Consider the following 144,179-nt stretch of genomic DNA (forward strand, 5'->3'; position numbering starts at 1 on the left):
TGGCATACTTATTTAAGGTGCAAATTAGTTTTAGCTCAAGAATAATTTAGCTATTAACTCTTTAAATTAAGGTGGAACATTATTTTTTTTAATAAAATTTAATAATTGAATGATAAAACTATAAAAATTTGACAATACTAGTAATTATTATGTATTTTTTGAAAGTATTTAAACAAAATTTAAGGACAATTAAAAGTGGGAGAGTTTGAATAAAAATATAGGCAAAAAAATAGGCTTAGGTAAAAAATATATTATTTTTTACTATTTTGTTGCTATTTTCTTGTTTTTTTTTTCACTATTTCGTTACTATTTCACTATTATGTTGTTACTATTTTGTTATTATTGTTTGATCAATTGCACCTATCTTATTGTTATTTAAGTATACATATTTTTTTAATTTATTTTTAATTTGTTAGAAAATATTTATTTTAACGTTTTTAATATTTTTGATGTATTATATATTTTTTTAAAAATTATGTAAAAAAATTTTAGACCCATTTTTTAAGTTACGTCCAAGTCTAAAATTTTGGTTGTGCACATATTGCCCATGGATTGAGAAATTAATGAGTAGAATTTATTTTAAGATAACATGTATATGCAATAAAGAAAATAGACATTCTTCCACTACTTTGAGTCTTTGGTCGCCTGTTGAGTTTAACATTTAATTTTTAGACCCAGAAATCGTAATGAAACAAGTCTCTGACACATAATAAACTTTGGAACATTGCAGAAAGATTGACAACAATTATCTTACTTTGAGAGCCACTATGACAAATAAACACTAGGGAAGTTAAAAAGGGAAACAATGACAACTAAATTGCCCAAACTTTGGGGACATACCTTTGCTTATATAGATCCCATCTTCATCGATATCATCCTTGAACATCTCCTCCATGTCCATATTCATCACCTTGGCCCAGATAATATAGAGGGTGACACTTGTGAAGCAAAACTCCCCACAATTTCCCACGTTAATCCATTTAGGAAATCTTCATTCAAGTTACTTACAACATCATTTGAGTCCTCAAAAAGTTTCACCACTGCGGACATGGAAGGCCTCCTGGCATATTCATTTTGCAGACACCATGCAGCAACCTTCATCACCTCCACAACTTCGGTTGCATTCGACTGCATATCATCGCTGCACCGATCGACTATATCCAACAGTCGCCCCCCTTCTTGCTTTCTCCTAAAAAGTCTCAGTAAATGCATATCTTCTTGTTGAGATTCATCGACGTTTCGTCGCCCACACAGAATTTCCAGGACCACAATACCAAAGCTATAGACATCTGCTTTTTCAGTTATAATTGAACTTAACCATTCAGGAGCCATATAACCAGGGGTTCCCCTCATAGTTGTTACGACTCGGCTTTGTTCTCTTCCAATTAGCTTAGACAACCCAAAATCTGAAACTCTGGCATTGAAATTCTCATCTAGAAGGATATTTTGTGGTTTGATGTCTAAGTGAATTATCTTTTGATTGCAACCTTCATGAAGATAGGCTAGTCCTTTGGCTATATCTATAATGATCTTCTTTCTAATGTGCCATCTAAGAGCAGATTCTTGGTTTTTATTGAAGATCCACCGGTCTAGCGATCCATTAGCCATGTACTTGTAGACTAAAAGCCTGTTGAATTTTTCAGCACAAAATCCAACCAAACTTACCAAATTGAAATGGTGAATGCTTCCAATTGCTTGAACTTCAGCTGCAAAGGACTTGTTAACTGCACCAAAGCCAACAAGATGCTTCACTGCAACTTCAGACCCCGAAGGTAAGGTTCCATGAAAAACAGACCCAAAACCACCCTCACCAATCTTGTTGCTAAAATTTTTGGTGACGTTCTTCAACTCTTCGTATGAGAATCTAGTTGGCATTCCCAGCATGTTGTCTAGATAATCTTCCTCAACTTCTTGGAACCCTTTTCTAAATCCTAGAATAATGAAAGCGCATATAAGAAACACACCAAAGATAGCTCCAAGAGTTGAGCCCACAATAACTGATGTATACTTTGGTGATGAAACATTCTTGTTAGGACTCTGTGAAATTGGAGAACTTTGCACCTTTATAAAAGCTGAGTTGTTGGTTTTGTAAGTACCGTTGTCGCTAGAATAACTTTTCGCAATGGACAATCCTCCAGATAGAAAATAGCAGGAACCCTCTGTATACATAAAGGCTTTGCAAGAACAGTTGATTAAACAGATTGCTTTACATTCTTTTAAATTTATTGTCTCAGAGATCAAATGTTTTTTCACGGGATGAAAATAGTAGCCTTGTAGCTCGAGAAAACTCTGATGAATAAAACTCTCACAAGAGATTGGTGAAACTGCATAACATCCAAGATCTGGCTTTGTATAATTTATTGGCTTAAAATAAGTAGTTCCATTTTCACTTGCATCAACAGGGCAACTGCATCCCTCTTTTAAGCAAACGCCATAATTTCCACATGCGAATGGATAACTACATGGATCAATGGGGAGTAGATCAGTCCCCTCCCACTTGGAATCTTTCCACTCATATGCCTTCAAGTGGCCATCACTTCCCAACTGTATAAACTTAGCTGAGGCTGACACGGAGAAATTCCCGAACTTTCCTTTCTGGAATTCAAGATCAGCATCAGACAAGATAGGACTTACGTAATAGGGATCCATAGATGCAGTGGATTCACCATAACTAACCATAGAAGCAGTGAAGTAGCCAACAGAATAATTGACAGCAAATTCATACGAAACTCTACTTGAATTCGGTAGCGATACAGTAACCGTCAATGCTTGGAATGGCCGGAAGCTTTGACCAAGAACTAAAGAGTCCGTTGGGTAGTCAAATGACTGCCAATCCATGTCGCTGGCTTTGTTAAGCAGCATGAGGTTTCCCTCCGCACTCAATTTTAACCTTGAACTTAACGTATCAACGTTGTCTGCGTACCAAACAGGAAAATTGTAAGCATCTGTCAACGTAAACTGGCCATCATGAGGGAGTTGCAACTGTGCTTGACTCTGAACTGGATAGCCTCTATTAGCCGACCATACCACTTGTGGAGAAGATCTGATATGACCATCGTAACTCGTGCTGAAGATGGAGATAGCAAATAGGCAATTGTCACCATCATAGCTGCAATGGAAGCCACAGACAAACATCCCATTAACAAGGATCGGCTTCACACCATATGACTCCCTGAAATTATAGTCAGATGAGGAAGGGATTCTCCAGGATTTCGGGCCATCAACAAATGAGGGGTAGTCCATGATTTCAGCATCAACAAAAACTAACGCCGAAATAATCAATGGCATCAAAAGAGTGATCATTAGAAAGGTGCTACAAGCATTAGTATTCAGGATCTTTGCTCTCTAAGGCAAGCAATGGCTTTCCAGGGAAAAGTAAATTAGCTGCGACAATGGCGTCAACTTTGACTAAACTAAATAATTCATGCTATCATATTGAGGGTGAAAAGAAAATCTTTTTCGTTTATGAAATCACCAAGAAAAAGCGGAAAAGTGAAAAATGGACTACGATGAATAGCAAGAATTTTCTTTAGGAAAAAATAGTAATCCAGTAGCGTTCAAAATGGGATTAATCAGTGTCGCTAAGTGGGGGCATTGACAGCTTCTATACCCTCCCAACACGTACAATTTGTCAAATTCAATCAAGTCCACTTCCATGGAAAAAAATGCAATGTGAGGTGGTTTCTTGGCATCCTCCTACCGGAGATTAGTTGAAATTTAATACCAATGGATCTGTAATGATGGACACTGTACTGGAAAGTATTGGAGTTATTTTGAGGACTTGCATAGCAACAGCTTAATTACATTTTCATTCCCATTATGGTGTGTTGACCCAAGTCAAATGGAGGTGCCAGCTATTATAGAAGCAATCTCAATTTTATTTTAGTTATTTAACTTTCAAAAATTTATAATTTAATTTTCAGATTTTTATGTTTTTCAAAATTTATTATATTAAAATTTGGTATCTCTTAGAGTTTGTGTGTCTTAAATCTTGTCACCTGTTAAAAAAAAACTACAGTGATAAATATTCCATGCAAGTTGAGTCCACATAGAACTATACTTCTACTGTTTGATTTTGATTTTCATTATTAATGAATTTCTTATTTTACGATAATTCTATTGCCATTATAGACATTTATTATAACAATATCCATTATTCCATAGAACTGTTATAATGATATAACTGCAGTTATAATAAATTAATCTGTTACTTTTGCTCTTTATATTAAAATATGTTGGATAAAATTTAAATAAAGCATCATAATCTGCATATTATATAAAACTAACTCCTAAAAAACCATAGGAATTAATAGGGGTATTTTAGGTAATACAAAAAATTAATAGGAATAATTTAGACATTAAACTTAATAAGGGTTATTTAGAAATTTTGCAAAAAAAAAAGAGTTAATTTATTTATTTATATGTTTTAAATATTATTATATTTTAGTTATTTTTATTTCTTATTAATTTATAAATAAATCTATTTATATATAATTTTTTTCCCTTTTTTAGTTAATTATGTATTGGTCATCTTGATCCTATAATGCAAACAAAAAGCAAAAAAAAAGTTTATTTATAAATTTTAATTTTATTATATTTTTATTTGCTTTTTATGTATAAATAAAACTATTTGTATATAAATAAATTGGTAATTGAACTTCATAGAAGTTACAAACTATTTATATGCATTAATCTCGTTATTACATTTTAATTTAACATTATGCTTTAATTTTTTTATTGTTTGGAAGTTATTTTTTTATTGTTTGGATGTTACTTATGTAATTTTTAAATTCATAGAAGTTACTACGAGTATGAAGTTTACAATTTTTTACTTCTCAATAAATTTATAATTTCTTACCTCTTTTTATATGATTAATAGTGAATTCATGTATGGTTTCATGCTTCGGCAATATTGAAAGCGGTAATAGCTTTTTCCTCATCCTCTCTAAAAATAGGAGGATCATCTTTCAAAAATTTTGTCATATTTAACATGGTCAAATAAAACAACATTTTTTGTTTCCATGTTTTAAAATTCTCTCCAGTGAATTTCGCAGGCTTTTCATTGTGACTCATAGTTACAAGTAACGTTTAGCTCGCAGCCTGAGCCTGAGCAGTGACAATTGCCTTAGCCTTTGAATTGGATGAGTTGTTTGACGTATGGTGACCTGTACGCCTTAGATTCAAACTACAACAAATAATTTGTCTTAAGAATGTAAGAAAATATAATATCGTATGTAGTATTAATATGTCAGTAGCAATAATAATGCAATACAATGCAATAGTAGTAACACAACAGAATACCAGTAATCGGACAGAGTTGAAAATTAGAAAAAGAATTTTGTTGAGCCCTGTATGAACAGGTTCCTTAAGACAAATTCAACCTCTCCTCAGTGCTTTGAGTAACGTTGTATCTCTGTCTCCCAGAAAACAACAACAAACGATCACAATAGTAGCACAAAAACATTGATCAATCAAATGCAATCTTATCTTTCTCTATCACCAGGAGGAATAGATTTAGAAGGAACTTTTTATATTGATGGTTTTTTATAAGTGTTTTGAAAGTCTCCTAACTTGACTTTATATAGAGGAGAGAAAACAAATGAAGAAATTTAGACTGATTCATGAAGAATTTTTTAAAAAGTTAGTAGATATAAGTGAACAGACACAGAATAAACGAAAATCTGCAATATTAAACCAAAAGCAATAAATCTGTTCACTAAGAGATACAACTGTTCATCAAAAGACAGAATCATTGGTTAATTTAAGCATCAATTTATCATTCATCACTCAACAATTTTGAGCATATTATATAGAGAATATAAATCCATAATTTATTATTCAAACCTTCAATTTTATCAATAAAATAATATGCCTCAAAGTTTCAAAATATTCATTATTTTCCAACAGAAATTGTGATGGTTTCATATATCATGTGTTAGCCATACATTGGCTATGTGTGCCACCTCATAAAAAAATTAACACCATTAGCGTTTTGGGGTAACTTGTGGAACGATTAGTACTGAATTAAGAAAAAATGTCAAGTCCAAATACCAAATCTTATATTAAGCCAAGAAAAAATAAATATTTGATTCAAAATTAATTAGGTTCACACTTGCATTAAATTATACTTTAATTTTTTTTTTATTGTTTGGAAGTTATTTTTATAACTTCTAATTTCATAGAAGTTACAAATAATCAATTATATATATACATAATCAACTATTTTTGAGTTCTTTTGGAGTGATAATTTAATTTCTGTTTTGACGATTCGTTTTTCATTCATTTTCACATTTGTCTTTACATAAATATCAAAATTCATCTCTTATTATCGATGAAAACTATATATATAATTTCCTCAATAAAATAGTTATAGAGCAAATATTTTTTTTCATATGGAAAAAAGAAAAGACAAGTCGTGATTAAAATTTTGATTTTCACCATAAAAACATCCATTCGAAGATTTATCCAAAATCTTATTCTAAAATTCAATCTCTCAATATTCCAACCATGTGGATATAATATAAATTAAACTTCTATCACAATAGTTTTTCAATATTTTATGATTTGTTTAAAATTTTACAAGCCCCAAGATGCGGCTTGCTAGCTCGTATCAAAACCATTAATGTTTGGTTGTTCCTTCACTCGTATTTATTTCATTTTGACTTTTATTTTATTTACTTCGAAATAGAAAGTACTTAATTCTTTTGTATTGTTTTACAGGTTAATTACTACGAGTACAAGTCTAGAAAACTTTTTAACTTCTCAATAAACTTATAATTTCTTACCTTTTTTTTTATATATATATAGTTTCCTCAACAGATTAATTATAGAATTGAACTGTGACAATCAATTTTGTATTATTTTATAATTAAATATAAAATATTGATATATATAGTTTTAGGAGCATGCTCTTCAGTTAATTTTATCTATTTTTTTATTTAGGAGTGAATATAAACATATTAGATAATTCAAGCATATTACAAATTATAATTTTATTTTTAATTATTCTGCTTCTATTTTAAGTAAATATAAAAAAATTAAATTGATGATTGATTCAATTCAATTGAATTGAATTGGTATTGTTGTGATTGATTACTGAGAGAGAGGACTAAATTGAATAAATTAAAAATAGTGGAATTTGTTGAAATGATGAAGTTTGCTTTGAATTTGGTTGAATCATGCTATGTTATGTAATGGATTGATAAATTGAAAATGATGAAATGTAATTTAGAGTTATTTGATGAATTAGATAATTGGTTACCCTATTAACTGTTCGGGCAGTATTGGATATAATTGACATGCCATAGGATAGATCGAGTACGGATTACTTTGACTATATGTCGATGAGAGTTGGGTGCAATTTTCCTTCGAACATTCTGACAAGTGCTAGGCACAATTAGTACTTTGGTTAAATTAATGAGCACTGGGCGAATTTACTTATTTCAGACATTTCGATGAGGCACTAAGTGTCGAATTGGTGTGTTGGTTGGATCCGTGTATCCGTTCAAGCCCTAGTCATGTTAATAGGGGGCTTAATATACTAGTTGGCTGAACGATCATTGAAATTGATTAAATGTTACAAAGTTGAAATACATGCACTTATATACGACGTTGAATGTTGAGAGTATGTAAAAAATCACGCAAACTGATTAAAGGCCAGAGAGCTGATTCAGTAAGATAAGAAATAAATCGTTTGATTTGGTAATCAAATGAAGCATAATTATATGTTACAAGATGAGTAATTATACAAATCTATCTAGCATTGTAATGATGGTATTAAATATTCGTATAGATTACTTAGTTCATGAAATGATTATAATAATAGTGATATATACATATATATATATATAGATGTGTTGAATGAAATTGATTATAAAATGTTTTTATATTGATTGATAGTATATACATGGAATTTGAATGCAATTGAATATTTCATATGTTATATCGATTTGAATTATAAAAATACCATTGAGCTTTATCGCTTAGCATATGGTTTGTTTCTCGTGCGTAGGTTAGGTATATATCGAGATTCCCAGCATCAACTCCAGCATCCAAATAAAGATCCTAAATTCAACAATTTTTGTGTTGTTTTATTTTGTTGGTTATACAACATATACCTAGATTGAGTCAATTTTAGTATTTTTGCTATTTTTGAGAATGTTGAATTGAATATTTGGTAAATGGACTTAATTATATGAATATAAAAATTTGTATATGTGTTTATCATATGGTTTTTGTAAAGTATAAAAGATGCTTTTGCAAATAGTATTTGTGGATTAGCATTTATGTATATAATTGAATGAATACTAGATAAATAATTTATAGGTAATATGGCATAAGCATATTGATGGATAGTGTATTAATAGGCTTGAATTGATGCTTGAAAGGTATGCGTATTGATTACTTATGAGTTGAATATGTATATTAAATTATTAGAAATAAATTGCAGGTTGATGTTTATTAGAAATTGCATAAATAGGATGTGGCATCGCGATGTCATATGAGTGTCGTTGCTACAAGATATGGACTCCAAGCTACAGCACGATGAGGAATCTCATCGCCGCGACGAGATCATCACAGTATGTCATGACGCAACAAGGAATCCCCTCACGTCACGACATTCACTTAATGTTTTGAAGTTCTTACAATTTGGTCCTAATTCTATCTCGAGTTAGTTTTAGAGTTTCCATAAGCTTGTATAGGACTAGAAAAACTATTTTATATTGTATTGTATGCATAATTGAGTTGAAAATTTATCATTTAATTGTTTTATATTGTATTGTATGCATAATTGAGTTGAAATTTATCATTTGGTAGTATTAATCGGGTATGATTAATCATAGTTACTCCGACAATAAATGTAACACCTCGTAACTTAAATTTGACGATCAGGAAGGGTACTGAATGTCACATTTTTAGTCTAATTTTTTTCCTTGCTATCTATTGACTTTTTTTTCTAGCTCTCTACGGAGGAAATCTTTGGTGATGTTAGTTGAATATGAAGATATCGATTTTGTATAGTGGATTATGAATCCTCTCAATGTGCCAAGAAATTTGAGACAAGTGGTTAATGACATTAAGAGGCTATAAGCAAAGAATGATATTTGCTTGCAAAAAAGACACCTTTTCTGTAAGAAGATTATTTTGTGAAATATCTTCAACTTTGATCCTTGAGTTAATGGTGAATTTTATTTATAACATGTTTAAAATGTAAAATAAATTGATTAAAATATAACAATCAATCAATTATAAAAAGTCAAATCATGCAACACGTGGTGATAATCATAGTTCTATTCATTTATAACTATTTATTTGTAAAATAAATAAATATATTAATAATTTACCAATTACATACTAACTTTCATACTAATAATTCTATTTAATAAAATTTTCACCATCTAAAAGTAACTAAGTTAAAAATTAATTATGAGTTAACATATTGATAAAATTTTAGTAAAAATAAAATTAATTAATCTCTTCTATTAATAAAATCATCATTAACTGATTTAACAGTAATCAAAAATAACACGATATATAGAATCAATCAAAAAGTAACATGTGACATGCCACATAGATAAATATTCTGACATGGCATATCTCATCTATAAATATTAAAAAATATACAAAAATCATTAAAAATTGTATAAACATTTTAAAAATAATTAAGAAATTATAAAAATTTTTAAAAAATGTTATTATCAATATTATTATAGTGATGTCCTATTTACCATAGTGTCAATCGGGCTATCAAGATACCGGAAGCACCGAACACCAAATGATAAAGTTGGTTCATAAACTTGAATCTAACACTAACATATATAGAACTGATTTGAATCCAATTTCGGCTGTTAATAGACTTGCAAGATTGCCGTCGTTAAGCTCATGTTGGGAGCAAAACACATCAACGGCCCATAAGATGACCTTACGATATATTAGTAGAAGCCCGATAATAAAGGAAGCCCACACCCAAAAAAATCCTCTGCAAGAAGGCAGCTCATGTACTTATTAATTCCACGAGATTAGAACTTTAGTCTTACAATCTGTGTAGTTTTAGGGGTATCTTAATTTCAAATCTACCTAAGTCAATCTAACTCTCGCAAAAACGAAAATTCTCGATAGAAATTCTCTAAAGCACCGAAAATAAAGTGAAAGCAACTCAAAAAGAAATAGCAACGAAAGAATAAAAAATACTACAAGAAAGCAACACACATCAAGTGTTTGAGTAAATGGACTCAATTGTATTCAATTACTATGAAGGATTAAAATTGAGTATCCTGAGAGGATAACAAATAAGAGGGAATGCCTCTATTTATAGTTGAATTCTCTCAAAACCAACGATACAAATTAAGTTATATCGACGAGCAAGATTAAAGCTAATTTAGAATTAAGATTCTTAAGGAATTGACTCAATCCTAAGATTACAAAATCAAATCTTATCATTATAATATCTTCTAATATTGGTTTCTTTATTTATCTTGATAGCCTCACCAAAGCTTCAAGTAAAAGTGAATTGAATGAACCTTATTTCATCAATTGAACTCTATGAGACATTCGTCATGGATTTTAATCTCGACCTATGACATTGGCACACCTCCTAAGCTTACTACAAAGAGAAGACACATTCCACTTCTTAAGTCCCAACAACGCGCTCTCTAGTTATCACCAAACACCCTATAAATAGAAGCATAAGTTACCCAATGAATGGATTTATAAACAATATGGTATGTGATAAAAAAAAACTTTCATCAAGTGAACTTCTTTTACCATCAAATTTTATACTATAACTCTTGAAATTATCTTTACTAGACCAAATATCTTCGCGAATTAAAACCATGAAAATTGAGTGGACTATGTCTGGTTGCAACTGATAGTACAAATGGAAGCACTAACAGGATCATTGTTATTACAGTAATCCACAAAGGAAGAAGCAACTGACAATACACCTGAAAGCAAGAACATGATTGGTTATTACAGCAATTTGAAAAGCATGGGTTTGAGGGCTTTTAAGATATTTCTGAAGGCAATATGACCGTATCATGTAATAAAGGTCACATGGCTACCAAATAAACCTAATTTCCTTGCCTGCAATCTTTCTAAATTTCCTTTGCATGAGCGTAGGAGCTGTAGAGATCTTTTAGGGCCATGGAAAATAACTTCCGAAAGGAAAAAAAAAAATCATTAGCAGTGTTATGGAAAAGCTTGCCAAACTCATTACCAAGAATCAACCTTGACCCAAAAGAGAGACAAAGAGGAGCTCCCTCAATTAGGGGAAAGCAATCTTAAGAAGCTACCACACCCAAAGGAGTCGCTTCACCATAAATTATAATATCACTACACTGTCAATTCGTACCTCTTCCAAACTAAATTCATACATGCATCACACACATCAACTTCAACTAGGGATCATTCAATGAGATAATGTCTCATTTAATCACATTTACATGTATGTGTTGAAGGTCCCTTATGACTCATTTGATATTTTTCCTAAGTTAACACTTACGAATAAATAAATAAATAAATATATATATCCACTGAGATGCTCAATCAAAACTCTTAAACCACACTACCCTACTATTAGCACTAGCATGCAAACCAATTTCCTCTTTCGTAACCCTAAACTTGTATCAACACTCAATAACAACGATAAGAGTATTCAAAAACTATCATTTCATTAAAATTTCCAAATTTTCATTCTTCTCACCCTAGAATATTGCTCCCGTTTAGGGAAAGAATTGAAAAAAAAGAAAACGGCTTCTCTTTTTCTGGTAGCTCGATGGAATTACAGCACTAGGAGCTGGCTGGCTAGGGCGCTAGGCCAATGGCTTGCTATAAGACTTTTAATGAAACCCATAGTACCAAGCCATTGTGTGATCCATGCAGTAACTGGGAGTGAAAATTTTCTTCTTTTAATTAAAGTAGTTAAATAAAGCAAAACCTATGCCAAGTGAAATCATGACTCCAAATTCAAGGTTAGGGCTTGAGCTAAAAAGGAAATTTAAAAGGAGAAGAATAATGAGTGGTCATCCATTTTTCATTATCACCATATTAAAATAAACAAACAAAACAAGATAATGTAGGATCTCGGTTTGGCATTCATGATATTACATAAATTTGAAATTTACAGAATTAGGCTCCCAATGCCTTCCGCAAGTGTTTGGTGTATACTTTTTTCATCTAAAATGAAATTCTTGTAATTTGGTTATTCAATTTTTAGGAGTTTTCATTTTGGCCACATTAAATCTCTAAACTGAACAAGTCATATCATGTTTACACTTTCATTTTAGTCACTCAACTTTTAGTTCACTTTCATTTTGGTCACCTAAAAAATAGTTTTTTAAGTATTGGTTTGGGTAAAAAAATCAAGGATTAAAGTGAAAAAGTGATAAAAACTAAAATAATACACAAAAATTATCAAATTATACTTGTTTATTGAAAATCATATTTTTTTAATTTTTAATTTCAAAATATCAAAATAAATTGAATAAATTGTTGAAAATTTTTAAACCATTGATAATGTCAACCAATTTGTTACTATAATATTAAAATTAATTATTTAATTCTCCTTTTAAATTTTAAGTTTTTATTTTAATTTTCTAGATTATCCTTAACAAATTCAACCCAAATAACTCATTAATTGTCTACAGAACTTGAATTTATTTTGATTATAATCTCCAATATTTCATGCTAGGCTAAAAGTAAAGGAAAAAATACTTGGAATTAATTAAATTAATTGTTTGTTCTTTGTTTGCGTAAAGAAGTAATGAAAAAAAATTATGATTTTTGCTTGGAATGACGGATGCTAGCTCTTCTCTTTGCAAGAAGGTTTGTAGTTACGTCATGCAGACATCTAAATTTTTAGTTTTTGTGACAAAATTTTTCGTTTGTTTAAATTTAAATGGGTGAAAGAGATTCAAAAAATGAAAGATTCTGGCTTGGGAGGATGTCTGTACGCCTAAAGGGAGGATTAGGCATTCGTCAAATGAATCAAGTTTAAAATTAATTAATTAAATTAATTATAAGGATTTATTTTTTTTCTTTTAGCTTAGTATGGAAGTTTAAAGATCATATAATTAAAAGAAATTTGGGTTTTTTAAACAACCATTAAAGACAATAATTTTCATTGATGATTTTTGAAAATAATTTTAAAACATCAAAATAAATTAAATAACTTGTTGAAAATTTTTAATCCATTAATAATGTCAATTGATTTGCTACTATAATTTTTAATCTTAATATTTAAAAATTTATATTTCAAAACCAAAATTAATAATTTTCTGAAATGAGATAAACAAGTACAATTTGACCAATTTTGTGTATTATTTTAGTTTGTACTGCTTTTTCACTTTAATCCTTAATTTTTCTTAGCCCAATCAATACTTAAAAATATATTTTTTTGGTGACAAAAATGAAAGCAGCCTAAAAATTGGGTGACTAAAATGAAAGTGCAAACATGATATGGTGTATGCATTTAACCGCCGTTAGAGATTTAACGTTTGGGTGACTAAAATAAAAATACCCTAAAAGTTGAATGACCAAAATGAAAACACCTAAAAAATGAGTGACCAACTAGATAGTTTACATGTATTTAAATTTATTTTAAATAGGAATCTATATATTATTCTCTCATTATTCCTTTTACTTGATTTTAAAAATAATATTAATCGAATATTTCAATTCTTTAAATATTTGAGTTTTTTTAAAAATAAGATATAAAATTAAACAATTAAATATGTAAATAGATGTTGAATTCAAATATTTAAATATATTGTATTTATATTTATATATTTAAATTGGAATAAGAGTTAAAACAAAATTTATATAACTAATATTAAAAAATCAATTTTATTGTGTGTTGATAAAGATTTAGGGTCAGTTTAACATTGCTTCTCAAGAGCATTTTTGGGACAAAAAGTACTTTTGAGATAAAACTTTTGCTAAACAAGATGCTTTTAAGCTTTTTAAAAGCATTTTTGGAATAAAAAAAATGCTTTGTAAAAGCACTTTTTTGGCCAAAAGCTGAAGCAAAAAATTTTAACTTTTGCTCAAAAGTGTTTTTTGGACCAAAAATGCTTCTGAGAAGCAATACTAAACTAACCCTTAGTTAGTCGCCCTGTTGGTCAGTTCACCTTCTTCTTGATATAGATGATTAGAGTAAAGAGAAAGAAGATTTTCTTGCGAAGGAGATCAAAGTGGAGTGTCTTGAGAGCCGACCTCCCCCAAAAGGAGATCAAAGTGGAGTGTCTTGGGAGCCGACCTCCCCCAAAAGGAGATCAAAGTGGAGTGTCTTGGGTCGAACTCTTTTATATTTTATTATAATTCCATAACATTGTGATTAATAAAATCAAGTATTATTATATTATCAACTACGAGTTCAACTATAAACTTTAAAATTTTGGCACATTCGTTAATTAAATTTTTAAATAATATAAAAAAAATCTCAAAGTTTTTATTTTTACTTTTGAAATTAGAAAAAAAAATCCACTAACAATAAAAATAATATTAATCATAAGTTTAATATATTGCCTGATATTCAACTTTTAACTGCCCATTATCTTTTTTTAAAAAAAAAACTTTGGGTCTCTTGTGAGGCCCACTAGCATTATCCATTGTGCCCACTTCCTTTGGGGTCGTTGATGATTATCCTATCCAAATTAAATTAAACTAATTTATTAATAGTTGATTACTCATTAATCATGCAATCAAACACTAAACGTGTCGATTCTACGTTTTGCCCACTTTTCAAAACTAACTTAATTTTGGCTTAAATTTGTTTTAAATAAATTGCATGAATTGAATCACGTCACCATATGTATATGTATATGTATATTTATACATAAATGAAAACCAACACTTGTCGTTACCCATAATCCACTCTCCATTTCCATTTCTCATGACTCCCGAATTGTTCTATCGATGTAAAGATTGATCCAACTATCTGCTATATACGTCTTTTCTGTGAAAAAAAAAGAAATTTGTTTTACCCATATATATATAAAATCTTAACTATCTCACCTGTATTCCATGAAACCCTTTGAAAAAGAAAAAAGTTTCGATTTTTCCAAATTCACCAGGTAAGTAAAAAAAGTAAACATAGCCAAGTTACCTCATTGTCAACTAATCTGGCAGGACTCTACAAATTAACCTTTAACTACAGGAGAAAGTCTCCTGCAAAGAAGCTCCCATTTATTTCATTTGGAAGAGCTTGCATCCATATTACTTTAGCCGACAATCTTTGATAACATGCAGAATATCTTCCAAATGATGATCACATATACCAAAAGAGCTATCATATCCTATTTCTCTCTTAACACGCTTCATGTTAGTCAACAACTTCTGTTTTAAAACAAGCCAATAAGAAGAATATGACTATTTGGAGTCCTTGAAATTTCCATGAAAAATTCTACTTTAATATTTAAACATAAAAATAATATTTTAAACTTAATTGACACTTGAGCAAGTTAACTTTTTAACTAAATCATATTCAATTATCTAATGACATTTCAAGTTTGGGGTTTAGGATTCAGAATTCAAGGTTCAAGGTTTAGAAATGATATGAAAAAAATTATTGAAATGTAATTAAATAATTGAAAATTAACCATGAATGATTTGACGGGAAGAATCCATAAAATAAGTTCTCGTTATATAGGTTTACTTTAAAACAATATATAAATATAGTTATTTTCAACTATTAAGGGTTTTAATTATGACTCTTGTAAATTAAAATAAAAATTAAGAATTATTTTTTTAATAAAATTAGACTTCATTCCAAATTTAATAAAAATAGATATAGATTGCCGGTGGGGACCTGTTTTGTAAGATTCGTAATATGATTTTTGAATTAGTTGAATAAAAACAAAATTGTCCAAATAATTTTGAATTTTATATATAATAAAAAATTAAAGTTGGTAAGGGAGGTGGATTTTACTTTTGGATTAAAAATTAGAATAATCCCTGCTTGCCGGCCGTGGAAATTTGCTTGTTGGTCCCCCTAGGATTTCTTAATCATTGTTCGGTACAAAAAAAGCTTAACTAATAACTACCATAAAAAAAATTAGAGAATATCAGAATATTCGAAATTCTTCTGTTTCCCGTGACAAATTTTCGTTTTAGGAGATATACTATCAGAAAAATAGAAAATATTTTATTATAAAATTAAATTTAATTTAATTACAAATTATAGGCATTAGTTCATGAACAAAGTAAAGATGCTCGAAGCTGATGGCCTTACCTTGCAACAAAAATGTGACTAAAAGAATGTTGGCAAAATCTGATATTTAGGGGGAATTAAAATTTAATTTTTATGATAATAAAAATGTATTTTTACTATTGTAATAGTTTATATCTTTGTAATTTTTAAAAAGATTAAATTAAATTTTTATCATTTTAAGAAAGTTTAAAGTGTAATTTTACATTTATTAATTTAAAATTTTAAAAATTTTAAATAGCTTAAATGAACATTTTTTCATTTTGAGGGGATCGAAGCCCTTAGCAACCCCCTAACTACGCCCCTGCTTTATATCAAATATTCAAGTCTTGTTATGTAATCTTCAAAAAAAAAAAACTCTCATATTATTTTGAATTTAAGTATTAACATATGCATATTTTATCTCAATTTATTATTATTTATGTTCGAATATATATTCGATTTTTAATTTATTATACTTTGTATTGAGTTTATTATAATTCTATTTAATTGAACATGTATTGTTTGTGATTTACACTATATTTATGATTATATTTGTAACTTCATTGATAAATGTGATTAAATTTAAGAGCGTAGCTAGGGGGCTGACAGGCCCTGGCCCCCTTAAAATGAAATTTTTACATTTAGGCTCTTTAAAATTTTTAAAATTTTAATTAATAAAAGTAAAATTACACTTTGACTCTCATTAAAAATAATTAAAAATTTATTTAATCTTTTAAATAAATTATAAACATATAGGCTATTAAAATGATGAAATTATATTTTTACTATCGCAAAAATTATAATTTAATTTCGACTCCCCACAAGGATTTTTTGACTTCCCTCGTGATTTAAAGTGGGTTTGGATGTTTTGCCTGCAATTAGTATCAGACAAAAATTAAGCTAAATGCATTGCATCGCCCATTCAAACCTACACTAAATTTAACTTTCTATAACTCGTTCAGCATGATAATAGTTAATATAATTGAAATTTAAATATTATTCGTATAAAAATACTCGATCAAATTATGGTTTAGGTGAAATTTAAGATTTAATCTTTTAATTTAATTTGACATAATTTAGTCTATATCTTTTATAATGCATTAATTAATCTAAATAATTATCATCATTAATTATTTTAAATTAAAATGTTGCATAGCTTTTTTTTCCTTAGAACCACCATGACAACTCATCGTATTCACATAATTTTTTTTTGGAAAAATGTTTTTAAAAAATTTATGTTATTATTTTAATAAAAAAGTTAATAATTTTAATAAATTTGATTAATTAATGACTGTAGGAAAATTAAAAGATCAAATTACGCCATAAAATATAAAAATTAAATTTAACACTGATTTTCTTTAATCAATGAAAAAGCGAAGGTGAGAGGGTTATATGTCAGAAAAAGGAAAAAAAAAGAGAAAAAGCTGACTTTCTCCAACCAATCACATTTTTCCATGTATTTAACATTAGATTTCCTCTTTGCTCTTTTCGCTAATCCCAACCCAGTTTGATTCGTTATTTTGAATTTTTCGAGTAGTTCAGTCAGGGGGAAGCCAGGAATATCATTAAGGGGCGGTAGGTGCGAAGTTAAATTATATAATATATAAATATATATATTGATATATAATTATTTAAATTTAAAAATAAGTTATTAAGATAGATTATTTGTCTAATTTGATTGTTATTTGAATAATTTTTTAATTTAAAAATATTCTATCAATTTTAATAATTAGATGTCAAACAATTAAAATATTCAAATTTTAAAATATTTTTAAATATTAATAAAACATCTTATTTAAATATTATATAAATTTTAAACTGAAAAATATAAAAATATATAACATTTTTTATTTTTAAAATATTATAAATTTTGTTTGTGGTTACTTATTTAAAATATTCTATAATTATTAAAGTTAATTTCTAAGAATTATAATATATTAATTATTTTTAAAAAATAAGAATGCATTGACTAAGACGTAAAATAAGTAATATTCAATTTGTAGTTTTGTACTAAATATTATAATGATTTAATTTTTACTTTTATTGTGAGCATAGAATGAAAAATGTTACTAACAAATTAATTAATATAAATATACCTATTTGATTAATTAAAAAATATAGAGAAAATTAAGCTAAAAGTGTTATTTTCATTACAAAATTAGTAAGACTAAATTAAAAATTTTGGAAGTTACATATAATTTTATATTATTTGAAACTAATGATATAAAGATAATTTAAAATTGTTGTGTGCGGGGGTCGGGTAGGGGTGTTCAAATTTCGATTAAAATCGAATTAATCGGTTGAACTGATTTAATTCGATTAATCGGTTGGTTAATGATTTTTTGGAAGCTTGATTATCAATTAGTTCGATTCGAAATCGAGTAATTAACTGAATTAACTGAACTTAATAATTAATAATATAAATTATATGTAGTTTTATTCAGTTAATTTGGATAATTCGATCAAATAAACGTTATCAATTTTTTTGATATGTTTTATACTTGTTTTAACAAAAAATATATATAAATTTCGGTTAATTTTTTTAAAAAAAATTAGTTAATACTAGTTCAATTCGGTTAACAGTTTAAACACCTCTATAGTCGGGTCCCTACTTTTTCCTCTTAACTACTGCCATGAGTTTAGGTTTTCTTTATATTAATTTTAAGATTTAAAGTTTTAAAATTTTATTTTAATAAAATGATAAAAAATTAATTTAATATTTTAAAAATTATAAAATATAAAATATTTAAATGATAAAATTATATTTTTATTATTATAAAAATTATAATTTAATTTTGACCCCTAAAAAATTTTAAATTTTACCCTTAAAAAAAATATTCCAACAGTTGACTCCAACCATCCAACCAAAACCATCAACACGCTTAAGACTAAAATTATAACATTATTGTATTACGTATGTCAAATGATTATGACGCATGAAGTTGCGTGAGTAGAGTACTTTTTCCAAGAAAAAAAAAAGAGAAGGATGCATGAATACCCTTTAGCATAGAAGATTTGTGGAAGAAGGGCAGCCGGTTTTTTGGTTTGTTCAATATGGTCCTATGACTGGTTCATCTTTGTTTATAAGCCACAATTATTGCCTTTTGCTTTGTCTTCTACGCTAAACAATGTATTTAATTAGGCTATTTGCAGTGATGAAGATAATGTAAAACGTGGGGGAGTTGTTACTTGGATACCTATAATTTATAAATAAAGAAATATTATTATAGTAGTGAACTTATTGATAAAATAAAAGCCATGCAGTTTTCAATTATAATTTAAAGAAAAAGAGATGTATGATTTTTTTTTATTTTTTTAATTTATAATATAATTATAGTACATTCACAATTATATTTACAAATAATATATTTAAATAATTAAAATAAAAATAAATTAATATGAAGTATGATTGATGACAATTAAAATATATATGGACCTAAATAAAATAAATATGAGTAGAACCCATCACGAAATTTAAATTTAAATTTTTTATATTAATGTTTGATGCATCGATAATGTATAAATTTGTATCTTGTTAATAAATTAAATGACGATAAATTGTTAAAAAAACAAGTTGAATTTAGTTTTTTTAAAGATTATTACTAATATTTTTTTGTGCGAATATTTTTAGATTTTGCATTGTTTCTCAATTTGATTTGATTTCTATTGTGCTTAGCATGTAGATTTTGGAGTTTGATTAAAATATCTCATAAGTTCTTTTACTCTTCGTAAATTAGAAGTTTAACTCTTATACTTTTATTTTTAGGAATTTAATTTATCTATTTTTTAAATTTTAAAATTAAGGTCTAACTGTTAATACTATCAAAATTATTTTCTTAAATTTAGGTACTCCAAATTTTTGGAGAACACATTCATGGCATATTTTAAGGTAAAAGTACTAGGAAAGCCTCTACATTTGGAGGTAGATTACATTTTGGCCCCTCTAATGCAAATGAACAAATTAACTTTTATACATTTTGAAACATGCAAATTAGCCCTTTGTTAATTTTTTCCCTTAAATGATGATATGGAACATTAAGTCCATGCTGAAGTTTATTTTTTATGGGTAAACTATAAAATCGGTCACCCAACTTTGCCTTTCGTTCTATTTTGGTCACCCAATTATTAATTTTTTGATTTAGTCACTAAACTTTTCAAAATTAAATATTTTATTCACTCTAAGCTTATGCAAGCTTTTTTATATTAGTCTAGCAACAAAATTAGCCTTATAATGTTTACACATTCTATCAATTTGATCCTAAATATAACCAATTCAGCAAATTTAGCCCTCAATGTTTACAAAATTTGTCATTTTAGTTATATTCTAAAAATTCAATAAATTTGGCCCTCAATATTTACCAAATATTTCAATTTAGTCCTAACTCTAAAAATTAAAAGATATTTTTAAAAAAAATCAATTTTAGCTTTTTATAACCCATCGGCTAACCCATGTGAGATTAAAATAAGAAAAAGAGTACCTCTTTCAAGTTACTAGCAACAATTTTTTTACTATAATTTAGGTTTCATCTTATTGGCAAGCCAAATTCTCTCGTTTGGGCACCTCCCACACAACCTTTAGCTCAACGATGAGTTGCTCATTCTGAACATTCCTTTAGTCAAGGATACGTTGTTGCTCTTGCTACTCCTTGAAGCGAAGTTCTTGTTGAGAAAATTGATATTCTAAACGTCATGGTTTCTCATGGGGTTCTAAGTCAAGGAGTTGAGGACCTGATGCTTGTTAGTGAGAACCCTGGTCTACCAGAATGAGAGTCACAGTTGGTAGAGTTTGCGTAGCTGTGAAGCAGGTTACAACTTCTTGCAAGCAACAAGCTATGTGGTTAACTGATCTAGGAGGGGTCACACCAGATTATGATTGAGCTGTCATAGAAACTGGGGGAGTTGTAGTAGTTGGAAGGGTGGTTCCTATTGTGTGGCGAAAGCAACAAGGTTGAAAGATTGGGAGTCTCTTAGAGCCTTTTATCAGTTGTTCTAGAGTGGAAAGGAGGACACACGTATATTACAAAGAGGTTCTTATAGGGAGGGAGAAAGAAAGAGGGGCATATGAAGAGTTCAAACCAGTTGGAGTTCTTGAGACAGGTGGGATTGGAGCGTTGGATGGAACAAAGGAGTTGATATGGTTGGTTGAGTTATTGGTCTGGTTGGTTTGGTCCGCGGGGGTGCCATGCACTTTGGAATTGTGAGGCCATGTTATCCAGACTTAGCGCACCAATTGTTGATACAATGTATAAGGGAGGAGTACAATGAAAATAAGGGTGGTTGTTATGAAGTGTGGTTCACCCAATCAGGGCAGAGAACAGAAGGTTATAGAGAGTGATTGTGAAGAGAATGTAAAGGTTGAGGGTTGAAATAGCAGTAAAAGCAAGACGTGTAGGCGGATCGACTCATCAAGTTCCCATTGAAATAGGATCCACATAAGGAAAAGCACTTGCCATTCGTTGGTTATTAGGGGCATCCCGAAAACGTCCGGGTCGAAATATGGCTGTTGACACCATTTTTTTGACGGAAAACGGGGTCAATTTGGATTTTGAAAATAAAACGAAAAATGGGAGTCGCCACCAATCCTTTTTAATGAGGTGTGATTGGATCACCTCAAAAACTGGTTGTTTCTAATAAATGATTTAATTTTATTAAAATAACGATTTTGGTCCACGAAATTCAGAAAACGGGTTCGGGAGTCGGTTACGTACGAGGAAGGATTAGCACCCTCGTAACGCCCAAAATTGGTACCTAGTTGATTAGTTAATGTCTTGATGTCGAAAATTGATAACTTAAAAGAATTTTAAAAAATACGATCCTTGATTAAAACGTTGAAAATTTTCAAAAAAAGGAGGGTATTTCACGTTATTCGAGAAAGAGAATCATTTCCAGTAAGGAGGACACAATGTCTCGAATTCCCGATACGCGAATGAAAAGTGCTTATTTAGAAAATATTTAATTATCTTGGATTAAAAAGGGATCACAACCAGTAAGTTAGGACACGATCCTTTTTAATTCCCGATATTTTAAAAAAATTCGTGTAATAAAGTTTAAGAGAATATTCAATTGTTTAAATCAAATGAAGAAATCGCAACCCAATACGTTAGGGCACAATTTATCAAAATATTAAACACTGAATATTACATTTATTTCGAAAAATTCTCGTTTCGAGAAAGCAACATGTCACATCCAATGCGTTAGGACACAACGTATTGAATTCTTGATAACGAGCTTGTTATCATTTTTGAAGAGTAGTCTCGATTATTTAAGTTCAACGAAGAAAGTCGGAACCCAATACGTTAGGGCTCGATTCTCTCGAAGATCCAAAATACCGAATATTACTTATATTTTTTAAAATTTCTTTTCTTTGAAATCTAAATAGAAATGGGCGTAATGGAAAGATGATGATGTAAGCAAAATAATCTCGAGGAAAACAAAATATAAGTAAATAAAAATTATATATATAAATAAAATCAATTACGTATATACAATAATAAACCAATATAAAGCATAATAAATAATAATAATAATGGACATACAAATAAATAAATAAATGAAGAAAATAAATAAAAGATATGTATATGGATTATAAAAAAAATAAAAGCATAAACATTTACATACATATAGGTATATAGATTATAAAATAATATGTATATATATAATATAAGTATATACGTTATATAAGAAAGGTGTGTATGCACATAAATTTATAAAAATATGAAAAATATATGTATGTATGTATTTCAAAATTATTAAATATAAAAGTTTATGTAAGTATGTATATGCACGTATATGTATATAAAAATATATATAAAAATTATAAAATATAAAATATATATAAGTATGTATATATATAAATGAGGAAATAATAATAATAATATAATATTAAGAAATGAACAAAATAACAAAAGGACTAAGTTAAAAATTTAACAAAATTCAGGTCAAATCACAAATAAATAAAAAGGGAGGGATAATTCTAAACACGCGCGAGACATGGAGGGACTAAAGATGAAATTTGTCCTTCGCCTTTAAAACGACGTAGTTTCAGAAGGGACTACATTGAAAACGCAATAAAATTCCGGGTAAAATTCAAAAGATAAAAAAAACCTAATTTTAAAAGCATTAAAAAGCGGAAGGGCTAAACGCGCAATTAGCCCTTCCGTTAAAACACGCGGATCCCCCAAGGCAGACGGGTCGGATCTCGGGTCAGGAGCCCAAAACGACGTCGTTTTGGGGCTGTCCTGACCCTATCAAAACGGTGCCGTTTTAAATTTAATATAAATACCAAAAAAATATTAAAAAAAGTTTCATCTTCATTTTTAACAAAACAGGGAGAGAGTCAGAACTCTCTCAACACCCTCTCCCCAGGAACCGACCAAAGGCTCCGGCGCACCTCCGCCGTAGCTCCGCCACAAACGGCGGCCGGAGGTGCAAAACGAAACCTTTCTTAGCCCCGCTTGAAGCCCACTCCTTTAGAACTCGGATACAAAGTCGAATCCTTTAAAAAACGAGTCAAAACCGAAAAGAAGAGAAGGAATCCGTTCGCCTTCCCTCCTCTCCGGCGCGGCGCAGGTAAGGCTTCATCTCGTCCTTTTTGTTTTCTATTTGATATACAAAATAAAGAAAATAAATAAAAAAGGAAATGCGAATCTGATGGAAATAACAACCTGGAATCTGTTTGTTTGCTTTTATTTCTTTCTGCTAATGCGTTTCTTTTGTTCTTTTTTTACAAAAATCCCAAGACCCTAGTTTACATGCTTGTTTCGGCTTTTATAGCCTTATTTTTGCTCTCTGTTCTTTGTTGTTTTGTGTTTGCAGGGTATGGCCGGTGCTGGTGGTGGGGGTGTCAGACGGTATGGGCGTCGTGGTGGCCAAGGCTGAGGCGTGCGAGTGGCGACCGGTCAGAGGCGTGCATGCGTGAGGGGGGCAGACGAGGCTGAGCGGCGCGCCCTAGGCATGCTGCGCCTAGGGTTTTCTGCTGCAAACATTTGTTTGTTTTTTTTATTTGGGCTAGGGTTTCTGCTATTGGGCTAGGTAGTGGGTTGTATTTTGGGTTTGTTATTTTGTAATTGGACTGTTGTTTATTGTTTTAATATTCGGGCCTGGGCATAAATTGGGCCTTACAGCTGCCCCTCTTTGCTTGTTATCGTGTAACGAGAACAGAGCAAAGACTAAGAAAGGCCAATTTTGCCCGGGCTCGTCGAGTTTTGACTTCTTTCGGTGCTTCCTTTCTTCAAGTAACCTCATTCTAGTCCACTGCGTCTTATGATTCTTCGATCTGCTCTACTGCAACTTCAGATACTCCTTGTAGCTTCAATCTACTCTGCTACGATTCTATGGGGATGAGATTTGTGTTTTTCACTCTATTCCACTGTTGAATGTAGGGAGATAGAGTTATTGGCTTCAATGTACTCCACTGTAGTCAGGGAGGTAAAATCTGCCATCGTCGATCGGCTTTCTTCGATCTACTTCACCACCAGTATGGGAAGACAAGATCTGTATCTTGGATCCACTTCCTATCAATATAGGAAGATAGGATCTGCTACCTTCGATTTACTTCACGCCAATACATGAAGACAAGATCTGCTTTCTGCGACCTACTTCGCCACCAATATGGGAAGACAAGATCTGCATCTTCGATCCACTTCCTACCAATATAGGAAGATAGGATCTGCTACCTTCGATCTACTTCACGCCAATACATGAAGACAAGATCTGCTTTCTGCGATCTAATTCGCCACTAATATGGGAAAACAAGATCTGCATCTTCGATCCACTTCCTACCAATATAGGAAGATAGGATCTGCTACCTTCGATCTACTTCACGCCAATACATGAAGACAAGATCTGCTTTCTGCGATCTACTTCGCCACCAATATGGGAAGACAAGATCTGCATCTTCGATCCACTTCCTACCAATATAGGAAGATAGGATCTGATATCTTCGATCTACTTCACGCCAATACATGAAGACAAGATCTGCTATCTTCGATCTACTTCGCCACCAATATGGGAAGACAAGATCTGCATCTTCGATCCACTTCCTACCAATATAGGAAGATAGGATCTGATATCTTCGATCTACTTCACGCCAATACATGAAGACAAGATCTACTTTAATGACTTCAATCTATCCTACTGTAACTTCAGGGGTATAGGATTTGTTTCTTTGATCTGTTCTCTGGGGAACATGACCTGCAAAATCCATTTCATGGACCTATTTATGCTTAGTGTTTAGGATGACATGATCAGAATGAATCAAATGCTCCTAACTAGATGTGTATGTATTATATTTGTAGAATGTCATGAGAATGATCCATTTTTAATGCTTAGGTTGTCATTCCTCATTGTTCATCAAGGTTCCATCACTAATGCACTCTTGTTCAGCCAATACCTTTGACAGAAAACCTAAAGAAATAGATGCAATTTGGACTATTCTTCCTCCAATGCTTCTAACCCTTAAGTTTGGTCAGCTCTAAACAACAGTCCTGTTTCAGGTCCTCGTGTTATTTAGAAACTTTCAGAGTAATATGCAGAACTCCTTCTGCATGTGTATTGTCAATCCATTAATCGTTATTTCAAAGAAAAATGCTTGAAAGATTATCAAAATGGACAAAATAAAATTTTGCTAAGAGCAAAGCTCGAAATGAATAAATCAATCAAGATAGCAAATTTTGCCGATATATGATGAAAAATATCATCACAATGAATAAGATGGAATTTTATTGAGAGCAGAGCTCTAAATGAACAAATAGCAAATTTTGCTAAGATGTAAATAAGATAAAAAAAGGTGCCCCAGATATCGCAGCATGAGCTTCTCTGCACAAACTCTGTGTTTAGAAATCCTAAAAGACTTTGTTGATGCCCCAAGATGTAGCATCTCTCCTTCTTGTTAATTCGGAGAAGACGAAACTACTTTATGCCTCATCTTTGATCGAAAATTTGAATTGCCCATTCCTGGGTTTTCAATTCAAAACCCCTTTGGTCTCAAGGTGCCCTTTGCGGGTTTTCGCCTTGGCCTCTCCCTTTTTTTTTTTTTTTTTTTAGGCAAAGTACCTCTTCACTGAATCTGAATTCACAGGATTGGGCAAGCTTTTGCCATCCATCCCAGTTAAAATTAATGCCCCTCCTGAAAAGGCCTTTTTTACTACATAAGGTCCCTCCCAGTTTGGCATCCACTTTCCTCTGAAGTCCTTTTGTATGGGAAGGATCTTCTTCAGCACCAAGTCCCCCTCATGGAAGTTTCTAGGACGAACTTTCTTATTGTAAGCTCGCATCATTCGTTTCTGGTACATTTGACCATGACGGATAGCTCTTAACCTCCTTTCTTCAATCAAGTTCAGCTGATCATATCGGGCTTGGACCCATTCTGCTTCGTCTAACTTTAGTTCTGAAAAAACTCGGAGAGAGGGAATTTCAACCTCAATTGGTAGCACTGCCTCCATTCCATAAACCAAAGAGAATGGTGTTGCCCCGGTAGAAGTCCTGACGGACGTTCGATAAGCATAGAGGGCGAATGGCAACTTCTCGTGCCAATCTCTATAGGTCTCAGTCATTTTCCCCACAATCTTTTTGATATTTTTATTGGCTGCCTCCACCGCACCATTCATCTTCGGACGATATGGCGATGAGTTGTGGTGCTTGATCTTGAATTGATTACAAACCTCTGCTATCGTGCTATTATTCAAATTTAATGCATTGTCTGATATGATCCTTTCAGGCATTCCATACCGACATATGATTTCCTTCTTTAAAAACTTGCTGACAGCTGTCTTTGTGACGTTGGCGTAAGAAGTAGCCTCTACCCACTTAGTAAAGTAGTCAATCACTACAAAAATGAAACGATGTCCGTTTGAAGCCTTTGGCGATATCGGCCCAATGACGTCCATGCCCCACATAGAGAAAGGCCATGGGGAAGTCATGACGTGAAGAGGTGATGGAGGCACATGAATTTTGTCTCCGTAAATCTGGCATTTATGGCACTTCTTTGCATACTTGATGCAGTCTCCTTCCATGGTAGACCAATAATATCCAAATCTCATGATCTGTCTGGCCATTGTGAAACCGTTAGCGTGTGTTCCACAAATACCGTCATGAACTTCTTCCAAGATCTGCTTGGCCTCCACAGTGTCTACACATCTTAACAGCACCTGATCTTTTCCTCTTTTGTACAGGATTTCCCCATCTAAGACGTAACCACTAGCCAGCCTCCTCAACATTCTCTTGTCATTCTCAGCTGCTTGGTTCGGGTATTCACAATTTTTCACGTATCGCAATATGTCCTGATACCAAGGGTTGTCGTCCTTTTCTTCTTCCTCGTCAATATTACAACAGTGGGCTGGAGCATCATAAATGCTCATTTGGATAGGCTTCACATCCTCTGGTCTATTTACTTTGATCATGGAAGCCAATGTAGCTAAAGCATCGGCCATCTGATTCTCGTCTCGTGGGAGATAACAAAAAGTGATGTCGTCAAACTCCTCAATCAATTCTAGGACTATCCTTCGGTAACTAATCAAATTAGGGTCTCTTGTTTCCCATTCGCCTTTGAGCTGATAAATTACCAATGCCGAATCCCCATATACCTCAAGTACCTTGATTTTGCGTTCCATAGCCGCGCGGATTCCCATGATACATGCTTCATATTCCGCCATGTTATTTGTACAATCAAAATCTAGTTTACAGGTGAAAGGATAATGATCACCGTTTGGAGATACCAAGACTGCCCCAATCCCGTTGCCCATGGCATTTGAGGCTCCGTCAAAATTTAATTTCCAAGTATTGCCTTCTTGTGTGCTCGCTTCAGTAGTTGCCACACACATCAGATCCTCATTTGGGAAGTCAAAGTTCAAAGGCTCATAATCGTCCAGGGCTCTACTTGCTAGAAAATCTGCTATCGCGCTCCCTTTTACAGCCTTTTGATTCACATAGGTTATGTCAAATTCAGATAGTAGAATTTGCCATCGGGCCATCCTTCCGTTTAGAGCAGTTGACTCCATCATGTATTTCAGAGGGTCTAACTTTGAGATTAACCAAGTCGTATGGTACAACATGTATTGTCTCAATCTCCGAGTAGTCCAAACCAATGCGCAACATAATTTTTCAATTGGCGAATATCTCGTTTCGCATTCAGTGAACTTCTTACTGAGATAATAGATCGCTCTTTCTTTTCGTCCTGACTCATCATGTTGGCCGAGCACGCACCCCATGGAATTCTCAAATACTGCCAAGTATAGTATCAGTGGTTTGTCAGGGCAAGGTGGCATCAGTACTGGGGCGTTGGACAAGTAATGTTTAACTCTTTCGAAAGTTTTCTGGCACTCCTCATCCCATACACCTGGATTGTGTTTCCTAAGAAGACGGAATATGGGGTCACATTTCTCAGTTAATTGTGAAATGAATCGAGCGATGTAATTCAGCCTTCCTAGGAAACCCCGAACTTCTTTTTGAGTACTTGGCGGAGGTAATTCTTGTATGGCCTTAACTTTGTCTGGGTCAATTTCAATTCCCTTTTCGCTGACTAAGAATCCTAGCAGTTTTCCTGATCTAGCCCTGAAAGTACACTTGGCTGGGTTAAGTTTTAGCTGGAACTTCCTTAACCTCAGAAACAGTTTTCTCAGAACTTGCACGTGTTCCTTTTCTGTTCTGGATTTTGCGATCATGTCATCAACATAAACTTCTATCTCTTTATGCATCATATCATGGAATAATGCTACCATGGCTCTCTAATACGTTGCTCCCGCATTTTTCAATCCAAAAGGCATCACTTTATAACAAAACGTCCCCCACATCGTTATGAATGTGGTCTTTTCCTTGTCTTCAGAAAGCATCTTAATTTGGTTGTACCCGGAGAAACCATCCATGAAAGAGAACAGTGAGTATCCGGCCGTGTTGTCTACCAAGGTATCGATATGAGGCAGTGGGAAATTATCTTTTGGGCTGGCTTTGTTCAAGTCTCTGTAGTCCACACACATTCGCACCTTCCCATCTTTCTTAGGAACAGGGACTATATTGGCTACCCATTCTGAGTACTTGACCACCTGTAAGAAACCAGCATCGAATTGCTTCTTGACTTCTTCATTTATTTTTAGCAAGACATCAGGCCTCATCCTTCGAAGCTTTTGTTGGACTGGTTTGCATTCTTCCTTTATAGGCAATCGGTGCACCACAATATCAGTACTTAAACCTGGCATATCTTGGTAGGACCATGCGAAGACATCTTTAAACTCTTGAAGCAACTCAACAAGGTCTCGCCTTGTTTCCTTGGCAATGCAAGCGCCAACTTTTACCTCTCTGCCCTCTTCTAAGATCACGACTTCTACTGATTCCTTATAGGGTAGAATTTGTTTTTCTTCTTCTTCCATCATTCTTAACAAATCCGGAGATAAAACGTTGTCTTGGTCACTTTCAAAATCTTGAGGATTATCTATACTTATGTCTTGCTCAAATAGAGACTCTGAATTAGTAACAGAGTCGCTCATCTCGTTGATAGCTGAAGACCTGTTATTGGAACAAATGGAGGCCCAAATAAAAGAATCTAAGAATACTTGTATGCATACTATGATTATAAAGGGAATGAAAAGAATGAAAGAATATTTGCTCAAGATGAAACTGAATGAAAAGTTTTCACTGAAATTAGATTTTGGACATGTGCCTTTTACAAAAGATTCTTATCACCCCCAGGCTTAGGGCAACAAGTGTTCTGAATATTACTCTGAATTAGTTCTAAATGTTACAGGGATCTCTTCTGCAGTTCAGTTATTCAAAACACTTCCAGGTTCGTAAGGACGAATGCCCGATAAATTCCTTTCCACCCTTTCTTCCGCGGATATGGCATTGATGTCCAACCTCTCAATCCTTTCTTCTGTAACCTCATCCTTCTCTTCAGGGTGGGCAATTCCCCTTGAAACAAAAGTCTTAGATATATGGGGAAAGGTTATCGGTCCCCACTTGACTTCTATCCCGCCCAAATGTGCTCTTCTCTTTTCTTGCTTTTTCTCCATCTCTTTCCTCCTTTCCCTCGCATTAGGCTTATATCCCAAACCATAACGGTCCTATTTGTTAACTAGGATCGGTACTCCGACCCTTCCCTGGAAGTATTTTCCCAATCCTCTTCCAGGCAATGCTCCCTTTCCCATCGTTAGCTGTAAGCTCATTGACGTAGCTTTGGATATCTTAGGCTCTGGGATTTTGCTCATCTCGATGACAAATGTGGCATTTACGAATTCCAATGATCGGAATGAACATTCTATCGCTTCACTATCGGCCTCTATGTATGGCATATCATCGGTGACTGATGCAATGATGTCTTCTTCTGCATCTATAGTCACCAATCGACCCTCCATCACCAATTTTAACTTTTGGTGAAGTGACGATGGTACAGCTCCTGCAGAATGGATCCAAGGCCTCCCCAATAGGCAATTGTAAGATGGTTGAATATCCATTACCAAAAAGTCCACCTCGTATGTATTTGGACCAATCAATAGAGGTATCTCGATTCTTCCCATCACTTTTCTCTGAGTGCCATCAAATGCTCTCACTATATTTTGGCATGATTTAATGTGAGAACTATCCACAGGTAGCCTGTTTAATGTGGACAGGGGCAGAACATTCAGGGCCGATCCATTGTCAACAAGTACCGCCGGTAGTATACACCCTTTGCAACGGGCAGTGATGTGCAAGGCCTTGGTGGATCCCATACCGCCTGGCGGGATCTCATCATCGTTGAAGAAGATGAAGTTATCGGCATTTATATTGTTAACCAGGCGATCCAATTTGTTCACTGAGATATCTTTAGCGACATAAGTCTCATTTAGCACTTTTACCAACGCATTACGATGTATCTCTGAACTTAGAAGTAACTCGAGCACTGAGATGCGAGCGGGTTGCTTATGCAATTGTTCCACCACGCTATACTCGCTATGTTTCAAGAATTTTAGGAATTCTCTAGCCTCATTTTCAGTCACCGATGTGTTAGTATGCGGTTCAGTTCCGATCGTCTTCGTTTTATCTTGTTCAACCGCCAAGGCTTTTCCTTTTATAGGCTCCCTTTTTGTATTTCCCAGGTCGTAACGTTTTCCACTACGCGTATAGAAGCCTGCATCATTACCCTCTTCTGAAGCATTTATCGGGTTCTCCTCTCCCGTGATCATCACATTGCAGTCGTAATTCCAAGGAACCTTTTTGCTATCCTTGTAAGGAAAAGCTACAGGTTTTTGGATTATGACCCTTGGCGCCAGTTGTATTCCAGATCCTGTACTCGTTGGCCTTGAAATAATCACCACTGGGTGATTTGGGGCCTTTCCCGTAGGCCCCTCCTCCGAGGCATAAACTTCTCCATTTTCAAGTCCTTTGATCTCTTCATAAAATTCTAGCTCTTTGTTGTTCATCAGATTTTGCAACATGGCCTTGAATTCAGTGCAGTTTTGAATGTCATGGTCTTCTTCAGCATGAAACTCGCAGTACGTCTTCGTTCCTTCGGGCCTTTCTTTTGAATCTTGTTTGATGAGACCTCCTTCTATCATTTGTCTCCAGACCCAACTTAATGGGGTTTTTATCTCTGCAATGTCAGCTTTGATTCTCTTTTCCTCACCTTCAATTATTGCGTTTACCCCTTTATCAGCATGGTTGGGTAACGGATTCGCTGCTACGTTGGGTCCTAATGGGTTGTCAAACTTCACAATCCCCATCTTAATGAACCTTTCCACCGCCTTTTTAAACCCAGTGCAGTTCTCAATTGAGTGTCCTGGTATCCCTGCATGGTATTCACATTGGGCATTCGTGTCATACCATTTGGGATATGGAAGTTGCATGGGCTCGAGATAAAATGGAGATACTATGTGTGCATCAAATAACTTCTGATACAGTTCCCCGTATGTTATTGGAATGGGCGTGAATTGAAGTCTCTCTGTGTTAGTCCTTGTGTTGGGCCTTGTGTTGGGTTCCTGCCTCGAGGGGGCTTGGTGACTAGTGGTTATCATTTTTGGAGGGCCAACAGTAATCGGTTTTGAATGGCTCTTGCTATATGTGCTTACGTTGTTTACTTCGCCCTCTTTTTTCCTTGGGGCTAGTCTTTTGAAGTTTTCCCCCGTGTCAATTTTACCGCTCCTTACCGCGTTCTCAATCATTTCACCGGACATTACCATGTCCGAGAAGCTCTTGGTAGCACTCCCCAACATGTGGTTGATGAACGGGGCTTTCAAAGTGTTGATAAACAACATGGTGACCTCTTTTTCCAAAAGGGGTGGCTGGACTTGTGTTGCCACTTCTCTCCATCGTTGGGTGTACTGCCTGAAATTCTCGCTAGGCTTTTTCTCCATGTTTTGTAACGTAATTCGATCGGGTGTTATATCCGTTACATGACTGTATTGCTTCATAAAAGCTTGCGCCAAGTCTCTCCATGAACTAACTTTAGCACGACTCAGTTGGTTGTACCATTTGGCTGCAGATCCGATCAAACTGTCCTGGAAGCAGTGGATTAACAGCTGATCGTTGTTGACGTATCCTGTCATTCTTCGACAGAACATAGTTATATGAGCTTCAGGACAACTAGTCCCATTATATTTTTCGAATTCCGGCATTTTGAACTTAGGTGGGAGTACTAAATCAGGGACCAAACTCAGATCTTTGGCGTCAACCCCGCGATGATAGTCGATGTTTTCCATGACTCTAAATTTTTCCTCTAACCATCTACATCGGTCTTCTAGTTGTTTTGGCAGGTTCATTCTTGTTTTTTCTGTTTCTGCCACATCATCGAGGTCCGGGACCACAGGATTAGTGGGATTATCCCCGGGATTAGAACCCGAGCCCATTTGAAAATGCAATGGTACCGAGGCACCAGCCAGATATTGAGGTCTAATAGTAACCGGTACCCTCTGTGGGTACACCTCTGGTTGTGCTTGAATGTTAGTTGGGGTGAAACCTGGAGGATAAATAGGGTCATCGTGATCTTCCCCCGCATCGACTACGGGGTCTTTTCCTTTGTTATTTCCTCCAGCCAATAACTGCTTTAATTGGTTCATCACAGTGTTCTGGGATTCTAACATGTCTTGCTGGATTTTTTCCAGTCGTTCATGCATCTGATCTTGCATCTCTCGTTGCAACTGTTCCAATCTTTCCATCCTTTGATCCATTGCTTTTGTTTGGCGACGAGTACCGTAGTGATATTTGATTAGATTTTTGTTGGTTTCCAGGGTAACTGTCATAATTTAATTTTATTAGGGTCATTTTATGAAACTTACTGCATATGATGTAATGCAAATGTATGAGATGAATGCAAAAAGAGGCATTGATTCGAATTCAATCTCATTAGAAAACTCAACTAGAAAGCAAATTTCTTTACATAAAATAAATTACATATACGGCTTCGCCTTTATACCCAAGGCCTTAACCTTCCTAAGAAGCCAAGCTAAATCTCGACCTCGGCTTGATTCTGACTCATATTTTAAACTCAATACATCGGCCTGAACTGCTAATGTTTGCAGATGATCAGCCACTTCCCGCACTTGAGTCACAGCTTCGCCCATAACGTAATCTCTGTCTCTAATCTGCCTTTGAGAATGATGGAATTGCTCTTGCCATTGATCATTACTCCTCTCAAGAAGCTCCATTCGTAGCTCAGAATTGTGTAATGCGTCCTCAAGCTCCTCTACCTTTTCTTTCAGTTCTTCGATCTTATTTAAGCTTGCTCTTAATTCGATCATGGAGTTGCGACTACGGTACGAGTGAAGTGACTTCTCTAGCTCTGCCACCTTGGCCTTTAACCCTGCCTTCTCATTTCGGCACTCTAACAAACTCCTTTCCAAAGCATTTTCTCGAGCTCGAGCATCTTGAAATTTCTTTTCCCACTGATCGGCCCTATTCTTTTCCTCATTGATCTCTTGTCGCCACTGCTCTGACGTTTTGCCCAGACCGACAGTTTTCATCGACAATCGCAGCTTCTTGTAATCTGTTTTTAGACTATCCAAATCCTCTTCAGCTTTGTTCTTTCCCTTCCTTAATTTCTCGGCTTCTAGCTTGTGGATATCGATGTCTAATCCCAAATGCATTCTTTCTTCTTCTAACTGTTCTATTCTCTTTCCCAATTCAGAATTTCTTTTCTCAAAGTCTCGTTTGATGATCTCTAATTCTGACGGAACTACTTGTAGATACTCCTTTATAGACTGAACGCAATCTTCCCTCGGCTTAGGGATGTTGTCATTGACTCTTTTACTCCACCACCCATAATATTCTGAAGTTACCATCGCTCCTACGGTAAATCTTTTCATTCGGTGAACCTGTTTCCAAGCGTTAGATATTTCTCGAGTTTTTCTCTTGTAGTTTTCATCTTTATAAGAAAACTCACATTGAGCCAGCCCTTGTGTTGCTGGTATGAACTGTCTCGATCTATATTGTCTTAATACGAGTAAAGGGGCATAACCGACAGCTCCCCAAATTCCGAGTAAAGGGACCCAGTTGAAATCCCCACATCGATACAGGATCTCGTCGGGTACCATCCAAGGAGCTTTCCATTCAACGTCATCCTCCTGAAGATTTTGGAGAATCGTCATCCACTTCTCTTCCGTGATGTCGTCTCGTCTTGGTGTAGCAACTTGTTCCTTCAATGGGGAATAGTCTTCTGAGAAGACTCGATAGGAGACATTTTCCACCTTCCAAAAGTGACTATGGAACCACACCAATAGTAGCTGTGCGCATCCGATGAACCTTCCCTCCCCTGCTCTTCGACATGCGCTTAGAGATCTGAAGGTTTCTGCTAAGATTGCTGGGATGGGCGTGACTCCTTTACTAAGCCGATCGAACAAATCAGAGACGGCCTCATCTACGTGCCCTAAAGCTCTAGGGAAAATTACCAATCCATAGATACCTAGAGCGAAGACATCCACTCTTTTCTTCACATCAGGGTGTGCTAATACTAAACCTCGCAAGCTTTTCCAAGGAACGCATTTACTGTCTCCTTTCTGTTGGATTCGGGCAGCGACCCACTGTTCGCTCATCCCTGTAATGCTCATCAATTTTTTTAATAATGTCGGGACACTAGCAGCTCTAGAATAGGCCTTGTCAATTTGAATCTTTGGACACCGAAGCAAGGTCGTATATTCTTCCACGGTGGGCACCAAGTCCACTTTTCCAAAAGTGAAACAACTGTAAGCAGGATTCCAAAACTGGGCTAGGGCTCGGAATAAATGCTTGTCCACTTTGACACCAAGTAAGTAAGGCAAGTCCCCGTAGTCACGGTAAAACATCTGCTTAGTCCCGTCGTCCCATTGATCCCATATTTCCTTCATTTCTCGAATATCATTTTGGATTACGCTGATACGAGTGAAGTCCCATAACTCTGATACGTACCCTTCTGCAAGACTATCGCCTTTCTCTCTCCACATCGTCTCAGCCCATAATCGTACAGCTGCATTGTCTTCTACTTTATCAAGAAACCTCTTTTCCATGATAAGCTTTCTATCTATACTGAACGTGAATCGACACCTCTTTTGAAATGAAAATGCCATGCAATCACAAACAAAGCAAATTAGATCTAGGATTTAAAGTAAACAATAACAAATAAAGCATCTATTCGGTAAGCACTAGGGTCTGGAATAGCTCTATCTCGGTAGGTTCTTATGGTTCGCTATGTGTGGTTTGGTTCTAAAGTAAGGGTACCTGAACCAGCAGATTCCTCGATCCTCACCCATTATAGGCTCATATGGACCGAGTTCAGTTCAGGGGAATACATTTCCCTATGGCCATGCGGAGATGAAAATCTCACGAAGACATAGGTACGGATGTATCCCGGAAGCGATTCACTATCCCATGCGGAGGTGAAAACCTCACGAAGGCGTAGTTTCTCACTCCCACTTAAAAGGGTATGACCAGCGGTCATGCACTGCAATGTGCGGAGGTATAAAATAAAATACAGAACACGATAAAAATATAACTCAAAACAAAAGAGATGCAATGAGAGGATCGTAAATTTAAATCGAATTTTCAACTTTCGACAAAAAGACAAGAAATAATCAACACGTGGCTTGACTCTCTTATATTCCCCAGTGGAGTCGCCAAGCTGTTGACACCATTTTTTTGACGGAAAACGGGGTCAATTTGGATTTTGAAAATAAAACGAAAAATGGGAGTCGCCACCAATCCTTTTTAATGAGGTGTGATTGGATCACCTCAAAAACTGGTTGTTTCTAATAAATGATTTAATTTTATTAAAACAACGATTTTGGTCCACGAAATTCAGAAAACGGGTTCGGGAGTCGGTTACGTACGAGGAAGGATTAGCACCCTCGTAACGCCCAAAATTGGTACCTAGTTGATTAGTTAATGTCTTGATGTCGAAAATTGATAACTTAAAAGAATTTTAAAAAATACGATCCTTGATTAAAACGTTGAAAATTTTCAAGAAAAGGAGGGTATTTCACGTTATTCGAGAAAGAGAATCATTTCCAGTAAGGAGGACACAATGTCTCGAATTCCCGATACGCGAATGAAAAGTGCTTATTTAGAAAATATTTAATTATCTTGGATTAAAAAGGGATCACAACCAGTAAGTTAGGACACGATCCTTTTTAATTCCCGATATTTTAAAAAAATTCGTGTAATAAAGTTTAAGAGAATATTCAATTGTTTAAATCAAATGAAGAAATCGCAACCCAATACGTTAGGACACAATTTATCAAAATATTAAACACTGAATATTACATTTATTTCGAAAAATTCTCGTTTCGAGAAAGCAACATGTCACATCCAATGCGTTAGGACACAACGTATTGAATTCTTGATAACGAGCTTGTTATCATTTTTGAAGAGTAGTCTCGATTATTTAAGTTCAACGAAGAAAGTCGGAACCCAATACGTTAGGGCTCGATTCTCTCGAAGATCCAAAATACCGAATATTACTTATATTTTTTAAAATTTCTTTTCTTTGAAATCTAAATAGAAATGGGCGTAATGGAAAGATGATGATGTAAGCAAAATAATCTCGAGGAAAACAAAATATAAGTAAATAAGAAATTATATATATAAATAAAATCAATTACGTATATACAATAATAAACCAATATAAAGCATAATAAATAATAATAATAATGGACATACAAATAAATAAATAAATGAAGAAAATAAATAAAAGATATGTATATGGATTATAAAAAAAATAAAAGCATAAACATTTACATACATATAGGTATATAGATTATAAAATAATATGTATATATATAATATAAGTATATACGTTATATAAGAAAGGTGTGTATGCACATAAATTTATAAAAATATGAAAAATATATGTATGTATGTATTTCAAAATTATTAAATATAAAAGTTTATGTAAGTATGTATATGCACGTATATGTATATAAAAATATATATAAAAATTATAAAATATAAAATATATATAAGTATGTATATATATAAATGAGGAAATAATAATAATAATATAATATTAAGAAATGAACAAAATAACAAAAGGACTAAGTTAAAAATTTAACAAAATTCGGGTCAAATCACAAATAAATAAAAAGGGAGGGATAATTCTAAACACGCGCGAGACATGGAGGGACTAAAGATGAAATTTGTCCTTCGCCTTTAAAACGACGTAGTTTCAGAAGGGACTACATTGAAAACGCAATAAAATTCCGGGTAAAATTCAAAAGATAAAAAAAACCTAATTTTAAAAGCATTAAAAAGCGGAAGGGCTAAACGCGCAATTAGCCCTTCCGTTAAAACACGCGGATCCCCCAAGGCAGACGGGTCGGGTCTCGGGTCAGGAGCCCAAAACGACGTCGTTTTGGGGCTGTCCTGACCCTATCAAAACGGTGCCGTTTTAAATTTAATATAAATACCAAAAAAATATTAAAAAAAGTTTCATCTTCATTTTTAACAAAACAGGGAGAGAGTCAGAACTCTCTCAACACCCTCTCCCCAGGAACCGACCAAAGGCTCCGGCGCACCTCCGCCGTAGCTCCGCCACAGACGGCGGCCGGAGGTGCAAAACGAAACCTTTCTTAGCCCCGCTTGAAGCCCACTCCCTTTAGAACTCGGATACAAAGTCGAATCCTTTAAAAAATGAGTCAAAACCGAAAAGAAGAGAAGGAATCCGTTCGCCTTCCCTCCTCTCCGGTGCGGCGCAGGTAAGGCTTCATCTCGTCCTTTTTGTTTTCTATTTGATATACAAAATAAAGAAAATAAATAAAAAAGGAAATGCGAATCTGATGGAAATAACAACCTGGAATCTGTTTGTTTGCTTTTATTTCTTTCTGCTAATGCGTTTCTTTTGTTCTTTTTTTACAAAAAATCCCAAGACCCTAGTTTACATGCTTGTTTCGGCTTTTATAGCCTTATTTTTGCTCTCTGTTCTTTGTTGTTTTGTGTTTGCAGGGTATGGCCGGTGCTGGTGGTGGGGGTGTCAGACGGTATGGGCGTCGTGGTGGCCAAGGCTGAGGCGTGCGAGTGGCGACCGGTCAGAGGCGTGCATGCGTGAGGGGGGCAGACGAGGCTGAGCGGCGCGCCCTAGGCATGCTGCGCCTAGGGTTTTCTGCTGCAAACATTTGTTTGTTTTTTTTTTATTTGGGCTAGGGTTTCTGCTATTGGGCTAGGTAGTGGGTTGAATTTTGGGTTTGTTATTTTGTAATTGGACTGTTGTTTATTGTTTTAATATTCGGGCCTGGGCATAAAATTGGGCCTTACAATGGCTTTCAAATTAAGTTCCGAATTAGTGGATGCTGCCAAAGGGAGTGGCGATGCCATACGCAAAAAGGAAGAGACTCATAGAATGGCAGAGGCAAATAGAGCTTTTGCACATTTTCGTTAATCCATGAACAGGATCGATATAGACACATAGATTCATGGATCTATACATCTCGATCGGAAAAGAATCAATAGAAAAAGAAAGAATCGGAATTGATCGATATATTTTTCGAAACAAACGAAAAGGAAACGAAAGCTGAAACATAAATCATGGATCAACTAAGCCCTCTCGGGGACTTGCTTAAGAATAAGAAAGAGGAATCTCATGTAAATACCATGGAATAAGGTTTGATCCTATTCATGGGGATTCCGTAAATATTCCCATTCCAAAACTAGAAAGTTCGAAACAATTGGGATTTTTTTTGGAGATTGGATGCAGTTACTAATTCATGATCTGGCATGTACAGAATGAAAACTTTATTCTCGATTCTACGAGAATTTTTATGAAAGCCTTTCATTTGCTTCTCTTCGATGGAAGTTTTATTTTCCCAGAGTGTAGACTTAGTATTCTTTTAAAGTTGATCCTCTATTCATTGTCCTTGGAGGTATTTATAGGCAAGGGTCTCGTGTAAAATGGTGTTAATGTGTTGGACTCACCATCTATCCATCATTATGAAGCACGTGGAGGATGTCTTCAATAGGATAATGATATTTGAACAGGACAAATCTTGTCATTCATTTTGACTCGATGGGATAAAGTAGTTGAGCACACGTGATGTTTGGTCACCAACAACTTCATATTCTCAATGAAGATTAGGTCATTCGTTGTCCGGATTAGCTCGTAGGTACCCTCTCGACTTACTGATGGCAGCCTTACTGTTCTGATTTGCCATGTGTCTTAACATGGATAGGGGTATAACAGTGTTCGAATAATTATTATTTGAACCAAATTAGTACAAATTACAATTGAATTGAAAAATCAAAATATATCTAAACTAAAAATTAAGACAAATCTAGACATGACTTGCACATAGTAAAACTTAAACCCATAATAAATCTTTTGTAGTTCTTAAGATGCTATATGAAAAGTGAATGTGCTTGTTGAAAATAACTAATAGTAATTTTTTACTTGTCGCCAATTAAATTTTAGTTTAGTTTATTTTAGTTGAGATTGTTACTATTATAACAATTAGAAGGACATGGATTCAAGTGCACTTAAATGTGTCTTTTTTTCCAATTAAAGGGTGGAGAGAGGTTATAAGTATAAGTAAATTTTGTATAATTTTTTTTCTTGTTTTTAAAAAAATAAAAACAAAATTTTATTAATTTAATTTCAAAAATATTTTTTTTATATTATCTTCCATTGAATTAGTGTAACTTACAATAATTTAATATTACCCACACCAGCAATCCTCTAAAAATTGAATCATGTTATACATTTATGCAGCTTGTTTTAGGGTCCAATTGCTCAACTATGGTGCATCCTTGCTATTTTGTGGTCAATTAGTTGAAAATTATTTGAGAAAATTTTGGTGCATTTTCCATGAAAAAGAATACCAAACATAATATAGCATAATTTTAATTTTGTAGAACAGGCATTGTTTGAAATTGGAGCATGGTAAGCGCTTCTAGAAATACATAATATATATAGATATATATATAAAAGATGTTTGGTATTTGAAATATAGCTTATTTTTTACTTAAATTTAAGCTTAAATTTAGTTCTAGTAATTTGATTTGACATACCTACGTTTTAAAAAAACATATAATTTTTAAAATTTTTTAATTCGTCTGATTTTTATTTTTTGTTTTGTCTAGTGACGGTGTCAGCTTTCGAGTTGGTTATCTCTCGTCTTCTCCTTTCTCATCAACCCTTTCTTTCTTCTCATTCACTACACATGTTTGCTCTCTTTTCAGTTTGCAAATACCTGTGATAGACAGATGACGGTACCTGTCGTTCGCTAAAACTTCATCGGCCACTAGTAGTTTTTCTAGAAAAGTGAGTAGCTCTCCGTCAACTTCTAAATTTGTTTATGTTTTGAGAGTATTTCGGAATAATAAATGATTTCACGAGTCGATTTAGACACGTGTTGTCTTAAGTTTTATTTTTTTTTGTTTGCTTTTCCATTGTTTAATAAGTCTCCAGTTTAGAATTTTTTGTTTGCTCTTGTAGCATGTTTTTTTGGTATTGCTTATGCATGTAATCTTAATTTTACAAGTGATTTTAGGGATGCTTTTGTTGTCATCCTCTCTAGTTTGGTGAATACTCGATTCTTTTGTCGATTTTTGCTCGTCACTTTGGACTATTCGAGGTTGATTTCCTTATTGTATTAAGTGTTTGCAATCAATTCAGATATGTCATACTTGAATTATGACAAAGCCAATTGTCAACATGTCATAATATACTATTAATGTAGCTTGTCCTTCACCATCCATGACAAAATATTTATTATTTTTTCTTAAATTATATGATTTCATTCATCGAACGAATTAATGAATTTACCTATATATAGTACATGCCTAATCACCCTATATTATGTTACTAACCTATTGTTGATCAGTTTTTGAAGTCATGGTAAGACCACGTCACCCAACTAATGATAATTTATTAAAAATAAATTTATTTTTTAAATATATACAAACTATGGAACACATTTAAATATAATTAATATATATTTAATAAAAATGTAAACATTGCAACCAAACCTTGAGGTTAAACAAATCCATTCCAGGCAAAAAATTGTTTAAATAATTTGCATAATTATGAATTAACGAAAAAATTAAGGGGGTAAAAGCATAAATAAAGCAAAGTATGATCGAGTCCCTAAACTAAAGCATTAAGTTTTTCCCTTTTTTTCCATTAACTAAAGCATTAGTTAGAAGAAAAGACAAAAAGTAGCGTGACATGGGCACCAGCTGGCTCGCCTTTCACAAATAAAATAAAATACAATTTAAAATAGGTGAGTTTCATAAAATTTAAAATTTCAACATCGTCCCTCACAAGAAATTTTTTCACAAAGTCAATATCTTGTGGTAGAAAAATTAAATATATAAAATAAAAAAATAAAATTGGGAAGAAATTTTAAATTAGATTCAATTTGATTTGATTTCGAAAAATATGATTACTAGATATAAGATAGCTTTAGATAAAAAAATATTGTACACATTTTTACGGATTTAATCTCACTATGATCTCGAGTTTGAAAATAGATAGTTTTTTTTTTAAAAACAAAGGATTAGTAAAGGACTAATTTATCAAAAATACATTGTATAGGGACTTTTTATAAAATTTAACCTAAAAAAAGTAAATACAGGTAAACAAGGCTCTAAAGCAAATGATAATTTTGTGGAGGGGTGAAAATATCTTATAGGTCCTTTTATAGGAATCAAAATTATTAATTCGATTAATTTAGTGACTATATTATTAAAAATTTAAATAAGATTAAATTTTACTAGAATTAATATTTTTTATCAAAATTTATCATTTACTATTTAGTGCAGTTAATATTTTTGAAACTTTATAATTTTATAAATGAAATATTTTGTTTAGAATTAAAATTACAGTTGAAAAAATTGTTTTTTTGGGTATTTTTTAATAATAAGTATTAATTCTATTAAAAATTAACTTAAATCAATTTTTTTAATAATATAAAAATTAAATTAATCTATTTAATAATAAAAAAATTAATTTTACCTGTACACTACAATAAACTACCTGACAAGTATTTTCACTTTTATGTATATGTTAGTCCATAATAACGATTATAAGTTGAATTTGGATGTGCAAAGATATCAACAAAAAGATACATATATCGAGAGAGAGAAATCTAGCTATAGACCGTTTAATTAAGATAGTATCTAACAGAAAAAAAGTCGGTGTGCCAATGTTTACTGAAACTCATACAAAACTTTTAGCAATTTTTCATTACCTTCACTTTTAACATAATTAGTATTGATAAATGGGAATGTTTTATCATTTTTGGTTGAAAAAAAATTACATTATTTTGAAAAATAGAAGATTAGTGAATGGACTAAGTTGGCCAAAAATACTGAGTGTAGGGATCAGTTGTAAAATTTAACCTGAAAAGTAAAAATACAAAATAAAGAAGAAGAAAAAAATGAAAGAATAGAAAATGGGTGTTTAATGATGGATAGGATAGATATTGCAGCAGCTGAAGAACAGAAGCCGGAGAGCTTCCATGGTGAAAGATGAGAGAGACAGCAGAGGGGATTGAAAGAGATGGCCATGAAAGCAAAAAAAAAGGGGGGGTTTAAGGGAGGTTTTTTTTTTTTAGGTCCACCAACTGGTAGTTAAGAGATAGAACTCCTTAACCAAACATATCTTCAACAACACCCAAAGAAGATGAAGATGAAGAACGAAGAGTAAGAATTTCAAACAAAAAAAGAAGGAAACTGGGTTTTAAAGCAAGAGCCTTTGGAAACTAAAAAGTTATATTTTTCCTCCCTTGTTTTTTATTTCTCAAAAAAAGAGATAAACAGTTACAGGGTGAAAGGTATCATTAATGGTATATAGGACCATAGGGTTCCAAGATTATGAGTGAAATCTCTCACGTGGGGTTTGAAATGGAAATGATGGATGGAGAATATATATGATTAGTAAAAAAAAGAAAGATGAGCCAAAAAAAAGTGATGTAATTCATTCATTGCCATTTCCTTTACCTCTTTCTCTCCCCTCCCCCTCCCTTTAGTCTGAATATTGCTATCGTTATCCTTTTATTTGGAGCAACACACAGCTAAGGTTTTTTTTCTTTTATTTAGAATTTTCATGTGCAAAATTTTCGATGAAAAAGTGAAGTGTTGGGTTGTTCTGTGTTCTTGGGATCACAAAGTGTTTGGTTTTTTTTAAGGATTTTGCTCAGCAGATTGGGTGGTGTCTTTGAGAAATCCTGTTCCCTATAACTTCAGCAACTGTTACCGGTTTCCAGGTATTTTTCCCCCTATGTTCCTCTCTTCACTTTCTTTCCCTTTTGTGAAGGTTTTTTTTTTGTTGGGATTTGCAGGTTTTGGGGTTTATCTCAGTTCTTTGTTGTCTTCTTTGTTTCTCAGTTCATCTACTTTGTTTCTCGTATCCTGTTTTATCATGTTTCCCCTGGTTTGAGTTTTGTTTTTATGTTCCTGGATTCCTGTTTTTAGTTCCCGTGTATTTTTCATATATTCTTCTTTATACTTTTGTTTAAACTTCAAAGTTTTCAGTGTTGGTTATGATAGTAGTCCTTTCATTTGCCTATTTCAGTTCGATTTCATGACTATGTAATTTGACTTGAACCGGAGCGAGGAACGTTTCGAGATTGAGAGAAATATGGCTAGTTATTACACGGGTTCTGATAATCAAAGAGATACTGCACCGATGATCTATTTAAGGGAATCGATGCCTGGTTCGTTTCTAGAGGGACCGGTTCTTCCTGGTAATACGATGTTGTATATGAGTTCAGGGTCATTCTCAGATGCATTTGCTGGGAATTCTCAGCAGCAAAACAACTGTGTTGAGATTCCGACCGTGGAAGCTGCAACTTCGCAGCAGCAACAAATCTTGTCGAACCTCGATTGCTCGAGAGAGCAGGATTTCAGTGGTTGGAGGGATGGTAGAAATGAAATGCCAGCTATGCATCTAATGGGCAGTACTTCTGGCATCGGTCATGATGGCCAAAACTTGCAAGGTCAAGGATTATCTTTAAGCCTTGGTACCCAAATCCCTTATCGAAACCCCAGTTCGGGTTTTCCTAGTGGTAATCAAGAGTCAAACAAAGGGGAATTATCCGCATTTGGAATGTCAAGTATGGTAAGAACTATTCCTAATTCCAAGTATCTCAAGGCAGCACAACAACTGCTTGATGAAGTTGTTAATGTTCAAAAGGCTCTAAAGCAGCCCGATGGAGAGAAAAACCGGAACTCGCTAGAAAATCGGGTGAAGAGTTCCAAGGAAGATGATGGGGGTTCAAAGAATGTGCCTGCAAACCAGCAAGAATCCTCCATCAACTCTCCAAAAGAGCTTTCACATGCTGAAAGACAAGAATTACAAAGCAAGTTAACGAAGTTGTTGTCGATGTTGGATGAGGTAAGATTCAAATAACTGTAATCACATTTTCCCGTAAGCTTTCTGGAGAAACTCTTGCAGCTGGAGTCCTAGTTGAATCTTTTTCGTTATGGTTTCGGACAGAAGCTTCGTTTGAGTTGTTTGATTTGTTTGTGTTACTTTGTTCTTTTTCCGGACAGAAGCTTTGGGTTGGGCCTATTCTCTTGGTTTTGTGTTTACTGTTTTATTGTGTTTGTTTTTTCTGATTGTGTTTGATGTTGAATGGTTATTATTTCAGGTTGATCGAAGGTATAAACAGTATTATCATCAGATGCAGATTGTGGTATCCTCGTTTGATGCGCTAGCAGGGTGTGGAGCTTCTAAGCCTTACACTGCACTTGCACTACAGACTATATCTCGCCACTTCCGGTGTTTGCGAGATGCCATTAATGGTCAAGTTCAGGCAACACGTACAAGTCTAGGGGAACTGGATGCTTCGGAAAACAGTAAAGAATTAAGAATTACTCGACTGCGTTATGTGGATCAGCAGCTAAGGCAACAGAGAGCTCTTCAGCAGTTTGGTATGATGCAACAACATGCATGGAGGCCTCAGAGAGGGCTGCCCGAAAGCTCTGTTTCAATACTTCGTGCTTGGCTATTTGAGCATTTTCTTCATCCGTAAGTTCAACAAAACACTTCCCTCATTGATTTCTCAACGTTGTACTTACTGCTATCTCAATTGTCTTCCAGCTACCCGAAGGATTCTGATAAGATCATGCTAGCAAGACAGACAGGCTTAACTAGAAGTCAGGTAATTAAAGCAGACGCAATTAGCAGTGGTTTCTAGAATTCGATTATAACAAATTGTTTGGTGCGAGGAGTGTTCATTCGAAACTATCTGCTACATGATGGCTTCATTTCCATAGGTTTCATCACTGATGCTTTGATGATATATTTTCCATATGACCAGGTTTCTAATTGGTTTATAAATGCTCGGGTGCGTCTTTGGAAGCCCATGGTGGAAGAGATGTACAAGGAAGAATTTGCTGATGCAGAAATGGACTCTAATTCTTCATCTGATAATGCGGTCAAAGCAGCAACAAAAGGCGATACAATGACCTCTGAGGACAGAGGTGAAGATTTGCAACAAAGTGGGAGTTCATCAGCGACAGAAAGATGTAGCAACGGACAGTTGATGGATTCCAAATCCGAGAATGTTCACGATGCAGATATCTCAGGGTCAACTATTGGAGCCGGATTCCTGAATGCCTCGTGTGGAGAAGCCAAAACCGAATATGTGTTACAGAAGCTAAGGGAGGAGCAGAGGCTTACTATGGATGACTCTAATATCTTCCCTGACGCAAGTGTTCATCTGGATGGTGGTAGTCACCGGTTTATGGGTGCTTCCGGTTACAATGTGTCGGAATTGGGGAGGTTTGGAAGCGGTGTATCTCTCACTTTAGGATTGCAGCATTACGAGGATGGTAGCATATCTATGTCGGGTGGAAGCCATCATCAAAATTTTGTTGCAATGAGAGGGGATGATATGTACAATCATATACCAACTGAAACCGGGGATTTCGAATGCATGAATCCTAGTAACCGGCAGCACAGGTTGAGTTCCTCTAAGTTGTTGCATGATTTTGTAGCATGATACGTGCTTGAACATGAAGCACAATAGCCAGACGTTCTCACCTCCCTCTCCAACATGGAAAACTATAAAAACACAGTTGTAATATATGAAGAAATTGATTGGCCATTCTGCATATTTGTAAAAATTACATAAAATTTTTCTTCATATGTTGAAAGAGAAAATATGTACAATTAGTATAGCTTTAAGGAAAAAAAAAGAAATAAAAGGTTGAAATTGGATTGTTGTAGGCGCATTGGACACAATGATTTTCAGTTTTGCAGTCTGCATTCTTGGTGGTCCACCACATATATTATCATGACATGTGGCATGATTACATTTTGACATGTGGCAAAAAATAAAAAATATCACGTCTAAATGTGAGGTAGTCATGTATTACTATATTAATAGTCATTAGTTTTACATTAACGTATTTTAATAGTGTTAGTCAAGCAACTAAAAATAATATCAAGTTAGATTTACAATTTTTAAATTTTGATATCAATTAAGTCCAAAAAAAAAAAAATTTAAACGGAAGTTGTTAAGTTTAGATACTTCTATATATATTAACCCTTAATTTCACTGCACATGACAAAAGTCCAAACTTAGCAATTTCACATTAGTAAATTCGGAATTAAAATTACAATTAAATCAAATTGGTTGATTGGATGAATTAATTTAAATATTTTTTAATAATTTATTTAAGAATAAAGGTTGAACCAAGAACTATTTAATTTGATGAACCACTGGCTAAAACATCAAAATCTCCCAAATTTGATTAAAGGAATAAAAGTTTAAGTCTTTTCGGAAATAAATCAAACACTAAGCGTACATACGAATTGGAAGTGGCAGCTGTTCCGTAGAAGATGAAAGGAAAGCCTCGAAAACAAAGAGCCACCTTTCTCAAAGTATCTATTCCATATGGAAGCGCTAATAGCAACATATGGAGACGACAACTCATTGAACTCCGACTTCAACCACTCTCCTCGGCTATCTCTTCCCGCCAATTCCAACCCCCAAACAGAGGAGATGCTGTCGTCTCCTCTCCCTCTCCCTCTGCCTCCTGTTTCTCTCCTACACCCTCCCAATTTCCTTAGTAATTCAAACTACAACAAATTTTCCTTAACTTTCTTTTACTAAAATATTTTACTCTTTTTGCTCATCAACTATTCTTTTTCTTGATAATGAAAAAAAATGATATTTGACTTACTTACAAACTGGTCAACCCAGTAGAGTGAGAAGCTTCCCTCAGGTCGAAGGCAACTATGCTTTGCACGTTTACATTTCAGGTACTTTTTTTGAATGGCCACAATTTTTTATCAATCGATAATATTGAATTGAATGAATTGCCTTTTTTTTTATTTACTCTACTAATTATTTCAGTTTTATACCGTCTATATCAAAGAAAGAGATGGGTTAATTTTTGAAGAGAGTTTCATCCGTGGTTCCCAATTTCCATGTTGTGGATATTGATGTTCCATTGAATACACTGTCTAAAGAAGAACATAAACTTGGACAAGTGGCATTGGGAAGGGAATTCCATATAAGTTTAGGAAGGACAGTTCCTATTAGAGTTCACCAGATTTACTCTATTGTAACAATGCTTCGCCAAAAACTTCAATTTCAAAAGCAGTTTGATGTTATTCTTTACTATTATTAGGCTTAGTTCTATTGTTAAATAAATAATCTTCGGGTTTTCTTCCTTATGATTCAAGGATATGTTTTGATCTTTGTTCTTATTGCAAGTAGGTATTGGATTGATTTTAACAAATGGGAGGTTTTTATCAATGATGATCGAACGCGCACCTTTCTTTCACTCGAAGTCGTTACGGGAGAATTACCCGAGGTAACTGTGCTGGAGTTTTCCTTTTTTCTTTTACTGAAATTGAAATTCTTTTGCATATTAAGCTTGCTTTCATTGTTTATATATATGGACATCTCAAGTGAAAAAGAAAAGCTAAAGAAAGAGGATGATATACGATAACTTGATTGCCATATAAATCATCAAACTTTAAACATGCCATATAAATCAAAAAGGAAATTTACAAAAGCTACCGGAGATAATCTGGATAGTGTGATCCTCTGTGTTGATCCGATCCCCCGTATAGTTCCATGTCAATCTACAAGAGACATTGAATACACTCAAGTAAGCTTATAGAAGCTTAGTAAGTTCATAGGCATAAAACATAAATCTTACCAAATATTTATACACTTATACAATATATACAATTATTAAGTTCACCTGTCAACCACAGTCATTGGTGAGTTCCCTTGTATAAACTCACTACCACTTATCCATTTCCTTTAATTCTTTTGGGCCCATTTGTCACTTATCATTCTTTAACCAAATTAGGCAGAAAATTAAGTACTTCACTTCCACTTTACCATAGTATAACTATGGTCTTGCGTATGATCACTTAACACTTTTTGAAGTCATGGTCCTGCCACGGTCTTACACTGATCACATTTATCACTTGTCACTTGTCACTGATCAGATAAGAGATAAGTGTAGCTAAAGCTATTTCTTATCACTTGTCACTAATCAGAAGCACTCAAATCCGACGTTCCGCTCAATTTGATCATTTATTTGATTTTTGAGTTATTATTTTATTCTCTATTCATCAATAAATATATCTCATCATACATTATATAATTCATGAAATTAACATATAATCATTAAATTTCAACCATATGAACTTACCTGGGTCAATTTGTAAAATTTGTGAAAGTTCAGGGACTAATCAGCTACTTTTTCTTTTCCTTGACTTGCTTCGGGTTCTCAATCTATCATTTTAAAACCATTCACTTATCAGTATTGACTTCATCATCACTCTATTTCACATTCTTAATGCTTATAACCCGCTTGTAAGTAATATTATCTATAATTTCATTATTTACTTATGTATATTCCAATGCTGTCCATCTGTGTCATAGTCACTAAATTATATTTTATCTTAAGCTACAGAACTCCAAATTAGGATCCACAAATTTTTCCTGAAACTAGACTCACATATATTATTATCATAAAATTTTCAGAATTTTTGGTTTAGTCAATAAGTACAGTTTATTCTTTAAATTCACCCCTGTTCTGCTGTTTGACAATTCCGACCATTCTTCACTAAAAATTAATTATCTCCTCGTACGGAATTCGGATGATGTCCATGTTTCTTTCTATTGAAAATAGACTCATTAAGGATTTTAAAAATATAAATTTAAGCCCCTAATTATTTTTATCCAATTTTTTATGATTTTCCAAATTCAGAATAGGGGAACCCGAAATCATTCTGACATTGTCTGACAAAATCTATTGTATCTCATGATTTACAATTCCGTTGCTTACACCATTTCTTCTATAAGAAACTAGACTCAATAATATTTAATTTCATATTTTATTAATTCTATAATTCGATTTATACAATTTTTGGTGATTTTTCAAAGTTAGACTACTGCTGCTGTCCAAAACTGTTTTAGTGCAAATGTTGATTTCGATTTTTGCCCCAAATTTCACAGTTCATACAATTCAGTCCTTGCTCAATTAACCCCTAAATGAAGCTAATTTTTCCCAATAAATGCTTTACCTAGGAATTATAAGTTATTTCAAAATTATTTAAATTCATAATTTCTACATAAAACCCTAACTTCAAACCCTTTCACTATTAGGTCCCAAACATTCACTTTCTATTCAATTCTTTCAATAAAATCAGCATATAAACAATTTAAAGCTCTAATTCCATGCTAAATCATCATATAATTCCAGCACATATTCATAGCAACTTTCAATTTCTTTCATAGAATCAAAAACTAATAAATTCAACAAGTGGACCTAGTTGTAAAAGTCACAAAAACACAAAATTTCAAGAAATAATCAAGAATTGAACTTACTTGTAGTAAAAATATGAAAAACCCAGCTTAAGGAAACCCTTATATGGTGTTTTTTTCTGATGAGAATGCAGAAAAATAAAGAGAAATCTAGATAATTTCACTTTAGTCCTAGCTTTATTAAGTAAATTTTGCAATATTCCAATTTTACCCTTAATTCTCCTTATTTTCTTGCTGATTTCATGCCTTTGCCGTCCAGCCCAAATAGACATTGGGTCTATTTTCCTTTTAAACCCTCTTTCTTTCTTTTTTTATTTAAGCTATTTAATCATTTTTCAAAATTTTACATTTGTTACAATTTAGTCCTTTCTATTCAATTAACTATCGGAACTTTGAAATTTCTTGACGAACTTTAATACTAACTTATTAACACTCCATAAATATTTATAAAATATTTATAGCTCGGTTTAAAATTTTCAAAGTCTCGATACCTCGTGTTTTTATTATAATTATTTTAATATTTATTTCTAGTCCACCATTCGCTACTTCAAAAATTTTCCTAACTTCATATCTAACTTATATTCACTAAATTAATAATATTTTCTACTCATTTTTCGAATTTAGTGATATCGAATCACAGTTCCGACACCATTGAAAATTTAGGCTATTACAGTATTTGTACAAGTAAAGTTGGTGGCATTGAGTGTAAAATTGGTAATAGAACACATATAATATGTAAATCTCCCAATCAATGATAGAATCTCTTCAAACTCTCAAGATGCAGCCATATTAGTTTCTTTATGTTACTTTATCTGTTATTTATGAAAGTCAGGATATAGGATTTGCTATTAATTCCTTTATTATATTTGGTATATATAGGTCTTAGAATGCCCGAAAACTTAAAACTTGCATTTTTTTTTTGCATGTCCAGAATGCGATTCGCGAAATCCATACAGTTTGGCACATGGATGTGTGGCAGCCTGTGTGGCTCACACAGCTGTGTGCCCAGCCCATGTGGGAGGGTCTAGCCCATGTGGCTCCTGAAACTTTTTCTGATTTTCACTCTTTTTTTGCTCATTTTGCTCCAAAATACTCTCCTAAGTATATAAACATAAATTTAAAAGATTAGAAGCATAAAATTCACCATTTTACATCAAATAATCATTTAAAAACGCATTGAGAATGGGGTTAAAACATGTTACTTTTATCACTTATCACCTAACCTTACTGCATTTATAGAAGTAAAAAATTTCTTTAGATAACCCTAAACTAGGAATAAAAGCCGCATATAATCTCTTTTTATTGTCATAATTTAAAGGGTAAATTACACTAACAGTTACTCAACTTTGATGCAACTGACAAAGCTGTTATTTTGGTTTCAATTCAATTACTCGACTTTCGAAAAATAACAAATCAGTCCAACTAACTATTTACCGTTACAAACATAATGGAAAAGTGACCTGGCATTTAACAATATGCTTGTTGTCATTTAACCGACCAGTTGGAGGGCCTTTACTTTTCTCCTTTTTCGTGTCATTCAGTTGAAATTTCATTTAACTTCCTGTCAGCATATGATGGCAGTGAAAGTATTCAGAATCAAGTTAGTTGAATGACACAAATTCATCCTTGCATAAAAGCCAGATCACTTTTCTGTTTGAAACTTTGAACATCATGCTTCTACTATTAGAAGTTTTGTGCTAAACTTGCTTTTATGTGTCTTTTAATGAATCCTATAGTCTGGTCATGTTTGGTTGTATTTTTCCCATGCTTATTTATATCTGGCATTCTTTTTGGGAACTTGTTGAAAAATCATGAAGTACTTACATTTGAGTTTCAATTTGTGGCAAAGGGTTTTGAGTTGTGAGGTATATTTGAATCGATTGTCAATAGAGGAAAAAAGGTGAAGAAGGAAGAACTGCATATCAAAGCGAAGGTAAAGGATATGGAGCCAAACCATGAGAATGAAGAGAAGGTTGAAGTTGAACTTGAATTTATGACCAAATCAGTGGAGAAGGAAAAGTCGAAGCATAAGGAGGATAAGGGGGAGAAACATAAAGAGAATGTAACGGCCTAATTTTCAGTGGTGTCGGAAATGGTGATTTGAGATCACTAAATTCGACAAATAAGATTGAACAAGATAGTAATTTAATATTTACGAGTCAAGTAAGAATTTAGAAGAATTTGTGAAATGGTGAAATTAGTGAATTAAAAGAATTTATTAGGTCAAACGGGTCAAAAATAAGGTATCGAGACCTCAAAGATGAAAATCGAGCTATAAATATTTTTATAAATATTTATGGAGTGTCATTGAGTTAGTATTAAAGTTTCGTTAGAAAATTTTAACGTTTGGATGGCTAATTAATTAAAAAGGACTAAATTGAAAATAGCGCAAAATTTGTTAAATTGTGAGTAAATAGCTTAAGTATTTAAAAAGATGGATTTAAAGAGCAATTAGACCCAAAGGTTAATGGCTGGACGGTTTGGGTATGAAATAAGCAAGAAAACAATGTGAACAAGGGGCAAAATTGGAAATAGCATAAAAGTTAATAGTTAAATAATGATGTAATTGAAAAATCTAGACATTTCTTCATATTTTCTCAGCAAAAACGCCATAGAAGGTCTGGAGAAAGCTGGTTTTTCATATTTTTACATCATGTGAGTTTAATTCTTACTTTTCTTGATAATTTTTATGTTTTTATGACTTTTACAATTAGGTCCACTTGTAGAATTCATTAGTTTTTGATTTTATGGGTGAAATTGGAAGTTACCCTGGATGGATAAGGAAATTTTATGATGAATTATTATGAAATTTAAGTTCTAATTTCATATTAAGGTGGTTTTATTAAGTGATTTTGATAGGAAATGATATTTAGGACCTAATTTGAAAAAGTTTTGAATTGAAGGTTTCTGTTGAAATTAAGAATATAAAAGGTTTTTAAATAGTTTATAATGATAAAATAAAGTGTTAATTGAGAAAAATTAGTTCAATTGATGGGTGAATTGAGCAGGGACCAAATTGTGAAAACTGTAAATTTTGGGGTAAAAGTGCAATTTCGAAATTTGAACAGCATAAATTGTGAAGTGAAAGAGAATTGAAATGGATGCTAATGAAGGAATGATTTTATAATTATAGATCAATAAAACGAACTGAATCGTGGAAAGGAGAAAATTCAAGAATAGTCCCTGAATTTCTACGACTTTTGCAAATTAGTCTAGGTAAGTTCATATGGCAAAGTTCAATGTTTTGATATGAAAATATTATGATTGTTAAAGTATTTTATTGTTGATGAATACTATCAATTTGCATTAACTAATGAATAATGTGTAACTAAAAGTACAAATTAGTAGGAACAATGGATTTGAGTGCTTCTATTCTGTGACCCTGATGAGTTGACGAAAAATATGTGATAAGTGTGCCCGTTTAAGACCATAGCTGGACTATAGCATCGGTGCAATGTGATAATGTGACTCCGTATAAGACCATAGCTGGGCTATGGCATCGGTATAATGTGATAATGTGATTCCGTATAAGACCATGTCTGGGATATGGCTTCGGTATGATATGTGAACCGTGTAAGACCATGGCAAGGCTATGGCTTCGGTGTGTGATGCGTAACAATGTGAAAGTCCATAGTTTACTATGGCAATGTGATAATGAAGCACTCAATTCCCTTATTGTTCCCTAATTTGACAATGAAGTAAATGAGAAATGGGCCTAAGGGAGTTAAATTGTGAGTAGCCATATGGAAATTATTCCAATGAGTTATTAATGAAATTGTGATTTGGAGGATGAAATAGTTAAACTAATAGATATATGATTGTGTATGATATTTGATATGATTTGTGTTTATATGCCTATGAGCTTACTAAGCTTCAATAAGCTTACTTGTGTGTGTTTAATATTTTTATGTAGATTGACTTGAAGTTAAGTGGGTAGATCGGATCAACACAACAGGGCACACTATTCAGATCAATTCTGGTAGTTTTTGTTTTATGTTTAAAGATTTATATGGCATGTATAGAGTTTGAATGAATTGAAGTAAAGATGTTATGAACTAGTTAACAATATTTGTACTAAAACAGTTTTTGGTAAGTAGCAGTAGTTTGACTTTGAAAATTCACCATAAATTGTGGAAATTGAGTTAAGGGCTGGAAAAAAAATGAGATTAAAGCCTAATGAGTCTAGTTTCATATAGAGGAAACGGTGCATGTAATTGGATTTTATGTTATGAGATATTTAAATTGTGGTGAGACAGAGTCTGAATGACTTCGAGTTCCCCTATTCTAATTTTAAAAAAATCATTAAAAATTGCACAAAAATAATTATGAGTCATACTGTATATGTATGGATTCCTCATTGGGTCTATTTTTAAGAGAAACAAACGGCATGGTTATTTGAATTTTGTACAGAGAGAAATTTGGTTCGTAGTGCACAGGGGTCAAAGTAGCCAAACCCTGAAACAGGGGAGGATTTAACTAATAAACTGTACTAATTGGACCAACCAAAAATTATAAAAAAAATTGGTAAGTAGATATATGAGTATAAATTCGGGGAAAATTTACGGATTTGGGTTTCGAGTTTTATAACTCGAGATATGAATTATTTAGCAACTATGACGCAGTTGGGCAGCTTGTCTGAAAAGTATGATATAAATTATCTAAATTTGGTTAAGTGCTCAAATAAGTTTAGTAGTGCCTTGTGCTCGACTCCGACAACGATCTCGGGTAAGGGGCGTTACAGAGAAGGATAAAAAAAACACGAGGATAGTGAAATTGAAGAAATGAATAATAAAGAGGAGAAAAAAAAAGAGAAAAAGGAGAAAATGTACAAAGATAAAGAAGGTGATGAGAACATAAAAAGAAGAAGAAGAAAAAAGGACAATATGACAAAGATGAAGAAAAAAGGAAACCACAATGATAAAGAGGTGGTAAAAGAAGATGAAGAGAAAGAAAGAAGAAAAAGAAAAAGAAAGATAAAAAGAAAGATAATGAGAATAAGAAAGTAAAGACCCAATTGATCCTTCCTCTTTTTACCTTAAATCAATCAATCAATCAATCAATCAATCCATCTTTTCTTTTCTTTTCTTTAAACTCGTCTAAACCTTAGATCATTTGGCTCATCATTCAATGTGACAAGTTAACTAGCCATACCAACTATCCTATTAGGCTTATAACAAAAAACGTTAATGAGTGACTGATTTGTCACTTTTCGATAATGTTAGTGACTGATTTGTTACTTTTCGAAAGTTGAGTGTTTGAATTGAAATTCAAGCGTGACTATTGGTGTTATTTACCCTTATTTAAACTCCTGACATGGGTGAAAATAAAGGGTAGACCATGGTTTGGCCTTTAAAAATAGTAAATTTATTATTTAACCCTTAAAATTTTATAAAATTACATATTAATCTCCCAAAATTTTATAATTTATTTTTCAATCCTAAACCATTTTTTTAAAAAATTTAGCTTATTCTTCGATTTGACTTAAGCATCTTTGACTATCTCTAAGAATAAAGTTTAATGCCCTTTATCTTTGTCATGCCTCATAAGCAGTGTAATTTTGTAATTTTTTTTTGGAAGAAACACAAGCAATATAATTAAAAAAATAGAGTCAATGAAACAAGTTGAGAAGTTTGAAAATTAAACTAGAGTCCGTTTGTTTGCCAGGAAAACATTTTACGGAAAATATTTTCTTTATTTTACGGTGTTTGTTTGATGGAAAATCAATTACATTGGGAAAACATTTTTTAAAACACGTGTAAATGAAGGCTCTGTTTGTTTGCTTGTATTTGATTTTCTAGAAAATATTTTCATCATTTTCCAATGTTTGTTTGGCTGAAAAGGTTTTACATATGGAAAATGTTTTCCAAGACACAGGTAAAATGGCTTTGGGTTCAGGAAAAATGTCTTTTGGATTTTTTGCGTCTGTTCGTTCTGTTTGGATTTTGCATCTTTCAACTACTTTTTTCTTTATTTTCTCTAATTGGATGAACGAGAAGGATTACCCACTGTCATTCGCTTGACTGGGGTGAAACTTTCCCCCATTTTGTACATCAGTTCTAATAGGGGAACTGGGAGTGAGGTAGCAGTTCTAATGGGAAACTTTCCCCCAATTTGTGAGTTCTATTTTAGTGAGATCATTAATTTTTTTGATTTCATGCTTTGGTTCCTCTATCTACTTAACATTGGTAATGAAGTTGTAAAATTCAATGGTTGTTTCAAACCTAGAAGATTCTGTTGATAATTCATGTGAGGCATGGACATAAGAACAACACATTTTAGTTTCTTTGCATGATGGATTTGCTTGCATGTGCTATAATTCAATGAGCATGGCATAAGAACCAGCTTATTCTATGATTTATAACATTTAAAATGCTCAAGTTTATGGTGTAAGCCTTTTGACTGTGTTTATGGTGATAACCAATCAAATTAGCTTTATGCCATCAAATTCTGTCATTTGCTATTTATGAGGAGCATGTGTTAGTTATTTGCAACTTTTGGGGCTGAAACATTTTGCATTATGACTATATTAAAGTTGCACAAAGTGGGTTAAAATTTACATACTGAGGCTTTTCATATAAAACAAGTTGCAAATGATTTGATAAAAATATTTACATACAGCTAAATACACACCTTATCATTACTAGAAGTAGAAATTTAAATATTACCATATTGTAATGTCAAATGTTAAACGATCCATAAACAGCGCACCATATGTTTACGGAAGTTGTTTGTATGTTAAGATGATTTGTTGTAATTCAAGAACTCTGCCACTGGTGTTTGCTCAAGTAATTCCCTTAATTCCCCAAACCCTTAGCTTATTCCTTTGTATTTAATCTCCCATATGTGTTTCTCAGGCTGCTACTAGAATTTTAGCTCGCCAACTTGTACGACTGCGTCAACAGATAACTAATTTGCAAGGGAGTCGTGCCCAAATTAGAGGTGTCGCAACTCATACACTGGTTGAGTTTCTACAATAAATCATTGGTTCTTGGGGTGGTTAAAGTTTGCACTCCAGTACCTCATTTCATTTTATGTGTTCACAGGCATTATATGTCAGCACCTCAATTTCTACTGGAATAAAAGGAGCAACTAAGGCAATGGTGGCAATGAACAAGGTAGGTACTTAAAACCTTGCTTTGGTAAATGTTTTACGATGTTTTTTTTATCAACCGTGAAGTCCTTTTGAAACAAAAAATTGTGTGTAGACTAACACATAATGGATATGCCGATTCTCTCTTCATACGGTCTTTAACCTTGAGAACATACCTAGAAAGTGATGCAGTGTAGACTAGCACATAAGGAGTCTTGCGAACATGACGTTAATATGTAATTTTTGTGCCTATAGATAGCTCCATTTCTATTTGCTTTTCTTTTTCTTTTTCTCAATTGGATGCATTTTTATTTGAGTCAATTTGGTATTTATATAAAGTTAATATGTAATTTTTGAGTTTGACTTGGTATTTGAACTATTTTAATTTTATATTTGTGCTTTTCCCAAATATTCATTGTGGTTTAACATCAAATTGAATATTGAAATTGAATTAAGATATTAAATTGGGACAAAAAATGGTACCAAATTAAACATCAATGTAGACTTAGGTATCAAATTAAACATATAAATTTTGATATAAATTTTTTTACTTTTTGATATTGATTAGTCATTTAAATTTTTTTTAGTTTTAAGTACAATTAGAATCACAATTGTAATAATAAATAATATACATTTAAATAACTATTATCATAATTAATCATTACAAAAGATGATCATACTTTAAATATATAAAACATAAATTTATTAATATATATATATAATAAACTCAATTAAATAATGAAAAGATAATAAATTCTTAAATATATATTTGTTTAATTTAAAACAGTTTTTATGAAATTTACCAAACAATAGAAAATATTTTACATAGATTCATCCAAACACTAGAAAAGTAAATCATTTCTAGAAAAGTAAATCATTTTCCAGAAAATATTTTACTCGCAAACAAACGGAGTTGAAATTGGTTTTTAGGGAAAACGTCTTATCGATTTTATTTCTGTAAGACATTTTTCATCTTCCTTCACTCTCACCAAATTCTTTCTTCCTTCTCCTTCTTCATCCAGTTCCCTTATTGAATCTCAATCAATGTAATTTTTTTATGTCTTATTTAATCTGTATTTCATTCACAGTTTGTCGCCTCTCTCACTCAAATCTTCTTCTTCCTTTTTTTTTTGTTGAAGAATCTGTTTAGATTTTGCATTTGTCTGTTGAAGAATCTTCTTCTTCTTCTTCTTTTATGCTTTATTTAATTTGTTTGTTTTTGCGTTTTGCATCACTCTTCGTAAAGTCTTGAATTAATTTATTCCTTAAAAAGTTTATGCTTGCTCTTCTATTACCTTTTCTAATATGATTTGTTTTAATAATAAAGTAGATTATATATTATTTTAATAATATTTTATGGATTTTTGTATATTAAAATTAATATTTTTTGACCCGATCCGAATCTGCCTAATTTTATAGATTTGCCTAAATTCTATGTAAATATTTTTTTTATGGGGATAAACTTTGCATTTAAATTTTAATAGTATAATTGTATCATTTGAAGGAATTTTTAACACAAGAATTTCTTATTACTTATTGTTCTTAATTTAATTTTACTTCAAAGTTATTAATTTTCTTTGCATTTAATTTTATATTAGTAAGTTATATGATTGTACGTGATTTTACGTGTTTAAAATTTATTAATTTTTAAATAACCTATTTTTTTAATTATTATTACATAGTGACAATTTCTCTTAGCTTTTAAATATTATACAAAGTTGGAACTATAAGAAAATAAACTATAATATTAATTTGAAAAAATAATAAAATTAAATAAAAATAGTTTATGATAAATATAAAAGATATTTACATTAAATTAATAAACACATTTAATAATAGTGATTAAAACATAATTGTTGAAAATTGACTTTCTTTAAAAAAAAAACTCAACATTTTCCACATGTACCAAACAAATAACAAATAGAAAAAAAATAACAGTTTTGAGAGTGTTTACTTCACACAGTATAAATAATTTACCTCGTCATCAATTAAAATAATCATCGATCACTTTTTGATGTTATTATTATTCGAATATTATTTAATATTGTCTTTTAAGAACCATTGTGTTAATGCTTCATTCTTTTTTTTAATATATATATAATTCTAATTTATTAATACTAACTATCTCTATTTTAATTGATAAATTTTTTAATGCTATTTGATTGAATATGTCTAATTATTGAGAACTATTTATAAAGCTGAATTTTAATTTTAATTGGTATATAACTTTAATATTAATTAAGTAATAATTAACATGTTTGAAGTTGTTTTTAAGTAAACACGAAAATAAAAATTCAGAAATATTTGAAATAACAGATGAAATATTTGTTCAAATCAAGAACTTGGTTGGTATAAAGAACAAATGGGAGAATTAGAAAAAGTAGGACTTCTAAGAAGATCCGATTCTAGACATAGAAGTGCGAGCTTCTTTGTTAGTAATCATAATGAACAGATAAGAAACAAACTATAAAATGTTAAATGATAATACCTATGATAATATGCTTATAATATACCTAGTAACGATCAGCTTATCAATAAAATACAAGATGCAAAATGGTTTAGCAAATTCGACTGTAAGTCAAGCTACCATCAAATAAAAATGCATTACTGCCTGTATATGTCCAAATCCAATTGGACATTGGGAATGGCTTGTAATGCCATTTGGGCTTAAAAATGCCCCAGCAGTCTACCAGAAGAGAATGGATAATATATTTAAAAGATTGTAGTGATTTCGCTATAGACGATGTATTAGTCTTTAGTAAAACTGCTAAAGAACATAGAGAACATTTAAAGACCATATTCAATATATTCCATCAAGAGGGAATAATAATAAGCAAGAAAAAGATGGGACTAGGAAAAGAATATATAAAATTCCTAGGAGTCATAATAGGAAATGGCAACCACGTATAGCCCAAAAGTACTCGATAGAAGGCCTGAAACTAATACAAGAATTTCTGGGCCTGCTAAACTATGCAAGACCATTTATAAAAGAATTTATCAAAATTAATTGGTCCAGTAACTAATAAAACTAAGAAAAATGGATAGCCAAGACATAAAAGTACGAAGAATCCAAAACTAGAACTACCACTACATACGGACTATCTTATAATAGAAACAGATGGTTCAATAGAAGGATGGGGAGCAGTTTTATACAAAAACGAAAATCAATACGCCCCCAAATTATCAGAAAAACTTTGTAGATACAATTCAGGAAGATTCAAAGAAAAGAGAATAGTTTGAGGAATAGATGCTGAAGTGCTAGCCCTTAGATACGCTTTAGAATCTTTTGAATTATTCGTACTTGGCAAAGATTGTATTAGCATTGTAAAATACTTTGCTAACATGAAAGAAACAAAACAAAAAAAAAGAACTTCACTAAATAGGTGGAACAAACTAGCCACATACTTTATAGAAAGGCATCTAAAGCCAGAAATAGAACATATACCAGGAAAAGATAATAAGCTGGCCGATTTATTATCCCAGAACCCAGAAAATAACTCAAGGTTTCAAGTTTAATTTGCTTAATATTGATTTATGGGATTTTGTTGCAGGTACCATGAAGCCTCGAGCAAGCAATATAAATACCGGGTCCCAAGTGGAGAATACTATAAATCAGAATACTTTGATACAACCCATCGATACTAAGCTGGGATCCAATGAAGAGGATGCTCAGAATAAATACTTATACGATCTCTGTGGAACACCAGAAGATCCTTTATACCAAGCTAAGATCGAGCTTATACAAAAGGCAGCCCAACTTGGGTTGAATAAAGACGATCTTATAAATAATAAGAAAACAGAACCAAAAGGGATATGTTTTGGAAAGAAGGAAAAGGCCCCTGAAAAACCAAAACTCATACATTCCGATAAATTGGTTTTTTCAGATTATAAAGGATAAGGACAAGAATTTAATCTTGCACCTGGAACTAATACAAATGATACAGTACAGAGCGTATACTTATTGATAATACATTTATTGCTCATAAAAAATCAAATATAAAATATCTCATTGCTTGCCTTAATGGTTTAGCATTATACTTTTACGAATAATAAAAAAGAAGATTCATACTACATCATATTCCGAGGCGAAAAAAGAGGAATATACGAAAAATATGCACAAGTCGCCCAATACATCAAGACCGGAGGAATCAAGAAATATGCAACTCTTGCAGAAGCCCTCCACGAAGCAGACACATACTTGACGAAGCCATACTATAAAAGCCCATAAGTAATTCAGGCTATGAAGCAGAAGGGCCCAGAATCAGTCCAACCAGAACATTTTACAGAAGCCCAGAGAACTATACTAAGCCTGAAGAAGAAGCAGATCGAGCTCGAAGAACAGAACCAGCTACTAAAAGAAAAGATAGGACAGCTGGAGCAACATAACGAAGATCGATCATACGCCGGAGCCGGAAAAGCCATAACTAGAAGTGGCAGCTGTTCAGTAGAAGACGAAAGGGAAGCCTCGAAAACAAAGAGCCCCCTTTCTCAAAGTATCCATTCCATATGGAAGCGCTAAGAGCAACATATGGAGACGACGACTCATCGGACTCCGACTCCGACCACTCTCCTCCGCTGTCTTTTCCCGCCAATTCCAATCCCCAAACGGAGGAGACGCTGTCGTCTGCTCTCCCTCCGCCTCCTGTTTCTCTCCTCCACCCTCCCAATTCCCTTGGTAATTCAAACTACAACAAATTTCCCATAACTTTCTTTTACTAAAATATTTTACTCTTTTTGCTCATCAACTATTTTTTTCTTGATAATGAAAAAAGGATCTTTGGATTACTTACAAACTGGTCAGCCCAGTAGAGTGAGAAGCTTCCCTCACGTCGAAGGCAACTATGCTTTGCACGTTTACATTCCAGGTGCTTTTTTTGAATGGCCACAGTTCTTTATCGATAATATTGAATTGAATGAATTGCCTTTTTTTTTATTTACTCTGTTAATTATTTCAGTTTTTATACCGTCTATATCAAAGAAAGAGATGGGTCAATTTTTGAAGAGAGTTTCATCCGTGGTTCCCAATCTCCATGTTGTGGATATTGATATTCCATTGAATACACTGTGTAAAGAAGAACATAAACTTGAACAAGTGGCATTGGGAAGGGAATTCCATATAAGTTTAGGAAGGACAGTTCCTATTAGAGTTCACCAGATTGACTCTATTGTAGCAATGCTTCGCCAGAAACTTCAATTTCAAAAGCGGTTTGATGTTATTCTTTACTATTATTATGCTTAGTTCCATTGTTAAATAAATAACCTTTGGGTTTTCTTCCTTATGATTCAAGGATATGGTTTTGATCTTTGTTCTTATTGCAAGTAGGTATTGGATTGATTTTAACAAATGGGAGGTTTTTGTCAATGATGATCGAACGTGCACCTTTCTTTCACTCGAAGTTGTTACTGGAGGATTACCCAAGGTAAGTGTGCTGGAGTTTTCCTTTTTTCTTTTACTGAAATTGAAATTCTTTTGCATATTGAGCTTGCCTTCATTGTTTATATATATGGACATCTCAAGTGAAAAAGAAAAGCTAAAGAAAGAGGATGATATACCATAGCTTTATTGCCTATCTTTTTTTATATAGAGATGCTTGGGTTTCCAAGTTATGTTTCTAAAAGTGGTATATAATTTTGAGATTGATGCTTCAATTGGAGTAAAAACTTCTAAATCATGTTTATTTTGCACTAGTTTGTCATACTGGTCGGGTATTTGTTCTATTCTCATTTCCTGACAATTAAGTATTTAAGTCGTATCTGCTCTCAGTAGGATGGCTATCTTATGTAGAACAAATCGGGATGCTCATGTTGTAGTTCTTTTTCTTTTCCCTCTATATTCCACTGTTCTTTTATTTCCAAATAAATGGCATTTACTTGATCGCAATTAACTCGCAGATAACTAAGCAAATTCAGGCTGTTAACGAGGTTTACAAGCTTCACAATCTCCCCGAGTTCTATAAGGTCTGTGCCGTTATAATTAATTGCCAAGTCTAAGCAATACTTCATAAAATGCAGAGCAATGATCTTATTCTTATATCATATTGTTTGTCAACCTACAGGATCCAAGGCCTCATATATCATTGGCTTGGGCACTAGGTGACGTTAGTGGTTCCCTTAAGAAAGTGGTCGAGCAGGAAACAAAGTCATCTGCCTTTAGAGGTTCCTTACAGAGTCGTATTTGTACAAGTAAAGTTGGTGGCATTGAGTGTAAAATTGGGAATAGAACACATATAATATGTAAATCTCCCGATCAATGATAGAATCTCTTCAAACTCTCAAGATGCAGCCATCTTAGTTTCTTTATGTTACTTTATCTGTTATTTATGAAAGTCCGGATATAGGATTTGCTATTAGGTCCTCATGGACCATCATAAACGTTTTCCCTCTGTATGTTGCTAACAGGTGCTTTGCTTGTAACCTTGACACTGTAATCATTACCCTTGTCTTACAAAATATCTTCCTTTTTGGTTTGCGACACATTGATTAGACTTTATTTTTCTTGGTGGAGGAAGCAGTACAAACACTCTTGATAGTTTGGCCTCCTTTATGATGTTCTGAACTGTTTATTTGTGTGCGGTTTTCGTCCTACTTGGAGCTTTATAACAAGTCTAGTAGACTAGCCTAAAAAAAGGTTGACAAGCTTCTGCAATATCAATGGAAGCTGCATATGTCTACCAGGATTTTCCACATCAGAGTTTTTCTTATTTATACACTGTTCATGTATGTGAAAGGTATACATACTACTATGCATATGAAAGTTACATATACAATCATGTATCCGAAGGATGCAATCTAATACCTGAAACTGATGTAGGAAAAGTAACCTCTCTGTATGATGTGTGGCCAAATGGGATATGTTTGCAAATGTGATCTTCAAGAACGGTAACAGATGTCATTTGCATTAGTCTTTGTCTTTCCTTCTATGTATGTGAATTGGATATTGTTTAGACTTTGTTAGGATGAATGTTTTTTCTCTACTTGAAAATATACAATATGCTTGATGTTATTCAATAACTGATTTACAGTACATATTTAGGATTTCTAGCACTAATTATTCTGGATCCTCTCTGATAAGCAGAGAGGAATTCGAGTAAATGTCTATGGATTTAGTCATAGTGGTAACTAATTATATTATTTTTGTTTTGTATATATATAGGCTGAAGATGGTGAAGATTGCTATATATGTAAAATTGTTGAGATGTTTGAAGCAGTTGATGGAGATTTGTACTTTACAGCTCAATGGTTTTACAGGGCTCAAGACACACTAAGATGTTTCTTTTGTACTATTTCCATTAGTTTTAAACCTTTTAATTTGACGTTAAATATCATTCCTTTTCCAGGTACTTAAAACGTTAGGCCACCTTATTGACAAGAAGTGTGTATTCTTTTCACAAATTCAAGAAGGGATTGTCTTGTTGCAAAGCTTAACATTGCAAAAGTATCTTTGAATGTACGTTTTCCGTTTCTTGCACTTCATTTTATTGTCTTTCACTGTTTCACCATGCTGTATAATTATTATGGTTTTTTAGGTTGATTTGGAGGCAAAGAATAAAGAGATTCCAAGTTGTGATTATTATTGTGACATGTTATACAAATTGGAATATTCGTCTTTCACTAACTTGCCCCCAGGTAGCTGTTATTCCTCTGATTTGCTACCCCTTTTTCTGAGTGTACGTCAATGAACATTTAAAATTTACTAATTTGCTTCAACTTCTAATAATTTCTTTTCTTAATCATAGAAGGGAAAGCAAATGCTAGCAAAGAAGCTTCATCTACAATTTCAGATGACAGCCCAGATACAGTAAATGGAGCTAACAGTGGTTCTGAGGATGCTTCATTGCCAGACCTGTATTCTGGTTGTGGAGCAATGTCAACCGGCTTGTGCCTTGGGGCAAATATGGCCGGATTAAGGCTAGTGACTGTGAGTTAGTTTACAATATTTAAATAATTATGCGTTTTAAGTTTTTTTGCATTTTGTAAATTCTTATAAATTTAGTTATTTATTGGGTTTTTGTTGAATGAGTTTAGAAATGGGCTGTGGATATAAATATGCTTGTGAAAGTCTCCAATGGAATCATCCGCAAACAAAGGTAAAATTTATTTATAATTTATTTTGTTATTTTATTGTTGTTGTTTAAATCATGTAATAACCTTGGTGCAATACTCGGTTTCTCAGGTCAGGAGTGAATCTGCTGAAGATTTTTTAGCATTACTAGAAGAATGGGAACGGCTGTGTGCTTCATTTTCATCGTCAAAATCTGAGAATTTGGAGAGGCAGTCATTCAATTCAAATGTAAATGAAGATAATGTAAATGATGAAGAGGAAGAGGAAGAGGAGAGGAAGATGAAAATGAAGATGGTGATGGTGAAGTGTTTGAAGTAGAGAAATTTCTTGCTATATGTTATGGTGATCCGAAAGAGAAAGGGGAATGTGGGTTGTACTTAAAGGTATTTGAGCTTTATAACCTTGATGTTTATTGGCCTGTAATAGCTCTATTTATCTCATGTGGCCAATTCTTTTTTCTTCTTTCATTTATTCTCTTTATAACGTTGTTCTGAAATCCTAGCTTCGGAACTAATTTTACAACTTCAATTCTAGCACTGATTTTTTAGCTTTATGTTTCACGTGTTAGCTTTGTTCTTTTTACTTTGGGGAACTCCACCATAACTTCTATCCCCTTTTGTAGGTTCGTTGAAAGAATTATGGGCCAGAAGAAGATACATGGGAACCTTTGGATGGATTGGGGTATATAAACTGTATTTATGATTGATTATTTCGTACTTAAATATGCAAACTTGTCTCTAACAGTTTCTTCTTTTTAACAGTGATTGTCTAGAATGCTTGAAGGATTTTGTTACAAGTGGCTTCAAAGCAAAAATTCTGCCCTTACCTGTAAGTTTCTCTTGTACTTTCTTATGTTACTTTTTAAAAAATGTATTTCTTTAAATGATATTCATACATAATTTATGCTGTATTATTTCCTTTTTTTTGTTTGAATTACTCATGTTTGACATATTTGGATACGAGTGTATAGATATGATCTTTCATTAACTTTTCAAATACATAGAAAAAAATTTAAAAAATTGTACATACATATGCATAAACCCTAATCTTAATTATATATAACCTATAACATTAGCCCTTGCTTTTTCTCACAACAAAGTAGCGTCTCTAGGGAAGGACAAGATTGATGTTGATGCGATTTGTGGAGGGCCTCCATGCCAAGGCATCAGTGGCTTTAATAGGTTTAGAAACAAGGATAACCCTTTGCAAGATGAAAAGAACAAACAACTTCAGGTTTTCATGGAGATAGTGGAGTTCTTGAAGCCAAAGTTTGTTTTGATGGAGAATGTTGTTGACATTGTAAAGTTTGCAGAGGGATATCTTGGGCGAAATGCTTTGAGTAAGCTAATTCATTTAAATTACCAAGTCCGAATGGGAATGATGGCAGCTGGTGCTTATGGTCTTCCCCAATTTCGTATGCGTGCTTTCTTTTGGGGTGCTCGTCCTAATCAAGTGAGTTTTTTTCCTGTGAATACAAAAAATTGTAACTCTTGAATCACTTAATGTTGTGTTATAATTAACCTTTTGGAATATGTTGATCTTGTGTTGATTAAGTTTTCACTAATAAATTCTTAACACTGTTCTCAGAAATTGCCACAATATCCACTTCCTACACATGATCTTGTCCTAAGAGATGTCATACCTGTTGAGTTTGAGGTACAAAAACCTTTCTTTGATTTTAATTTTTAAATGCTTCTATATTCTCACAATACTTAGTAAATTGCAGATGAGCACTGTAGGCTGGGAAGAAGGTAAAAAAATAGAGTTGGAAAAGAAACTTCTACTAGAAGATGCCATTTCTGACCTTCCATCAGTATGTTTTAAGATTACTTGAAGATTTTCCCTCCTTTTTTCACTTCTTGGCTAGTTCATTTATCAGTTACATGTACCTTTATGAAACTCAATTATTCTTATAGGTTGGAAATTATGAGGATAAAGATGTAATGGACTATGACAATGATCCTAAAACAGAGTTTCAACGCTTCATCAGGCTAATAAGAGAGGGTATGTATACTTTTCATATTTTCTAATTATTTATATATCCCTCCTTTTTTCACTGCTTGGCTAGTTCATTTATCAGTTACATGTACCTTTATGTAACTCAATTATTCTTATAGGTTGGAAATTATGAGGATAAAGATGTAATGGACTATGACAATGATCCTAAAACAGAGTTTCAACGATTCATCAGGCTAATAAGAGAGGGTATGTATACTTTTCATATTTGCTAATTATTTATATACATTCTCTGAAGTCCATGTTAATGAAATTGTTTTGGATGGGCGTTATTCAAGTGTGTCCGACATGAATATTTTATGATCATTTCTTTATTTGTCTTGTAGAGATGCCTGGTTTTTCTTCATTAAATGCAAAACCACAAACATTTGCTCTACGATCATCGTCCACTTCAACTCAACACCGATGATTACCAACGTGTTTGCCGGGTTCCCAAAAGGAAGGTACATCACTTCTCCCCGTCTCAACCCAATCGGCTTTGTGTTCTGCTAGATGCTTCTTCACTTGCTAATTTCTTTCATCTCATTTCTCATTTTATCAACTTTACGGAGCAAATTTTAGAGACTTTCCAGGTGTTATAGTTAATAGTGGTAATAAAGTCGAGTGGGATCCTAACGTTGAGAGGGTTTATTTGGAATCCGGAAAACCATTGGTACTCTTTTTCATTTTGTTATTGTTGATACTCTTCTTAATCTGCTTCCATTAAGGTGCACTGCATAACATTTTTATAAAAACAAATACAGGTCCCTGATTATGCCATGTCTTTTGTCGGTGGCTCATCAAGCAAGTGAGTATTTTGTCTGTCACACGTCTATGATAAAAAGAAAGAAACTTTTGGATCACATAACATTACTGTTATGACATTTTGTAGACCATTTGCTCGTCTATGGTGGGATGAAACTGTACCCACAGTGGTCACTAGGGCAGAACCTCATAATCAGGTTATAATTTATCCACACATTATACGTTATAGTGTTTTAGTTTATTTTCATATTTTAATTTTTGTAACTATATGTGTTTTTGTACCATAGCATTCATGAGTTGCAATGATCTGGTATGTCTTTGATAGGCGATATTGCATCCTGTACAAGACCGAGTTCTCTCAATTCGCGAGAACGCAAGGTTGCAACGCTTCCCTGATTACTACAAGCTTTTTGGCCCTGTCAAGGAAAGGTACTTGTATAAGCGATGCCTTTTTCCAATTATATTGTTTTGATCTCATCCTTTTGCAATTATTTGGTTTCAAGCAATATTGTTTAAATCAGATCAATCAATAGAATTTGTTGAATGAGAACCGGTTGGAGTTTTAGTTAAAAAAAAAGGGCTAGGTTGGATGATCCATGAAACACTGAGAATAGATTTAACCAAGCATGTTTAAAAAAAATGAATTTTTAGTAATTTATTTAATTCAATTGATTGAATCAAGAGTCAATGATTTAAATGGTTGGATTATTAGTTTGGTTTTGTAAACTTTTCTTTCAACTTTTAGGTTATGTTTTAAAAATTCGAATGGTTATCAAATTGATCATGTCATTGGTTTTTACCTTTCAGTTTGATTGTCGGTTCAATGACAATTAAATAAATAATTAAAACTTTAAATATATATGAATTGGTTCAATTGCTTATTTTTTTTATATCGGTTTTAGGTTTTTTACGAGTGGTTTTTTTAGAAATATGTTTAATCTTTTGTTTGGATGGTTCCAACAACAGTGCTTTCAAGCATGAAAACCAACATTCATGGTCTTTTCTCCGGTTTAAGTACACTCTACAATTAGTGATAGAGATCAGCCTTGTATCTTGGCTATTTTTCATATCATATTCTAGTTTAACCAAAATTTAATAATTAGTGTTGCAAAATTGAGTCATATTATGATAATCTTTTTGGCGTGACCTATGTATAATAGGTACATCCAAGTTGGAAATGCTGTAGCAGTGCCAGTTTCAAGGGCATTAGGGTATGCCCTGGGATTAGCTTACCAAGGTGTAGTTTCAAATGATGAACCATTAACGAAACTTCCTCCAAGATTCCCCAACATATCTGAGAAAGCTTCTTCGGATTCATCTCAGGATAATTCTTAAACCCCCCCTTTTTTCTTCAGTCTAATTAATATTAGTCAATGGAATTGTGTATTACTTTTTAGATTTTGAAACTCTTAAAGAGTAATTAAAACCTAGTTTAATGTTCTTCATTCGATCCCTTGTTGTACTACTACGTGTTGTCGGTGCTAATATTTTTTTAATTGAGTTTTAATGGTTAAAACTCGTAAGGTAAACTAGTTACTCAATTGTTAGTATGTTTTTATTTTGGTCCTCTAAATGTATTGCTAATAAGGTAACTATTAGTTTACACTTTTCATATTGAACTTATTTGAGTAGAATTGCTATTACTTTGAGTTGAAATGATATATGCATGTATTAAGTTTGTCAAAAAGGAATGGATAAATTTATTAGTGATTATAAGAATTGATATTAAAATGTGTCTTATGAAATATTTGATTAGGCACATTATAATATAGTGTCTTATAATCACCAATAAATTTATCCATTCCCTTTTGACAAACTTAATACGTTCATGTAACATACATTCATGTAACATATTGTCTTGTAATATCGTGTTTATATACATTGTGTAATGGTATGGGGATTATGGAATTGATGTTTATATACATGTATTATTGCACGATGTTCATATGGTGTGATGGAGGCTATTTGATATAAGAGTATTATCTTTCCTCATCTGATTACTAACATACTGTGCTATTGTAGAGTGTGCCATATCATTTAAGTAAATAATGAAAGATGAATTAAAGGTTAGTTTAATAGTAAGTCTAAGTATAAAGACTTTTGATTGGGGAAGGAAGAAATGTGAAGTCGACATTGGTTATAAGTTGGCAACTGTAAGCTAAAACAGGTGACTTGAAGGCAAGTGAAGCTTACTTGAGTTAAGAAGGTAGTAGTATGATGCCAATGCATGTTATATTTTGCACGAGGAAGTCTAGATGTGTTTAGAAGTGAATTGATGATGTTTTAATTGCTTTGAGAGGATGATTTAAATGTGTTTTGAGGTTACCTCTTATATGAAGTTTTTGATACTGACCCAAATCAATTTTTAAACTAGATTTTTTGACGGTTAATGTACCATAGCCATTGGTATTGATACCTTGTCTTAAATTGATGAATTATTAGTCACATGTGGAAAAATAAATTTGGTTAATGAGTATGAGTTTAGGGAATGATTAAATATAATTTAATTAGAGTTATTAAACGATGAATAGAAGTCTATAATAGTTGAAGAGGTATTGATGATATATAAATTGATTCTTTTTTTACTGTTACAGACAAAAATAGTATATTAGATGGTAGGAAAACAAAGAAATGAAGTGTTGATGCAAATAGACAGTTTGGAAGTTATTGAAGTTATCCAAAATCTGGATTCAACACCCTTGAAATTAATGATAATTAGGTGCATTCACTATCTCTTGAAGAATATAAAAAATGGGCACTTGAATACATCCCTAAAGATGAAAGCATAGAAACAAATTGAATGATTAAAATAGCTTTTAATAGAAAAGAAGGCTTACATATGTTCACAGTTAATTCCTTTAGTATAATTTAAGTAGTTGTAAAAAAGTATATATATACATAGAAACGAAAAAGTTCTACGAAGGAATATGGATTTATGAAGCTATTTCTTTTTAATCAATTTTAATGACTGAGTCCAATTTCACATTAGTAAATTCGGAACTAAAATTACAATTAAATCAAATTGGTTGATTGAATGAATTAATTTAAATATTTTTTAATAATTTATTTAAGAATAAACGTTAAACTGAGAACTATTTAATTTAGGAACCACAGGCTAAAACATCAAAAACTCCCAAATTTGATTAAAGGAATAAAAGTTTAGTTTTTTCAAAAATAAATCAAACACTTAGCGTACATACAAACTGGAAGTGGGAGCTGTTCTGTAGAAGACGAAAGGAAAGCCTCGAAAACAAAGAGTCACCTTTCTCAAAGTATCCATTCCATATGGAAGCACTAAAAGCAACACATGGAGATGACAACTCATCGGACTCTGACTCCGACCACTTTCCTCCACCTTTTCTTCCCGCCAATTCCAATTCCCAATCAGAGATGCTGTCGTCTCCTTTCCCTCCGCCTCCTGTTTCTCTCCTCCACCCTCCCAATTCCCTTGGTAATTCAAACTACAACAAATTTCCCATAACTTTCTTTTACTAAAATATTTTACTCTTTTTGCTTATCAACTATTTTTTTCTTGATAATGAAAAAAGGATCTTTGGATTACTTACAAACTGGTCAGCCCAGTAGAGTGAGAAGCTTCCCTCACGTCGAAGGCAACTATGCTTTGCACATTTACATTCCAGGTATTTTTTTTGAATGGCCACAGTTCTTTATTGATAATATTGAATTGAATGAATTACCTTTTTTTATGTTAGAATTAAGTAACCCGAATCCTTATTTAAATAAAATATAGTGGTAAAATAAAATAAAAGTAAAACCATATAGAACTACACTTCTTTTATTTTATTTTAGAATAAGGTTTTTTAAACCTTATTAACCTCTATAGATTTGATATTGATTAGAATAAAGTGTTTCAATCTTATTACACTTCTATTAGAATATAGTTTTACAAGCCTATAAATAGACATAGTCTACTCCTTTGCCCGTGGTTTTTTTCCTGAAAGGGTTTCCACGTAAAATCTATGTGTTCTTTATTTTTATTTCTCTTTTCTTTGCGATATATTATCATTACTGACGTTCTATTTTTTACAAATTGGTATCCGAGCTTCCGGGTTATTTATCTCGATCACGGTAATAGTGTTTTTGAAGTATAAAATTCCGCTGTTGGATCGCAACACTAAATTTGCGTTGTGGCAGATAAAGATGCAGACAGTTCTTGCACAGATGGACTTAGAGGAAGCCCTGCTAGAGGTAAATAAGATGCCTTCGACATTGACGGAGAAAGAGAAGAAACACAAGCATCGAAAGGCGTTAACACAGTTACATTTGCATTTGTCTAACGAAATTTTGCAGGATGTGATGAATGAGAAGACCGCCATTGGATTATGGAATAGGCTAAAACAAATATGTATGTCGAAAAATCTAACCAGCAAGTTGCATATAAAGCAGCGTCTTTATGCTAATCGTTTGGAGGAAGGTGTATTTGTGCACGAACACTTAATAGTGTTTAAAGAAATTCTCTCAAACTTGGAAGCCATGGTGGTTCAGTATGATAAGGAAGATTTAGAGTTGGTTCTACTTTGTTTGTTATCCTCGTCTTATTTAACCTTTAGAAACATGATTTTATATAGCTACGAGTCTCTCACAGTTGATAAGGTTTATGATTCTTTGACCTCATATGATAAGATGAAGCATCTTGTGGTTAAAACTAACTCTCAGGGTGAGGGTTTCATTAATCGTAAGAGATAAGATCGGAATACTAATGATAATCCTGGAAGGACACAGGAACGAAATCCTCGCGGTAAATCTAAAGGTAGATCGATGTCTTCAAATAGAGATAAAACTTGTAACTTTTGCAAGAAGAAATGACACATTAAATCTGAGTGCTATAAGCTACAAAAAAAGATCAAAAGGAAGGCTACGAATCAAAAGGAAAAATAATTAGAAAATTCAGGTGAACCTAATGTTGTAGAAGACTACAGCGATGGTGAACTTCTAGTCGCTTCTGTCAACAATTCTAAAGTGAGCGATGAGTGAATCCTTGATTCGGGCTGCACCTTCCACATTAGTCCCAATCGGGATTGGTTTACAACTTACGAAACAGTGTCTGAAGGTGTTGTTTTGATGGAAAATAATGTTTCGTGTAAAATTACAGGTGTTGGAACAATTAAAGTTAATATGTTTGACGGAGTTGTCAGAACACTTAGTGACGTGCGACATGTTTCAGAGTTGAAGAGAAATTTAATTTCGTTGAGTACTCTTCATTCAAAAGGGTATAGATACACAGCTGAAAGTGGGGTCATGAAGATTTCCAAAGGTTCCTTTGTTGTGATGAAAAGGCAGAAAAAGATTGCCAAATTATATGTTTTGCAGGGTTTTACTGTTACTGGTGATGCAATTGTCGCTTCATCTTCCTTGTCAGATGATGATATTACTAAACTTTTGCATATGCGCCTAGGGCATATGAGTGAGAATGGCATGGCGAAATTGAGTAAAACATGACTTCTTAATAGGTAAGGAATTTGCAAACTAAAGTTCTGTAAGTACTGCATTTTAGGGAAGCAAAAGAGAGTTTGATTCATTAGAAGAATCCATAACACGAAGGGAACGTTGGAGTATATTCATTCTGATTTGTAGGGTCATTCAGAGTGCCTTCAAGAGGTGGAGCTAATTATATGCTAACTTTTATTAATGATTTTTTCAGAAAAGTTTGGACGTTCTTCCTGAAGCAGAAAAGTTATATGTTTTCCGTATTTAAGTCTTGGAAAACTATGATTGAAAAATAGATGGGAAAACAAATAAAATACCTCCGCAAGATAATGGCTTAGAGTTTTGTTTCGATGAGTTTAATAAACTGTGCAAGTCAGAAGGGATCGTGAAACACCTGACATTTCGTCATACTCCATAGCAAAACGGCATTGCAAAATGAATGGACAGAACGATCATGGAGAAGGTTCGATGTATGTTGTCAAATGCCAACTTACCGAAGTTGTTTTAGGCCAAAACAGCCTCTAGTGCATTTTTTTGCTCAACCTATCTTCATCCATTGCCATTGAGAAAAAGACTCCACCAGAGATATTGTCTGGTAATCCTGCTGACTATTCTGATTTAAAGATCTTTGGGTGTTCTACGTATGCTCATGTTGGTAATGGAAAATTAGAACTGAGATCCATTAAATGTGTTTTTCTTGGTTATAAAGCTGGTGTAAAAGGGTATAAGTTATGGTGTCCTGAAAATATAAAAGTTTTGATTAGCAAAGATGTTGTTTTTGATGAAACTGCTATGCTGCCTAACTTATCTCTTAAAAACTCTTCCAATAGAGAAAATCAAAAGCAGGTGGAGCATCAGATTAATCCAGAATCTACAACAGAGTTGACTCCTCAAACTAGTACAAAAATTCAGAATAGAGTTGCTTCTTCACCATAATACTCTATCGCCAAAAACAGAGCTAGAAGAGAAATTAAACATCTAAAGAAGTATGTCGAGGTTGATCTAGTTGCTTATACTTTAAATGTGGCTAAATATATAGATGCAAACTAAGAGCCATCTAATTATTCTGAGGCGGTTAGCTGTGAAGACTTATAAAAGTGGATGTTTGCTATGTAAGAGAAGATGGAATCACTCAACAGAACATGAGATCTTGTGAAACTTTCTAAAGGTAAAAAGGCTATTCATTGTAAATGGGTGTTTAAAAAGAAAGAAGAGACTCTAGGAGTTGAATAACCCAGATATAAAGCAAGGCTTGTTGCAAAGGGTTACAATCAAATTCTAGGAGTAGACTTCATAGATGTGTTCTCCCCAGTTGTGAAGTATAGTTTGATTCGAGCTTTGCTTGGTATTGTGGCCATGCATGATTTGGAGCTTGAGCAGTTAGATGTAAAAATTGCATTTTTGCATGGAGAACTTAAGGAGGATATTTACATGCAACAACCAGAGGGTTTTATAGTCTCAAAAAAAGAGGATTATGTTTGCTTACTGAAAAAAATCCCTTTACGGTTTTAAACAGTCACCAAGACAGTGGTAAAAGAGGTTTGATTACTTTATGACTTCTCATGATTTCAAAAGAAGTAGCTTTGACAGTTGTGTTTAGTTTAAGAAAAACAGTTATGGTTCTTTTGTGTATCTACTCCTTTGTGTTGATAACATGTTGATAGCAGCGAAAGATAAAGGAGAGCTAAGAAGGGTCAAAGCCCAACTAAGTGAAGAATTTGAGATGAAAGATTTAGGACCAGCAAAGAAGATACTTGGTATGGAGATTGTTAGATATAGAAAAGAAAGTAAACTGTACCTAAGTCAGAAGGGGTACATGAGAAAGTTCTTTGCAGGTTCAATATGCAAAGTGCTAAGCTTGTTAGTACTCCTTTAGCAGCCCGTTTTAGACTTTCATCGGCTTTGTCTCTACAATTAGATGATGAGATTGAGTATATGTCACATGTTCCATACTCTAGTGCAGTAGGTTCTCTCATGTATGCTATGGGTTGTTCACGTCCAGATTTAACATATGCAGTCAGTGCAGTTAGCAGATACATGGCAAATCCTGGTAAAGAATATTGGAAAGCAGTTTAGTGGATTTTAAGATATTTATGAGGTACTACTGATGTTTGCTTACAGTTTGGAAGAACTAATGATGGAGTTATTGGGTATATTGATTCTGATTTTGCTGGAGACCTTGATAGAAGAAGATCTCTCACAAGTTATATATTTACAATCGGAGGTTGTACAATTAGTTGGAAAGTCATTTTGCAAACTACAGTCGCTTTGTCTACCACTGAAGCTGAGTATAGAGCGATTACTGAGGCTTGTAAGAAGCTATTTGGTTGAAGGTACTCTTTAGTGAACTTAATGAAGACCTTCAAATCATCATAGTATTTTTTGACAGTTAGAGTGTCATCTTCCTTACAAAAGATCAAATGTTTCATAAGAGAACAAAACACATTGATGTTCAGTATCATTTTGTTCGTCATATTATTGCTCGTGGTGATATTGTTGTGAGCAAAATTAGTACTCATGAAAATCCTATAGATATGATGACTAATTCACTTCCTATAACCAAGTTTAAGTATTGCTTAGACTTGGTTGGTGTTCTTTGTTGAAGTTAAACCCTTAAGGGGTTTTATGGAAGAGGTAGAGAACTTGTTCGTTGAGAGTTTGCGATGAAGAACTTTTTCATTGAGAATTCATGTCAAAGTGGAAATTGTTAAAATTAAGTGACCCGAATCTTTATTTAAATAAAATACAATGGTAAAATAAAATAAAAGTAAAATCCATATAGAACTACACTTTTTTTATTTTATTTTAGAATAGGGTTTTCTAAACCTTATTATACTCCATCTATTTGATATTGATTAGAATAAGGTATTTTAATCTGTGTGTTTTTTATTTTTATTTCTCTTTTCTTTACGATATATTGTCATTACTGACGTTCTATTTTTTACATTTTATTTACTCTGTTAATTATTTCAATTTTTATACCGTCTATATCAAAAAAAGATATGGGTTAATTTTTTAAGAAAGTTTCATCTATGGTTCCCAATCTCCATGTTGTGGATATTGATGTTCCATTGAATACACTGAACATAAACTTGAACAAGTGGCATTGGGAAGGAAATTACATATAAGTTTAGGAAGGACAGTTCTTATTAAAGTTCACCAGATTGACTCTATTATAACAATGCTTCACCAGAAACTTCAATTTCAAAAGCGGTTTGATGTTATTCTTTACTATTATTATGCTTAGTTCCATTGTTAAATAAATAATCTTTGGGTTTTCTTCCTTATGATTTAAGGATATGGTTTTGATCTTTTCTCTTATTGCAAGTAGGTATTGGATTGATTTTAACAAATGGGAGGTTTTTGTCAATGATGATCGAACGCGCACATTTCTTTCTCTCGAAGACGTTACGGGAGGATTACTCGAGGTAAGTGTGTTAGAGTTTTCCTTTTTTCTTTTCTTGAAATTGAAAATCTTTTGCATATTGAGCTTGCTTTCATTGTTTATATATATGGACATCTCAAGTGAAAAAAAAAAGCTAAAGAAAGAGGATGATATACCATAACTTTATTGCCTATCTTATTTTGTATAGAGATGCTTGAGTTTCCAAGTTATGTTTCTAAAAGTGGTATATAATTTAGAGATTGATGCTTCAATTGGAGTAAAAACTTCTAAATCATGTTTATTTTGCATTGGTTTGTCATATGGTCGGGTATTTGTTCTATTCTCATTTCCTAACAATTAAGTATTTAGCAATCTTTTTACTAAGGCATTGTCAACTTCAATATTTAAAAAACTACTACAAAAGATTGGAATGCGTCGACTCAAAAATGTAATGTAATGTAATGTTGCAATCAGGGAGAGTCTAAAAACAAATTGTACTCTTTTCCTTTAACCAAGGATTTGTCCTATTAGGTTTTCCTGGTAAAAATTTTTAACGAGACAGCTTGTAATAAAAGATTGTGTAGTCTTTTTCCTTTATTAGGTTTATAATCTCACAGGTTTTTCCTAATAAGGTTTTAACGAGGCTCATTATTGGACATCTAAGGAGAAGTGTTATGAATATATTATTAAGTGGATATCCATCATGATAGTTATTAGAATTAGGTCTCTACGTCTTTTTGTTCTTTATTCTCCCCATCTCTCTTTATTTTATAACAAAACTTATGTTTTTATATTTGTTAAATGTATATTATATTTAAGGTTTAACTCACAAATTTATACTTAAACTATACTTTTTTTCTTATCTTGATATTTAAACTTTTTTTTTGTCACAAATGATGCTTAAATTATATTTTTTCTCACTTGTTATATAGACAAAAAAAAATTCAGATATCAACTTAGGAAAAAATAGTATTGTTTACATACTAATTTGTGGATTAAGCATTTTTTTAAATAAACTTAATGGTTTGATTAAACCTATCAGTCTATAATATATATTTTTCATTGTTAGCATTTATATAATGATAAAATTTGTAAACAGTTGACTTTTTATGATTAAATTGAACTGTATAGATTTAGGCTTCCATATGGTTTGATCCGTATGAATTTTTGTTAGAGGCTTTTGGCTTTTATGAGATAATCGAGTTGGACAGATTTGGATTGGAAATGGTGAAATCAGATTTTATCCATCTACTAAAAACACAAACAGGATTCGCCCTTGATTTGATCGTATCAGTTCATCAACATAGCAGATAACATCAAACAAAAGAGGTGAAAGCATTCTGTCAAAACAGGAAATTGCATGAAAATATCACAATAGAACCTAAAAACTGGAAATTTCATTCATTAATTCTATATCTTTAACATTAGAGCTTCTACCGGGAAATTCTTTCATCTGGTTCAAATTCTACTAACTTTTTCATATGGCCTATATCTGAAATGCTGAGGTTCTTAAAAGAGAAAACTGCTAGTAAAGAGCTTTCAGTTTGACCCAACCTAACAACAAAAAAGTTTCATGTAGTATATAGTAAGCATCTACTTGATGATTCCTGTGCTCCAAGCGAAAAGTCACCAAGAACTGTCAAAAAAGGTCATTTCTAAAGCATCAAATTGGTTAAATATTGCTTTCAATTGGGAACTGCCTGTAATGACACAAAAAAGTGAGAAATTACTTGTGTCTATGGTATAGCCCTATGCCATTATCCCCAGCATCTACCTGAAAATATGGAAAATGGAAGTTGGAATGCAAGAAGCAATAAAATATATGAGAATTGAGCTGGATAAATGAACTAACCTTCTGTACAAAAGCCTGATATCTTCCCTTAACAAGTGACTTTCCAGAAAGAGATCATTGCACTCATTCACATTGACAGTTTCCATGTCGAAATCTCGGTTACCGCAATACTTGTTCCACTCAAACCACATCTTTGCAATTAATTCCTTCTTGAAACAAGTAGAATGGTCTTCCTCTTCAGGAGAATCACCTGCAATCAATCTGTATACATATACTTTCTTCTTTTGGCCAGGGCGAAATGCACGGCCAATGGCTTGGCGGGTCACAGATGGATTAAGATGAACATCCAAGATTATAATTCGGGACGCCCCCACCAAAGAAATTCCCTCTCCACAAGCCTTAATAGAACCGAAGAAAACTCTAGCATCAGGAGAGTTGTTGAAGTGATCCGTAGACCACTCCCGATGATCAGTACTTGACTCACCCGTGATTGAAAAAATCTCAGTTCCTGGTTGCCAACCCTTCAATTTCACAGCTAATCTCTCCAAAAATTTCAAGGGGATGAGATATTGACTAAAAATAAGGAGCTTCTCACCGGCTGACTCACATAAATTTAACAAATTAAGAAAGAATTTTGCTTTGGCTCCTTCTCTGATATCTAATTTGTCTAACAAGTCATCGATCTTGGCATCTATCTTATCATCAGTCGTGTCAGACTTCTCAGAGAAAGAAGCTAGTTTTGGATGTAAATAAACAGCACTACCAACAGATGAAACCTTGAACTTCCTTTGATACCTTTTTAACTTCGGAACTTCATCCATCTGTGTGGGACTAAGACCAAGTACAACAGTGAAATCAACAAGTCCAGGAAGCTCATCCAGAAAATCTCCTTTGTAATAATGAAGAACTTTGCTGGTCATCTCACGTAGATCATGTATGACTGAGACTTTCCTCTCAAAGTTTTCATCCTTCTGCAATGTGTGCTCCACCAAATCATAGAAAGCTGCCTCTGCTCCACCTTTGAACTGCTTTCTCACTCCAGATATATGCACCTTACTCATTACCCGCTTAATTATTGATTTCGATGTGTCTGACCTAAGGAACTTTGGTCGAACAAGGTTCAATATGTTAAATACCTCCTTGACATGATTTTGATAGAGAGTTCCTGAAAGTACAACTTTCCGAGTTGTTTGAACTTTTGCAAGGGATTGTAACACATCGGTGTTTTCATTTCTTGGTGTGTGCCCTTCATCCAAAATTAGAATTGAAGGTGCTTTGAGCAGTATCTCTTGGCAAGTAATAGAAGTCTTTCCGTTTCCACTGTCACAAATTATGGTAGAGAACTGCTTGTACCCCAGAAAAAGGATACTCTTTCTCTCAACCCACTGCTTCAACACGTCCAACTGCTGAGATCTATTATCAGCTTTCACAGTATAAAAATCGAGTAGTTGAATATCCTCTACTTGCCATGTCTGGAACTCCTTTTTCCATGTAGCCAAGATACCTTTTGGAAGAACGACTAGCGGTTTAGCATGTGGATATTTGGCTAGGAAACTTTGCATGAAGCTGATTATCATAAACGTCTTTCCTGATCCAGGTGCATGAGCCAAGATGCAGCCGCCAGGGTTATCTGTTACCAAATTGTTCAGTAGAAAATTAAAACCCTCTAATTGGTGAGGTTTCATTTGCTTCATATGCCTTGGATGAGCAGCTATGTCCGTTACTGTTAAATGATCTTCAGACAACTTAAATCCAACAGTCTCAGACGACTCTCTGCCATTCCGTGGCTCTACTGCATATGTGCGTGTGCTTTTTTTTGCCTGGATGCATAAAAGGAAAAAAGAATCAGAAATGAAATTTTCTGCCAGGAACTGAGCTGATAAGACCTATTAAAACTTTAGAAACAGAGAACATAAGCACAATTCTGGAGGTAAAAAAAGAATGCACGTTTTTATTTAACGTTTTTATTTAATGCATATAATTGCAACAGCGCCATTAGCAACAATCAATCCAACTCTGGAAGTGCGTATGTTTTCATAAAACGAAATTAAAGGCAACGCAAGGCACCTCAACATGTATAACTACAACCAAAATATCAAAGTTCAACCTCATTTTACAGCAGCAACTAATAGCCACAAGTTGACCTCAAATTAGCAGGGCTACCAAGTGTAACATGCCAAAGTACTCCCAGTTGTAGGCCACTCACTTTCAAAAAAGCTTCAAAGATCCGGAGATAGTAGAGAAAACTAAGCCAAGTTTCCCAGATTGTTGGCTAGTCTAAAACAACAACAAAGCTCACATCTCCAGAACCAATAAAATGTTACTAAAAAAAGAGAAACAGAACAAATATGCCATGTTATATTCAATTCAAGCATCATATACCAATGCTCAACTTTGATTAACCGTTTCACTTCAAGTTAAAGTTCAATAAAACCTAAATCATGTTAAGGGTGAAACTAAGCTAAGTTTTACACTGAATAACTTATGAATGAAATTGCTAAAAGAGAAACATATGCGGAACTAAACCGGCACATCCTGGATAAAAAATAGGTGGTACTAGCTCCTTTTAATTTTGGCATGAACTAGATCAAAATTCCTTTCATTATCAAGGCTCCATTATTTGCTTTTTACCGTCATCAAGCTCAAAAAGCTAGCATCAGATCATAGATATTTAAGAAACAATTTGTAACATGAAGCTGCCTATCATACTACTCCATAGCATAACATTTAGATGGATGATCATAAACTGATTTACCTTGTTATACTGGATCTCAATTATAGTCTCAATTCCTCTCTCAATAACCCCACATATGCGACACACATAACCAAGATCATCCTTCAAGACAAAAGAATGGTCACAGTCCTCGTCTTCTGACATGCTTTCACCTGGAAGTTCCTCAAGACCATCCTACCAAAAGCATCATAAGTCATAATGAAGATAGGATATTATTGCTATGGGATAATTAATTGCCAGCCGTTCAATAATTGTAACATTATAATGATTCCTATATGTAAAATAAGAGGTTTGTCATTCTACATGAAGGTGAGAGCATAAAGCAGATGCAGAAAATGTAACCTAAATAATTGAAAGAATGCTTGGAGGAGTTGCTTCTTACTGACAGAACATATACACACGGGTAACTAAAATGAAAAACGGAAAATTTAAAAAAAAAAATCTTTCATGATCAAGTTAGCTAGTAAGTAATATCAAATGCAAAAGAAGTTAGATAAGGTACTAATTCGATCTAGCAAAATTATCAAGCACAATTAGAATGAAAAACAGATAAAGAACACAAAAACCAAGACCATGAGTGCTTAATTGTCTCTACAACTTCAAGAAAATAAAAGGTAACTACATAACGTTCGACAACATCTAGATACAACCTAGTTATAGAAAGAGGCACACTGTCACTTTTTCAAAAGCAAATAAATAATTAGTAATAATAGAAAAAGGATAACAAATATCCACAAATTACTTTTCATGAGTCAGAAATACCTTGGAAAACTCTAATGCCATTGACATCTCCTGCCAAATATCTCCCAAACCATCATCTATGTTCTCAGTTAGAGTATCTACATCTTCTTCGACTCCAACATAAACACCTTCATCCTTGAGATCAGTTTCACTGGTTAGACTAACATTTTCTTTCAGGTCAGTTTTTTTACTCTTGGACTCCCCAACCTGAAAAATTAAGATTGGTTAAAAGTAATATAGAAGACATGAAACATACATTTTAGAGGTTGAACCTTGAAGACTATAACTGTTGCGCGGAAGCGTGTGAAAGAGTAAAATTATTGTACTGAAAAATCACACTAAGTTCAATTCCCAAGAAAGAGAGGTGGATCACGAGGATCGCTTACATACCAGATCTTTCCTAGCCAGAATATCCCTCTATCGTAATTTAATAGCACAATAAATCACTACAATGACACTTGCAAAATATGCAGAACAAAAATAAAGAACACTAGAATTTTAACGAGGTTCAGCAAATTTTGCCTACGTCCTCGGGCACTACCAAATATATTTCACTCCAAAAATACAAGTGAAAGTTTACAAATAGGGAGAGAGAACAATTGCCTTAAGTAGAAAATGGCAAGTGTGGGATGAAGAAAGTAAGAAATGTTTAGGCCTATTTATAGTTGAGGTTTAAGGATCAACTTGCAATGTCCCTATACAATTAGGGACCAAAATTGCAATTATCCCATGCCAATTAATCTTACTTTCTACTTTCGGTGCCTTTCGGTGCCAACTTTCTGCCACTATTCATCTTTGAAAAGTCAAAGATTGTAGGTATCCAATAATCTCCACATTGAAGATTTGATTAGGATAATCTTATCTTCACACAATTCTTTCTACCTTTGACAACAATACTTGATAGTGCCTTCTTCAACTGTTAAACTTGCAGGATATTGATCAAGTTCAAACAATGTTCGAACTTGGTTGTTGTTACCACCTTGGTCATCATATCTGCGGGATTATCTGCAGTCTTGATCTTCTGAAGACAAATTTTCCCCTCTTCAATAATTTCCCGCACAAAATGGAATCGTACGTCGATATGTTTTGTACGTGCATGATAGACTTGATTCTTTGCTAAATGAATAGCACTTTGACTATCACAATACACGTTAATATGCTCCTGAACCAACCCCAAGGTTTTAGCCATACCTTGTAACCAAATAGCCTCCTTTACAGCCTCTGTTACAGCCATGTATTCGGCTTCTGTGGTTGACAATGCAACTGTAGACTGTAGTGTAGACTTCCAACTTATTGGTCCTCCAGCAAGTGTAAACACATAACCGGTGGTTGATCTTCGCTTGTCCAAATCACCGGCATAGTCAGAATCAACGTACCCAATAACACCTTTACCAAGTGTATTATCCTGTTTGAACAGTAATCCAACATCCACGGTCTTCTGAATATACCGTAGAATCCATTTCACAGCTTGCCAATGTCCTTTTCCAGGATTATGCATATACCTGCTCACTATACTAACTGCCTGTGAAATGTCGGGTCTTGTACACACCATTGCATACATCAAGCTACCCACTGCATTAGAATACGGAACTTGCAACATGTATTCTCGTTCCGTATTCGTCGAAGGAGATAGTTGTGCAGAAAGCTTGAAATGAGAAGCCAACGGGGTACTTACAGGTTTGGTCTGCTCGTTCATGCCAAACTGCTGTAGTACTTTCTTCAAATACTGCTTCTGAGACAAGCTAACTCTGCCATGAGCTCTATCTCTACATATTTCCATGCCGAGAATCTTTTTAGCTTCTCCTAGATCTTTCATCTCAAACTCGAGATTGAGTTGAGTCTTCAATCTTTCAATCTCAACTTTGCTCTTAGATGCTATTAGCATATCATCAACATAAAAGAGCAAGTATATGAAACTTCCTTCTTGTAGCTTCTGAAAATACACGCAATGATCAAATTTACTTCTTGTGTACCTTTGCCCTTTCATGAACTGATCAAATCGCTTGTACCACTGCCTCGGAGATTGCTTCAATCCATAAAGCGACTTTGTCAGTTTGCAAACCCAATTTTCTTTTCCAGCAACCTTGAATCCATCTGGCTGAGTCATATAGATTTCCTCTTCCAAATCACCGTGTAAAAACGCGGTCTTCACATTAAGCTGAACTAGTTCAAGATCATATTGCGCAACCAAGGCTAGCAAAATCCGAATAGACGAATGCTTCACAACTGGAGAAAACACTTCATTGTAGTCTATTCCTTCTTTCTGAGCGTAACCCTTTGCTACCAATCTAGCCTTGTATCGAATTTCATTTTTACCAGGAAATCCTTCCTTCTTTGCATATATCCATTTGCATCCAATTGCCTTCTTTCCCTTGGGCAGTCTCACCAACTCCCAAGTCCTATTTTTATGAAGAGACTGCATTTCTTCATTCATAGCTTGCTTCCATTTTACACCATCAGAGTTACTTATTGCTTCTGTGTAAGTGGAAGGAACATCATCATCTGCAATTGGAAGTGCATAGGCCACCATATCGTCAAAGCGAGCAGGCTTACGAATCTCTCTTCTTGGCCTCCTATATGCAATTGAATCTTGTTGCTGTAGAAGTTCTTGGTTCGAAACTTCTTCATCATTTGTTCTTTCAATATTAGCTGGATCATCATTAACCTTTTCAAACTCCACCTGCTGCAAAGTACTACTGGTTTTGTCATCCTTTTGTGAATCCTCGTTCTTCATCATGGTTGATTCATCAAAAGTTACATCTCTACTGAAAACAATCTTCCTTGTATCAGGACACCAGAGACGGTATCCTTTTACACCACCAGTTATACCCATGAATAATGCTTTCTTTGCTCTTGGGTCTAACTTAGATTCTTTTACATGATAATATGCAGTGGAACCAAAAACATGTAATGAATCATAATCAGTAGCAGGTTTACCAGTCCACATCTCCATAAGAGTTTTTCCTTTTATTGCAGCTGATGGCAATCGGTTAATTAGATGGCACGCATATGTAACTGCCTCAGCCCAAAATTCCTTGCCCAATCCAGCATTGGACAACATACATCGAACTTTCTCCAGTATAGTCCGATTTATGCGTTCTGCCACCCCATTCTGCTGTGGTGTATCTCGAACAGTGAAGTGTCGCACAATGCCCTCATCTTGACATACTTGTAGAAATGAATCATTTTTGTACTCAGTACCATTATCTGATCGAAGTCGTTTGACCTTTCGACCTGTCTGAGTCTCTACCATCTTCTTCCACTTCAGAAATGCATCCAAAACTTCATTTTTTCTTTTCATTAGATACACCCATACTTTTCTTGAATAATCATCAAGAAAAGTGACAAAATAGTGCATACCTCCCAAAGAAGCCACTTTGGTAGGTCCCCACACATCACTGTGAACATAGTCCAGAATTCCTTTCGTATTGTGAATTGCTGAACCAAATTTTACCCTCGTCTGCTTGCCCAGAACACAATGTTCACAGAATTCCAATTTGCAAGAATTTGCACCTTTCAACAAGCCTTGCTTCGCCAAAGTCTGCAAAGCTTTTTCACCAGCATGTCCCAATCGCCTATGCCATAACCTGGTAGCCTCTGAATTTGCATCTTTCGCAGAAGCTGTTGATGTTGATCCAATAACTGTACTTCCATTTAAATAGTACAAGTTATTTCTTCTAGTGCCTTTCATCACCGTCAATACCCCAGCTACTACCTTTAGTAATCCATCTCTCTCAAAGTGATTGTGAGCCCTTTAGATTCTAGGGCCCCTAATGAGATGAGATTTTTCTTCAAGCTGGGTACATAACGAACATCTGTCAGAACTTGGATTGAGCCGTCATGGTTCTTCAATTTGATTGTACCTACACCCATTGTCTTACAGGCACTATCATTGCCCATAAAAATAACTCCACCTTCTAGTTCTTCAAGACTAGAAAACCAGTCCTTATTAGGACACATATGGTAAGTACATCCCGAATCCAATATCCACTCATCCGTTTGACATGCCATTGCCATGCCAACCAAGCTAAAGTCTGACTCCTCATCATGCTCCGCTACACATGCATTAGAAATAGACTTGCCCTTTTGTAACTTAGGACAATTCTTTTTCCAATGCCCTTTCTCACGACAAAAGGCACATTCATCTTTGGCGGGTCTCCCTTTGGACTTACCCCTTCTACCAGGTTTGCTGCTGTGTGAACGACCTCTTACTGTTAAGACTTCTGCAGTTGTATCTCTGTGATCTCTTTTATCTTTCTTTCGAGTCTCAGATCTATACAACGCACTACAGACTGCATCAAATGTGATTGAATCTTTCCCATGAAGCAATGTGGTGGTAAGATGATCATATTCATCAGGAAGGGAATTCAACAACAATAATGCCTTGTCTTTATCTTCAAATTTCTCATCCAAATTTAGCAAGTCTGCTAAAATTTTATTGAATGAGTTCACATGGTCATTCATCGACATACCGGGTGCATACGTGAACCGAAAAAGTTTCTTTTTCATATAAAGCCTATTTTCAAGACTTTTCGTTAGAAACTTTTCTTCCAATGTATCCCACAGCTTCTTCGCTGATGTCTCCCTCATGACGGAGTACTTCTGCTCTTTGGCCAAACATAGGCGGATTGTACCACACGCCTGTCTATTGATCTTGGCCCACTCCTTGTCATCCATCTTGTCAGGTTTTTCTTCAAGGGCTATATCCAGCTCTTGCTGACATAAGACATCCAGGATCTCACACTGCCACATACCAAAATTATTGGTACCGTCAAATTTCTCTACTTCAAATTTTGCATTTGTCACAGTAGTCCTTGCTGATGACGATGTTGCTGCCATTTTTCTCCTCAATCCCAACTACTGTATACATGAACAGTACCGTATACGTGAATAGTACCGTATACGTGAATAGTACTGTATACGTGAATAGTGCCGTATACGTGAATAGTACCGTAAACGGTCGCATTCCCCAAGTACGAACCTGGCTCTGGTACCAATTGTTGCGCGGAAGCGTGTGAAAGAGTAAAATTATTGTACTGAAAAATCACACTAAGTTCAATTCCCAGGAAAGAGAGGTGGATCACGAGGATCGCTTACATACTAGATCTTTCCTAGCCAGAATATCCCTCTATCGTAATTTAATAGCACAATAAATCACTACAATGACACTTGCAAAATATGCAGAACAAAAATAAAGAACACTAGAATTTTAACGAGGTTCAGCAAATTTTGCCTACGTCCTCGGGCACTACCAAATATATTTCACTCCAAAAATACAAGTGAAAGTTTACAAATAGGGAGAGAGAACAATTGCCTTAAGTAGAGAATGGCAAGTGTGGGATGAAGAAAGTAAGAAATGGTTAGGCCTATTTATAGTTGAGGTTTAAGGATCAACTTGCAATGTCCCTATACAATTAGGGACCAAAATTGCAATTATCCCATGCCAACTAATCTTACTTTCTACTTTCGGTGCCTTTCGGTGCCAACTTTCTGCCACTATTCATCTTTGAAAAGTCAAAGATTGTAGGTATCCAATAATAACCATTGTACTTGAAATACACTCAAGTAAGAGTAAGTCATAATTATTAGCTCACACACCTACAATCAACCATTAACAATAATATGGCAGTAACATTGAACATGTCTCCAGCATTTGAGGTCCTATAACTGGTTCATCATGTTTGACCCTTTTAACATTAAGAACAAGCGATGAAGAAACGTAAATTCCAAAGCTTCATTTCATTTTGCATTATCACAAACCATGTCGTTTTGATGAGGAACGGAGAAAAGCCTTCATTTTTTTTCAGAAATGGAAAGGTAAAGATGATCTAATCTTTTATTCATGGGCACTGGTGCAAGACTCCTTAGATGTGCTCAAAGAATAATCCTTAAAATTTAAAAAGGCCTAGAGAGAAACTACAGATAACTAAAAGCTACTGTAAATATTTAAATGATGCATTTCCCCTCTTTGTTGTGGGTGAATGGGGGTTAAATTAAATCATACATGAAAGAACTAAGACTCAAAGCTTATAGCTTTGAACCATGAAACATGCAAAGAACTATAAAAAGCTTTTTATTATTTTTAATTCAAAATCATTTTATATAACTAGTATGTAGATTCAATGTTCATAGTTCATTATTTGTACAAAAGAAATGTTCATAGTTTCATTATCCTTGATTTGACTTTTATATCTCTATCTCCATTCCTCAAACACACGACTCAAAATAAAAATACAAGCACAAGAAAATACCATTTTTTCCTTGGGGAATAATTTCTCAGATGGCTTCCTTGATATAGTTTCCTGAAAAGGATGCTCGTAGTTTATTATCCTTGATTTGACTTTTATATTCCTATCTACATCCTCAAACACACAACTCAAAATATAAATATATGCACAAGAACATACCATTTTCTCCTTGGGGATTAATTTCTCAGTTGGCTTCTTCCTCGATACAGTTTCCTGAAAGGGTGTTTCTAGCTCATCATCCTTGATTTGACCTTATGTACTTATCTCAATCCTAAAACACACAACTCCAAATATAAATACAAGCACAAGAACATACCATTTTCTCCTTGGGGAGTAATTTCCCAGATGGTTTCTTCCTCGATACGGTTTCCTGAAAAGGCTGTTCCTAGTTCATTATCCTTGATTTGACTTTTACGTTCCTGTCTCCCTCCTCTAACGCACAACTAAAAGTATAAATAAATGCACAAGAACATACCATTTTCTCCTTGTGGAGTAATTTCTCAGATGACTTCCTCCATTCAATTTCCTGAAAAAGGTGTTCGTAGTTCGTTATCCTTGATTTGACATTTATATTCCTATCTCTATCCTCAAACACACAACTCAAGATATAAATATGTACACAATAAGAACACACCATTTTCTCCTTGGAGAGTAATCCCTCAGATGGCTTCGATACAATTTCCTGAAAAGGGTGCTTGTAGTTATATCCTATCTCCATCCTCAAACACACAACTCAAAATATAAATGCGTGCACAAGAACATACCGTTTTCTCCTTGGAGAGTAACTTCTTAGATGGTTTGCTCAATACAATTTCCTGAAAAAGATGCAGAGGCCTTGGATTTTTGTTGACTTCATCATCTGAATCCAGAACCAGTACAGGCAACATGGCCGTTTTGATACCATTTCCGACTGACTCATCCTCCAAGTTGATGAAATTCCTTGACAAATGAGGAAGTAGTCTACTCGGCACGTTTGAAGTCTCTTTCCTCGGGCTTCTTTTTATCACATCTACTAACACACTCGAAAGACAAGGTTGCGAAGCAAGTATCTTGCTCATCATATTCGCATTCCTAGAAAAAAGGGCTTCTATATCCTTTGTGACACTTCCATATTTACCGCCAGTGTTAAGGGACTCAAGCATATTAGTATATGCAAATGGGTCGGCATAATCAATAACATTTGGAGACACCTTATGTTTTTTCTTTTCAGTTCCATCCAAAGGATTTCCAGTTGCTGACACGCTATCATATTCTTTTGTATCAGTTGACATTTTCTTCCTTTTACAAGTCATAGAATTAAACTCTGTAAACAACCACAAAGAAAGAAAAAAAAGACAATCAAAAGACTATTTTTTTGCGGGGAGGGGGGTAGAAAAACAGAAGCAAAAGTCAAACAAACCAAAAATATTAGGTTAACAGTAGTTTTTTTCTTTTTTTCTGAATTTATATTTTAGCAGTTTATGATTGGAATACAAATCACTAGTCGTTTCGACTTTCCAGGTAAAGAAGTAAACTGAACAATAATAGTCTCCAAGTTAACGGTATGCGAAAAGCGAAAACACAAGCGTTCTTGATGTGCCTCGGCTGTGGTGTTCACACGGGTAATAAAAAGTCTGATATTATCTCTAATCGAGGTTTGATAGGGTTTTGTAACACCTGGAAATGCTTGAATGAAAGAATTATGTAAAATTAAAGAGTTATACACAATTACACTCGACTCATTAGGTATAACATTAACTATAACATATAGGTTATTTTAAGCGTTCGAAATTATTTTAGTTCCGTAAAATAATTAAGCTGTAAAGTTGAAAAATAAAACCCCAATTAACATATTGATTTATGAACAGTGAAATCACATCAACATCAATCAACATGATAAAATATTTTTTTTAAAAAAAACAAAACAAACACATTAATTAAACATTTAAACATCGGTAATTCAATATGTAAAATACCGTTTGACCTCCCATAATTTGTAGACAAAAACGGCAAGGGAGGCTCCATTTGATCACTCAACTGAAGTAAATGCCGCCGCTAACAATTAAAAGAAGAAGAAGAGCAAAATAACACTAGAATTAGAGTTAGGAACCCTAAATTAAAGGGGGTGGGATGAGAGAGATTGAAAATGATTTGCTCTCACATTTTGTTGATCGAAACGAAGAAATAAGTGAAAGAAAAAAAAATAACGCTCGGACGGAGAAAAATATTGTGCTATATATATACAGGTGGCGAGAGAGGATTCGGGAATAGTTGTTGATCCGGACAATGTGACGTGGACCAATCATGAAGAAACACGTGGCGAGTCTACAACGGAAATGTACGGCGCACTGCTTGGTGGAACGAACAAAATTTAATCCTCAGTATGATTAATAAATTGTTAAAATTAATCTTACGGTAAAAAAAAATTATTGTGATAATTTAATATTTTTTTAGAGTGGATTAATTTTTTTCAAACTAAATCTTTGTTTTATTAGTGATAATGTCAGTTTTCGGGTTAGTTGTTGGTTATAGTTTTTCTAATATATTCTCTTATTTTTATTCTGTCGGTAGTTTTGTGGTTTTATTTTGTATACATTTTTGTGATTTTTATTTTGGTCACTATGTTTTCTTTGAAAGCATAAGTAGTTTTATTTTTATTTTTATTTTTAATTTTTAATTTTTAATTATATTCTAGCGTATCTATGATATTTGCTAATGTAAGAGTGTTGTCAGATTTATTAAAAAATGTTCTAAAAAGATCTTATATATAGTATTTACCAATATAAGAGTATTGTCAAATCTATTAGAAACCATTCTATAAGGGTTTTAGTGATGGTGATATATTCAAGATGAAAAGAAGAATGGTAGGTCATCTGAGACTTGACTTAACAATTTGTGCATCATTGATGCAGTAGATCTCTTTTTTTTTTTTTGGTATTCATTATCTGGTTGATTTGATGATAGCAAGGTTAGAATACAAATTTCATCGATTTGGTCAAGTTGGTACATATTTAGTTTGTTTCTGAATTATTTCAGTGTTATAATTATTGACAATTTGTCATTCTCTCTCTCTCTTTTTTTAAGGTACAAAGCATAATTGTCCTTCTCTTTTTTTTTTAGATTACTTTAGAGACATAACATTTGGGTTCTTTTACATTAATAATATTAAATAAATACTAGAATAGGATAAGGGGATTAATATTTACTAGAATAGGCAAATGAAATAGTGAAAAGTTGGTGCCGCCTAACCAATTGATGGTACCATAGTAAAATGTGATGATCTAAAAACTCCAATGACCTTATATGTAAATTTAACTAATAATTATAATTTATATAAAATAAGATTTTTCTAAAACTTTTTAGACTAATTGATAAGAAACCAATCTATTTTTGGTGTTAAAGGAGAATAAAAAATAATAATAAATAATGGGGTTTAGGGTGCAATTTATACTGTGGCATCCTTGAAGTATTTTTGCAATTGCCAATTAAAATGGAAAATTTCATATAAAGTCTTTAGAGTTTTTAGATCATCACATTTTGGTTTGGTATTGCCGGTTGGTCAGACGACACTAGTAGGGGTGTGCAAATTTTAGGTAAAACTGAATTAATTCGGTTAATAGACTGAATTCGGCTAATCGGTCGGTTAACAGAATTAATTCGGTCGGGGGTCAGTTAATAATTTTTTGGAAGTTCGGTTAACGATTAATTCGGTTCTAAATCGGTCGGTTAACCAAATTAACCGAATTTAGTAAATAATATTATAATATATAAGTATTCGGTCAGTTCGGTTAATTTGTTGGAAATATAAATTAACTTGTTAGTTAATTTTTGATCTGTTTTAAACTTATTTTAACCAAAAATAAAAATATATATATATTTCGTTTAATTTGGTTAATCGACCGAATTAACCGAAAAAGTTCGGTTCAGTTAATTTTTTTGAACAAATTTCGGTTCGGTTAATGATTAAGAGTTTAAAATGGTCAGTTAATTCGGTTAATAGTAATTCGGGTCGGTTAACCGATTGAACATCCTAGACACTAGTATTTCACTATTTTATTTGCCTATTCTCATAAATATTAATCCCCTTATCCTATTCTAGTATTTATTTATTTATTTTAAATTATTAATGTAAAAAAAACCGTGACATTTGTGCATGAATTTACATTTCATTATTTGTATTATATATCATATATTTGTATTATTATGATTCGTTTTTCCTATTAATAATATATTCTTAAAAAATAGCTGATGGTAAAATAAAAATAATATGAAAGAAAATTTTAAAATAATAATTATCTTTTGAAAAAATATTAATAATCAGTAACAAAAATAATATAAAAATGATGGTTTTAAAGCAAATTACTTGGAATTCAAATTTAATTTTAAATTATTTAATCAATTTTTTTAGTTAATTAATTTGAACATTTTTATTTCCTAAAAAATAATTTGAAAATAATGAATTTTAAATTTTAAATTTTAAAATTAAAAATCCAAATTTTAATATTTATTATTTTAATTCTTTTGGAAATTATATATATCTTATTATTATCATCATCATTAGAGTGCTTGTTGACTCTTATGAACTCCCAAAGTCAACGGAAAACTGAGAGCCAATTGAATTAGGTATAATTAAATTCTATAATTATATTTAATTTCCTATTGTGACTCAACACAATTATTTCTACTACTTTTTACTTTTTATTAATTATTATCTATTATTGATATGTAGCTCCTATGACACCTCCAAAATACTCCAACACAATTTAACTAAAGAATCCTTTAAATCAAGCATTCATGGTTTTTCTTTTATATAAAAATGACAATTTTTTATTATTTTTGAAAATGACTCACTTTAAAAATTATGTAGGTAAATGACTCGTTTTGAATAGTAAACATCTGTTATGTCATTTGCCATTGGGTCACCACCTCTAAATTTTTTTAGATGTTGTTGTTGCTATTGACAGCACCGGACTAAAGTATAGTTATATAAAACGTTTAAGTACTTGATGAAGTAATTATCCTTTTAGATTGGATAAAAAAAGCAATGGAGCAATTCTTCGGACCACACCAATTAAATGGATGTTAGGTTTGCCTTATTTTAAAATTAAATTTAAATAGTCCTTAAGAATATAAAAATAACAAAATTAAACTCTTTTCAAATTTTATTATTATTATTTAAAATTATTAAACTTAAAAAATTATATAAAATTCTTATTTAAATTACCTAAATATATTCCTCAAGAATTTTCCTTCAGTAACTCTTTTATTTATAAAATAATTGAATTTACCTAAATATCACAAAAACTAACACATTCCTCTCATTTTTCTTTAAAATTAGCTTTTTCATCGAATTTGTTCGAAAACTGTGGTATACCACCTTCGGCAGTTTGTCAGCGCGTCACAACGCCATGTTTTTTTTCCTTTGACACTGCACAACGATTCAAAAAGCTTTCCTTTTTCTTTGTGGGTAGGATTTCTGTTAATGTTTTTGATTTCGTTCTGTTTGTCAATTTCCATTGTAGGATTTATGTTGTTTGTGCTATTTCAGAAATCTTTTAAACTGATTGTGTATGAAATTCTCTCTCTCGCTCCATGATTCCTAGGATTTTCATTCTTGGAATTTTTGTGAGTGTTTCTGTTCTCTCCTACGATTGCTGTAGGATCCGTCTGCCCAATTGCCACTGCAATCAGGCCTTTTGTCCCTATCGGTTATATCCGGTGGAGGCGCATGCTGATTGTGGCGGAGGATGAACGGTGATTCGTTGAATTTCTGATTTACCGACTTTTTTCCGTGGCTGTGCTCTTTTCTCTCCATCGCGTTTGCTGTAGGTTATTTTTCTCTCAATTACCAAGGCAACAGCCAATTATATTAGACTATAGGAGATGTTGCATGGTTAGTTGTGGCGGTGGATAGGATTGGTGAATCGGTGGATTCTGGTATGGTGTTTGATGATCTATTATGCTACTTTCAGTCTGATAAGGTGTTTTATGATATATTTTGCTACTTTCAGTCTGGTATGAGGTTTGATCATCTGTTCTGCTAATTTCAGTCTGGTATGGTGTTTTACTGATGGTTTCAAGGTCCATGACGTCTTTCATTTTCATTTTCATTCTATGAATGTCTTCTACTTTACTGCCATTGTTCTATTCACTGAGGTTACAATATCTGCTACTGCCTACCGGTGGCGGAGCCAAGCGTGGCTTGCAGTGGCCGGACCCCAACGGAATTTTTTTATTTATACTCTTTATAATTTATAAAATTTTAAATTAATAATGTTAAAATTATATTTTAACCTCAAAAATATAAAAATTTAATTTAATCCTTTAAAAAATATAAAGATATAAACTATTAAAATAATAAAAATTATATTTTTACTATTATAAAAATATAAAATTTAATTCCATTCTAAAAAAATTTCTAATGACGCCACTGCTGCCTAATAAGACTGAAAAGTTATTCTCTTTCTCATGAGTGTCATTATAGCTAATATTACTGTGAGAGCTGTTAGGTTATGGCCTACCTCATGTAATAATGTTACATCTACCTAACAATGTTCTAGATGTCATATTTTAGGGTTGGAATTTATTGTGCTGATGAGGTCTAATTAAGAATATTTTGATTAAATTTAACATAAATTAAATTATTTAACTCTATATTATCACATGTATAATGATAAACGATTAACATGATAAATTTTAAAATATTTTACATAATTTTAAGAGATAATAAAATAGAGTAATATGATGTAAATGTTTTCATCTATTTATTGACGCGTGTCGATATTAAATATTTTTTAATAGAAATTTTCAAAATAAAACAAAATAATTCATGATTATTTGGTTGAGCTAAAAGTATTTAAAATCTTTATATTTCAACATTGTAAAAAATGAATTTAAGAAATAAATATAATAATAAAACTTAAAATCTTATTTCATCAAAATTAATTATCAAAAACTTTATGTATTTGAAAGTCAAAAACTTAAGGAAATCATCACATTTTGCCATTGTTTCTGCTAGTCTATTATGGGGACTTATATCATTTAGCACAAGATTCATACGACTGAGATAGCTACACCAAATGAAAATTAAAACTTCGTAGTGTGAAAAACATCAAACTTTAAAAACAAATAAACATTTAAAAATTGATTTCTTGCCTATCAAAATTGACTACTCAAAACTATTAAAATCCATATATTAGAAAGTGAAAAAAAATATTTTTATGTAAAAAATTCTTCCATGTATGCACAGTGATGAAGGCAGTAAATAATTTTATAGGAATCATAATTCAATTATAAATTATTTGAGAATTAAAACCCCTGCTGGATATATATGAATGGATGTATGTATATTTTCATATATATACACATGAATATAATATATTTTGTCCAAGATATATATATACATACATATATCAAATATTTTGAGAGTCAATAATATTTCGATTGTAAAGATAAATTATCTTTTTAATTGAATTTATAGACAACATATTAATTTTAGTATGAATCATTTGCTCACATTAATGATTTCATGAAGTGCGTATTTAACTTAAATTATTTTTTTATATTAAAAAATAAATATAGGGCCTAAATTTTATCCGGCCCAAAATATAAATCAATTATATTAAACAAACCCAAATTAAACAGGCCCAAAATTTAGCCCACAACAAATCAAAAAATAAGCAAGGAGGGAAAACCCTAGCCCTCTAAGTGCTTTAGGCACCGCCCATGTCGTGCGCCACTCCACCGCCCACTTCCTCCACCACCGTTCACTACCCAAACATGTACCACATCCGAGCCACGTCCGCCATACCTCCAAACATGTACAAAACAGTTGTAAAATGGCTATATAAAGCCACAAAGAATGTAACATTTTCTGGTTGCGGGGAATACAATAATATACACAAAAATCAATTGCAAAGAAACAAGTGCAAAGAAAATTTGAAAGGTGATTTTTGATTAATTCTGTTTATTGAGTTTCTATTTATTTTGGTGTGCAAAGAGTAATAAAAAGAAGAAGTGAGAGCACTTAGCAAACCTCCGTCGGCATAGTCGGGAAATCAGTGGTGATCGGTGCACCGTCAGTCACCGTGCGGTGGTGGTTCGACGGCTGCATGTTTTTGGAGATGAAACCCTAGCAGAAAGGGTTAAAAAAAGGCGGCTTTGGGTTTTGTAAAAGTTTTTCTATATTTTAGAAAAAAGAAATAAAATAAAAGGTTTACTTAAAATTTTAAGACAACACCTTTGGGGGGAGGGGCAGTCCGCGTGTTTGACCTGGTCCACGTGCATTTTCCCCTTAAATAGTTAATTTACGTGGCCAGCCCTTCCTACTTTGCGCCACCTTCAATTTAACCTGTTATGTTTCTTTCAATTTCTCCCTAAAGTTTGCACAATATTTCAATTTAGTTTGCGCTTGTGTAGTGCGTTTTGTGATTTGGAACATTTTCATTTTTAATCCTTGTTCTTTTGTGCGCATCTTATTTTGGTCCTTAACCTTTCTTAATTTATTTATTTATTACTTTTTTTGTTTTATTATTATTTATTTTGAATTTCCCCATATATTATTTATTTCAATTAATTTTCTTTCATGTATATTATTTATGTTAAACTTATATATTATCAACTTTAGATATTTGTATATATTAGTTAGTTACAACTGTTTTCATATTTTTTTATATGTATCATTTTTTTTTATGATTATTTACTTTTAAAGTCTTGAATTTTATTTTTGAATTGTTACACATTTTGTTTATATATTATTCGACTTATTAATTATTATCTTTTATATATGTTGCATAGTTTTTTTAAAAAATTGTAATTCAAAATTTGTTTTTGTTATTGTTTTATTATTTATTTATGGTTTTTTATTCATTTTAAATATTTACCTTATATTATCATGTATGTGTATTTATTATTCTTTTGTAAAATTTATCACATAATTCATTTTTAAATTGCTGCACTATTTACTCAAGTTTTTGGATGTTTTATTTTATTTATATATACATATATATATATTATCCATTCTAATTTCATCATTTTTAAAAAAATAATTGTTTTTTTATATATGTCACTAATTTTATATACTTTATTATATATTTGATTTCCTTTATAAAAAGTCTTGTTTTGTTTCTTAGCTTTTATTTTACGTGTATATATTTTTGTTTTTTGAACTGTTATTTACTTCTTTTTTAGATTGAAATTTTCATATTTTATCATTCTTTTTATGTAATCCTTGACATTGTTTTAGTACTATGTGAGATATTAATTATGTTATTATTACATTTTTCCTTAAGCATTTATATTTGCAATGGAGGTTGGCATGTCGTGCAATGCGAATTATCATTTAGCATTTGTATTTATATTTCATTGGTGTAATGGTTTTATTAATGAATCATAGTCTTAAATAAATGCATTTCATTTAATTATTGCACTTTATTCATGAGTTTTTTAACAATGCAATATTTCGTGTTTAGAAATTTGGAAAATTGTGCCCTAATGTGTTGGGTTTCGATTTACCGTTTGACCAAATGACCAAATACCCTTTCAAACTTCGTTGCATGTTTTGGAAATTATGAGGTGATCTCAGTTTTTTGGAAGCTTAGAATATTGTATCCTAACGTGCTGGATGTGGTATTTTATTCCTTTGGAACGAGTGAATCTTAGAATCCAACTCGAGTTGTTCGCACATTTTTAAAGGGATCATGTTTTAACATTTTTCTTCAAATTTTCAACGTTAGGACATTAATTAGTCGATTTGTGCCAATTTTGAGCCTTACGAGGGTGCTAACCCTTCCTTGTGCATAACCGACTCCTGAACATTTTTTCTCGAATTTCGTAGACCCAAAATTATTGTTTAAATAAATCAAAATGTTTTATTAAAATGATCAATCTCAAGGTGATCCGATCACCACTTGAAAAAGATCGGTGACGATTCCATACCTCATTTTAAAGTCAATCTCCGTTTTTCAAAAATAAAAAAATGGTTTCCACAATAAATTTTGTTATGTAGCTTATTATTAGTTTAAACCTTTGTTAAACGATGGATAGATTATAGATATATATATGCTTTTAGCAATTGCTGTAGATGCAAAAACCAAAGCGAAGATAAATGCGCATAAAATAATTAATAATGTATGAAAATTTTATTAATTATTTAGGTCGAATATATATAATAAATGTAAAAATTAGAGGGCACAAAATTCTAACAGAAACATCAAAATACACATAAAATTAAGGTAAGAAACCAAGACAAATGCAAGAGCCTTATTTGGGCCCAAATCAACACTAGCTTTCCAAGATACCCAAAATTCAGAGGGTTAAATCTTAAAATATGCATCAACTTTAATTACATAAATTTTGATTTTATGTAATTTTATATATATAATTTTCATTTGATTTAATTTTTATAAATTATTAATACAGTTATTGATATAACATCATTTTACATTTATATATTACATACATAAATAATTATATTTATCTAATATAAAAATAAATTGATGTATTTATTTTTTTAATGTATATGATTAAATTAAAATTAAAGTTTCAAGTATACATTTGAACCATAATTAGAGTTTTATAAATATATAATTTTACTAAATTAAAATTTATATATACAATTACATATTAAATCAAAATTCATATATAATTTTAAAATTTATCTCAATTCAAATTTATAAAACAAGTTAGAAATAACTTGCTACAAAAAGTGTTACTTGCGGGCTTCAAAATTTGACAACTAAACTTAGGCTGTAGTAATTTTAAGACATATTCACTCGATCGTTGTAGTTTAATCTAAACTATTGTTGGAACATATTTAAAGGTGTAATATCTTTTGGTTATTGACCAGGAGTTGTATTACTTGATTTGTGACAAAGAATTATAATTATACAAGCAATATTACTTGAAAGTTATGAGATATTAGTTGAATAGTTATGTTTCTATGAAGAGACATGAGGATTATTTTTTAGTGAGATTTCAAAAAGCTATTTCTATCATTCCTCCATCTTCTACTACTATTAGATTGTTTTATAAAGAATTTAATTCTTTATAGAATTTGGCTTTCTTGTTATACTTTGCTCAGTGCTTAGTGAATTATTTTTTGTCAGTGCAGAACATAAATAGTCATTGAGCTTCATTGTATCATCGAAATTCATTTGCTTGAAACTCATTTACACACCAAGTATGGGTAAGGGCGGATAGAATTTTAAAGATCGTGACTTGATGCACGCCTTGGAGCATTGTCTTATTGCTTCATTTTTTTTTGTTTGAATTGTTGTTCGTGTGTTTAAAATTTTCCTCATTGAAATTCTGCACTAACAATTTTAAGGTTGTAATCATTTTCATGATGCCTACTACAACACATGAAAGTGGAACAGGAAGGGAGTTGACTTCTAACTTTATCAAGCTTGATAAAGAATCTTTCTCGGTTTCTTTCAAATTTAATATAGCAACATGTCTTTGAATACTTGGATTACTCATTCAAATTGATCATCAGTTTGGGGATAAAATGTCATACTAAAATTCAACTTTGTGCTCAAAGTTTCATGCAGTTTACTTCAAAATTTAGAGGGAAATTTTAGATATTGATTTGAAATGATAGATAATGGTGCACCATGTAGACTCACGATCTCCGAAATATACAATTCAACCAATCTCTCTAGTGAATAATCAACTCTCACCAGAAAGAAATGTGTGGACTTTGTTAACTTGTCAAGTTTCACTCAAATGATTTTTTTTTTGCGATAATGACAACATTGTTATAAAATTGTAACATCCCGATTTTGGGATTAGTCGGAACAGTGGTTTCTGGACCACAAATCTGATGAGTAAAATTTCATTTTTATTATATTTTTATGGTCTACGATTTCACGAAATGATTTCATGAAAATTTCATTCGAAAATTTCAACGTTTGGGCACTCAATTTAGTAAAAAGGACTAAATTGTAAAAAGTACAAAAGTTGAGTTTTACATGTTAGAGGTGTCTAATTGTCATGAAATTTTAAATGGGAGGTCCTTAAATGATAATTAAACCATTGTATAACTTTTTGGACAAAAATGCCCTTGGTTGGGTAAAATTTGAAAGAATAATAAGAACGGCATTTTGGTCATTTAGGGGTAAAATGAATTTAAAGACAAATTTTAAACCCCAAATGTGCCCCTTTCTTCTTGCTACAGCAGAATGTACCAAGAGCAGCCATGGTTAGGGTTTGGCGAAGCTTCCAAGCTTAATAGTAAGTGATTCTGAACTTCGTTTTTAATGTTCTATGTATTTTTAAAATGCCGGTAACATGATCTGCTCATTTCTACCATTATTTTGAGCTAGAATTTTTGTTTAAAAATTTACCCATGAATGATATGCATGTATTTTGATGTTTAATGGTAGAATATGCAGCTTGAAATTGTGTTAAACAACTTTTGCTAAGCGATTTTACGTGAAAACAAGTAAAACGACATAATCGGTAAAAATACCTAATGTTCATAAGTACATGTTAAAGTGAGAATTTGATGTTTCTATAGAAGGGAAAAATGACCAGCATGTCATAAAACATAATAAAATAGGAAGAAGTTTAATTTTCGAACCTTGAGGCAAAAGTGCAAATATACAAAAGTTTAGGGGTCAAAATTAAAATTTGTAAAAATATGATTTTTAGACCCATATGAATATTGTGACTAATTAGTAGGCTAGATGTGATATTATAGATCAATGAAATCGAGATTTGGGTTTAAATTGAGAAAATACAAGGTTATGGACTAGAATGGTAAATTGTCATTTCTGGATCCAAGGTAAGTTCGCGTGATTTAATAAGCCTATTATTCATGTTATTATTGTTATACATGAAATATATCTTGTTATAATTGTAATGAATCTGATGTTAATGGAAATTTGATGGAATATGATATTTAAATGAAATGATTGGTTACCGTGTAAATGAGGTCCTGCATGTGTTGCAGAAAGGTTGTCCCGAAAGGGTAATCTTTTGATCTCATTATGAAAAGGAAATGTACACCTTGTGTGTACAATGTGAAAAGCGATAGTTTCGGCTGTCGAATGTGAAAAGGGATAGCTTTGGCTATCAAATGTGAAAAGAGATAGCTTCGGCTATCGAATGTGAAAATGGATAGCTTTGACTATCAAATGTGAAAAGGGATAGCTTCGGCTATCAAATGTGAAAAGGGATAGCTTCGGCTATCAAATGTGAAAAGGGATAGCTTCGGCTATCGAATTTGGAAAGAAAGGTATACTTTGTGTATACCATTTGAAAAGGTTAGGTATACTTTGTGTATACCATTTGAAAAGGAAAGGAATACTTTGTGTATATCATATGAAAATAAAAGGTATACTTTGTGTGTACCACTCGGAAAGAAACGTACACCTCGAGTGTACAACTGGAAAAGGAAAGGTCCATCGGAAATTCAACGGGTATTATAATGAATAATGCGATGAAAGTCCCGAAATGGGTGTGGTGATAAAGGTAAAGTTAATTGATATGCTATGGATATGTATAGGTACGTACATTATACTCATAAGTGATGCCTTATTGAAATGTGATAAATGATGAGTAAGCGAATTCATTCATATGTATGTGTATACATGATGAACAAGTGAAAAGATTTGAAAGATGAAACATCCTCATGCTTATGATTATGAATTGTGTTGTAATATCATGTTAACTTACATTGTGTAATTGAATAGGAGATTTATGAAATAATGAGTCCATGATCAATGTGACAATGGAATTATGATAGCTATTGAGATTTTTGCACCGAAATAGTGTTAAACAGCAGCAGTAGCCTGACTTTGAAAAATCACCATAAATGGTGGAAGTCGAATTAGAGGCTGAATAATATATGAAATTAAATCTTAATGAGTCTAGTTTCACATAAAGGAAACGGTGTAAGCAAAATAATTTTGTATTATGAGATATTTGAATTCTTGTGAGATAGAGTTAGAATGAGTTCGAAATTCCCTGTTCTGACTTGGGAAAATCACTAGAAAATGTAAAAAAATAATTATGAGTTATAAATAATATGAATAAAATCCTTAATGAGTCTAATTTTAGGAGAAATAGACGGGAACATTATCTGAGTTTTTTACTATGAGATAAATAAATTTTAGTAAAGAAAGGTCAAAGCTGTCAAATAGCAAAACAGGGGAGAATTTGAATAATAAACTGTACTTATTGGCTGAACCAAAAATTCCGAAAATTTTATGGTGGAAAAATATATGAGTCTAGTTTCTGGGAAAATTCACGGATCTTAATTTTAAGTTCCGTAACTCCAGATATAAATGATTTAGTGACTGTAACTCAAGAAAGCAGCTTAACCGGAACATGTGTAAATATACAATTGGGTTAGTTTTACTATGAAAAGCATATTAGTAAATTGCTTATTATTTTCATGCGAGCTTACTAAGCGTAACGCTTACCCCCTCCTATCCATTTCTTTTAGTGTTGTCAGGTTAGCTCATGGTTGAAGATCGTCGGAGGCAGCATCACACTATCAAACCAACACCTTGAGAGTATAAACACATATGCTAGAATTATCAAGTGAGTGGCATGTATAGGGACCTAGTTTTATAACATGTGTTATTATAATTTGGCCAAACATATTGGTCTTTAGTGAGCTAATGATTCTGACTTATAAATCTAGCTATTCATGTTATGTCTGATATTGGTGATGTGCATATGCTTGTGTGCCATGCATGGTTGGTAATATGTTATGTGTTGTTGTGTGAATGTCATGCTTGTGTCTTGATTGTGAATATGTAATTACTCAAATATGCCATGTCAATTGTTATTGTCAAATATGACACCTATTTTTAGTCAAATTTGAAAAATAGTCTTTCAGTTAAACTCTGTTTACTTGTTTCAATCAAACACTGATTAGTTTAGATTATTTTATTATTATTTGATCTATGAATTTAGCCTATAAATAGGCTCTTTTACAACCTTAGAAAATACACCCATTAGAGATTAGAACTCATAACACATTTAGAGAATTTTGTGTTTACGTTTTGTGGGTTCTTTGTTTTCAGGTTTTCGAGGTTTAGTTTTTATCGCCATCTTTTGTACTCTTCGTTCTTTTGCCATTATAGTAAAATTATCTTTGCCCGTGGTTTTTTATCCTCTTTGGAGGGGTTTTTCCACGTTAAATTTGTGTGTTCAATTTCTCAATTTATTCTGCTATTTTCTTGTTCGTTACTTAATCGGGTTAAAATCCTTACAGTTATGAAAATGTATAAGTGTATGTAGGTAATTAAGGGTGACAATTGGCTTGGAAAATAGCCTTAAAATTGTCCACATGGATAGATACACAGGCGTGTGTCTATGCCGTGTGTGACACACGGCTTAAGCACACGGGCGTGTGCCTTGACCGTGTGACCCTAACTTGTTCATGACCAAATGGACAGAGAGCTTCATGGGCACAGGACACGGGTGTGTCCCAAGCTACAAGGACGTGTGTGACCACACGGGCGTGTGACTCTCCAAAGCAAGAAAATTAGTTAAGTTGCCCATAGATTTTCAAAGTTCTTGGTTTAGTCCCGAACCACCTCAATGTATGTTATAGGCTTCGAAAGCTTGTATAAGGGACGATATGCATGTGTTTAAGATGTTTTAATTTTGGACAAAAATTTTGTGGCCCGGTTTTACATGTTGTGAATGTTTAAGTCCGGTAACACCTCGAACCCTGTCCCGGCTTTGGATACGGGTGAGGGGAGTTACAAAAATCCATAGTGATTTATTTCTACTTCCATTCAGGAATCATCATAAGTTGTAATAATCCTGAAGGGACTTGATGTTCCACCTTAAATTGTTGACACACCAAATACTTGGCTTTGTATTCGGTTATCTCCTTTCTAATGCTTGACTATCAATATAATAATTTTAAATTATTATATATTTTGTTTCCACCTCGCGTACAAAATGCTATGAGCCTCGTGGAGAATTTCTCTTTAACGCCGAATCATCTGGAACACACAATCTATTTTGAAAGTATAAACTCCCATCACCAATTATATTGAAATCTCTAGTTTGATCACCTTCAGCTAGTTTCCGTTGAGCTTTAAGCCTGCTATCACATTTTTAAAGATATCGAATCTTCTGTAGAAATATAGGTTTAACTCTCAACTTGGCTAAGATAGAGCCATCACACTCAACTATCAAATGTGCATTTATTGTTTTCAAAGCAAATAAAAATTTCCGACTCAGGGTGTCATCCACAACATTAACTTTCCCAGAATGATAATCTATAATTAGATCATAATTTTTAAGCATTCAAGTCACCTATGCTATCTCAAATTTAGTTTTGTGTCAACAAATATTTTAAACTTTTGTGATTAGTGAAGGCATGACATTTTTCTTTGTATAGGTAGTGTCTCCAAATTTTTAAAGCAAAAACTACATCTACGGGTTCCTTAAATGAGCAAAACGTCTTGGAAGATCCTAAAGTTCCTTTGTTTCTAGAGTTCCCAACAAACTATTGCAAAAAGTGTATTATAAGGAAAATCAACTTTGGTTATTTCATCAGTAACCTTCAGGTTAACAACAACCAACCAGTCGAATAAGTTAGGAGAGAAAAACCAAACCTGAGTTGAAGAAGGGGCAATTTGTTGTCAAACCTGAAAAGCGAAGGGGCAGTCATGAATCGAGTGCAATGAAGCATCTGTTATAAATTTTGGTACAATGAAGAAAACTTGTGATGTAAAAAAGGGAAATTGTGGGAAATAAAAATAGAATTGAAGCGTGATTCACTCTGTTTAAAGCTTTTATTTGTGCTTTTAGAATACAAGTCTTAAAAAGAAATAGAATAGTGAAAATACCTTTATTGAGTTTATATAGTCACAACCATTTACATTGCTGAATGTGCACATTCAGCACATTCTTTTCATTTATCATGCATAGCTGCTTATAAAATTTGAATATAAAAATTATTAATTTAAAGTTATTTAAATTCAAATATATACAAATGATTAATAAAAGTTATATATATATATTAATTTAAAGTTATTTAAATTCAAATATATACAAATGATTAATAAAAGTTATATATATATATTAATTTAAAGTTATTTAAATTCAAATATATACAAATGATTAATAAAAGTTATATATATATATATAAACTTGGAGTTTTTTTTTTATAAATTTTATAATTTTCAAATAATTTTAATTTTTTTTTAGTTTTAAACTCGAATCATATGTCCAGTTTCATTTCAGATGTAATTTTTATTAATTAATTTTAAAATTTTTTTAATAAATATTTTAAAATATATATATTTGAATTTTTTTTGCTAACGTAACATACTACATTAGCATCCTTCCATGTGCCATACAACGTATTATCCGTGCCTTTATCAGTTAAACCAGTCAAGTAATGGTTTCTATTAATGAAAAGGTCTAGTTTTTTTTTTTTGCCATTAATAGGTGCACTTTTATAATGGTTTAATTTATTTTTTTTCATTTTTTACTAATGGTTTTTTTACCCTTGATTTGTTATTTAAAAAAAATTGTTTTCTGATTATTTTTCCAACTAAATTGTAATGTTTGAATTGGATTGAATCAATCGATCAGATCAAAAACCGCTTGAGGTACCAACCTAAAGAGAGGGCTAAAACATTGGTTGACTTGCAAATTAATATGAATCGATTGAATTGAACTAAAAAAACTAGTTGAACTGACAGTTTAATCAGATTTTATAATTTTTTTGATATTTTTTTTTATTTTTATGAGATTTTTAATAATTTAAACATCCAATCGAATTAATTATCGATTTTATTTTAAGAACATTACTAAATTTATATTTGGTTAGCTTGAATAAATAGTATAGATTACAAAAAAAAATTGGGAAACGTGTAGAATTGATAATGATTTAATCAACCAAATTGATCTTGACCCATGCTTAAAACTTTTCTTTTAATCAATTTTTTAAAGTAAACTATAAAAATAGTTATTTTTGTTTGTCTCATATTACATTTTAGTCACTTATGTTTGAAATGTTACGTTTTAATCATTCACGTTATCGTTTTGTTATGAAATGGTCATTTTACCGTTAAACTCCCTTACCTCCCTAATGACAATCCTATGTGGCAATCCAAATAGATTTTAAATGCCAACTTAGCTGTCCAATTGTTGGGATGAAAATAAGTTTTTAATTAAATAAATTTAATTTGGACTACCATGTAAAACATTCAAATTGGCATTTAAAACTCATTTGGGCTACCATGTAGGACCGCTGTTAGGGAGGTAACAGAGCTTAATGGTAGAGTGACCACTCTATAACAAAACGATAACATAAATGACTAAAACATAATATTTCAAACATAAAGGATTAAAATGTAATTTAAGGTAAACAAAAGTAATTTTTTTTGTAATTTACCATTTTTTGTGATGAAAAGGTTTAGATGAAGAGATTATTCGAGTTAAAAGTCAAGATTTGTCATTAATAAAGATTGAAAGTAATACAATCATATGATAATATAATATGAAAAATAAATTAAATAGTATTTTAATGCACATATAAAAATCATATGAAATATTTTGATATAAGTTTTAAGTTTTAGAAATTGAATACCCCACACCACAGAAGAAAATAGATTTTAGATGAAATATGGTGAACTCATTTTATAGGAGTACTATTTATTTGTTCAATTTTATCTATTATAAAAAAAATGGTTATTTTACACTTATAACAACATGCTGTTATAGAGAGGTGATTATTTATATAGTGAATTTCTATCGAATAAAGAAAGTGAGATTATATTTAAAAAAAAGAAAATCAAGAATCAAATCAATAAAATTAAAAGACGTATTACAGGTGCATGTATTGTTGATTTTATGCAGCTTCTATTTTACATTTTTTCGCATGATTAATTATAAAGTTCAATTAATTTATATGAGTTATCAAATTAAATTAATTAATTTATCATGAGTTAATAAATTCAAGTAATTAATTTATAAGTTTATGATGTTGTAAATTCATAATAAAAATTTTGTTAGGGATTTTAATAGCTTATTGAATCGATATCTTTAATTCCATTTATTGAAGATTATCTCATTTAATAAAATATGATTAATAGTTTTTTTTCATGTGAAATTTAATCATTTAATAATTAATAGGCTTGTTTATATGAAATAACCATAATTTTAGATAATAATTTAGATCCTATGCTATTATAGAGACTTAATTTAATAAATAACGTACTTCATAATTATGAATGTTGTTGTTATAAGAGAAAAGTTGCTATAAAGAGTAGAAAAGATTGTATGAAACTGTGATTTCAAGTCATTCTTATCCCTCTCCGATGGGAGAATGACAAATCAAAATTTTCCTGCTGAGATTTTTAGTATTTTTAGTTTGATTTGAACATTTTTAGGAGAAAAATGCTGAAAATTAAGAGGAAAATCTGATTTGTCATTCTCTCATTGCAAAGGGATAAAGATAACTTAGAATCACACTTTTATGCCATCTTTTCTCCTATAAATAATTAAAATAAAATATAAAAAATTAATTTTTCTAAAAACTTAATTATTATTACGAAATATATCAACAAGTAGCTGTTATAGAGAGGGTTGAGTATGTAGATGTTGGTGACTGTTGCATCATGTGAAATGGCTGAATTCATAATCCTAATTATCGAGCCACCAGTTATTTTATCGACCATTCATCCCTTGAAATTGTGCAAATATGGCAGTTCCTGAGTGTTCAATGTTCCGACCTGTGTTGGTTTCTGGGTGAGGAGATGGAAGGTTAGTATCAGATGGAGGAGTGACGGTTGGAGCCGGTGGAGAAGGCTGCACAGGGGCGGCGGCTTCCTCTGATTTTCCCACTGAGGACGATTCTTGCAACTGCAAAGCATGTTCCAAGTTCCATAAAACATCCCCCATGGAAGGCCTGTCAACACCATATTCAGCCAAGCACTTCTCAGCAGCCTCCGCAAATTTGTTCATTGATTCAGCATCGATGGCACCAACAAGCTGAGGATCAATGATCTTTTCAAGCAACCCCTTTCTTTTCCATTGCATTGCCCATTCAGCTAAGCTAACCTGCTCTCTTGGCAACCGTGGGTTAATGGCAGGCCTTGCGCATAAGGATTCGAGGAGAACGACGCCGAATGAGTAAACATCCGATTTTTCTGTTAGTTGCTGCCTCCTGAAATACTCAGGGTCTAAGTACCCAAAGCTGCCTTTCACTGCAGTGCTAACATGATTCTGCCCCATAGGTGTGTCTTTTGATAGCCCAAAGTCGGCAACCTTGGCAACAAAGGCATCATCAAGCAATATGTTGGTGGTCTTAACATCACGGTGAATGATCCCTTGTGCGGTACCGGTATGAAGGTAGTGAAGCCCCCGAGCCGCTCCGATGCAGATCTCAAGCCTTTGCTTCCATGATAACGATGGCAACTCTTTTCCATACAAGTGATCCCTGAAAGGCCCATTGGACATGTATTCATAAACCAGGATCATTTCACTGTTCTCATCACAATAACCAATCAGTGAGACCAAGTGCCTATGCCTTAGCTTTGACAACATCTGGATTTCTGTGTGGAACTCTGTGATACCTTGCTCGGATTGCGGGTTCCCTCTCTTGACAGCAACTTGCGTCCCATCATCGATCGTGCCTAAATACACATTGCCGAACCCACCGACACCAATGATGGCGTTCGAGTCAAAGTTCTTGGTTGCTTCTTGCAACTCTGCCAGGGAGAAATAACGGCCTAAGCCTAGTGTTGAAGAGTGCTTTTGAGAACCGCCAGATTTGCTCAAGGAGCTACTATCTCCAGCATGGAGTGGAAGCAGCCATGAAGAAAAGCTGTTCCTCCTTTGCCAATCTTGGGGCCTCCTCTTCCATCTAATAACCATTGCACCAAGACCAACAAAAGCGCCGAACATCATGGCGAAACCAACGACGGCCACCGCACCCTTGTTGCTCGAGCTCGAGCTTCCATCGACACTGAATTCCCCATCTAGACTATCAGCCGCGTTGCTCATTTTCATCACCTCCAAGCCATTAAGAATCGCATTTTTTATTCTGGCACCCTGGCTCAATGGACCGATCTGAACCGAAAGTCCATTGCTGAGGGTGGAAGCATTCACCACTATATCTTTGTAGTACGGAACGGCCAACTGACCTGTCATGCTCGACAAATCCAACTGGGAAATAGCCATTTTACCACAGATGTATACATTGAAATACAGGTCACCGAGTGTCTTGCTAACAATGTCACAAAAATGCAACCTAATCAAGTAATCAAATGCTTCATCAACTTCCAACTGCCATGTCACATTGAAGTTTGGGTTCACCGTCTTGTTATCAGCCACCGCCATCTCGATGAGAGATGAATACACAGTGGGCGGTGCTATCCACGGGGTCATTTGATCGGTGTAGCTGACTGCAGATGATAAAGTAGAGGCCTGTTTAGCGAAGTTTTTATCTTTAAGATAATGAGTATCAGGTATCCAAGTCCTCCCTAGGGTGTCATTCACTGGGGTGATCAAAGGACCCCCCATGTTCAACCTATAAACAACTTGGTAACCATGCTGGGTTAAACCGGAAATGGAGTTCACCGGGGTAAGGGAACTGCCGGTGTCGACGATCAAGGTATCTGGCACCGAAACCACCTCGATGGCATTAACGAAAGCGAAGGAATTCTTCAGAGGAGTAAACTTGAGAAGGAAATTAGGGTCATTCATGTTAATAAGGTACTCCTTGAGAACAGGTATGGTAGCATTGGTAACCTTGAAGTTATGAAGGATAGCATACTGGTTGGCAGACACAGAGAAGGTTGATTGTTGTAGATCATACTTGTTATCTTTAATGGCATAGAAATAGAGACGGAGCCAATGGAAACCGGGGCGTTTCAACGCGAACGTGTAGGTGGCTTCTTGTGGGAAAACCTTGGCGTTTAAGAACAAAGGGGTAGGAAGATCAACATTGGAGGCAGAGACTTGAGTATCATCCTTGGTGTCCAACAACTGAGACGCTTCTTGGTCTGTTTTGTAGGGCCTTCCATCAGGGACTTTGGGTGCAGAGTTAGCTCCACAGTCGATGAGGATGTTGTCAGTAGGGGTGAAAGGGCCGGTTGCGATGCCGTAAACACTGCTGGGGCATGAAATCAAGCTCCATAACAACATGGTAACCACGAGGATAGCCATTGGTGATGATGATAATGATGCGTTCTTTTCTATCTCCATCCCTTCTGAATGAGGGATGGATGTTTCCATAAAAAATGAACCAACAAAAAGGGTTCTTTGGAAAACATAAGGTAATGGTGTTAATTTTATGAAACAGGGTTGGCTTGTTTTTGTTGCTGTTGTTTTTGGATATCAATGGTGGAAATCTAATTGACAACAGGAATTGGATTTTGCAAGTCTCAAATTTGTGAACCAATGTTTGTATTTCGTTTTGTTTGATTCTTTTGTCATTGCTTTGGTTGAGAATTTGTTTGCATTTATCTCCATTTTTAGCTTGTTTGTCAGTCATTAGACATCGTCAAATGCCTAACATAATTTCCTCCCTTTCTTTTAATAGTCCATGTAATTTTTATTCAATGTGTCGTCACCATGATGAGATTTTCATTTTCCAATTTTTTTTATTTAAAGAACAAAAAAGGTAAATTCTTTTAATTTAATTTACAAAACTGAAAAATTACTCATGTTATTATTATCCTTTTTGGTACAAAACGCCGGAGGGAAAATTAATTAATAATCTTTTTAAAAAAAAAACCTTCTGTTATTGATAGACATTAATTTTATTTTTCCTATTTCTTTAATTTCTGTTAATTTCATAAACAGATTATTTTTATTAAATTCATGGATATAAATTGCCCAACAAGCTAAAGCTAAGCTACTAAACTGTTAATTTCCTTATTGATAAATTAAGTTTTAACAAACAAAATATAATAGCATTTCATAATTAAACTAAATAAATTTAGATAAAACAACAAACTAATCTCGAAATGAAATGTAACTAACTTCTAACCACCTTTCCAATTTTCAAAGACCGATTCAAATAAGTTACTTAAAAAATAAAAAAGAGTCAAAATTAAAATCACCTAAACTTGACCCTAACTAATGACCCGACCCGTATTGAACATATTTAAGAACAACTGGATCCACTAGACTTTGACTTGTCTAAGTGGATTGATGAGAGCATTTCGTCTGGTCTTTGCCTCTTGGGTAAAGGGGTTAATAAAAAATGGCCAAAGCCCAAAAGGAAAAAAAAATTTAACTTCCAAAAAGATCAAGAATCAATTAACCACACAGGGATTTCATATTGAATCAATTCGTGTATGAATGCAATCCAAGCAAGAAACACGACACCAGATCAGTCTGTACAAAATAAGAACATCATCACTGATGTTATCATATATATATACTATATTATATTTATATATTTCATTGCTTAAACGTTTCTTCCTGTTGAGCCTATTTTTTTCACCTATAATTTCCATTTTTCTTCTTTACAGTGCGAGTCCCATGAGATATGACACTGTTGAAAAACTTCAGAAGTCAAGAATTCTTCAAGAATAGCATCCTGCACCACCATGTGCAATCCCTATATATCCAACACAACTGCACAGGAGAAGACAATTAGAATCTGTATGGAAAAAACATTAAAAAAAATCACAAGGCCTACCCAAGAAACCAAAGATTTGGCCAACTAAGTTCTAAAGGATATGGATTTGAACGCACTTATGCGCGTAATACTTCAATTTAGTTAGTTTGGGGTTTGCAGGATTTATGGGCAGTTAAGGAAATGTAAGAAAAAAAAAAACCGAAGATTTGAAGATTTCGATATCTAGCTTGGGTATTTTGAGGTATCAAAATCAATTGATTTCTGTTCCTTCAAAAGCTCCAAAGCAAAGATGGATTGCATTTGCAGTTTTAGACTTAAGCTCATGAAAAGAACCGAGGAAAAATGGTACATCAGTCTAAGAGATACCAACCTTCTAGCAGCAGACAAGAACTTTAGATCCTACTAGATTTGGCCCAGAAAAATCCCTTTTTCCAGTTAGAATGATTCTCTGAAGGGGATCTACTTCCCTTTGATCCAAAGGAGAAGTGTTTCTTCAGGAAAGGCTTGCCCAAGGAGCTTTTCATGCTTGAACTGGAGGCCTTCCCTTCATTTCCACTGCTTTTCAGACGATTAAATACAATAGGATCCACGTCCATATCACTATCAACAACCCGGCTCCTTGATTTCTTGTTGATTTTGGCCTTAAAATCCATTTCTGCTTTAAATGCTTTCTCAGATAATTTATGTGTCTTCTTCTCCCCCAACGTGCATATTGGACAAGCAGGGTCGTACTTGTCAATTTCAGGGGTCATATTTTCCAAACATTCAGCATGGTAAACATGGCCACAAGTTAGTACTGCAACAACAGAAAGATCATTGCTAATAATAATCTTCTGAGTGCTCCACAAAGATTTTTCTGATAACAGCTTGGAGCAAACACCACATGTTTGCAGATCAACAGACGGCGGTGCAGAGATTCGGCCACTGGGTTTGCTTATTTTCTCACGTTGGAAACCCCATGTGTCATTATCAAAAGACCACCTTTCCCTACGAGATGGAGGCATAAATTCAGAAAAGGCCTGCATAGACCAACCATCAGAAGAACCACCCCGAGAGCCCCCAGTTGATTCATTGCTCCATGAAGGCATTACAAGCCTTTCCTCACCAACTGAGTATCCATTAGGTGACTTTAGTCCTAGAATTCGGTTATCAGATACTTGTCGCAATAGATGATGTCCAGGAGATCTGAGAGGCCACCTCGTTATTGTTGAACCAGTAGGATGCACATGACTTTGGGAAGACAAAGGGGATGTTGCCAACGAGGAAGCTGATGGCAAAGAATGTGATAACTTTGAGGGAGACGGATAAGAAGCCACAGGGGATTCTACCGACTCCTTCACCTGAAACATGATCCAGATTTCTCAAAAGGATGTAACATTAAGAAGTTATCACAGAGTTGGAAGCAGGCATGAAACTGCCTCCTAAGGGAAAGAGTTTACCTGCTCTAAGTTCACATCAACAGAGATATTTCTAGAAATAGATTGATCTGCATAATATATGTAAAAGAATGTTAGATAAAACAACTCCAAGAGGACCTTTCTTAACCAACAAATTTATAGAATGACATGGCCACCGTTGAACAGATTGACTTTTTCTTTTCCATGAGATGAATGAAAACAAAGAGACAAGTGAGGAAACCTTAGGCCCGACACCCTCCACCTGCCACACAAAAATAAAAGGAGACCCTCTAGACCCCATACATATCCTGTTCATAGTAATGAAGGAAAATTGTATTGCACCCATCCTTTACAAAGCTCCGCATGACCCCCCCCCAAAAAAAAAAGGAAAACTGAATTAAGATGAAGAATTGACACACTACTCACCCAGTTTATGTAACATAATCAAGGTAGTGGGACCATCCAAGAGGCAAAAGGTTGCTTGAAGGCGAAAACACAAAGGCCAGAAGCAATGGCCTTTCAAAATAGACCATTCTCCAACCAATAGGCCAAGGTTAATCCAGTCATGCATGCAACTCCCTTACTAAACTAGATTTTAAGGATATTATCAAATGATGTAACCAAGTACATTACAGTAGGAAAGGTAGACATCTTGAGAAGGCATACTCAGAAAATTTTCTTTTAACTGAATTTATACATTATATCTCACTTCGACTAAATGTGAGAGCTTGAGCTCCTCATTTTTTAAGATTTAGTCAGAACTCAGAAGCACCTTTCTTTGTTTATATTCCTTATACTTTTTCATTCACAGCTAGTTCTTGTCTATCTAATTCAGTTATGCTCTCATATGGTAACATCATAACAGGAAACTAGTTTACCATTCAAAACTAACTTCTACATTTCCAGATACCGTATGGTTCACAATAATACCAGAATCCCAGTAGGTTACCTGAAGCAGGAGTTCTTGCATGTCCAGCAGTTCCTTCAGAAGTTGGGGACTTTTGCCAGGTACGAGACTGAAAACTCTCCGATGAATTTCCATCCTCTGATACACATGCAGATTCATATTTGATCTCTGATCCATCATTCCGACTAACTGCATCCGAAAACCAACTTATAGAAGTGTCTTCACCAGCTACACGCCCTCGGTTATCCCAACGAAAACTCCAAGTTGGAGAATACCTTATATTCCTATGTAAAACCTCACTACCTGATCCATTTACGATAGTTTTGTCTCTAGCAGCAACACAACATGCAGCCCCCATGATCCACCCCAACACAAACTAATTCTCTAAAAGTATTCAAACAACCACCATTCACATTGCCCGGCAAATGAACTCGATCAAAATTAGCATAGGTGTTACTGCATAAGGAAAACAACCGGCTCCAAACACCTTCAATTACTAACACCAAAAAAAGAATTCAATAAGCATATCGATAAATTACAAAATAAAGTACTAGTTAAATTCATTGCACTTGATTTTAAAACCTAAATTTAATCCTTAAAAAACACCCACCAAAAAGGAAGTCGAGATTAACCTCCCCCCCTTTTTAAGAAATAAAGCAATTACCAATATTGATAGTAAAATGAACTTCAATCAGTTAATAGATAGTAGAGAGACAAAGCGAAATAGCTCAGAAGAACACTGTTAGTACGCTCACCAACTCACTCAAAACTCAAGAGAGAGCATAAGATAACAGAAAAACAATTCACCAATTTTATTTTATATTTTGAAAAAAAGATGAGGAAAAAACAAGCATAGATCAATTAGCTTATTTCTAGGGACTAAATAAGAGTGAATTCAATTACAAAAAATATATATATTAATAATCAATATCATTGATTGGGAAAAACCCTAAATATAGTAAAACGAACAAAATCAAATCACTGTAAAGGTGAAGAGGAGATCCGAAATAAATGCCTAAGTAACAGTAATCCTCGGTCCAGGTCAAGATAACCACGGCAAAAAATCATAAATCAAAATCAAAATCTAAAACATCTATATTTAAGGAGAAAAAAAATCAAATAAATAATAGTTGACAACTAAACAATTCTTACATATCGGACCAAGATAAATCAAAACCGTCGGCAATCGAACCGTTCCTCTCTGAGCTCCGATAGACGGCGGCGTATTTGTAAATAGAGAGCAGAGTGTTTTAAAATAAGGCTGCTTTGTTCTTCGTTTCAACTTTTGCTTCTTTAAGTATTTTCAGGGCAGAAAGAGGAGAAAAGAGTGAAGTCGTTTTAGACGGCTTTATTTAACGTCGTTAGAATCTGTTTAGCTACCGACGTTGAAGTCCTTTATTAATTATTAAGTCTTTACTTATTTATTACTGCATCAAATATTCTGAGGTTTAGTTATTTTACGGATTCTTTCCATTATATCATTTATAATCTCGTCCAATTAAGGGAGGATATGTCATCATTTTTCTCATATTATATGTATATTTAGGCTAAACTCTTAAATTAAAAAATAATGTGTTATTTTTTAATTGGACGAAGCCATGATTGATCTTCAAATTAAGATAATCAAAATTATATCAATATATATATAAATAATTAAGATAAATAATAAAATTTTACACTAATATTATAGATTGGTATGCATTGAAATGGTCAAAACACACCAAAATTTTAATAGAAATAGAATTAACTATTGTACTCTAAACTTCAAAATGTTTTAACTGAATCCTCGAAATATCAAATCAAACCCTTTTATCGGTCTTGCCATTAGCTTTAACTTTTAAATGCCAACTCAAATTTGATGTTAAGAACATCTAAAACATGTAGATCAAATTATAAACATATTTATCTTTTTTAAATAAGTTTGATTCAAATTATTTTTATGATAAGTACACATATGTTTATAATTTGATTCACGTTCAGTGCTTAAATTAATAATTAGTCCTTCGAGAAAACTTGATTAATCAATACTGAAAGTATGAGGGCTTGATTAAAATGCTTCGAGGCTTAAGGACTAATATAGAATTTAGGTGATAATTCAGGTTGTTTGGTGGAATTAACCCTATCAGCTATTAAATCCCTATTTGACGGCATTTGTGCTGAACTTAGTTATACTTCGGTAGCAAGTGATTCGGATTCCGTGCTTGCATTAGCTTGTACCTAGTTAATTTGTGCGGTTAATTCATTTAAGAAAACTGCACCAGAAAAAAGTTAAGAAAAAAAATGTTTTTTTTTTGTTTCTTTTTTGAAAATTTATTTGAAAAATAATTGAAACTAATATAGAGAGCTAACAAACGGACACGGTGGTTTCTTACTAGGTACGCGGAGTGCGCACTACGCATCCTCATGCTTTTTTCACGTCACAAGAAACCAAAGTATCATCATGAATTATTTTTATTTGATTATTCTTTTTTTTTTCAATTAAAAAGGTTCTTCATTATTAAATTGTCTTTATTATGTTAATAATAGTTAGCTTTATTGAATTCTATAAGTAGTTGAACGATTGTTATTCGTTTTTAGTTAATTTTAAAAAAAATTTATTTATAAAATTTACAATTTATTTTTTTATTTTTAGATTTTAGTTTAATTATTGACTATTGTTGATGATTTTTTTAAATATGATATTACAAGTCAACCGAGTATTAATTCGAAAAATTATAAAAATATTTTTTAATTTAAAATAAATTATATTATTTTAAGGTAGTTTCAATCTTTTTATTTACAAAAACAAATAATTATATACGGTTACGGTTTAGGGTCTAAAGTTGAAAACATGACTTTTGAGTAAAAAAATCTATCATTTTACTACTCAACTAAAATTTTATCTTAAAAGTATTTTGTATATTTTAATTTTATTATCTCCATAATTATATATAATGCCAATGTTATCGACTGAGTTGATGTCACAATTTAACAATAACTCATGTTTGATGACAACACCATAATAAATAATTATAGTGCATTGAATATTCTTAATTTGATAAATTTAGTGTTTAAATTCGTTTTACCCATAATTTAATCTATCTGTTTCATTTTAAAATTGCTCACATTTCATGTGCTATTATTAATTAGTTTCAAACCATACGTTTATTTATTATATGTTATTTTTAAAAATACAACTCTATGTTCTAAATACGTAGTTTCCACATACATACATGTGTATTAAGGATTAACCCGGTTTAAGCAATGAACACAAAACATTTATGTGAAAAAACACTTCTAAAATAGATAAAAAATCACAAGTAAAGATAATTTCACTAAAACGGCAATAAAAAATAGTACAAAAGATGAAGATAAAACTAAATCTCAAAACTCAAAATAAGAACCCTCAAAATATAAACATAAAATTTTCTGAAAACTTGTAAAAACTAATAGCTAAATGTGTAATAAGTTATATTTCTAAGGTGGAAAGATGGCCTATTTATAGGCTAAATTTGTAGGTCAAATAATATTAAAATAACTCACACTAATCAGAGCTTAAGTGAGAAATTAAAAACAGAGTTTAACTGAAAAAAGAAAAATCGAAAAATACAATATATAACATACATACACATATGATGAAAATTTTTATTTTTAAACTGAAAATAAAAGAGAAAAATTAAATCTCAAATTCATTTAAAATATATATATATATATTCTATTTTAAATATTGAATATAATTTTAAAATTCAACTATATAATAAATGTTATATGTCACTATTAGTATTTGGTTCATTTTTATAAAAAAATGTATTAACTTTATAAATAGATATAAAAAATAAAACAAAAGTTTTGGCGTGTGGGGTTTAAACTTGATTGAGAGATGACAAATAAAACATCAATATCAAATGAGATTAGGTAAAATAAAAACCTTTTTAAAAATTAAAAAATAAATAAAATAAATAAAAAGGAAAGAAAGGTGTTGATAATCTAAGATGGACATAACTCGATAGTGATGGGGGTTTTGAGGGGATTTCATGAACAAATTTCTATGCAAATTTTAAGTAATGGGGGCAACTGCCCTTTTTTAGCCCAAAATGTACGCTACTTTTAATTTGTCTCACAATACATTTGTATTTTTGGGATGGTTGGCCTCAAAATATATATATATATATTTCTTTTTTAAATAAATAATAAATATAAATTATTTAAGTATTAAATTGAATAATTAATTTAACCAAAATTAATTCAATTACACATAGATTACATTGCTAAAACTAGAGTTGATAATGGGTTGGGTTGGGTTGAGACAGTTCAAAAAATCATATTCGTATTAATTTAAATGTTTCTCAACAAATTGAAAATACATATTTTTAAAAAATTATTTATACTTAAATAACAAAAATGGTAGAAAATTAATATAAAACAAAAATTATACAATATTCAAACAATAACAACAACAAAATTGTAGCAATATAATAGCGAAATAGTAGCAAAATAGCAACATACCAACAAATAATAATATAACTTTTTTTTGTCAAATTCGGCCCGGGCCAAAAAAAATTTCCCGAGGCTCGACTCATTTTCTAAATAGGCCTTATTTTCTTGTCCAAACTAATTTTTAAAGCCTATATTTTTGTCAAAATCTAACCCATGATCAGGTCTAATTGAAACTCAAACCTTAATGTTCAATATCTCAACCTCTTAAGATCTCCTTGTCATTTTAATCAAAGCCTTATTAGCACCTCATTATTTTAAAAAGTTATATGAGGAAAGGCTAATGAGATATTGGGTCAATGATAAGATTGAGGCTCTCGATTTTATTTAATTCAATGTTTGTAATGATTAATTTTAATTCGAACTGTTGATATAAAAATCAGAACCTAAATAATATACTAACACTTGGATTCACGTACAAGTTATCACTAAACCAATACTTTGTTCAGATATTTATTTTTTGTACTTAAATTAATATTTATTCCTACATTATCATTTTAAATAAATTGAGTTCTAATTGTCTATTGGTCGATATAGATAACAATACTCATTAACATTTACCAATTAGATTGATATTAACTAATCATTTAACGATTAAGTTTATACTTAAAATTTTAATTTGAATCGGTACCATAAGTTAACCAAACATTAATTCAGTTGAAAAATGACTAAAACTCTTTTTTCTTTTTTTTTTAACGAAGTAATAGATATTGATTTAATGGTATTTTTTTTTAGATTTTTCTATAAAACTGTAAAATACTTGGGATTTAAACTTAGTCATGATCTTTAAAGCCTAAACATTATCGTTCCAACTAAAATTTCATTTAAATTTCACGTAATTTTTTTTACAATTATAGTTTTATATAATTTTTTTATTTTCATTGTGGGTATACCATAATATAATATGAATAATGCTGAAGCAATTAAAATTTAGGGTAAACTGTAAAAATAGTCACTTATGTTTGAAATGTTACGTTTTAGTCACTTATGTTATCGTTTTGTTACGAAGTGGTCACTTTACCATTAAGCTCCATTACCTTACTAACAATGTTCCTACATGGCAGTCCAAATGGGTTTTAAATGTCAACTTGGATGTCCTATGTGGCACTCCAAATTAAAATTATTTAATTAAAAATATTTTTTATCCCATCAACTAAACATCCAAATTGACATTTAAAACCCATTTGGATTACCACGTAGGACTGTTGTTAGGAAGGTAACGGAGTTTAACGGTAGAGTGACCGCTTTGTAATAAAATCATAATGTAAGTGATTAATACGTAACATTTCAAACATAATTGACTAAAATGTAATTTGTTGCAAACAAAAGTGAATATTTTTATAGTTTACACTAAAATTTAAAGGAATTCAAAGACTAAATACATGATTTGATTTTTTTATTATTTAAAGGAATTCAAAGACTAATATATTTTTTATTATTAATTTTGATTTTTGATTGTAATAATTAATTATAATTACAATTATTTCGTGTTAAATATAGTTATAATTATGTAAAAGAAACTGAGTCCTTGGAGTCGAGATGGCCCATGTGAAGGCATTAAGAGTTAAAAGGGTGGGCTGAATCCATTATTAATTTTTAAGCAAAGTTTTAATATTGTTATATGTTTTTTTATATATTATTCATCTCCGTTTTATGGTTCATGTTCGAGGTTCGGGATTGTCCCTTCCAACAACATCGTCTCCAATGTTCGAACCTAAGCCCTTCCCCTTCCCTTAAGAGTGCAATGTGTCTTACCATCGCATCCAACCACTTGTTGGTATTTGATTACACCTTAAAAGAGTGCATGTCACCCGTTTAAATTTGGGGATAAATATCAAAATCATATATGAGCTTTGATCCAATATATAATATTATATGTAGATTTTGATTTTGTTCAATTCCATACATAAAATTTTGATCTGAGTCAATTTTCACAAATCACCGACAATATTATCGAATTAACACTGTCTTACGTTGATATATTGCATACACAAACAATTATATTGATCCAATATGAAAATAAATGTATGTATTTATTTCTTTAAATGTGTATGATTGAATCAAAATCAAAGCTTTAAGTACACATATGAACCACAATTCAAGTTTCTTGCATATAATTACACCAAACCAAAGTTCATGTATAAATTTGATATTTACCCCTTTTATCTTGTTGGTAAAACTTTTAAACAAGGGTAAATCCAAAAACTAATTTAGGACGGGTCAAAATTGAATTATAATTTTTTTAGAGGTCAAAATATAATTTTATCATATATTCATTTATGATTTCATTATTTTTTAAAGGATTAAACAATTTTTCCCATTATTATGGGTCAAAATGTAATTTTACCATATATTAACTTATAATTTCTTTATTTATGAGGGGTTGAATTGTAATTTTATATTTTTGGGTCAAGGGCCCCATCTCCCCCTTGTATAAAATAATTTTCACACACACATATATATGATTCACTTAAACTGATGTAAAACTAAAAAAATTAATAAACATTTAATTATTTTATTTATTAATTTCACATATATATTACATTATAAACATTAACATATTGTATCTAATAGAATATCTACAGCTATAATAGCTACAACTTTCTTTTTTTGTGAATTACAATAAAAGGAGGACAAAGTTATAACAACAACTCAATTTGCATGATTCGAATCCAAATCACATCTGAAAAAGTAAACATCCTAATTATAAAGCTAATACATAGGGTTTATAATAATATGGCATATAATATAACATAAAATAAACCCTAATTATAGTGGTTCATTTATTTAAGTAATATATGATAGGATGCCAGCAGCCAAGTTGTGTTGATGATGATCAATTATTTATAACCTTAAAAGGAGGCTTGACAAGTGCTGGTGATGGATCATATTTCCCGTAGTCTCTCGTGTTTGCTCTAAGCAGCCGTTCATGGACTGCACTTGCTTCACCACTATCCTGTTTTTTAATTTATATTTTTTTTAAAAATGATTAAACCACAAAACACAAAGTAAATATGTCAATTAAGGGAAATTTTAATGAAAAAACTAAACAGAAAAAGTGGGTTTAGTTAATAATTTTTAATAGGTAAAAAACTTTGGGGTTTATATATATAAATTATCATCAAATTTGTCAACCATATTTTAAAAAATAATAAATTATAATAAATTATCATCACATTTCAAGCCTTTGTCAACCATGATTAAAGGTTATGATTGACACCACCTAAAAATGAATTTTTGGTCAACAGTTCTTCAAGCACAAGCAATTTTTTCATTCCAAAGCCAACTTCCTCCCAAGAGTTGGCGGGAACCGCCATGGAAGGTTAAACCCAAACTAAGATACTACTGGTTAAACCATATATATATAATTATAATTATACACATACAGTATATGAAATGCACAAACCTCAAAGCTTGCATCCGTTTCCTCAGCCAACAAGTTCAGGAACTTGGGTCGTCGACCTGTAAAATTTTGTCGTCAAACTGTTTATGTATTATAAACCCTAAACAACTCTTGTTTTTTGTAGTTTTAAAGTGATGAAATCGATTGATCATTAAGTAACCCGATACAAAGATTTCGTGGACAAAGCGTGCATGACTTTTGCACCAGATTAAAGCTGCAGCACAAAAAAAAAAGAGACATTGAAGAAAGAACCCACCTGCCATTGAAGTTGATAAAAGAAAAGCTGAAACCATGACAAAAAGTAGAACAATCTTCTTCACATGCATGTTTACACTATTTTTTTTTCTTTTTTGCTAATATTTCAGAAGCTTTTTATTTTCTCATTCAAGGTAGAATATGAACCAAATGATAGCTATATATATTGCAAACAACACATGAATTCCTAGCTAAGAGTGACCCACTGGCCATAGAGTTAGGACCAAAATAATTGATTGTACTTTATCTTAAAGAATAAAAATTATTTCACTTCACAAAATTGTATATGTTTTATTCGTAGTAAAAAGATAAACTTAGAAATTATTAAAGAAATATGTTGTGATATTTGAAATGAGTTAAAAAAAATTTTGGTACAATAGGGAAAAGAAAAAAAAATTATATACGCATACTACCACGCTCTTTTGGCATCCTCGTGCAAGTGCGACACCAAACTTAAAGGTGGATTGGACAAATACACACTAGCACCAGCAATAGCTTTTGTTTGAGCTAAATTAGCAAGGTGATGAGCACCCCGAATTTTTTCTCGAAGAATGTGATGGGACATTCAGTACCCGACCCTCCTGTATCAGGACTAAATAATCATCTATTAGTGTCCCCAAATGGTGGCCAGTCTCAAAAGGTCAAGACAACATATTCACCACCTAAACTACGTCCTGTTTCACAATCAGTCGAGTGATTCCCAAACTCTTAACTAGCTGCAAACCTTCCCAGACACCCCATAACTCTAATTCCAAATTATCGGTAACACCAATTGTCACCATGAAGCTTTGAACCCACTCATCTACAGCATTCCGTATATGCTCTAACATAAAATTAATTATACTATAACAAAATTTTAATTTAACTCGAACAATTTTATTCGATTTGATTCGACTCGATTCAAAAAAATTCAAATCAAGTTAAGATGATAAAATAGGACTCATCAACTCGATTAACTCGAAAATTTTTCACTTGATTCGACTCAATTCAACAGAATGCTCACCCCTATATCGACAAATACATAAGGGAAATATGGGTTTTGAATATTTATTTCAAGGTAAATGCTTAAATTAGGTCTAATCTTAATTATAGGAGTTGGTCATATGAGGACTAAACTTTTCAAAATGGTCATATAAAGGTCTAATTTTTACAGAAGTATTCAAATAAAGGATTTTCATACACTTCAATTTGTAGTAAAAATTAAGTGAATGCAACGTGTTTAGAAAAAAACACATAACAATTGTATTAAATATTGTTTGAAAAGAAAAGAAAAAAAATAAAAACATAATTTGAAACCTGATATATGACATTTGAAAATATCTTATTTGAGCACTTTCGAAAAATTTTGACCCTTATTTGATTATTTTAAAAGGTTTAAAATGTTAAGCCATTATATGACTATATTGAAATGTTTGATTTTTACGTGAATAACTCTTAAAAAGTTGGACCAATTCCAAAAGAGATTGTATTTGATTATGAATATAAATAAGATCTCACGACACTAGGGTTTAGATTTTTAAAATTTTTTGCAATAAATTTTTTATCAAATAAACTTCATATAAGCGAGGCTACCTAATCCAAGATCAAAGCATGGCACTGGTTTTATAGAGAACAAAAAGTGGTATCTATAAATTACTCATCTATTAGTGAAACTTGAACTTTGATGCTTGCTAAAGTATTAATGATTACTCAACCAATCGAACCGACTCAATAAAATATCATGAAAAGAATTATAAAAAAAATACTTGTAAATTTGCTCTAGATGTGTTCGGATACCATAAAATGATAAAAAGAAGTTATAATTTCTAAGAAAGTAATCACACACTATTGTTATAATTCTTTAGACATATTTGTCTGGCATATTGTAATTATATTTTAAAAAAATAAATATTTAAATAAAAATAAATATATTCAAATATACTTATATATATAATTATAAACAATTACACTTAAATTTATTTTTGGAATTTGATAAATATGATACAAGTGGGGTATAATAAGTGATGGAATTTTTTTTGAACAATCTCATTATAGGTTTTGATCATTTTTGTTTTTTTTGACATAATATTTAGAACTATTTATAGCCCATTTCCAACCCACAAATAAAAAGATAATGCGCTTCAGTAGACTCGAACTCACGTCCTCTTGCATTAATAATAATATTCATATAAATTGAATTAAAACTCAATCTATATAAGGAAAAAAAGAAGTATAGATTCTAGAGGAGTTAGATTTCTTGGTCTTGGGACGTGCCAAAAGGATTAATTATGTTGCCATAAAATAAACATTTTATTGAACATCACTTAGTGCTTTTAATTATCTTCATAAAAGACAAGGACAAACGCACCAAATACAACTGAAAAGACAGTGGTGGAGAATAAAGATAAAACAGCACTGTGCTTTGTTTTTTTTTTAAATATTATTCTTTTGTCTTTTTTTTTCCTAAATAAAATTGGGGTTTAAGATATATTATCCCCTCAATTAACTTAATAAGTCAACTTCCTAATGAAAAAGTCAACTTAATAAAATTGGCTGACATATTTCAAAAAAAAAAGAAAAAGAAAAAGGCTGGCTTACTTGTGTGTGTACATATATCCTTTAGATAGGCTTGAATTAGCAGTATAGCAATGGGGGGCTGTGTTTAGGGTTTATTATGTATGCATACATCATCATCCACATACATAAATTCATAGCATGCCTGTTGCTTTAATGGAGTCTGAGTGTACGTATCAGATATATAAGTTTATGATATTATTTCATATGAAAAGCTTTGTTACTTGAAGCACTTGATCTCTTTTCATCTTTTCATGATTATTAAGCAAATGTCTAGAGATTTGATTGATGATATTGTCTCATTTAATTTAGCAATTGGCATTCTTAGATTTTCACAAAGGTGTTCGTGCCAATTAACGGAGCAAAAGTTGAGATAGTTTTCAATTAAGTCGGGTTGGGTTGATATAAAATTTTAGACTTGTTTTTAAGTTTAATTCGATTCAAAAAATAGATTTAAAATTTTATCTAAGTCCAGCCCAAATTAAAATTATTAAATCTGAACTGATTTGACCTATTTGTATTAATTTTTTATATAAAAATAAATTTAAAAAATATAATACATCAAATATACTAAAAACATTAAAATAAATATTTTTTAAGAAATTGAAAATATATTTTCAAATAATAACAATAAAATAGTAGCAATATAATAATGAAATGACAACAAAACAACAGTAAAATGGCAATAAAACAGTAGAAAAAAAAGGGAGTTTAACCTAATTCTGGCCGGGCTGAGTCCGGGCCTAGCCAGTTTAGAAAACAAGCCTTATTTTTTGTCCAAACTCATTTTTCTAGTCTATATTTTTGCCCAAGCTCTCCCACTTGCGCGAGTGGCTCAACCCATGATCAAATATAGTTATGATGATTAATTCAATTTTGTAGGTAGTTAAAATAGAGTAAGACAACTTGCTATCATTAATGAATTTTCGTAATTCAATGATTGACTTAATTAGAATTTTAATATATAATTTTAATTAAAATTCAAATTGACTTTTATTTGTGTTTTATTTCTTTAGTTCGGTTGAGACATAAGTCAACCAGCTAATCGATTTTTAACTAAATTGACCCAACTAAAAATAAAAACCAAAGTGCACACACATAATCAAGTTTATCATATAACAATGAAACCAATCCTGCAGTGCACTAGAATTCTTACTATAATCCTTGCTTGAAATTCAATATGTTGTTGAATTAAGACCATCAATAATGAAACATACTTCAAAAATTTAACACATTGTACAAGAACAGACAATCATACTTCAAAAATTCAACACATTGTTCAAGAACAAACAAATCAACAACTTCAATGTTCTAGCCAAACATATATATTGACAAAGAAACAGATATCCATCAAGTATCGAGATAATTATGCCGAGAAATCAATTTTGTCACTATTGATGTCTTTGATGGAGATGGAGGTTTATATGGTGGTTAAGGCTTAGTTTAGGAATGCTTGTCAAAAGTATTTTTTTTTTCAAAAACACTTCAATTTGGAGAGAAGTTCAAATTTTCAACTTTTGAATAAAGTATTTTGGGGCCAATTTTTGGTTTGAAAGAAACACTTTTTCTCTAAAAAAACGCGGCTTGTTTGGAAATGATTTTGTCCAAAACATATTTTTATGTCCCAAAAATACTTTTGAAAAGAATTTCTAAACTGACCCTAAGAGCCTTCTTCAAAGAGATTAGGTTGAAATATTGGTCGGAGGTGAAGTTGAACAAGAGTAACAGTAGGTGACTCTTCAATAGGTCACTAAGAAAGGCAATTGTTAGACCCAAAATTGAAAAGAGCTGAAACCACTAAATCATGCCCCAAAGACACCTCGCTAACCTGGCAAAGGTAAGTTGGCGAAGCGACTCGGCGCCTAATTGCCAACCAAATGACAACCAACATTGGAGGCATGGCCATGGCCTAGCCTCCTACTCATCACGGGCCAACCTTCAACAATGACGTCGAGATTCACGCGGGGATACACAATACAACTACAAACCCTCACCAATCAAATCATGTGCACATGTCGAGAGTCACTCATGACAATGATAGCTAAGGCCTTATGATCAACATTAGTTCGGTGATGTACCTACTGTTACTCTGCTCAACTTGTTCTCCAACCAACATTTCAACCTGTCTCTTCCTTCAGAGGCCGTCAGGCACCATGTGAACCTCCATCTCTATGAAAAAGACATCAACAATCAATCTCATGGCGAAGGCTGTCTTCTCTACTATAACGAACTTTCACTCCCTGAGAAATCGGAAAATAGAAGATAAAATTCTGAGTTTGAGTATGAACCAAGAACATAAATGAAAAAGAATTTACTTATTAATTCCATGGCAACCCTATGTCTTAGTCACCTATATATATGTGCGATTCAAAAGAAAAACTCAAAAATCAAGCTGAATTACAAGACTACTCGGAAGAGCATACTTGAAAAATGGATCCAAGTTTTTTCAATGCTTTGGCTCGTAAAATCAGAACATCCTTGGATGCATCAGGGTCTTGAAGTACCTGGAGAACAAAAAGATCAATAGCAAAAGACACCAAAAATTGCATCGCATTTTTGTATTAAGGAAGAAAATGGTTTATTACTTACGGCTAAGCAGACACGAGACAAAGTTGTTTCAATATCAACCACATTGACCTTCCAAAGGGATTGAAGCATGGCTTCCCTTTTATCTTCCAACGCTTTCATTAAGTTTTCATCTTTTTTTTCTCCTTGGTTCACTTTCTTTAGCTCTTCTTGTATCTGAATTAAACTAACAGCACCTACAAAACGAGACATATACACATACTTGCCCCGTTTTCATTTGAAAATTCGAAGTTCGATAATGCAGAACATTGTACCTGAAGCTGCCATTACTTGTGATTTCACACGGTGCCCTTTATCACGCACCCATTCAGCTATAAAGGGTACCTTCATATACCGCTTGTCTTTGCCGAGTTCGCTGGCACCTTTCCTTATGTAAATGTATCCAATGGTATGTAGCATTGCCTCACCAAAAGCTGAAAGCGGTGGAAAGTTATAAGTTCATGGCAAAAGTTAATATGTAAGAAGCAAACAGAGGTTTGTACTAAGTAAGAAGCTTACCAGCTTTTGAAAGTCGTTGTGCTTCGCTATTTGCCCAATAAATGAACTCATCGGTCTGACCATCGACAAACGGCTGAAGCCGGTTTTTCAGTGTTAGGATGAGCTTGTCTTCCCTTTCTTTCTGCAATACCTGCAAGGGAAAAAGGAAAAAAGAAAAAGAGGTAAAGCAATATAAAAGTGTGAAGAAACACATTTAGATGAGAAAATGGAACTTGTCAAAAGGGTTTTACCTCCATCTTTTCCCTAATTTTTTGTGTACGAGCTTCCTTATCTACTGAACTTTCTTCAAATTCAACTTCAAGAGATGACAAAGTAGCCATTGCTAGTGTGCCTACGTATTCATCGAAGTAGTCACTTCCGAAAGCCATCCCAAATACAACTGAAGGATCCAACATGGAGCCTCTAGCACCCAAATAATATGAAGAACTGATAAGGATCGATCCCATTTTTGTCTTTTTCACGTTTACATTCAAATTTATAAGAACATAAATTTGAAAAATCACAATGAAAGGATATAAACTTACGGTATGATTCCATCCTTTCCATTCTTGTCATAGTGTTCACGTTTGTCAGGATCACTTAATACCTGATAAGCCTCGGAGAGTGCCTTCATATATATATAAAATCAAACACTGTAAATTAATCACCATTACATCATAGGAAATTGAAGATGAACATGTTGAATTCCAATAACTTACAGCAAATTTTTCATCGGCTTTTGGATCTCCGGGGTTTTTATCGGGATGAACTTGCCTTGCCTGAAATAACACCACATAAGTGAATTATATCAATTGTTTCAAACCCCATCATGTGCAACTCTTCAGTGAGGCCTGTTCAAGCGCAGACGACACTTTAAAAATTTCTTTATAATAGAGTTGGCACTGCCTATAGCTCTCAACATCGCTATTTTACCCCGTGAATTACCCTCTTCCAACTAAAAAAAGGCATACCGAACAAAAATCGAGGCTAAAACCGAGTATAAACGCTCCAAGAATGCAATACTGATATGTTAAGTGTCCGTAATCATCCACATGAATAATAATTCAGAACATTTTCATTCCCCAGTTTCAACTTTCAAAAAACATTTGGATGGCAATTATTTTTTCATCCAAAAATCCCAAAACAGATACATTTTTATGATGAAAGTATACATATATATTTATATATTTAGGGGGAAAAAAGGAAACCCAGAAATGAAAACATGATGGAGATCATGAAATGAGAAGCTTACTTTGAGGTAATAAGCCTTCTTGATTTCAGCTGCGGATGCACTAACCTTGACACCCAATATATCGTAATATGAGGTATCACTCGTCATTGTCACAATATTCTCCTTGGAACTGCTTTTAACATTATAATTAGGCATCCAATATACAAACAGCAACAAGATTAAGAGTCAATAATCAAATTCGTGAAATGAACTTACATGGAATGTGAGATGAAAAGGTTAAGCAAGGCAAGGAAGTGGAAGATGGATAAAAACCAGGAAATCAGTAATGGATATTAAAAGAGATTGATTATATTAGAAATGTTGAGAAATGTAAGAGGATAAAAGGGAAGATTTACGTGGGGTTCCATGATTACACGTGTGGAAACGTGAGGGGCAATAGAGATATAGAATGTGGAGTTAAGACTGTTGCAACGTCCACCCCATGTTGTAAGGAAAACAAACACATTTGCTTCGTGTTGTCGTGTTGTAATGACAAAGAGCCAAATCTTTGAAAGGAAGCTTCGATTGAGATTTTCATTTAATACCTAAATCTCAATTCTCATTACATGCAAAAAAAGGTTCGGTACTTAAATTTTTTTTTCTCAAATTAGTACTTAAATTTTCATTCTCTCATTCAGTTCAGTTTTTTTTTTAACGATGGTTGTCATGTGCACAGATGGAGCCAAAATGTTAATCTTAGGGGTAAGCTAAAATTAGACACGCTTCATAATAATTTATTTAAACATATAAACAATCGATTGAAAAAAAAAACAGTATTCCATTATAATAATCGGATAAAAAAAAAGCAGTATTCTAACCTGACAATCAATTTAAACATATAAACAATCGATTCAAAAGAAGAAATATTTTTGAAAAATTGAAAAAAATCTTAAACCTTAGAAGGGACCTACTTGTATTTTTGGGAGGATCATAGTATATTTATAAAAGGCTAAATTGTAAAAACTTTAAATCTTGGAGGGCCATGGCCCCCTCTTGGCCTCTACTAGGCTCCGACATTGGCCATGTGATGCCAATTTGAATGACCCACATTTATTTAAAATAAAACATTGATTGACATTGGCAACCGTTGATTGGAGTTGACCAACTGTTGACCTTTCACATGGCGTTATTAGAATGCACCACATCTAGAGGTGATCATAGGCCGGGTCGGGCCGGGTTCGGGCCGGGCCCATACAAATTTTTAGGCCTGTCTACTAGGCTCGGGCCCGGCCCGGCCCGAAATATGGGCCTAAAATTTTGCCCAAGCCCGACCCGAAATAAAATTACTAAGCCCGAGCCCAGCCCGGCCCGGCCCGGCCCATGTTAATTTTTTTTATTTCATTAAATAAAAAATTTAAAAATATAATAAATCAAATATATTTAAAAACATAAAAACAAATATTAAAACAAATAAAAATAATACTAAAACAATTCTTAAAACAATACACAAATTAATAATATAATAAAAAATGGTTATATTAAAAATTTTAAATAATTAAAAATAAAATAAAAAAATATATATTAATATATAATTCGGGCCGGGCCAGGCCAGGCCCGAGCCAAAAAACTCTTACCAGAGGCCCGGCCCGTTTTCTAAACGGGCCTCGTTTTTTTGCCCAAGCCCATTTTTCGGGCCTATATTTTTACCCAAACCCTCCCATTTTTCGGGCGGGCCTTCGGGCCGGGCCGGGCCGCCCAGCCCATGATCAGCTCTAACCACATCACCCTTCTTTTTATTTTTGATATTATATATAACAAAATATTTTAAAATGCAAAAGAATCATAAATAATTTATAAATAATTAAAAAAGTTTAAAAAGTATTTTTATAAAATTTAAAAATATATAAATTTAAATTTAAAAAATCAAAATATTATATAAAAATAAAAAATATTTAAATTTCAAAAAATTGTAAAAAAAATATTTTTCCAAAAATATATATTCTAGAAAATTTCTCATAATTTTTTTTCAAAAAATCTAAACTCTAAAAATTCAAATCAACATATTTAAATTTTTAAAAATTCAAAACAATATATCTAAATTTCCAAAATAGACAAACTTAAAAAAATATATAAAGTCTTGAATTTTTAGAAATTTAGATATATTTTCCTGAATTTTTAAACTTTAGAGTTTTTGAAAAAATAAAATTTATGAAAAAAGTTCCTAGAATATATATAATTTTTTTAGAAAAATTAAGGTTTTTTTATTTTTTAGAATTTAAATACTTTTTTATTTTTATAAATCTTTTAAATTTTTATATATTATTTTGATTATTTGGCCAAACTTATATTTATATATTTTAGAATTAATTTTTTTAAGTTCTTATAAAAAAAATTTTTTAAGTTTTTTGAATTATTTATATACTATATATGATTTTTTTTATATTTTTACAAATATAATGTATATAATATTAAAAAATAAAAAAAGGGTGATGTGGGACTTCTAATAACGCCATATAGACGTTCAACGATCAATCAAAGCTAGTCAATAATCGATCAATGATGGGTTAATATTTTTTATTTTAAATAAATTTAATTGCCACGTGACACGTTCTTATTGGTTTGATGTACCATGTAGCATATTATAATTGATGTCATGTGATAACCGATTTTTTTAACACCGCTATAAAAAAACTAAACCAAATAACAAAATAATTGTTTAAGTACTAAAATGAAAAAAAAAAGCTTTAAATATCAAAACAAAAAACCATGCATAGTTTAAAGCAAAATTAAGCATTAAGACTAAACAAAAAATAAGCGGTGAAGATTACAAGACACCTATTTCACGACTCATGTAAATCACAACATAGTACACATTTTATCACATGTGATTAAAATATATATTCTATACACATACGTATACATGTTCAAGCCAAAGATAGAAATTATATCTATAGCGACGTAAAAATTTTAGCTTGGCTACTAATTGTGGCGATTTATTGAAAACTTGAAAACTGAAGTTTGATTTTTAAATGAAGGGAGTCGCCACCGATCCTTTTTTCTAGGTGTGATCGGACACCTAATAAATCATCTTTTAAACAAAAGAAGGCTAAATTTAGGTCTACGTTAAATGCCAGAGAAAAAATAGGGCTCGGGAGTCGGTTAAGCGCGAGGAAGGTATTAGCACCCTCGCGACGCCTAAAATTGGTATCTTATAAACATGTGTTGTCTTGATTTTCAAAAATACTAGTTCAATGCAACATTTAGTCATGATCCGATTGAAAAGACGAGAAGTTTTAGTTTTTTTTTTTAGTTTTTGAGAAGGGCGTACCGTTTTAACACGAGTCGATTGATGTTCACCCAACATAGCGATGAAATCGACGACTTAATGTTAAACCGATACATTACCTCATGTATTTAGAAAACAAGAATAATATTTTTGAAGTAATGTAAAGCAAATTGATATGAAATAAAAATAGATAAAAGAAAGAACTAAAAATATATTAAAGTAAATAATAAATATGATAATAATATTAAAAACAACAACCATGCATGCGATATTAAACGTAAATAATAATATTATTAAACACGAAATAAAAACAATGAATATATATACCTATAATAATAATTAGCAAAGTGATGGAAGCATGATAAAAAACTAATAATATTACATACATACATACATATATGTATATGTATTAAAACAGACATAATAATAGTATTACAAGGTATATATAGTATTGAAAATATGTACATAAGATAACATGTAAAAATATAATATAATATACGACATATATACATGACGTATGAAAATATAATGCCTAAAAGACATATATGTGTAATAATACTAAATATATACATACTAGATACATGTATACATAGTATAAATGAACATATGCAATATATATTAGGAATACTATAAACATAGAAAATATATTTATATACTAATAATAATAATAAAAGATGTGTGTACACCAAATAATAATATATGAGTGGCAATAATGAAAATAATAAGTATAAAAATGAATAATATGATATACGAAAATAGTACAAATAAAAAAAGTATATATATATACGTATAATAAAATATGTGTACTAATTATATAACAAATATAATAATATATATAGTATGGTATTAAAAACATAGATATAAAAATATAATACTAAAATATACATATAATATATAAGGATATATATGTAATAAAGTATTAAAATTTTGTACAAGATATATATATAATATGATGTTAAGAGTATACATATAAAATATAATGTTAAAAGTATGTATGCATAGTGTAAAAAAATGTATATATATATATGCATAATATATATATTAAAGAATAATAATGTTATAAACAACTAGTAATATATATATACATTTTGAAAATTTACATAATGATAATATATACATACAAAGTACACTAATATTTAAAAATAATAATAGTAAATATAATAATAATATTAAGTAGTATGATATGTTCACAGCAACAATAATAAGCAACAATAATATAATAATAATAAATATAAAAAAACTGAAAGATGAAATTAGTTGTTAAAGTATTAAAAATATAAGAAAGGACTAAATCGAAAACAAACTATAAAACACGGGATAAATTATAAAATAAAAACAAAAGAGAAGGACTTATTTGAACACGAGAAAAACTAAGGGGGATTAAAAACAAAATATTTCCCACTTTCCAAAACGCTGCGCAGTAAGGGGGATTATTTACAAATCAGATTAAATTTCAGGGCCAATTTATAAATAAAATATAACTTGACTGCAAAATCCCAGAAAAGCGGAAGGACCGACTGCGGAAATAACCCATTCAAACAAAAACACGCGGATCCTAGGTCGGGTCGGGTCGGATCGGGTCGAACTATGGTGAAACGACGTCGTTTTGGGGTTAAATGGCAGCCCTCAAAACGACGTCGTTTTGGGGGGCTATAAAAAACCCAAATCCTTAAAAAAAATCATTTGTGCTGGTAAGATGAAAAAAAAAAGGAGGGAGAGAGGGGAAGGAGCGATTTTCGGCAGCAAGGCCGGTCACCGGATCCGTCGCCTGCGCCGGCCACCATACACGGTGGCCAGGAAGGTAAAAATTTTACTTTTTTTTCTTTTTTTTTGTATTTTTGTTATGTAATATATATAGATTTGTAGTAGATGAGAAAAAAAGAAAGATTCGGTTTCTTTTTTTTTTAAGTAAAATCACATTGTGCTTGAATCTAGTTTTTGTTGTTTTGCCCTTCGAATTGCTGTTTTGTTCTTGCTTTGGAGTCCCTGTTTTATTTGTATTTAGAAATACTATGTTTGTATTGACTGGAAATTTGGCCCCCCCTTTCCCTTACAACATTTTGATTCGACTTTTATAGCCTATTTACAAGCTATTTTTCTATTGTTTTCTGTCCTTTCGTGTGTTTCTCTTGCAGGGCAGTTGAGCGGCACTGCAGAGTTGGTGGCCGGTGCACAGGAGGTGTCAGGGGGTAGGTGGTTGCTGAAGTGTTCGGGTGGTGGCTAGGGTTAGATAGCTTTTTTTTTTAATTTGGTTTAGGGTTTGGGTGTAATTGGGCTGTTGGGTATTTGGGTTTTTTTGATGGGTTAGTGGGTTTAGGTTGTAAATGGGTTTAGGGGTTTGTATTGTTAGTTGGGTTATTTGGGTTATTGGGTAGTGGTTAGGTTGTAAATGGGTTTAGGGGTTAGTTATCTTGGGTCCAAGCCCGGGCAAATATTGGGCTATACAATATCGTTTAAAAGAAATGTCATTCTTGATACTGATTACGATGATTTGGTTATGTCATTTATATACACGTGTTTTCTACATGTTTAGCATATGGTTATCGTCAAATTACATTAAAATTTATGTCTGAACTTTATATTGAGACAATAAATTCTCCAACCACATTCAAGTACACATACATAAAATCCATCACTGACTCATCTATAGAGAATTATGCACTAAATCACATAAGACCAAATGAATTTTTTACTAATTATATTACTTTTATTATTAAACCACATTAGAACATCGTCGACATTATTGTGTAAACTGGTTCTAATTTTTATTATTAAGTGTGGGTTTGGATAGACGGTGCTGTGTGTTTAACTTATTTTTTGTCTTACGCTATAATATCGTTACAATATCTAATTTTACTATCATCATTATTTTTACACTAATCATAAATAAATCTCAAATATTTAATTTTTTTAAAAATCTTTTTCTTTAACTTTTTCATGTCCATTACCTTTTTATTTATTAAAGCATACCCTTCAATTACTTTGTAACTTTTGCCTATATTTTCAGATATTTAATCAGCTTTTTGTTCCCAATTTGTCTCTTCTTTTATCTCTCTTTTTAGTGCTCCAATCTGATGGGATATCTTTCCTTTTTCTACGTTACTTCTTTCTTTGCTTTTCTTTCCACAGGCTTTGAGCAAGTCCAATCTTACAATGAAAATATATAAATTAACCTTTTATATTTTGCAATGGCTACAGCAATTGTTGATGTAATTTATATAGAGAAGAGATTGTATGAAATTATGATTTTATGTCATTTCTATCTCTTTTTAATAGGAAAATGACAAATCAAATTTTTTTTTCAGGAAGAAAAACCTGATTTGTCGTTCTCCTATTGAAAAGGAATAGGGATTACGTGGAATTACAGTTTCATACAATTCTTTCTTATTTATATAATATTTTTCATTTATAATAGTTTTTATAATATTATTTTTTTATAAATTTTTACACTTTAATATTTTTATTATTTATATGTTTTATTATTTTCTATATTTTTTGTTTTATTATATTTTTTATTGATTTTTAATGATTTTATAAATAATACAAATTTGGTACAATCTTAACTTGCCACATGGCAAAAACAACTTTAAAAAGGGTAGCCGTCTGCTGTGTAACGTTGATAGTAAATTTTAATGGTCAAATGGCTTAATTAATTGTAATTTTAACATTTAAAGGCTCAATTGAGTGTAAAAAAAAGGAGGATTTAATTGATTTTTCAGAAAAAGTTCAAGGGCTTTTAAGACCCTTTAGCCAAGAAAGAATAACTCAAGTTTGAAGTATGGTTAATATACCATTTGGTATTTGACTTTAATTATAAAATTCAATTTGGTACTCAACCTTCCTTTTTCATAATTAAATACTTAACTTTGGATTTCATTACACAAAATCATCTCTAAGGCAAACTACACTAAAATAATCTTTTAAGGCCGATGCCTCAAATTTATTATGCGTAATTATATACGTAGGTCTCTGAGTCCCATCATGTGTCTGGATTTTAGTCTAGTTAGTCCAATTTGTTGACATTAGTATGAATTGTATTAGTTCTTAATTTATTTGTGTAGTAATGATTTGATTCTACTTGGCGGTTACTTGGATAGTTCGTTTGTAATAGTTTGATACTAGTGATTACTCGAATTTATATTTGTAATTCTACTTTGAGTGTACAGTTACACTTGAAAAAAAAATAGTTAGAGCCAATGAAAATGGGACATGTGTCTAATTGTTAAAATATTGATTAATTTAAATGTTAATTCATTTAAGAGTAATGAAAATATTGGTTTATAAAAATATAATTTAAAACTTAAAAAAAAAGAAGCTTTAGAAAACCATAAAAATGTAACCATTTAAAATATATTTATTAAAATTCTTAAAAATGAAAAAATATATAAATTCTAAAATTATCGTAACTTTTAAAAATATAAAAAAATCAAATATAATACATTATAATATATAATATTAAATTTTAGTTAAAAATTCAAAAATATATTTATAAAAATTTAAATCTTTAAAAATTTTACCAGCATAACCGGCGTTAATGATGTTGGTCGGCGTTTACTAAACATATTTATGGGTTAGGTTACTTGCCCTTACCCAAAAGCCCACCCAAAATTTGAGAGGGCTTGGACAAAAATATTATGCCCGAAAAATGAGCTTTTGCAAAAAAAAAATTGTTTAAAATATGGACTGGGCTCGATGTTGAACATGAGCTCGAGCAATTCTTTTAAGTTTGTAATGTTTTATACTATGTTATTTTTATATATTATGTAATTTATAACACATAAAAATTAATTATATAGTAATATATAATACTACTATAATGTAAGAATTAAAAAATTTAAGATGACTTTATATAAAATTATTAAATGTTAAATTAAAATAAGTATAAATATATTTTTTAAAAATTTTGAAAACATAATATGAGCTTGGGTTATCCATTTACAAATATGGATGGGCCTGAAAAAAATTTTACACTCATATTCAGGTCGGACCAAGTTTGAACAAATATAAAATGTGTTAATATCATGCTTAGGTCTAGTTTGACTTAACCCATAAACACCTTTAACATGACTATCAGAATTTATCATCGTGAACACCTCTAATGTGACTATCAGAATTTATCATTACTTAATGTTAGTCAACATCAATCAAATTGAACCAATTTTTTAAATTTAAAAATAAAAATAAAATTTAAAATAAAAAAATGTATCATGTGAATTTTTATATAATTTTTCAATTTTTTTAACCTTTTAAAATTTTATCTATTTTTTTATTTTTAAATTTATACATTCATTTTAATTCTTTTAAGAATTTAATGGGCTGTCAAGAACATAGAACAAGTAGGATGAACGGTTGGTCAAATCTAGTATGAATCATACTAGGATAGTAGTTGAAGTTAGCGGCTCCTCTAGGTTCCCCCATCTGGGATCCCTAGGGAAGAGGATCAAATTGGCCCTTGCAAACAGCTTGATGCATTATCTCCCTTCAACCTTTTGAACTAAATGTGGCAAAATGAAGGAAAATCCATGGATCAACCCCATCGTCTCTACTCCGTAGGAACTACGAGATCACCCCAAGGATGCCTTCAGTATTTTTTTATCTTTTTATAATTTTCTATTTTTTATATATTTAAATTAAAAAACATTTCTTTTGAGTTTTATATTTTTTTTATTATTTTTACTTAAATTAATTAAGATTTCAACAAATAAACATGTGCTCTATCTTCTTTGGCCCCAACCTTAAATTTAGCACAATTTACTTAAGAGTCAAAGTTATATACTAAATGGTTATTAACTTTTTAAAGAATGAAACTAAAGCAGAGTAGAGAATATTAATTCAGTTGATATTATTGTTGTTACAATTGTCCGACGAACGTACATTTGAATCTATTTAAATTCGTAATATTCTTCAATTTAAGGATTTAAGAGATTACGAGTAATTTAAAAATTGTCTTAAAAATTATAAAATCTTGATATTTAATTTTCAATATCCATGAAACAATCAAAAACTTTGAAGGATATGGAGATGTGATAAAAAGTTCTCACTTCTCAAAGAATTTAATTAGTCTTTCTAAAGATATGATAAAACGATTTAACGTGTTTTATTTTTTTTAATGAACTACAAGAGGATGGTAAAGCCCTAACAGTAGCTCGACTCAAACTTAAACCACATCTGAGACGGTAAATACTTTGACCATCAAACCAACACACAGGGTTCATGTGTTTTATTCTTTTAACACATGATGGCGTGACGTGTACACCTTGACATTTTTCATACAGTTGAACAAATTATACATTTTCCTTCCTTTTTTTTCATTTTTAAATGTGCAAAAATTTTACCTAGTTGTAAAAAATGTTAAATTATACTTAGATTATGGCACACCATGATGTATGTGAAAAAAAGTTATTTAATAAATTTATAAAAAAATTAAATGTGATTTTTGTTGAAATAGTAAGATTGGGATAGTGAATAATATGAAATTTGTGTTGAATTCCTGTAATTTTTATATATTAGAGATTGTGTGACTTGAATCCGTTACTTATTGAAGAAATAAATATAATGGCAAAATAAGAAGATTTGTGAGGGCGAAAGGTCGAGAATCGTATAGAACTATTATTCTTCTATTTGACTTTGATTGGAACAAAGTTTTTTAACCCTTAAATAGATATAGTTGAAACTCATTTTATATAATTTATTTTTCAATATTAGTAAATTTCTCCAGCTCTACCTTTCTTGAAAGAGTTTTCACTTAAAATATATACGTTTATTTTTTTTTACTATGTGATCATTCTACTGCTATTATTGACATTTATTATAACAATAAATAAAGTATCAAATTGTTTAATGAGATTAATAAAATAATAATAATAAAACGTAAAAAAAAAAGAACTTAATAGAATTTGACCGTTCTTAGACGAATTATTATTATTAATTTTGATGAAATTTCTTAGACGATTCTTAATAATGAAACATGATATGTTCACCATTGCTTCCATTGAAGAAAAGTGATGATATCTTCCAAAGACTCTAATCTGCCGCTAAGTTCATTGGTTTGAGCTCTAAGCACAGAGTTTTCAGCCTCAACATGCAAGTAACGCTGCATCGTTATGTTTAAACTCATTATAATCTGATGATTATCTTCTCTCAACTGAGTTAACTCAGCCGTCAGATCATCCAAATGCTTCTTCTTCCTCATCCTCGACCTCCTCGCTGATTCTCTGTTCGATACCTTCCTTTTCCTCTTCCTTTCTTCCATCAATAATGCCTGCAATTCCTCTGACACTTGTGTCACCGTTGATGCCCCCGAAGATGTCCCACTCAAAGAACCCATAGCTGGAACTCGAGACTGATATCAAGTCAAGTGTTAATGTAAGGACTGAAATGATGAAATTAGAGATAGTAGTGTAATAGTGTTAGTAATGATAATATAACCAGTAGAGGAAAACCACTGAGAGGGATTGAACAAGAATCATAAACCCTGAAAGAAAGGTTTCACTCAGAATTTGAGACATCAAAATCTCAAACACCCAACAACTAAAGATTTAACATGAAGATGTAAGATTTTGATGATGGGTTATGGATTTTTGAGATCCAGAACTCGGTTTTAGATCAAAGAGAATAAGAAGAAGAAGAATAGAATAAATGATTAAGGGAATCAAGAACGAAAAAGAGTAGAAGTGTTGCATGAAGGGCTACTGATTTATAAGCATAAATTATGGATCATTCATTCGTATCTTATTCGTATAATTATAATCTTTAAAAAAAGATGATGGAACATGTGGGGTGGGAAGAATGGAGGCTGCGCAACTTGGAAAATTCCAGCTTAGAACCAACCATCTCAGTTTGCACCACCGTGGGGTAGCTTCTAGCTACAATAATTTCGTAAATTTATTAATTTTTCAGGTTTTGATTTTAAATTTAATATGATTATTAACGGTGGCGGAGCAACAAGGTTACCTTTAAAATGAATTTTTTTTATTTAAATCATTTATAATTTATTAAATTTTAAATTAATATTAATAAATTTATATTTTGATTTCTCAAAAAATAATAAAAATTTGATTGAATTCTTTAAAAATTATAAAAATATAAACTATTAAAATAATAAAATTATATTTTAATTATTATAAAAATATATAATTTAATTCTTAATTTCGAAAAAATTTCTTGCTCCACTGGTTAATAAATACAGAAGAAAATTATTGAAACTGATACTTTAAATACAAGCTCTTTACAAATGGCGTAGGACATGTGACGGATCACCCACAAGTGGAAATGTAATAAGAATTTTTAACTTGAAAATTGTGTGCATGTCTCTAAAAAGAAATGTATGTGTTTTTTAAAGGTTAATCAGCATTAAATATGTTCAAACTATAAATTAAATTTTAAAGGTATGAATGTAAAAGTTGTTAAAAATTAAAAAAAAAAACAATTAAGTCTTTTTTCTTCTTTTTTTCAGTCAATTGGGTATTTGAACTATCAAAATACATAAAAAAAAACAAGTTCTCAAACATTTTCAGTTAAAGTTAACAACCTCCATTTTTTAATTAAAGCTATCACGTATCGCAACACAATGTGACATGTGGCAAAAAATGATAAAAAAACAAAATATATATATGTATAGAAAAATTATAAAATGTTTTTTTGGTATGATAATCTTTATAATTTTTTTTACGAATTTTATATTTCTTTACATATTTTATAATTTTCTTACATATTTTATAATTTTCTTACAACTTTATAAAATTTTATCATTATTTTCTATATTTCTATATATTTTTATATTTTTTTATGATTTATATATATTTTTATATTATTTTATTAAAATTTAATATTTTTTATAACTTTTATTTTTTTATCATTTTTTTCCCACATGTCACGCTGTGATTATGACATGTGGTGGCTTTAATTGAAAAAAATTAAGAACAATTAACTTTAACAATCAACTATTAAAGTTAGCAATCAAAAAGTATTTTTGACGCATTTTAGCAATTTAAGTACCTAAGTGCAAAACAAAACTAGGGCTTAATTTTTTTTAAAAAAAAATTTAAGAGATTTTTTTATTATACATTTTGAATGTTTAAGTACCCAATTGAGTGGAAAAAAAAAGACTTAATTGCCTTTTTTGAAAAAATTTGAGGGCCTTTGCAAAAATAAATCAAGTACGCAAAACCCTTTCTCAATCCATAAATAGGAAGATAATATGTCAGCGCACTCGAACTCACGTACTCTTACATTAACAATAATACTCATATCAATCAAACTAAAACTTAATCGAAAGGATATAATTATATTTTGAAAACGTGTAATACAAGTAATCTCAATAGAATTTTGGTTTAAACTTTATTACCATGTAATTGACTGTGTTTAAATAGCTTCCTCAACACACTCTCTAATAAAATCATTACTAGATTAATTCTTTAATTTAATCCCAAAATGTATAAAACGACATTTTAATTATCAACGTCTTTATCTTCTTTTCGCCTTTAACTTCGTGGTGAAGTAATATTAATGCCGAAAACTCGTTGGTTCTAGACAGATTGGGTCACCTCCTTTAATTTTTTTTATACACAGCACCTCCTCTTTTCTCTTTACAACTTTGTTTTTCGATTGTCACCATTGTTTCTATTAATTTCATAATCGAGTTAAGTTGAATTTAGTTTTAAGAGAAAATTTCTTTTAACATATATATTTCTATTTATAAACACTAACTCGATATTTTATTTAAGATATATTAAACTTTTTATTACTTAAATTATTTGATGTCAGTTTTATGTAAAATTAAGTTATTAAAATAATTATTTTTATTTTTTTAAGTTACATTTTAGTTATTTATATTTGAAATATTATATTTTAGTCATTTACTTTAACGCATTTTAATATTTTAGTTATTAAGCTATTAATTGTAATTAACGGTGTAATAGTAAGTTGACGTGGTACGTTCAATCATCATTTCAAACAAAAAATTTAGGTTAAATTATACGATCGATCCCCATATTTTTTTTGTTTTGAGTAATTTTTTTTTATTTTCCATTCTTTTCTACTTCTTCTTCTGTTTTCCTCCTTTCTCCATTTCTTTTAATGTAAAATAAGAAAATTAAATTGCTTAAAACGAAAAAAATATATAGGAACCGATTGTATAATTTAGCATAAAATTTTGGTTTGAAATGATAATTTAACGTGCCACATCAGTTTACCATTACACTGTTAATGATAATTAACGCTCAGTGACTGAAATGTTACAACATGTTAACGTAAGTTACTAAAACGTAATATTTCAAACATAAGTGACTAAAATGTAACATGAGAAAAATAAAAGTGACTATTTTAATAGTTTATCCCAATTTAAAATTATATTAGTAGGTGAAAGAATATGTAATTCATGAAAATTAAATATGATTTTGGTTGAACTGATAATTTAAGGGTTAAATTATATAAATAATCACCCAATTTTTTAAAAAAATTATTTTAGACATTTGAAAAAAATGTAATTTAACCATTCATATTATATAGTTTAATATTTTGGTTATTTTTGTTAAAATGGTAAAGAGAAATATGAACTGGAATTACTTTTTTTTTTCACTCTTTAAAAGAAATTGGAACAACAGCCACGTCCTTTATGGAAAACTCACAGTAAATCCCAATCTCCCAAGGGAATACGCAAAAATTAGAGGCATGGGAAATTGGGTTACCATTCAAAGCGCCTGACAACAGTTTCCAGAAAAAATAATCAATGCCTAAAACTTAAACCCCACAAATATAGAAAAAAAACTCTGCAATTTGTACAAAAGATTTAGCTTTATTATTATAGCTATTACAAAAGTGAAAAAGCATAGATTTTGAAAGGAAATGATTTGTTTTTAGATGAGCTTAAAGGGAATAGGTCAAGGGTAGGCTTGGGAACTTCCACCATGTCTTTCATATATTTAATCTACTTCTCTTTCTTGTATAATCTTTTGTTTTTCTTCCCTTTCTTCGCCTTTTTGTCACCTTTGCCGGAAAGGGTCGGTGCTGGTAGCGACACCATTACTCCAACCGACAAAGCGGATGAAAGAGGAGGCCTTTTTTCACAAAAGATGCGGTACTTGTCTCCAAAATCTCATTTATATTAAAAGATTGGAGACTAAAATGATAATTTTTTGTTTTACTTAAATTACGTGAAAAATTAAATTTTTAGAAATAATTTCACGTGATATTTCCGTTTATAAATTTAACGAAAGTTATTAAAATGATTGAATTATATAATATGGGTGTTTAAATTATAAACCTTTTCTTTGGTGTCTAAAATGAAAATTTTTTAGAGCTGAGCGATTATCTATGTAATGGAATAGAGGCGTAATGGAATAGAAGCGTAATGGAATAGAGGCGTAATAGGTAATTCTTTTATTTGGTTGAATGGAATGGAATAGAAGCGTAATGGTATTCTTGTGTTTGGTTGAATGGAATAGAGGTGTAATAGCATAAGTAAAAAAACTAAAATGACTAGAATACCCTTAGCAGAATTTTTTTAGGTAG

At 32.2% G+C, this 144,179-nt stretch overlaps 9 protein-coding genes, 4 long non-coding RNA genes and 3 pseudogenes across 22 annotated transcripts in view; 8 read left to right on the plus strand and 8 right to left on the minus strand.

Moving 5' to 3' along the window:
* The window catches only part of LOC107913546 (G-type lectin S-receptor-like serine/threonine-protein kinase SD2-5), a 3,952-nt gene extending 509 nt beyond the window's left edge, over nt 1–3,443 (minus strand). Inside the window, exon 1 of one of the 2 annotated variants that reach the window (XR_005907374.1) lies at nt 841–3,443. Coding sequence is in view for 1 of the 2 variants with exons in the window: in XM_016842171.2 (XP_016697660.1) it covers nt 907–3,303 (2,397 nt within the window). In the remaining variant the exon portion in view is untranslated. Of the gene's footprint in view, nt 1–648 lie in introns of those variants that run through there. The other variant, XM_016842171.2, reaches the window with a different exon arrangement.
* Nucleotides 3,444–42,992: 39,549 nt separating this feature from the next.
* LOC107913547 (BEL1-like homeodomain protein 6) lies at nt 42,993–46,777 on the plus strand. Its single transcript, XM_016842173.2, has 5 exons — nt 42,993–43,809; nt 44,118–44,939; nt 45,196–45,575; nt 45,648–45,708; nt 45,868–46,777. The coding sequence occupies exons 2-5, from the start codon at nt 44,184–44,186 to the stop codon at nt 46,549–46,551; spliced, it is 1,881 nt and encodes a 626-aa protein (XP_016697662.1). The 5' UTR covers nt 42,993–43,809; nt 44,118–44,183; the 3' UTR covers nt 46,552–46,777.
* Nucleotides 46,778–47,369: 592 nt separating this feature from the next.
* LOC121212755 (U6 snRNA phosphodiesterase-like) lies at nt 47,370–52,420 on the plus strand (annotated as a pseudogene).
* Nucleotides 52,421–56,215: 3,795 nt separating this feature from the next.
* On the plus strand, nt 56,216–57,796 carry LOC121212180 (uncharacterized). Its single transcript, XR_005907375.1, has 3 exons — nt 56,216–56,459; nt 57,201–57,285; nt 57,390–57,796. It is a non-coding gene; the product is annotated as an uncharacterized lncRNA (long non-coding RNA).
* A 3,759-nt stretch (nt 57,797–61,555) lies between these two features.
* Nucleotides 61,556–63,910, plus strand: LOC107913548 (U6 snRNA phosphodiesterase). The gene is made up of 6 exons (XM_016842175.2): nt 61,556–62,111; nt 62,209–62,301; nt 62,392–62,641; nt 62,760–62,856; nt 63,329–63,394; nt 63,493–63,910. Exons 1-6 carry the CDS (start codon nt 61,943–61,945, stop codon nt 63,688–63,690), a joined length of 873 nt encoding a protein of 290 aa, XP_016697664.1. The 5' UTR covers nt 61,556–61,942; the 3' UTR covers nt 63,691–63,910.
* A 57-nt stretch (nt 63,911–63,967) lies between these two features.
* On the plus strand, nt 63,968–69,765 carry LOC107911165 (DNA (cytosine-5)-methyltransferase CMT3-like; annotated as a pseudogene). Its single transcript, XR_005907376.1, has 20 exons — nt 63,968–64,164; nt 64,248–64,315; nt 64,590–64,675; nt 64,774–64,883; nt 64,963–65,062; nt 65,173–65,354; nt 65,462–65,523; nt 65,610–65,881; nt 66,121–66,179; nt 66,260–66,326; nt 66,621–66,950; nt 67,086–67,154; nt 67,225–67,311; nt 67,415–67,502; nt 67,841–67,957; nt 68,062–68,166; nt 68,258–68,301; nt 68,386–68,455; nt 68,584–68,687; nt 69,419–69,765. The product of XR_005907376.1 is annotated as a DNA (cytosine-5)-methyltransferase CMT3-like (transcript).
* A 1,760-nt stretch (nt 69,766–71,525) lies between these two features.
* Nucleotides 71,526–78,639, plus strand: LOC107911166 (U6 snRNA phosphodiesterase-like; annotated as a pseudogene).
* On the minus strand, nt 78,469–90,797 carry LOC107913549 (protein CHROMATIN REMODELING 35). Of its 7 annotated transcripts, none has more exons than XM_016842176.2 (12): nt 90,562–90,795; nt 89,371–89,909; nt 89,241–89,288; nt 89,082–89,132; nt 88,923–88,976; nt 88,766–88,819; nt 88,610–88,660; nt 82,380–82,565; nt 81,639–81,791; nt 78,944–80,703; nt 78,822–78,865; nt 78,469–78,727 (listed from the first exon to the last, which is right to left on the minus strand). In XM_016842176.2, the coding sequence occupies exons 1-11, from the start codon at nt 90,608–90,610 to the stop codon at nt 78,862–78,864; spliced, it is 2,949 nt and encodes a 982-aa protein (XP_016697665.2). In that variant the 5' UTR covers nt 90,611–90,795; the 3' UTR covers nt 78,469–78,727; nt 78,822–78,861. The 7 variants fall into 7 exon arrangements, with proteins under 7 accessions (XP_016697665.2, XP_040940445.1, XP_040940447.1 ...); XM_041084511.1 differs by having other exon boundaries at nt 88,923–88,985; XM_041084513.1 differs by having other exon boundaries at nt 78,469–78,746; nt 90,562–90,770.
* A 3,040-nt stretch (nt 90,798–93,837) lies between these two features.
* LOC107911429 (uncharacterized) lies at nt 93,838–94,724 on the plus strand. Its single transcript, XR_001687882.2, has 2 exons — nt 93,838–94,052; nt 94,189–94,724. It is a non-coding gene; the product is annotated as an uncharacterized lncRNA (long non-coding RNA).
* A 1,401-nt stretch (nt 94,725–96,125) lies between these two features.
* Nucleotides 96,126–97,048, minus strand: LOC107911430 (uncharacterized). The gene is made up of 2 exons (XR_001687883.2): nt 96,621–97,048; nt 96,126–96,395 (listed from the first exon to the last, which is right to left on the minus strand). It is a non-coding gene; the product is annotated as an uncharacterized lncRNA (long non-coding RNA).
* A 10,939-nt stretch (nt 97,049–107,987) lies between these two features.
* Nucleotides 107,988–110,737, minus strand: LOC121212181 (probable receptor-like protein kinase At4g39110). The gene has a single exon (XM_041084517.1). The coding sequence runs from the start codon at nt 110,735–110,737 to the stop codon at nt 108,236–108,238; it is 2,502 nt and encodes an 833-aa protein (XP_040940451.1). The 3' UTR covers nt 107,988–108,235.
* Nucleotides 110,738–111,831: 1,094 nt separating this feature from the next.
* Nucleotides 111,832–115,841, minus strand: LOC107913550 (uncharacterized). Of its 2 annotated transcripts, none has more exons than XM_041084519.1 (5): nt 115,617–115,841; nt 114,507–114,960; nt 113,600–113,646; nt 112,531–113,500; nt 111,832–112,156 (listed from the first exon to the last, which is right to left on the minus strand). In XM_041084519.1, the coding sequence occupies exons 2-4, from the start codon at nt 114,820–114,822 to the stop codon at nt 112,553–112,555; spliced, it is 1,311 nt and encodes a 436-aa protein (XP_040940453.1). In that variant the 5' UTR covers nt 114,823–114,960; nt 115,617–115,841; the 3' UTR covers nt 111,832–112,156; nt 112,531–112,552. The 2 variants fall into 2 exon arrangements, with proteins under 2 accessions (XP_040940453.1, XP_040940452.1); XM_041084518.1 differs by having other exon boundaries at nt 114,507–114,951; nt 115,617–115,829.
* Nucleotides 115,842–121,528: 5,687 nt separating this feature from the next.
* Nucleotides 121,529–122,749, minus strand: LOC121212183 (protein CASPARIAN STRIP INTEGRITY FACTOR 1). The gene is made up of 3 exons (XM_041084520.1): nt 122,597–122,749; nt 122,344–122,399; nt 121,529–121,893 (listed from the first exon to the last, which is right to left on the minus strand). The coding sequence occupies exons 1-3, from the start codon at nt 122,664–122,666 to the stop codon at nt 121,774–121,776; spliced, it is 246 nt and encodes an 81-aa protein (XP_040940454.1). The 5' UTR covers nt 122,667–122,749; the 3' UTR covers nt 121,529–121,773.
* Nucleotides 122,750–126,382: 3,633 nt separating this feature from the next.
* On the minus strand, nt 126,383–129,867 carry LOC107944819 (chaperone protein dnaJ 10). The gene is made up of 10 exons (XM_016878647.2): nt 129,659–129,867; nt 129,464–129,572; nt 128,931–128,990; nt 128,757–128,839; nt 128,463–128,634; nt 128,233–128,362; nt 127,989–128,147; nt 127,738–127,910; nt 127,572–127,652; nt 126,383–127,388 (listed from the first exon to the last, which is right to left on the minus strand). Exons 2-10 carry the CDS (start codon nt 129,548–129,550, stop codon nt 127,332–127,334), a joined length of 1,002 nt encoding a protein of 333 aa, XP_016734136.2. The 5' UTR covers nt 129,551–129,572; nt 129,659–129,867; the 3' UTR covers nt 126,383–127,331.
* Nucleotides 129,868–134,349: 4,482 nt separating this feature from the next.
* LOC121212184 (uncharacterized) lies at nt 134,350–135,192 on the plus strand. Its single transcript, XR_005907377.1, has 2 exons — nt 134,350–134,469; nt 134,804–135,192. It is a non-coding gene; the product is annotated as an uncharacterized lncRNA (long non-coding RNA).
* Nucleotides 135,193–139,562: 4,370 nt separating this feature from the next.
* On the minus strand, nt 139,563–140,489 carry LOC121212185 (bZIP transcription factor 11). The gene has a single exon (XM_041084522.1). The coding sequence runs from the start codon at nt 139,993–139,995 to the stop codon at nt 139,645–139,647; it is 351 nt and encodes a 116-aa protein (XP_040940456.1). The 5' UTR covers nt 139,996–140,489; the 3' UTR covers nt 139,563–139,644.
* Between the last annotated feature and the right edge of the window lie 3,690 nt (nt 140,490–144,179).

This window comes from Gossypium hirsutum, chromosome A13, assembly GCF_007990345.1.
Source record: "Gossypium hirsutum isolate 1008001.06 chromosome A13, Gossypium_hirsutum_v2.1, whole genome shotgun sequence".
In the NCBI taxonomy this organism is placed as follows: domain Eukaryota; kingdom Viridiplantae; phylum Streptophyta; class Magnoliopsida; order Malvales; family Malvaceae; genus Gossypium; species Gossypium hirsutum.

What these genes read in the sequence shown, in the direction of transcription:
- LOC107913547 (XM_016842173.2), top strand. Translation starts at nt 44,184, where the DNA reads ATGGCTAGTTATTACACGGGTTCTGATAATCAAAGAGATACTGCACCG. An exon ending in TTTGAGCATTTTCTTCATCC is followed by an intron (nt 45,576 to 45,647) that starts GTAAGTTCAACA and finishes ATTGTCTTCCAG; the next exon opens with CTACCCGAAGGATTCTGATA. An exon ending in CAGGCTTAACTAGAAGTCAG is followed by an intron (nt 45,709 to 45,867) that starts GTAATTAAAGCA and finishes CCATATGACCAG; the next exon opens with GTTTCTAATTGGTTTATAAA.
- LOC107913548 (XM_016842175.2), top strand. Translation starts at nt 61,943, where the DNA reads ATGGAAGCGCTAAGAGCAACATATGGAGACGACGACTCATCGGACTCC. An exon ending in TTTGCACGTTTACATTCCAG is followed by an intron (nt 62,302 to 62,391) that starts GTGCTTTTTTTG and finishes TAATTATTTCAG; the next exon opens with TTTTTATACCGTCTATATCA. An exon ending in ATCTCCCCGAGTTCTATAAG is followed by an intron (nt 63,395 to 63,492) that starts GTCTGTGCCGTT and finishes GTCAACCTACAG; the next exon opens with GATCCAAGGCCTCATATATC.
- LOC107913549 (XM_041084511.1), bottom strand. Translation starts at nt 90,610, where the DNA reads ATGGAGCCTCCCTTGCCGTTTTTGTCTACAAATTATGGGAGGTCAAAC. An exon ending in TACTCCCCAAGGAGAAAATG is followed by an intron (nt 88,820 to 88,922) that starts GTATGTTCTTGT and finishes ACACCCTTTCAG; the next exon opens with GAAACTGTATCGAGGAAGAA. An exon ending in TAATCCCCAAGGAGAAAATG is followed by an intron (nt 88,661 to 88,765) that starts GTATGTTCTTGT and finishes CATCCTTTTCAG; the next exon opens with GAAACTATATCAAGGAAGCC.
- LOC121212181 (XM_041084517.1), bottom strand. Translation starts at nt 110,737, where the DNA reads ATGGCTATCCTCGTGGTTACCATGTTGTTATGGAGCTTGATTTCATGC.
- LOC107913550 (XM_041084519.1), bottom strand. Translation starts at nt 114,822, where the DNA reads ATGGGGGCTGCATGTTGTGTTGCTGCTAGAGACAAAACTATCGTAAAT. An exon ending in TGCAAGAACTCCTGCTTCAG is followed by an intron (nt 113,647 to 114,506) that starts GTAACCTACTGG and finishes TATATTATGCAG; the next exon opens with ATCAATCTATTTCTAGAAAT. An exon ending in TTGATGTGAACTTAGAGCAG is followed by an intron (nt 113,501 to 113,599) that starts GTAAACTCTTTC and finishes ATCATGTTTCAG; the next exon opens with GTGAAGGAGTCGGTAGAATC.
- LOC121212183 (XM_041084520.1), bottom strand. Translation starts at nt 122,666, where the DNA reads ATGCATGTGAAGAAGATTGTTCTACTTTTTGTCATGGTTTCAGCTTTT. An exon ending in TTTATCAACTTCAATGGCAG is followed by an intron (nt 122,400 to 122,596) that starts GTGGGTTCTTTC and finishes AAAATTTTACAG; the next exon opens with GTCGACGACCCAAGTTCCTG. An exon ending in AAACGGATGCAAGCTTTGAG is followed by an intron (nt 121,894 to 122,343) that starts GTTTGTGCATTT and finishes ATTAAAAAACAG; the next exon opens with GATAGTGGTGAAGCAAGTGC.
- LOC107944819 (XM_016878647.2), bottom strand. Translation starts at nt 129,550, where the DNA reads ATGACGAGTGATACCTCATATTACGATATATTGGGTGTCAAGGTTAGT. An exon ending in GGAAAGGATGGAATCATACC is followed by an intron (nt 128,635 to 128,756) that starts GTAAGTTTATAT and finishes TTTGGGTGCTAG; the next exon opens with AGGCTCCATGTTGGATCCTT. An exon ending in ACAACGACTTTCAAAAGCTG is followed by an intron (nt 128,148 to 128,232) that starts GTAAGCTTCTTA and finishes CACCGCTTTCAG; the next exon opens with CTTTTGGTGAGGCAATGCTA.
- LOC121212185 (XM_041084522.1), bottom strand. Translation starts at nt 139,995, where the DNA reads ATGGGTTCTTTGAGTGGGACATCTTCGGGGGCATCAACGGTGACACAA.